Raw genomic sequence first — 142,995 nt, 5'->3', positions numbered from 1 at the left:
TTTTGTCTGTGCTTTATCCCCCCCAAAAAATCTAAAATGACCCCTTGCCAATGACAAGCATACCCATAACATAATGCAGCCACCAACATGCTTGGAAATATTTAGAGTAGTACTCAGTGATGTGTGCATACTGAGTGTATTGATACACCATCCAAATTGTAACAACTTCACCATGCTCAAAGGGATGTTAAATGTCTGTTTTTTTAATCTTCCCATCTACCAATAGGTGCCCTTCTTTGTGAGGCATTGGAAAACCTCCCAGGTCCTCTCCTGTGTCTGCACCTCAGTTCCCCTGGGAAACCTGTAGCGGAGAGGGAAATGGACAGACAGGCGAGGCTAATCTGAGGGACAGTTCCAAGGGGTTAACCCCAGTGTCCTGGGCAAGAATTTAAATGAACACCATGCAAGAGGCTACATATAATTGCTGTGTGTCCTTTCCTCACTGAGTTGGTTCCCTCTTCCAGCAGTCAGGTTGGAGTCTCTTCTGCTCCTCTTCTGTTTGTTGGCTTCAATGGTGTACATCCTCCTCTCATCTTCGTCCTCAATATCACAAGGAAGCAATGGTGTGTCATGTTAATCACTCTATTATTGATCTACTGGTGTCATGTGACAAAATGTTTAAATTGTGTTGAAATGTAATTATAATTCCTCAAAGTTTACTGTAATTAAGCAATAAGGCAGTATATGGTATATGGCCAAGATACCAAGGTTAAGGGCTGTTCTAATGTACGGCGCAATGTGGAGTGCCTGGATACAGCCCTTAGCCGTGGTATATTGGCCAATTTATTTATTCATTTTTATTATTATTTTTTTCTTCTTGGGCCTCTATAACTATATCTATTGTTTGTTTTTGTTTTTTTGTGTGATTTGGATTAATCCCCTCTACCACACGGAACCCCACTAATCTACTGACAGAACGCAAGAAGTGGCTAATAACAGACCTCCATCCTATGCTAGCTTGCTACCGATGGCCTGGCTAGCTGTCTAAATCGCCGTGACCCCCAACCAACCTCTCTACTCACTGGACCCTTTTGATCACTCGACTAAGCATGCCTCTCATTAATGTCAATATGCCTTGTCCATTGCTGTTCTGGTTAGTGTTTATTGGCTTATTTCACTGTAGAGCCTCTAGTCATGCTCACTATACCTTATCCAACCTATTAGTTCCACCACCCACACATGCAATAACATCTCCTGGTTTCAATGATGTTTCTAGAGACAATATCTCTCTCTTCATCACTCAATACCTAGGTTTACCTCCACTGTATTCACATCCTACCATACCTTTGTCTGTACATTATACCTTGATGCTATTTTATCGCCCCCAGAAACCTCCTTCTACTCTCAGTTCCAGACGTTCTAGACGACCAATTCCTATTGCTTTTAGCCATACCCTTATTCTACTCCTCCTCTGTTCCTCTGGCGATGTAGAGGTGAATCCAGGCCCTGCAGTGCCTAGCTCCACTCCTATTCCCCAGGCGCTCTCTTTTGACGACTTCTGTAACGGTAACAGCCTTGGTTTCATGCATGTTAACATTAGAAGCCTCCTCCCTAACTTTGTTTTATTCACTGCTTTAGCACACTCTGCCAACCAGGATGTTCTAGCTGTGTCTGAATCCTGGCTTAGGAAGACCACCAAAAATTCTGAAATTTTAATCCCAAACTACAACATTTTCAGACATGATAGAACTGCCAAAGGGGGCGGTGTTGCAATCTACTGCAAAGATAGCCTGCAGAGTTCTGTCCTACTATCCAGGTCTGTACCCAAACAATTTGAACTTCTACTTTTAAAAATCCACCTCTCTAAAAACAAGTCTCTCACCGTTGCCGCCTGCTATTGACCACCCTCTGCCCCCAGCTGTGCTCTGGACACCATATGTGAACTGATTGCCCCCCATCTATCTTCAGAGCTCGTGCTGCTAGGCGACCTAAACTGGAACATGCTTAACGCCCTAGCCATCCTACAATCTAAGCGTGATGCCCTCAATCTCACACAAATTATAAATGAACCTACCAGGTACCACCTCAAAGCCGTAAACACATGCACCCTCATAGATATCATCCTAACCAACTTGCCCTCTAAATACACCTCTGCTGTCTTCAACCAAGATCTCAGCGATCACTGCCTCATTGCCTGCATCCGTAATGGGCCAGCGTTCAAACGGCCTCCACTCATCACTGTCAAATACTCCCTGAAACACTTCAGCGAGCAGGCCCTTCTAATCGACCTGGCCGGGGTATCCTGGAAGGATATTGATCTCATCCCCGTCAGTAGAGGATGCCTGCATATTTTTTTAAAATGCCTTCCTAACCATCTTAAATAAACATGCCCCTTTCAAGAAATTTAGAACCAGGAACAGATATAGCCCTTGGTTCTCCCCAGACCTGACTGCCCTTAACTAACACAAAAACATCCTATGGCATTATGGATTAGCATCGAACAGCCCCCGTGATATGCAGCTGTTCAGGGAAGCTAGAAACCATTATACACAGGCAGTTAGAAAAGCCAAGGCTAGCTTTTTCAGGCAGAAATTTGCTTCCTGCAACACTAACTCAAAAAAGTTCTGGGACACTGGAAAGTCCATGGATAATAAGAACACCTCCTCCCAGCTGCCCACTGCACTGAAGATAGGAAACACTGTCACCACTGATAAATCCACCATAATTGAGAATTTCAATAAGCATTTTTCTACGGCTGGCCATGCTTTCCACCTGGCTACTCCTACCCCGGTCAACAGCACTGCACTCCCCACAGCAACTCGCCCAAGCCTTCCCCATTTCTCCTTCTCCCAAATCCATTCAGCTGATGTTCTGAAAGAGCTGCGAAATCTGGACCCCTACAAATCAGCCGGGCTAGACAATCTGGACCCTTTCTTTCTAAAATTATCTGCTGAAATTGTTGCCACCCCTATTACTAGCCTGTTCAACCTCTCTTTCGTGTGTCTGAGATTCCCAAAGATTGGAAAGCAGCTGCGGTCATCCCCCTCTTCAAAGGGGGGGACACTCTTGACCCCGACTGCTACAGACCTATATCTATCCTACCATGCCTTTCTCAGGTCTTCGAAAGCCAAGTCAACAAACAGATTACCGACCATTTCGAATCTTACCATACCTTCTCTGCTATGCAATCTGGTTTCAGAGCTGGTCATGGGTGCACCTCAGCCACGCTCAAGGTCCTAAACGATATCTTAACCGCCATCGATAAGAAACATTACTGTGCAGCCGTATTCATTGATCTGGCCAAGGCTTTCGACTCTGTCAATCACCACATCCTCATCGGCAGACTCGACAGCCTTGGTTTCTCAAATGATTGCCTCGCCTGGTTCACCAACTACTTCTCTGATAGAGTTCAGTGTGTCAAATCGGAGGGTCTGCTGTCCGGACCTCTGGCAGTCTCTATGGGGGTGCCACAGGGTTCAATTCTTGGACCGACTCTCTTCTCTGTATACATCAATGAGGTCGCTCTTGCTGCTGGTGAGTCTCTGATCCACCTCTACGCAGACGACACCATTCTGTATACTTCTGGCCCTTCTTTGGACACTGTGTTAACAACCCTCCAGGCAAGCTCTTAAATACCAATTGCTCTTAAATACAAGTAAAACTAAATGCATGCTCTTCAACCGATCGCTACCTGCACCTGCCCGCCTGTCCAACATCACTACTCTGGACGGCTCTGACTTAGAATACGTGGACAACTACAAATACTTAGGTGTCTGGTTAGACTGTAAACTCTCCTTCCAGACCCACATCAAACATCTCCAATCCAAAGTTAAATCTAGAATTGGCTTCCTATTTCGCAACAAAGCATCCTTCACTCATGCTGCCAAACATGCCCTTGTAAAACTGACCATCCTACCAATCCTCGACTTTGGCGATGTCATTTACAAAATAGCCTCCAATACCCTACTCAACAAATTGGATGAAGTCTTATCACAGTGCAATCCGTTTTGTCACCAAAGCCCCATATACTACCCACCATTGCGACCTGTACGCTCTCGTTGGCTGGCCCTTGCTTCATACTCGTTGCCAAACCCACTGGCTCCATGTCATCTACAAGACCCTGCTAGGTAAAGTCCCCCCTTATCTCAGCTCGCTGGTTACCATAGCATCTCCCACATGTAGCACACGCTCCAGCAGGTATATCTCTCTAGTCACCCCCAAAACCAATTCTTTCGTTGGCCGCCTCTCCTTCCAGTTCTCTGCTGCCAATGACTGGAACGAACTACAAAATCTCTGAAACTGGAAACACTTATCTCCCTCACTAGCTTTAAGCACCAACTGTCAGAGCAGCTCACATATTACTGCACCTGTACATAGCCCACCTATAATTTAGCCCAAACAACTACCTCTTTCCCTACTGTATTTAATTAATTTATTTATTTTGCTCCTTTGCACCCCATTATTTTTATTTCTACTTTGCACATTCTTCCATTGCAAATCTACCATTCCTGTGTTTTACTTGCTATATTGTATTTACTTTGCCACCATGGCCTGTTTTTGCCTTTACCTCCCTTATCTCACCTCATCTGCTCACATCGTATATAGTCTTGTTTATACTGTATTATTGACTGTATTTTTGTTTTACTCCATGTGTAACTCTGTGTCGTTGTATGTGTCGAACTGCTTTGCTTTATCTTGGCCAGGTCGCAATTGTAAATGAGAACTTGTTCTCAACTTGCCTACCTGGTTAAATAAAGGTGAAATAAAATAAAATAAATAAATAAAATATACCACAAACCCCAGAGGTGACTTATTGCTATTATAAACTGGTTACCAACATAATTAGAGCAGTCAAAATAAATGTTTTGTCATACCCGTGATATACTTACGGTCTGATATACCACGGCTGTCAGCCAATCAGCATTTAGGGCTCGAACCATCCAGTTTATAATATACAATAAACTAGTGTTTTTCCGACCTTGTAGCTGTCATTATATGGGTACGTTATGATTTGCATTGTTAATGACAATCTATTATTGATCTAGCACATGTGACAACATGTTTAAAATCAATATTTACTGTTAAAATACAGTAAACAAGTGTTTTTCCAATCTTGGAGCTGGCACAGTATGGGCATGTTATGCTTTGCCATGTTAATAACAATGGATTATTGCTCTACTAGTGGCACACATCCCCCCAAAAAATCTACCAGCTATTTTTACAGGTTCATTTTTTTTTGTTACATAGGGTTCATCACAGTTCACTGTAATATAACTAATTTTAAAAAATGTGGGGATAGAGCAAGAACATTTAGTTACTATTTACTATTTATAATCTCTCTTTAATGTGAAGCTGTGTGTGTCTCTACAGTGCCTTGCGAAAGTATTCGGCCCCCTTGTCGCTTGGGGTATGTCTCTATCAGTTTTGCACATCGAGAGACTGACATTTTTTCCCATTCCTCCTTGCAAAACAGCTCGAGCTCAGTGAGGTTGGATGGAGAGCATTTGTGAACAGCAGTTTTCAGTTCTTTCCACAGACTCTCGATTGGATTCAGGTCTGGACTTTGACTTGGCCATTCTAACACCTGGATATGTTTATTTTTGAACCATTCCATTGTAGATTTTGCTTTATGTTTTGGATCATTGTCTTGTTGGAAGACAAATCTCCGTCCCAGTCTCAGGTCTTTTGCAGACTCCATCAGGTTTTCTTCCAGAATGGTCCTGTATTTGGCTCCATCCATCTTCCCATCAATTTTAACCATCTTCCCTGTCCCTGCTGAAGAAAAGCAGGCCCAAACCATGATGCTGCCACCACCATGTTTGACAGTGGGTATGGTGTGTTCAGGGTGATGAGCTGTGTTGCTTTTACGCCAAACATAACGTTTTGCATTGTTGCCAAAAAGTTCAATTTTGGTTTCATCTGACCAGAGCACCTTCTTCCACATGTTTGGTGTGTCTCCCAGGTGGCTTGTGGCAAACTTTAAACGACACTTTTTATGGATATCTTTAAGAAATGGCTTTCTTCTTGCCACTCTTCCATAAAGGCCAGATTTGTGCAATATACGACTGATTGTTGTCCTATGGACAGAGTCTCCCACCTCAGCTGTAGATCTCTGCAGTTCATCCAGAGTGATCATGGGCCTCTTGGCTGCATCTCTGATCAGTCTTCTCCTTGCATGAGCTGAAGGTTTAGAGGGACGGCCAGGACTTGGTAGATTTGCAGTGGTCTGATACTCCTTCCATGTCAATATTATCGCTTGCACAGTGCTCCTTGGGATGTTTAAAGCTTGGGAAATCTTTTTGTATCCAAATCCGGCTTTAAACTTCTTCACAACAGTATCTCGGACCTGCCTGGTGTGTTCCTTGTTCTTCATGATGCTCTCTGCGCTTTTAACGGACCTCTGAGACTATCACAGTGCAGGTGCATTTATACGGAGACTTGATTACACACAGGTGGATTGTATTTATCATCATTAGTCATTTAGGTCAACATTGGATCATTCAGAGATCCTCACTGAACTTCTGGAGAGAGTTTGCTGCACTGAAAGTAAAGGGGCTGAATAATTTTGCACGCCCAATTTTTCAGTTTTTTTATTTGTTAAAAAAGTTTGAAATATCCAATAAATGTCGTTCAACTTCATGATTGTGTCCCACTTGTTGTTGATTCTTCACAAAAAAATACAGTTTTATATCTTTATGTTTGAAGCCTGAAATGTGGCAAAAGGTCGCAAAGGGGGCCGAATACTTTTGCAAGGCACTGTATGTACTGTGTTTTTCTGTCATGACTGTAAACGCATCTTTCTTTAATAATTGAACATTTGCTCAACAGCACCACCATTATGCTACTGCAGCCTCTCTCTACCTGTGATATCAAAGTCTTTTTTTATAAGGCGAAAAAATGAAATGAAAGACTTTGTATCACTTAGATTCTGGCAGATTGAATATACAAACTGTTTGCTTTGAATGATTTGAAGTTATCGTCTCTATCTGTGCATGAGCCTGCATCTGCCTCGGAGTGACAATTTCATGAATCCTGGTTACAGGTCAAGCTATTGTGTTATTCTAATAAAGGATTTGGAAACTAGAAGTGCTCCTGGGTATAATGGACCCCCCCCTTTTACTGCAACACAATGTACAGTAAATTATTTTAATGCGCAATATATGTGCCCATTATGAAAAAACTATTGGATTTAAGCTGATTAGCCACTGTTTTAGGGCAGCAAAAATGAGCAGTGACGCTGCTGGGGCTATAAACTCTGGGGATTTGAAAAGTACAAGTGCTCCTGAGTAGAAAGGACCCCCCTTTTACTCAGACACAATGCATAGTAAATTGTGTATGGTGCAATATCTACAGTGCATTCAGGAAGTATTCAGACCCCATTTTTTTCCACTCATTTTGTTACGTTTCAACCTTATACTAAAATTGATTAAAAAATAAAATAAAATCATCAATCTACAGGCAATACCCCATAATGACAAAGCGAAAACAGGTTTTTAGAAATGTTTGCAAAAAAAACATACCTATTTAAATAAGTATTCAGACCTTTTGCTATGAGACTCGAAATTGTGCTCAGGTGCATCCTGTTTCCATTCATCATCCTTGAGATGTTTTCTATAACTTGATTGGAGTCCACCTGCAGTAAATTCAATTGATTGGACATGATTTGGAAAGGTGCACACCTGTCTATATAAAGTCCAACAGTTGACAGTGCATGTCAGGGCAAAAACCAAACTATGAGGTTGAAGGAATTGTCCGTAGAGCTCCGAGACAGGATTGTGTCGAGGCACAGATCTGCGGAAGGGTACCAAAATATTTATGCAGCATTGAAGGTCCCCAAGAATACAGTGGCCTCCATCATTCTTAAATGGAAGAAGTTTGCAACCACCAAGATTCCAAGAGCAGGCCACACGGCCAAGCTGAGCAATCGGGTGAGAAGGACTTGGTCAGGGAGGTGACCAAGAACCCAATGTTCACTCTGACAGAGCTCCAGAGTTCTTCTGTGGAGATGAGAGAACCTTCCAGAAGGACATTCATCTCTGCAGCACTCCACCAATCAGGCCGTTATGGTCTAGTGGCCAGATGGAAGCCACTCCTTGAGAGATCCTGCTCTAGAGCGTTCAGGACCTGGGGTGAAGGTTCACCTTCCAACAGAACAAAAAACCTAAGCATACAGCCAAGACAACGCTTGAGTGGCTTTGAGACAAGTCTCTGAATGTCCTTGAGCGGCCCAGCCAGAGCCCGGACTTGAACACGATCAAACATTTCTAGAGAGACTGTGAAAAAGCTGTGCAGCGACGCTCCCCATCCAACCCGACAGAGCTTGAGGATCTGCAGAAAATAATGGTGTTAATATACAGGTGTTTCAAGCTTGTTGAGTCATAAAAAAAAGGTCTGAATACTTAGACAGGTGTGTGCCTTTCCAAATCATGCCCAATCATTCTATGTAGGTTGATGAGGAAAACTATTGAATCCATTTTAGAATAAGGCTGTAACGTAACTAAATGTGGAAAAGGGGAAGGTTTCTGAATACTTTCAGAATGCACTGTACACAGGGTACCAGTACCAAGTCGATGTGCAGGGTTACGAGGTAATTGAGGTACTGTAGATATCTACATATAACTAGGAATAAAGTGGCTAGGCAAAAGGATAGATAATAAACAGTAGTAGCAGGGTATGTGATGAGTCCAAAAAACATTTGTGCAAAAAGGGTCAATGCAGATAGTTAAATAGTTACCAAATAGCTACCTGGACTAACTATTTAGCAGTCTTATGGCTTGCGGGTAAAAGCTATTCAGGGTCCTGTTGGTCACAGACTTGCAACGATACTGCTTGCTGTGCGGTAGCAGAAAGAACAGTCTGTGACTTGAATGGTTGGAGTCTGACAATTTTTAGGGCCTTCTTCTGACAACGCGTGGTATAGAGGTCCTGGATGGCTGGGAGCTCGGTTCCAGTGATGTACTGGGCCGTACGCACTAACCTCTGTAGTGCCTTAAGATCGGATACCAAGCTGTTGCCATAACAAGCAGTGATGCAGCCAGTCAAGATGCTCTCAATGGTGTAGCTGTAGAACCTTTTGAGGATCTGAGGGCAAATGACAAATCTTTTAAGCCTCCTGAGAGGGAAGACGTGTTGTCATGCCCTCTTCACGACTGTGTTGGTGTGTGGACCATGACAGATCCTAGGTGGACACAGAAGAACCTGAAGCTCTCGACCTGCTCCAATACAGCTGCGTCAATGTGAATGTGGGTGTGCTCGGCCCTCCGTTTCCTGTAGTCCACAAACAGCTCTGGTGTCTTGCTGACGTTGAGGGAATCGCTGTCATAACATGGATGCCAAGAGTGTGCAAAGCTGTCATCAAGGAAAAGGATGGTTACTTTGAAGAATCTCAAATATAAAATATATTTTGATTTGTTTAACACTTTTTTAGATACTACATGATTCCATGTGTTATTTCATAGGTTTGATGTCTTTACTATTATTCTACAATGTAGAAAATAGTCAAATAAAAAAACATTCTGGAACGAGTAGGTGTGTCCAAACTTTTGACTGGTACTGTATATGAAGCACCTTTTTATAGAGGGTAGAGTTGAGATTGCATAGGATTTTCCTTTCTATTTTGTATATGGACTTGAAGTTTATGTCAATCAATGCCAGGAGGATACAAAACCTGTTGAAGATTAAAGCTTTTTTTTGTAAGGACTGCAACGCAGATCTTGTATTCGTTCAAGAAACACATTCATCAGTGGGGGCAGTGACATTTTCTTGGCCCACGGGGCTAATAATTCAGCTGGGGTTGCAATTTTAGCACATCATTTCAAAGTTTTTATTTTTTGTTATTTTTTACATGGACAGATTATTTGTGTTGTGTAATGTATATGGATACTGTTCTAGTCCTCCAAATGACTTACTTCTGAGAAAATATCCATCCAGTCAGATTATAGTTGGTGGGGACTTTAATATGGTTTATTATAATGAGACTGAAATATTAGCCCATAGGCCTAACATTGGTGTGAACAAATTGGGGAATTTCTGCCAAAGCCTGGACTTAATTGACATATGGTGAGTTAAAAACCGTGGAGAGAAACAGTACACATGGAGTAAAATAGATTGTTCACTACAATCAAAAATGTACTTGTGGATGATAACCTCTAGTCTTGAGCTCAACACTGTCGAGGTAAAAAATACTGGCTGCAGTCCTGATTGTTCATAAGTCATATGGCTGATTAAGAATGTGCAGTAATGATGATAAGACATACTCTGGTGGTTATTGGAAATTGAATAACTAGTTATTTCATGATGATTTAAAAAAATTGATTATGAATCAAATTTATGTTAACTGGAATTTAGCTACCTCTAATGCAGAATATGGGAAATATTGGGAACTGCTGAAATGTAAAATTTGCTCAGCCTGTATTACTGGGAAACAGCTTGCTTTAAGAAGGAAATATAAGGTAGCTGAGCTCTGATATCACGAAGATTGAGGATCTTGATCTTAATGAGAAAGCTAAATTTAATGATTTACAGAATCAACTTGATACATTATAAGAGGAAAAGGCTAGAGGAGCCTTCATAATATCCAGAAAACAATGGCTTGACAAAGGCGAAAAGAACAGTAGATACTTTTTTAATTTGGGAAAGGGGAGACGGGAACTCAACACACTTCGGAAATGTAAGATTAATGGGGTAACCTCTTAGGAAAGAGAGTTGTTATCAGACTTTACCACTAGGTTTTATGAGAATTTTTACTCCTTAGATAACAGTTTGAGTGACTTTAAGGATCTCCTTAATTCTATAGAGAATGTTAATTCGGTTAGTGAAGAATTCAAATCGGTCTTGCTGTCAAGATTGATCCATCACAGACATTCAACATCAGGTTGCTCAATTAAACAATAACTTCTCCAGGTTGTGATGGATTAACCTCTGAATTTTAGAAGACCTCTGAAAAAATAACACAATTTTTACTTGAAACCTTTAAGGAGGCTATAAAAGAATGGAGAATTATCTGTCTCTTTGAAGCAAGGGGCTATTACTCTAATACCTAAACCACACAAGGACCTCTTAATTATTGATAATTGGCATCCAATCACACTCCTAAATAACGACTACAAAATGATAGTCTCAATCTTTGTGAAAAGGTTAACCTCTTACACTTATGGTGGCGCTATTTCATTTTTGGAAGAAAAACGTTCCCGTTTTAAACAAGATATTTTGTCACAAAAAGATGCTCGACTATGCATATAATTGCTACTGTTCGAAAGAAAACACTCTGACGTGTCCAGAAATACAAATATCTTCTCTGTGCGTGCCATTTAACGTGAGCTTCAGGCAAAACCAAGATGACTTGGCATCCAGGAAATGACAAGGATTTTTGAGGCTCTGTCTTTCATGATCTCCTTATATGGCTGTGAACGCAAGAGGAATGAGTCTGCCCTTTCTGTCGTTTCCCCAAGGTGTCTGCAGCATTGTGACGTATTTGTAGGCAGATCGTTGGAAGATTGACCATAAGAGACCACATTTACCACGTGTCCGCCCGGTGTCCTGCGCCGAAATTGGTGCGCAAAAGTCACCTGCCAGTATTTTTCCATGGGGCACAGAGAGAGAAGCAAGCTTCCACGAACTGCATGTCAATGAAGAGATATGTGAAAAAACACCTTGAGGATTGATTCCAAACAACGTTTGCCATGTTTCGGTCGATATTATGTAGTTAATCCGGAAAAAGTTTCACGTTGTAGGTGACTGCATTTTCGGTTCGTTTCGGTAGCCAGGCGCAATGTAGAAAACGGAACGATTTCTCCTACACACAGACGCTTTCAGGAAACACTGCGCATTTGGTATGTGGCTGGGAGTCTCCTCATTGAAAACATCAGAAGCTCTTCAAAGGTAAATGATTTTATTTATTTGGTTATCTGGCTTTTGTGAAAATGTTGCGTGCTACATGCTACACAAAATGCTATGCTAGCTTTGCATACTCTTACACAAATTAGTCAATTTCTATGGTTCAAAAGCATATTTTGAAAATCTGAGATGACAGTGTTGTTAAGAAAAGGCTAAGCTTGAGAGCAAACGCATTATTTTAATTTTATTTGCGATTTTCAGAAATCGTTAACGTTGCGTTATGCTAATGAGCCTGAGGCTTAGTCACAATCCCGGATCCGGGATGGGGAGTTTCAAGAGGTTAAAGTGGTGCTTGAATGATCTGATGAATGTCAATCAGGGTTTATGAAAGGGTGCCATATATCTAATAATCTGAGGCTGGTGTTAGAATTGGTTGAGTATTATGATCTATTGGATGACTTCCCCAGTAATTTTTTTGTTGATGCTATTAGAACTCTGTATAATGGTGGCAATAGCTGTATCAAACTCCGCCATGGAACATCTTCAAAGTTGAACATTTACAAAGGAATTCGACAAGGTTGTCCAATCTCACCTTTTTAATTTTTGTTAGTATCTCAAACCTTATGCTCATTAGTTCATCAAAGTCAATTTGAATGCATTACATTCCAGGCCAGAGAGATCAAGATTTCCCAAATGGCGGATGACACCTCACTTTAATTGAAAAATGTGTCACAAGCTAGATTAGCATTGGATATTGTGAAGCAGTTCTCCAAAATCTCAGGTTTGGTATTAAATCTTTCCAAATGCGAGATCTTTGTTCTGAAAGGAGCTTTCAATCCAGCGGATTGTAAGATCTCTGAAAAAATATACTGTAACCTACCTTGGTGTAGAGCACCAAAAATCTTAAGGCTGTGAATGATCTTAATTTGAATCCTGTAACTGAATCTATTAAAAATAAATGATCCTCATGGTTAGGGAAAGATTTAAGTCTTCAAGAGATGGTGCTTTTATCCAAAGCTGAGGGGCTATCTCGTGCATCCTATCTTTTTTCATCTATTGACATTCCCAAATGCACTTGCTGTACCTTAGATAGGCTATTGTACAACTTCATCTGGAAAAACATGTCTTTGACATCATTCTCTTTAATCATATATAAAAAGTCAACTGGGTTAAAAGGTACTTAAAAAATCCTCATAGTTTCTGGAATATTATACCTCATTTTGTTTTTCAGAAGCTCGGATGGCTTAATTTTTTACTACAAAGTCCCTATATTGTGGGTAAACTGAAATTGCCGGCTTTTCACAAGCAGGTTTTAATGTGCTGCTCTTTGCTGTATAAACACAACTTTTCACCTCATAAATGTTATATATAGAATAATGGTTCAATATTACATAGAAACAAAATGTTATTTTACAGTAACTGGTTCTCGAAAAACTTTGTCCAGCCAATTAGTAAGAATTAGTGGCAGTCTATTTACGTGGAGAGAATTTATGGGAAGATACAACTTCAAGGTTTCAAGCAAGAAATATGACACTGTTATAAAAGCTATACCTAGTGGGATAAAATCTTTACTTCAGAATAATGCATATTTTGAAACATCTATTGTAAGCGAATATCCAGGTGAATGGCATAAGTACACTAGATAAGAAATTCAACAATCGTTTATTAAGGGATATTTTCTACAGGAAATCTATTCCTTCTTGCTATATTTTGTTGGGCTTCATCGTTTGATGTAAACTGGCGCCGTGCTTGGCTCACTCCACACAAATTTATGGTGACCAATAAAGTAAAGGTGATCTCCTTTAAGATTATCCATAGATTCTACCTGTGTAATAGCTTGATTTCTAAATATATACCTAATGTTACCAGTGAATGCAGTTTCTGTGAACAATAAACTGAATATATTGAACACTTTTTCAGTAATTGTTTACATAGTGAGGTGTTCTGGACTGATGTAAAACTATATCTTGGCAACAAAATGCATACAACCATTGAAATATCTATGTATTTTACTAGACTGATTCCACAATTGAATGTCAGTATGTCATAAATCTCTATTTTATTTGAATATTTTTCATACAAATTCAACGTTTATAAAGAAAAATCTGATTTGGAAAAATATTTACAAATCATTCAAACGTATGCCAAACAAAATGTCAATGTATTCGGTACATGTTTGTATTTAATTTGATATAATGTGGATTTGTATTATTATTTATTTGTGTAATCCCTCTGGCTGTTCTGTTTTTTGTATGTTAGTGTTTAATAATTTAAAAAAATTAAACTTCCTATTTATAAAAAAACAAAAATAAATAAATAACCTAAAACTTCACTATTCCACCACTTTGGCCCCATCTGATCCTATACCAGGCCGGCTGCCTGGGAGGATGGGACACTATCGTTCAACACACCTTGTAAATCGTCTGCAGTAAAATCACGTAAAGTTCTTCTCTGCAGCTGTCACAAAATATATTTTCTGTGATTTAGATCCCATTTCAATGAATGCTAAGAAGCCAAGCTAACTGAAGCACATGTTATTCCTATCACTCTCTATGAATCCATATTAACTTCGGCCTACTCATAGGGAACCTATTAGGATCCCTCCCCCTGGATCTTCCTCTACTACTCTCTTCACTACCTTAGCATACGACACCTTCTGTACTACACCAACTCTGGCAACCTCAACCTGCCATTTTCTCATTGGACACTTCTGATCTCCAGCAACATGGCTACCCCTACAGTTAATACACACAGCGATTCCATTTACACTGAAGAAGAGGGTATTTTTTGGTTGGCGTTATAGCTCAAAGGGGGTGGTTAAACAAAAAAGGTATGCTCACTGTTCTTTGAAATACGGTACTGCTTAGTACATCTCACATCAAATCTCCTATGATCAGTATCTTCCCAGCTGAGAGCAGACTTGTTAAGAAAGAACAGCATGTTAGCAAGAATAGAGTAGAAAATAATAGAATGACTTTATCCCATCTACATCACCTCAGTAAGGTAAATATTCAACTGTCCTTGTTCTAGCCTAGGTTTACTGTCTCTCTGAAAACATGTATTTACACAGTTAACAAAGGGTTGAGGGGTATGTGATTAATTAACCTCTTGCCCCAAGACACTTCACACGATAATTATATTATGTCAACTAAAAAATGGTTCCCAGATATGCCCTGTGGACATCTCAAGCCACAATGCTACAATTTCTTCCCATTGTGGACACTCCTATGTCTGATAAGGTTACTCAGGAAGGCGAAGCTCTTGTAACACAGTTTGCACTTGAAGGGCCTCTCCTTGGTGTGAACGGTCTGGTGCCTCTTCACATAGTTTGCCTCAGTGAAACGCTTCCCGCATGTGGGGCATGCGTGCGGCTTGTCTGCATCCGACCTAACACTTGGCCTCCCACGTTGTGAGCCAATAACACCAGAGGTAGAAGCAGGAGCCACCACCGTCAGGTGGTTAGTCTTTGAGCTCCCTCCTTGACCTCTAGCCATTGTTTGGGTGTTGTTGGGATTGTGTTCTGTGTTATAGGCTAGGTACCTCTTGGGGTGAACGCCCATCCTGACCGTGTCTGTATTGGTGGGGTAAACCTGAGGTAACTGAGGAAGGCTAGACCCAGGTCCAGACCTTCTATGAACCCAGTCACCAGGCATTAGATGAGACCCTGAAGGAGAAGACAGACTTGCTGATAGACTACCACCAGATGGGTCTCCCACCACTCTCTCTGAAGGCTGAAGCCCACGGTGACCTGCTCTGTTCATAATGGATACTGTGGTGTTTGTATCATAGGAACAGGAGGGTCTATCTCTATCAGCCCCAGGCCCTGCTCCATCCCTGCACTGAGAATGTGAAGAGAAGGGTCTGGGCTGCAGACTGGATCCCTGACTGGAGCCTCCGTCTCTCTGATGACTACCAGGACTGAGGTGGTTCAGTCCATCTGTCCACTGGTTGTGTTCTATGTGGTGGTGGAGTCTTTGTCCCTCGTGTTTCGGTCCTAGTTCCGAATCGGGAAGAAAGCGTGATGGCTCCTGATCCAGGGTTCTGATCCAGGGCCAGGGTTTGTGACCAGCTGCCTCAGAGGTCCAGTCTCTCCCACCAGCAACACCGGATATCAGCAGATCATCATGGACTGCAGACTGTAAACACATATTGAACAGAAGAACATATAAAGGATTCTAGAAGAAACTCTTCGCTATACAAACAGAAACATGATATTATTAAATGTTAACCACAGTCAAGGCCATTTCTAACACTGTGATTCAAGTACCTAACAATATGGAGCCATTGGAGTTTATTATAAAAAATGTCCATATGTGTTCATGCAAGAATTAAGTATAATGTTTTGGTTTGACCGAGATAAGGGAAACTCAGTCCCTGCAATGATACAAAAATAACCAAGTCAGTCAGCACAGAGTTGATTTTGTATTTCATTTCAACAAAATAGTCATACACTCACATAACTTTGAAGTACAGTACTTTTAATGCGCAAAGTGATGTGACAAGTCGAATAACTTTTCTCAATATGGTAACACTTGACCTCTTTGTAAATCTGGTACCCCCGCTTTAAAAAAATGAATTTTAGAATACTTTTGAAAAGGTTCAACATTGCGCACACAGCTACAGTACTTCATGTCAAGTAAACATGAATTAAGGAACTATCCTTACCTCACTATAAAATCTAAAGTGACCTAGTTGTCACTTTTCATCAGTGAAGCATTTTTACAGACACCATATCTTCAACCATCAGCATATAATCAATCTGCCTCATCATACTCATTCTTTCCTCAGTTCACCTCATCTAGTTCCCCACTACATCCAAAACCAACAGAATTAACTACAAAGACTCAAGTAGCTCCTCTCTGAGAACCTCTTCCTGCAGTGCGTACAGGCGAATGGCCTCTCTCCCGTCTGCATCTTTAGGCTCATCTTCAGCTGGTACTGGTGGGAGAACCTCTTCTCACACTGGGGGCAGCTGTAGGGTTTCTCACCTGTGTGGACCCTCTGGTGCCTTTTCAGCTTGGATGAGTGAGAGTAACTTGCCTGACACAGGTGGCAACCAAACAGATCCTCCCCCATATGAATCCTTTGGTGGATCTCCACTCGTTGGGGGAAACTGAAGGCTTTCCCACACAACGAACATAGGAAGTGCTTCTCTTTGCCACCGGATCTACTGATAGCATTACTACTACTGTAATTTGTTAATGGGCTTGTGTAGCCATTTAGTGTTGAGGCACTGGCATTGTCTGATGTCTGGTTTAACATAAGGAGAATGTGAGGAGGACGAAGGTCAGGGTCCATGTTCCAGTTGATAGATCCTATATAAAGGCAGGCTGAAGGCAGCACCTGTTAGGGCAGTGGTCACCAACCGGTCGATCGACAAACATTTCTGTAAAAAAAAAAAAAAAAAAAGATAAAGCCTTGCGTTCCTATTTATTTTTATTTGTTGCGCACTGTTGGCAGTAGGTGTAACTGATTCAGCTGTGTTCCCATTGTACCTTCAGACACATGAAATAGTTCAAACTGCCTTCCTGGCAGGCCCGTAGAGCAAATCAAGTCCACTATAGGCCTACCTCCGGCCAATCGGACAGCTCAGATTATGGTGTCTGCAGTAATGTATAAAGCTTAAATGAAAGCTACAGCAAAGTTGATGCTTGTGAGACTTTAAAACGTTTAAAATCATGACTAGAGAGAGACTGTCAACGAATAGCAAAGAGCTGCTGTTTTTATGAGTGAGCTCATGTTTAAGTTCTTACTCAGCACTGTCAACACTTTGTATTCAACACGTTTATAAGCAATAAAATGCACATTCTTCCTACTTCCACTGGCACTACAACCAGCACTGTAGTTGTAATGAATGAGTAGGAAAGTGTATTGATAGGCTTGCTTTGTTGTTATTACTAGCGGCTTGTTTTTTTTTATATATTGAAGAATATTTCACTTTCTCTGTTCATCGGAGTAACAACTCCAGACCTTTTCGGTCAGTGACAGCAGCGGAAAGAGAGAGTGGAGGGACATTGAGAGGCCTATCTGCCGCTCTCTCCCTCAGCTGAGACTGACCATCAAATGCAGGCACCCTCAGCCCAGTAAAATAAAAATGAATTATTTAAATATATGCTCACTCAGCTATGCCTCACAAGTAATACAACAACTGATCATATGGCCTATCTCAGATTTTGAAATATAAGTTTTACAAATTGTCCAAACAACAATGCATTGGCATGGAAAGTCAAGCAAAGCCAACAGGGCCTATAGCCTACTGCACAAAACTCATTGCTACAGTACTATTTTTAATAGGTCCATGTTGTATAAGCTTGCATTTTGACTCAGAAAGTGATCTTTACTCAGAAAAGGTTAGTGACCACTGTGTTAAGGGGTTAACCTGAGGCGCCATCAGTCTCTCTGAGTCACAACTATAGGATCAGTGCTAGCAGCGACTGTTCTCTCCCGCAACATATGGACACCTCCCTGTCCCGGATCGAATCTACGCCTTGCCCTGGTCTCAGCCAGTCTATTGTCATGGAGACCAAGTTCGGATGTTGTTTTGTGTTCAACTGTCTGTTTCTGGTTAACCTCTCTAGGGTATGTGGGACGCTAGCGTCCCACCTGGCCAATATCCAGTGAGATTACAGAGCGCCAAATTTAAATACAGAAATACTCATTATAAAATTTCAGAAAATATAAAACTATTTTACATAGGTTTAAAGATTAACTTCTTGTGAGTCCAACCACAGTGTCAAAAATGCTTTACGGAGAAAGCATACCTTACAATTATTTGAGAACATAGCCCAGCAGACAAATCATTACAAACAGTAACCAGCCAAGTAGAAGACTTACACAAGTCAGAAATAGAGATAAAATGAATCACTTACCTTTGATGATCTTCATATGGTTGCACTCAGAAGACATTCATTTATTCAATAAATATTCATTTTGTTCGATTTTGTTCGTCTCTCTTTATATCCGAAAACCTCTGTTTGTTTGCGCGGTTTTTTCAGTAATCCACAGGCTCAAATGCAGTCACAACAGGCAGACAAAAAAATCCAAATTGTATCCATAAAGTTCATAGAAACATGTCAAACGATGTTTATATTCAAGCCTCAGGTTGTTTTTAGCCTAAATAACCGATAATATTTCAACCGGACAATAACGTTGTCAATATAAAAGGTAAACAAGAAAGGCACTCTCTCAGTTGCTCGCTCGCATGAAGTTCTGTGACACGGCAGTGTCCACTCATTCAGACTGCTCTTACTACCTCATTTTTCAGAATACAAGCCTGAAACAATTTGTAAAGACTGTTGACATCTAGTTGAAGGCATAGGAACTGCAATTTGAGTCATAAGTCAATGGATACTGTAATGGCATTGAATAGAAAACTACAACAACAATAAAAATCCTACTTCCTGAATGGATTTTTCTCAGGTTTTCACCTGCCAAATCAGTTCTATTATACTCACAGACATTATTTTAACAGTTTTGGAAACTTTAGAGTTTATTCTATCCAGATCTACTAATTATATGCATATTCTATCTTCTGGGCCTGAGTAGAAGGCAGTTTAATTTGGGCACGCTTTTCATCCAAAATTCCAAATGAGGCCCCCTAGAGAAGTTAACAGTGTTGTTCCCCAGCCCAGAATTGAGGACGCTGTTCCATCCACTGACCTCCACTATGTCACCTCTGATCCTGGCCTGCTTAGTGATGTTGTCCCCTGGGCCTTTGGCTGCACCGGTCTGGGAATCCAAGACGGCCGTCCAATCTCTGTTAGCCTCCAGCCAACCACCTGTAGGAAGAGGTTAGAAAATAGACTAAAAACATGGCAGAGAACTCTACATATGGAGTTTTTTTGTCAATTACCTGGTCAAGTTCATACATAATGTGTATGTAAACATAAGTTTCATTTAATGAATGAAGAAAATTAAGACAAAGAAAATTGTCAGGGACATCAATTTTCTCATTGAAGATCTAGTACTGTATGTAGGCTATATGTATTTCTCCCTTACCTTGCTCCCCCATCTTTACTCCACTCAGCAGATCAATGCTCTCTGGTCTGTCTTCTATTGTCTCCTCTTTGACCAGCAGCAAATCAGGCTTCCCATCTTCCATGTCTACTGACTGTAAGAGAAACAGAGTGAGAGGATGTTGGATCAAGAAATCTGATATGAGCACCCTGCTATGGAGCATCTTCTGATTGGGCAATGAGGGATTGCTATGAGTAAGACATTGTCCCACACTTAAGACAAAATGTAGCAAGACCTGGGCCCGTATCCACAAAGTCTCAGATCGAGGATCAGGTCCCTACCTGTCTACATATTCTTATTCATTAAGAGTATGTAGACAAAATTGATCCTAGATCGCACTCCTACTCTGAGACACTGTGGATATGAGCCCTGACCTAATACCATGCAGACAATAGTTTACAGTGGGCTCACCTCATTGATACTGTGTGTGGTCCTGTGTGGCTCAGCTGGGTCCTCTGTGGGTTCAGGAGGTGGTGTAGTCTGGTTGTCCTCCATGACCATGGTTCCCTCAGGGTTCCCCAGACCCTCCTCCTCCTGGAAAAGACAGGTGACACAGATTACACAGACATACACTCCCTCCCCTCAGGTACACACACACACACAGATAATAACACACTTTCAACATGGAGTGTTTACCCATCCCCACTACATTTAAGTCCTATACTGTAGTCACAGAATGACTTCATTGTTGTTAAACTCATTATGGTGGACATAAAATATGTTGTGGGTAAACAGGCTTCCCATCGATAAGTTAGCTATGATGTCATCATCAGACTAAACTATTTTGACATTTACATTAGGTGTTTATTAGAGTGTGGATATGTGTAGGTATATATATATTTTTTAAAGTCTACATTGGTTATAAACCGCGTTCTTAATTAAAGTCTTAGAATGAAAAGTCCCATTTTGGGTTTATTGAACATAAACAAGTGTCAAATACACCATATGAAAACCACACATAAATCTGCATGAACTTCATTTTTTATTAAAAGTGTCTTGGGAAAAAATGTATTAGTGGATGGAAGTAATGAAACATAATTTGTGAACATCATATATCCTACACAGTACAAACACAATATGAAATAGACTTTTTAGGCTTAAATATCACACAATGTCTGGATGCAATATTCTACTCAGGAATATTCAACACTGAAATTGATTACTCTCGTTATTCCAAATGCATCTGTAGATCTCTTCTGTTGACAACAATGAAAATGAATCTTTGTCTTTAATGCAGGGTTTGAAGTACACATCAGAAGCTATGGAGTGAACTGTTTTTTCTTCTGGTGTATCCTGATGTAGCTCCTTTCGGAGAACCTCTTCCTGGAGTGCGTACAGGGAAATGGCCTTTCTCACGTGTGGACCTTCAGGTGCCTTTTCAGGTCACCTGCCTGGGCGAAGCGCATGGGACACTGGGTACAGCTGTAGGGTTTCTCCCCTGTGTGGACCCTCTGGTGTCTTTTCAGGTCACCAGCCTGGGCGAAGCGCATGGGACACTGGGTACAGCTGAAGGGTTTCACCCCTGTGTGGACCCTCTGGTGCCTCTTCAGGTTGCCCGCATGGGCAAAGCGCATGTGACACTGGTTACAGGTGAAGGGTTTCACCCCCGTGTGGACCCTCTGATGGATCTCCACCTTCTGTGAGCAGTTGAAGCCTTTGTTACAGAACATGCAGAGGAACCGCTTCTCTTTACCACCCGTTGTTGCTTCCCCTCTCCGCGCCTTGGCCTTTTGGTCGTTTGAGTTCGATACCTGATCGAAAAGAACATGGCCTTGTGAATTGGAAGGTGCCATCGACATGGTCACTCGGTGTAAAGGGGAGTGGGTCGCAACATTTATATTTGTCTCTAAACTTTCACTGTTGTCTAAGAAGTCACTGGTGTTGCCCTGCAAGTGTCCTTCTCCTAAGTGAGTCTTGTCTGCATTCCATGTCAGAGGAGGGTCGCTCTCCACTTTCACAGTGACCTCATCTACAACCAGACCCTCCCCTTTCTTATCAAGGAACCCTTCAGAGTATACACTATTGCTGTACTGGTTCCAGTCCCCTCTCATTGGATTAGTCTGTGTATCTAAGCCCACAGGCATGTCACCAGATATCATCTGTGTCTCTGTAGCGTATGAACAGGATGGATCATTGTGAGTCTGTAACACGCCAGAGTCCTTACGGAACAGAACCATCCTCGGGCTACCGTAAAGTAAATACTCTGTGCAGGGAGCAGGAGGACAGCCCAGTCGCCCCAGCCCCAATAAAGTCTTCGTGTCTGACTTGAGGACGGCGTTCGGCGTTCCACTGACCTCCGTGATGCTTCGTCGGGTCCTGGGCCGCACTGGGGCAGTGGTGGGGACCTCTATGGCTACAGGGGGCTCTCTAGCCGCACGAGTCTGGAAGTCTCTGCTGTGCCGTGGGTCCTCCTCTCCTTCAGACCTCTCCAGCTTGACCCCAAGACCTGCAGCCTCTGCATCTGCAGACTGAAACAAAAAGAGAGGAGGTTATTACTGGTACATGAGTTGGATAACAAGATAGTAGGGAAGATAACAATGCCTCTATGGCAGATGAATTAGGATGTACATTTAAGCAAGTGAATAATTAAGTTAAGAATAAATTATTATTTACAATGACAGCCTACCCCGGCCAAACCTGGACAACGCTGGGCCAATTATGCACCGCCCTATGGGACTCCCAATCACATGCCAGATGTGATACAGCCTGGATTCGAAATAAGGACTGTAGTGATGCCTCGTGCACTGAGGTGCAGTGCCTTAGACAGCTGCGCCACTCGAGTGCGCTAAACAGGCCACATTCGAGTTACAAATAACACATTTGTTATGCAACACTATAACACTAACCTCTATCACAATAACATGCTGGGTTGAGGTTCCACTCCCCTCATCAACAGCGATTGGTTGGTCATCTCTCCATGTATTGTGTCCCGCTGGCTTCACAAAACTCCTGTGGCCTCCAGTGAGATGTCCTTCACCTGAGAGAGTTATTGGGGGGAAAGAGGTGGTTAGATTAGCTACTGTGAACGTTCAACGGTATATGGTACATTATTGACATTGTCTAGAAATGGCAAGGATGTTAGGTAATTCATCTCATAAGTTTGTGACATAGTAGGTAGGTAGCCTAGCGTTTAGAGCGTCGGGACAGAAACCAGATGGTCACTGGTTCAAACACCCGAAGCAACAGGGTTAAAAATTAAATAATCTATTGATATACCCTTGAGCAAGGCACTACTATGGCAGACCCTGTAAAACAACACATTCCACTGCACCTATCTAGTGTGTGACAAAACATTTTTTACTATCTATGTATTATGATCCATGTATTACATTGTTTTCACTGAGTAAATCATAGTAAATGCTGTAAATTAATAATCAGGTTAGAATATATTGTTTCTTTGCCAAATAATCTGGGGAGTTATTGCATACTATAAAAAAACGGACCAAGACCAAATTCTGGGTAACACCGATGACACATGTGCAGCTGGGAACGGGGCGACAACGCCTGCCTTATGCAAAATGTACCTCTTGCCATTCCTCTGTATTTGTCGAGGATTTTTACACTACTGGGTCGAATGGCGAGGACGCGCTCCCGTGACACCTTCAGCTCAAGTAGCTGTAGTCTCCTCCGCAATGCCCTGTTTTCTTTCTGGCTTTGAGTTATTTCCAAACGAAACACTGCATAGTCGTCGTCTACGAGTTTACAGATCTCTGACACGGCTGCATTTGCTAGAACCTCCATGATGGAGGCTATTTGAGTGTGAAAAACCATACAGTTAGCCATTGTAAGCTAACGTTAGCAACTAGCTAGCTAGCGTTACCTAGAGAACACTTATCAACCAAGTCCTGTCTCCAACGCGAATTAAAGACTACATGTCGTAAGTATGTGATGCTATGCAGTTAACGTATTCATATTTTGAATTCCAGGGTGTTAATAAACATCTAAATAACAACAAAAACGCAAACGTGGAAATTGTTCTTGTGTTCACTTCCGTTTACAGTCTTCTTTGTGTGGTTTTCCGGCAGAATAGACCCTTATTTGCTAATTACTGCCTTTTACAGGTCGTAGTGTGAATTTCACATTTTGTTCACAGAAATGGATAAGTAGATTGGGGGAATTGAATTGCACCACCATCTTACCCTACATACACGCCACTATACCCATCAAACCTACTCCCCCACATACACGCCACTGTCCCCAACAGACCTACCACCCCTCCCCACTACTTTGGCCCTAAAAAGTCCTACATCAGACTGTCGGCTTGGGAGGATGGAGCCCATTCTCTCAAAACTCCCTGTAGTTCTTCTGCACTAAAATCTCAAACACCCAAAAACGTATCTGCTACTACTACCACCTATTTAATCTTCAGGAATATATGTTCTATCTGTGCGGTGCAATGAATGACCATAGCAATAAACACCAAAAAGCCAACCTTAAAGCACAAACTTTTTGGGTCACTCTGTACTGGGCTACTTCTCACATTGATCCTCTCAGGCTCCTTCACCCTTTTCCCACCATCATCTACTTTCCTCACTGCCTCGGCATGACATTTTCTTCACTACTTGAACCCCGGCAACCTCAAACTGTCTCTCTCGCACCAGACACTTCTGATCCCCAGCAATATGGGCACCCCCACAATTGACACAGCTTTTTCCACTGAAACACACCCCTTTGTCTCATGCCCTCCTGCACACTTCTCACATCTTGGAATATTCTTCCTACACATTACCATAAGTTTGACAACTAAAACATAGTAGGGGGTTCAAAACAAAAGCTCTCAACGGATAAGTTACATATTCTAACATGACTTTATCGGGTAAACACTGGGGAGGGGAAAAGGTAAAGACGAGCTCACTTCAGTCTCGCGCCCTCCACCCAGTCTGCATCACACCAAACGGAGGGCCTCATTTACACTGAAGAGAAAGGATGTTATTGGTTGATATCCAAGCTCAAAGGGTGTGGTTAAATTAAAAAGCTATGCGCGCTGTTCTTTGAAATATGATACTGCCAGTGGTGGAAAAAGTACCCAATTGTCATACTTGAGTAAAAGTAAAAAATAACTAAATAGAAAAGTTGACAATAACTAAATCCCACAGTTGACAGTGCATATCAAAGCAAAAACCAAGTCATGAGGTCGAAGGAATTGCAGGCCTTTATGGTAGAGCGGCCAGACAAAAGCCACTCTCTCTCTCCCACCAGAGGGGAAGGAGGGAAGTGGGTTCGGTTCTAGGACTTTAACGACCGGTCATAAACTTCCTCTCTCGTGCACTGCAGTATGGAGAAGTCAAAATGGTTTGTGTGTAGAGAGAGACTCTGCCCCAAAACTTTAACATCAAAAGGTTGGATATTAAAACAATATTTCTACACAAAGAATGTGGGAAATGTTCAGGAGGGACTTAAAGAACAATCATGTCAGATAATTTCTTGTTTGGTGATATCATTAAAGATGTTATAACGGAAACATTGTAACTTTAAGAGATATCACAATGGATATGTCAGAGTTACATCAAAATGTTGTAAATATCTTATATGATTAAATATGAAACTATCTGTGAGAAGATGAAATGTGATTTTAGCCTTCTAAATTGTTTTTCATGTAAAGTTTCATGTAAACTAGGGTTCGTGCAGATTTGAAGTCAACAACGTTCAGAATGAGACTGATATGAGGGAATAATAAGTATGGATGACTAATTTTGATTACGATATTCTGATATTCTTTAGTTAATTCGGGAAACGGTAACTCGTTAAACAAACTTTTCCATGGTGCCCCAAGATTGCTAATGAGTTAATTGTTACATGATTCATTTAATCCCGTAATAACTAAACAGTTAATTGATTTGATTTTGAAACAGTCCTCCCATTAATGATAGTCACGTCACGGCACCTTGTAATAGAAGGTACAGTACGAAAATAAGGAGATGACCATTGGGCTCCAGGAGATGAGAATTGCAGGTAACATATGAGGTTAATATGATTTTATTCATTTTAGCAATGATGCTTGCAAAAAGGTTGTAGTTGTTCCCATAGTACATAGACCAGGGGTATTCAACTCTTACCCTACGAGGTCCGGAGCCTGCTGGTTTTCTGTTCTACCTGATAATTAATTGCATCCACCTGGTGTCCCAGGTCTAAATCAGTCCCTGATTAAAGGGGAACAAGGTAAAAAAAAAAGCAGTGGAACTGGTTTCGAGGTCCAGAGTTGAGTTTGAGGGAGTTAGAGCAACCATGTACTATCTATGTAGGCCTAAAACTGATTCTGGATAAGCTAAATACTGGGCTCACAGCTAACCTTTTAGGTCAATAATATGCTGTTTTAATACAAATGTTGTTGGCTTTATAATCGTGAGAGAATTATGCTTTGAACTGGAGTAGAGCACCAGTTAAAGGAGTCATAGCCGGGGTCTCCATGGAGTTAGATACTGAATAATTAAAGAGAATCCAAGATGTGGTTGGTGCCCGTCCCCTGAACCACATGGTGAACAGGGAAAAGGAAGAAACTCAGTTGGTTCCATTGTTTTTTGATAAAGAGCACATTCCTATGCATGTAAAGTTAGGTTTACGAAAAGTATGCAGATAGAGTATTTGTCCATAAGCCACTACAAAGCAAAAACTGTAAAGGATTTGTCCATGTCAAAAATGTTTGCAGACGGAAGGAGTATATTGAAGGTTGGAGTGAAGAAGGTCAGTGTTGCAATTGTGGTGGGGATCATTATCCAGAGTTCTTGGAGTGCCCTGTAAGGGTGAAGGAGGTCAAGGTGGCAAAGGTAAGGGCGGGTCATAGGATCACCTACGCAGAGCCAAGCAAAATAATTGAGACAGCAAGTGACGCTAGTGTTGATGATATGGTAGTGGATACACCCCAGACATTAGTGAATGTTTGTCAATCAAGAGAACTGGACATGCTTTGTGGGAAGAAGGTGGATTTTGTGGCGTTTATTGCAGCGGTTATTAATTGTACTGCTAAAAAATTGGACATCATTGTGGCTGCACCTATCTCCTGAACGTTTTGACATTCTGATTAAAAAAAACTTTCTAACCCTTATACCATGGGCAAATATGTATGGAAAAGTGTCATTCAAATCAAAATGGGTGCAGTTAAAAGGGGGTTGAAATCAAATGTAATGGCCCTTTGATTACTTGACACTCTTTAATGGTTTGATAATTCAAAGGCATGGTCCCACACTTAAGACAAAATGTATCAAGACCTGTGCCCCGTATCCATAAAGAGTCTCAGAGTAGAAGTCCTGCTCAAAGATCAGCTCCCCGCATGTCTACATAGTCTTATTCATTATGATCTAAAAAGCAAAACTGATCTGATCGTAGATCAGCACTCCTACTCTGAGAGGCTTTGTGGATACGGGCCCTGACCGAATATCATTCAGACAGTAGTTCAGTGGGCTCACCTCAGTGAGACTGTGTGTGGTCCTGTGCTGCTCAGCTGGTTTTTCTGTGGTTTCAGGAGGTGTAGTCTGGTTGTCCTCCATGACCATTGTCCCCTCAGGGTTCCCCAGACCCTCCTCATACCCCTTCTTCTCCTCCTCCTGCAATAGAGATGTAATACAGATTACACATACATACAGTATACTCCTTTAGGTATGTACACATGCACACACAGATAAAACACAATTTCAACATGCAGGGTTTTTTTCTGCACAGCCTATGTCCAAACAGTAAAAAAAATATATATAAAAAAATAAAAATAGATGAAAAAGTATTTTCAGTGTAAACGTACATGACAAACTAGATAAAGATGAATGGACCTATATATTTTTAATAAGATCATCATTAAGAACTAACAATCACCTAAATAAAAGCTAGACAGTCAGCGACCGCACCATTGGCCATGCTCCCTGTCACACCGACCACATATGCCCCATTTTGATCCAGAAAAAAACCCTGACATGGAGTGTTTACCCATCCTCACTACGTTTAAGTCCTCTACTGTAGTTACAGAATGACTTCATTGTTGTTAAACCCATCATGGTGAACATAAATATGATGTGCGTAAAAAATAAGTCAGCTATGCAAAGTCAAAAGTCATCAGACAAACCTAACTATAAACTATTTTGACGTGTACAGTAGGTGTTTGTTAGTGTGTGGGTTTGTGTAGGTATATTTAGTATGTGTAGGTATATTTAGTAAGTGTATCTTGGTTATAAAGTGCTGTAGGGTGTATGTAAAACAGGGTGAGATCAGATGTGATGTATACAAAAGAGAGTCAATGAAAATCTTAGAATGAAAGTCAAATTTTTTGTTTATTAAACAAGCAAGTTTTAAATTCACCAGATGTAAACACCACATACACACGTCAACAAAAAATCTGCATGAACTTGATAAACTGCATCAGTATACTCATTAAAAGTGTCTTGGGTGAAAAAACATTAAACAGTTAAATGAAAGTAATGAAATAGGCATTTGTGAACATCATATTGCCTATACAGGACAAACACAATATGTAATAGACTTTTTAGGCTTCTATACAGGGCTTTCAGAAGGTATTCATACCCTTTGACTCATTCCACATTTTATTGTGTTACAGTTCGAATTCAAAATGGATAAAAAAAATCATTTAAAAAAGTATCTAAATAATATAACCCAGAACGACAAAGTGAAAACATGTTTTTAGAAATATCACATTTACATAAATATTGACACCCCTGAGCCAATACTCTGTAGAAGCACTTTTGGCAGCAATTACAACTGAGAGTCTTTCTTGGTAAGTCTCTAAGAGCTTTCCACACCTGGATGATGCCCCATTTGCCCATTATTCATAAAATAAAATCTACAAGCTCTTTCAAATAGGTTGTTGATCATTGCTAGACAACCATTTTCAGGTCTTACCTCGAATTTCCAAGTAGATTTAAGTCAAAACTGTAACTCGGCCAACATTCATTGTCGTCTTGGTAAGCAAATACAGTGTAGAACTGCCTTTGTGATTTAGGTTATTTTCCTGCTGAAAGGTGAATTAATTTCCCAGTATCTGGTGGAAAGCAGACTGAAGCAGGTTTTCCTCTAGGATTTTGCCTGTGCTTAGCTCCATTCCATTAATTTTTTTATCCTGAAAAATTCCCCAGTCCTTATCAAATAAAAGCATACTATGATGCAGCCACCACTATGCTTGAAAATATGGAGTGGTACTCATTAATGTGTTGTATTGGATTTGCCCCAAACATAACAATTTGTATTTATTCAGGACAAAAAGTGAATTGCTTTGCCACATTTCTTGCAGTATTACATTAGTGCCTTGTTGCAAACAGGATGTGTGTTTGGAATATGTTTATTCTGTGCAGGCTTCCTTCTTTTCACTCTGTCAATTAAGTTAATATTGTGGAGTAACTACAATGTTGTTGTGTCAGTGTTCTCCTATCACAGCCATTATTCTCTGTAACTGTTTTAAAGTCACTATTGGCCTCATGGTGAAATCCCTGAGCGGTTTCCTTGCTCTCCAGCAACTGAGTTAGGAAGGCTGCTTGTATATTTTAAGTGCCTAGGTGTATTGATACACCATCAAAAGTGTAACGAAAGGGATTTTTAATGTCTGCTATTTTTACCCATCTACCAAATAGGTGCCCTTCTTTGCACGGCATTGAAAAACCTCCCTGGTCTTTGTGGTTTAATCTGTGTCTAAAGTTCACTGCTTGACTGAGGGATAATTTTATGTGTGGGGTACAGCAATGAGGTAGTCATTCACAAATCAAGTTAAATACTATTATTGCACACAAAGTCCATGACACTTATTATGTGACTTGTTAAGCACATTTGTATTCCTGAACTTATTTAGGCTTGCCATAACTAATGGGTTGAATACTTATTGACTCAAGCCATTTCAGCTTATCATTTGTAATTAATTTGTAAACCTTTTGGGAAAACATAATTCCACTTTGACATTATTGGCTATTGTATAACCCAGTGACAAAAATATAAATGTAATACATTTTAAATTCAGGCTGTAACACAATATTGTATTATATGTCTTATACAGTTGAAGTCGGAAGTTTACATTCACTTAGGTTGGAGTCATTAAAACACGTTTTTCAACCACTACACAAATTTCTTGTTTGCAAACTAAGGTTTTGGCAAGTCGGTTAGGACATCTACTTTGTGCATGACACATGTAATTTTTCCAACAATTGTTTAGACAGATTATTTCACGTATATTTCACTGTATCACAATTCCAGTGGGTCAGAAGTTTACATACACCAAGTTGACTGTGCCTTTAAACAGCTTGGAAAAATCCAGAAAATTATGTCATGGCTTAGAAGCTTCTGATAGGCTAATTGACACCATTTGAGTCAATTGGAGGTGTACCTGTGGATGTATTTCAAGGCCTACCTTCAAACTCAGTGCCTCTTTGCTTGACATCATGGGAAAATCAAAAGAAATCAGCCAAGACCTCAGAAAGAAAATTGTAGACCTCCACAAGTCTGGTTCATCCTTGGGAGCAATTTCCAAACGCCTGAAGGTACCACGTTCATCTGTACAAACAATAGTATGCAAGTATAAACACCATGGAACCACGCAGCCATCATACCGCTCAGGAAGGAGACGCGGTCTGTCTCCTAGAGATGAACGTACTTTGGTGCGAAAAATGCAAATCAATACCAAAACAACAGCAAAGGACCTTGTGAAGATGCTGGAGTAAACAGGTACAAAAGTATCTATATCCACAGTAAAACGAGTCCTATATCGACATAACCTGAAAGGGCGCTCAGGAAGGAATAAGCCACTGCTCCCAAACCACCATTAAAAAATCCAGACTACGGTTTGCAACTGCTCATGGGGACAAAGATCGTACTTTTTGGAGAAATGTCCTCTGGTGTAATGAAACCAAAATAGAACTGTTTGGCCATAATGACCATCGTTATGTTTGGAGGAAAAAGGGGGAGGCTTGCAAGCTGAAGAATACCATCCCAACTGTGAAGCACGGGGTGGCAGCATCATGTAGTGGGGTGCTTTGCTGCAGGAGGGTCGGGTGCACTTCACAAAATAGATGGCATCATGAGGGAGGAAAATTATGTGGATATATTGAAGCAACATCTCAAGACATCAGTCAGGAAGTTAAAACTTGGTCGCAAATGGGTCTTCCAAATGGACAATGACCCCAAGCAAACTTCCAAAGTTGTGGCAAAATGGCTTAAGGACAACAAAGTCAAGGTATTGGAGTGGCCATCACAAGACGTGATGAAATAAATAAAAGCTTAAATAAATAATTCTCTCTAGTATTATTCGGACATTTCACATTTTTATAAGAAAGTGGTGATCCTAACTGATCTAAGACAGGGAATTTTTACTAGGATTAAATTTCAGGAATTGTGAAAAACTGAGTTTAAATGTATTTGGCTAAGATGTATGTAAGCTTCTGACTTCAATTGTATATCACACAATGTCTGGGCCTTGCACTTCAACAATTAAGCCACAACTGCTGTTATTTTATGCATCTATGTCATCTTTCTGCGTCTACCTTTAAAGCAGGGTTTGATCTTAGCATCAGAAGCTATCGAGTGGAATGGTTACTTTCTATGTTATAGTGGAATGGTTTTTCTGCTGATGCATCTTGAGGTATCTCCTCTCCGAGAACCTCTTCCCACAGTGAGTGCAGTCGAATGGCCTTTCTCCAGTGTGGACCTTCAGGTGCATCTTCAGCTGGTGCTGGCGGGAGAACCTCTTCTCGCACTGGGGGCAGCTGTAGGGTTTCTCCCCTGTGTGGACTCTCTGATGCCTCTTCAGGCTGGATGATTGTGAAAAACTGGCCTGGCACAGGTGGCAGCCGAATGGTTTCTCCCCCGTGTGCATCCTTTGGTGGATCTCCACCTGTTTGCAGAAACTGAAGGCTTTCCCACAGAATGAACATGGGAAGCGCTTCTCTTTGCCACCAGATCTACTGATAGCATCACTACTACTGTCATTTGTCAAAAGGCTTGTGTAGCCATTTACTGTTGAAGCACTGGCATGGTCTGAGGTCTGGTTTAACATTAGGAGAGTGTGAGGAGGACGAAGGCCAGGGAGTGTCTGTGTTGTCGCAGGGTCCATGTTCCAGTTGAGAGATCCTAAAGAAGGCAGGCTGAAGGCAGCACCTGTTAGGGGGTTAACCTGAGGTGCCAACAGTGTCTCTGAATCACAACTATAGGAGCAGGATGGAGTATCACTAGCAGAGTTTGTTTCTGTTCTCTCCCGCCGCATATGGATACCTCCCAGTCCCTGTGGACCAAATCTATGCCTCGCCCTGGTCTCAGCCAGTCTGTTGTCATGGAGACTACGTTTGGATGTTGTTTTGTGTTTGACTGTCTGTTTCTGGTAGTGGTCAACAATGTTGTTCCTCAGTCCAGAGTTGAGGACGCTGTCCCATCCACTGACCTCCACTATGTCACCTCTGGTCCTGGCCTGCTCAGTGATGTTGTCCCCTGGGCCCTTGGCTGCACCGGTCTGGGCCTTGGAATCCAAAATGGTCGCCCAGTCTCCTCTGTTAGCCTCCAGCCAACCACCTGCAGGAAGAGGTTACAAAATAGACTTTACAAACATGGCAGATAACTCTACATATGGATTTTTGTTGTTGTCAATTACCTGGTCAAGTTTATAGATTATAATGTCTGTTTTTATATGTAAGTTCCATTGATTTTATTTTATGAATTAAGAAAATATAGAAAAGAAAATAGCCAGGTGCATCACCATTCCCAGTGAAGATCCATTACTTTATTTAGGCAGGTAGCCTAGCGGTTAAGAGCATTAGGCTGACTAGTTGAAAAATCTGTCGATGTGCCCTTGAGCAAGGTACTTAACCCTAATTGCTCCTGTAAGTTGCTCTGGATAAGTGTGTCTAGTAAATGACTAAAATGTAAATATGCATGTCTCCCTTACCTTGCTCCACCGTCTTTAGTCCACTCAGCAGGTCAATGTTCTCTGGTTCATCCTCTACTGTCTCCTCTTTGACTAGCAGCAGATCAGGCTTCCCATCCTCCATGTCTACTGACTGTAAGAGATACAGAGTGAGAGGATGTTGGATCAAGAAATCTGATATGAGCACCCTGCTATGGAGCATCTTCTGATTGGGCAATGAGGGATTGCTATGAGTACTATGCAAACATGTTAGTTGATTTGATAATATGCAAACATATTCGTTGATTTGATTACTTGACCCTTAAATATTTTGATAATTCAAAGGCATGGTCTCACACTTAAAGGGCAACGCCACCACTTTTCAACCTCACTTTCATTATCTCCAGCAAAATACCAGTGTCAACATACTTTTAGTGTATGTGGACACCTGCTCGTAGAACATCCCTTTCCAAAATCATGGACATTAATATGGAGTTGGTCCCCCCTTTGCTACTATAACAGCCACCGCTCTTCTGACAAGGTTTTCCACTAGATGTTACAACATTGCTGCAGGGACTTGCTTCCATTCAGCCACAAGAGCGGGCACTGGTCGGGCACTGATGTTGGGCGATTAGGCCTGGCTTTAGGCCAATTCATCTCAAAGGTGTTAGATGCGGTTGAGGTCAGGGCTCTGTGCAGGCCTGTCAAGGTCTTCCATACCAAACTTGATAAACCATTTCTGTATGGACCTCGCTTTGTGCATGGGGGCATTGTCATGCTGAAACAAGAAAGGGCTTTCCCCAAACTGTTTTCACAAAAGGTGGAAGCACAGAATGGTCTAGAATGTCATTGTATGCTATAGCATTAAGATTCACCTTCACTGGAACTAAGGGGCCTAGCCCAAAACATGAAAAACAGCCCCAGACCATAATTTCTCATCCATCAAACTTTACAGTTGGCACTATGCAATGGGACAGGTAGAGTTCTCCTGGCATCCGCCAAACCTAGATTCGTCCGTCGAACTGCCAGATGGTGAAGCATGATTCATCACACAAGAGAACGCGTTTCCACTGCTCCAGAGTCTAATGGCGGCGAGCTTTACACCACTCCAGCCGACGCTTGGCATTGCGCATGGTGATCTTAAGCTTGTTTGCAGCTGCTCGACCATGGAAACCCATTACATATGTGAAAACGGCACATTTCTAAAGTTAAGTAAAAAAAATAAAGTAAAAACATTCTACCCGATGACATAAAAAAAGTGATATTCAATGCATCATGCTGTGGGGATGTTTTTCAGAGGCAGGGACTGGGAGACTAGTCAGGATCGAGGGAATGATGAATGGCGCAAAGTACAGGGAGATCCTTGATGAAAACCTGCTCCAGAGCGCTCAGGACCTCAGACTGGGGCGAAGGTTCACCATCCAACAGGAAAACGACCCTAAGGACACAGCCAAGACAACGCAGGAGTGGTTTCGGGACAAGTCTCTGAATGTCCTTGAATGGCCCAGCCAGAGCCTGGACTTTAACCCGATCTACCATCTCTGGGGAGACCTGAAAACAGCTATGTAGCGACAGTCCCCATCCAACTGACAAGGTTGAGAGGATCTGCAGAAAAGAATGGGAGAAACTCCCCAAATACAGGTGTGCCAAGCTTGTAGCGTCATACCCAAAGGTGCTTCAACAAAGTACTGAGTAAAGGGTCTGAATACTTATGTAAATGTGATATTTCCGCTCTGAAATTTTAATACATTTGCAAAAATTTCAAAAAGACTAATTTTCATTGTCATTATGGGGTGTTGTGTGTAGATTGATGAGGGGGAAAAAAACTTTCATCAATTTTAGAACAAGGCTGTAACGTAACAAAACGTGGAAAAAGTCAAGGGTTCTGAATACTTTTCGAATGCACTGTAGACAGGTATGTTACTTTCCAAATCATGTCCAATCAATTTGAATTTACCACAGGTGGACGCCATTCAAGTTGTAGAAACATCTCAAGAATGATCAATGGAAACACAATGCACCTGAGCTCAATTTCGAGTCTCATAGCAAAGGGTCTGAATACTTATATAAATAAGGTATTTTTTTTGTTGCTTTTTAAAATTTGCTAACATTTATAACAACCTGTTTTCACTTTGTCATTATGGGGTATTATGTGCCTATTGATGAAGAAAAAAATATTGTATAAATTTTAGCTACGTCGGCAGCAGAGTGTGCAGCTGAGTGGGCAGCAGCTACATGAAAAAAATCCAGCACATGCACAGAAATCGCTATCATATCTAAGTATGATATAATAGGCAAGTTGGGTTCCAGAAAATCGGGAACAGTATATATTTTTGTTGTTGTAATTTTACCCCCTTTTTCTCCCCAATTTTGTTATATCGAATTGGTAGTCACGATCTTGTCTCATCACTGCAACTCCCCAACAGGCTCGGGAGAGGTGAAGGACAAGTCATGCTTCCTCTGAAACATGACCCGCCAAGCCGCGCTGCTTCTTAACACCTGCTCGCGTAACCCGGAAGCCAGCCGCACCAATGTGTCGGAGGAAACTGACGACAGAAGCCAGCTTGCAGGCGCCCGGCCCGCCACAAGGAGTCGCTAGAGCGCAATGAGCCAAGTAAAGCCACCCGGCCAAACCCAGATGACACTGGGCCAATTGTGCGCTGCCCTATGGGACTCCTAGTCACGGCCAGATGTGACACAGCCTGGGATCCAACCCCACTGCGTTGCAGTGCCTTAGACTGCTGTGCCACTTGGGAGGCCCCATAACAGGCTTTTAAAATGTAATATTGGTGCACAATTTAAAAATATGTTTAAAAAGACACTCATTTCGTGGAACGACCCAGTTCACAGTTGACTCACCTCAGTGAGACTGTGTGTGGTCCTGTGCTGCTCAGCTGGTTCCTCTGTGGGTTCAGGAGGAGGTGTAGTCTGGTTGTCCTCTGTGAACATGATCCCGTCAGGGTTCCCCAGACCCTCCTCACACCCCTCCTCCTTCACCAGCAGCACCTCTGGACCCTCCTCCTCCTGGAAGAGAGCGGTGATACAGATTACTCTTTAAGGTACATGCACACACAGATAATAAACACGCTTTCGGCATGGATTGTTTACCCATCCCCACTACGTTTGATTCCTATACTGTAGTCACAGAATGACTTCATTTTGTTAAACCCATCATGGTGGACATAAATATGACGTTTTGAATAAATATAAGTCAGCTATGCTAAGTCAAAAGTCATCAGACAAACCTGACTAAACTATTTTGACATGTACAGTAGGGTGTTTGTTAGTGTGTGGGTATGTGTAGGTATTAGGGCTGTCAAACGATGACAACAATCAAGTTAACGGCATTAGTTAATAGCGATTAATCTGCTCAAATTTGGCCCCAAAGAAAGATTTTTCCATTTAAAAAGTAGTGCATTGAGGTACAGGCATACTATGCTTTGATTGTAAGGAACGGAAACACAAAATGATCTACATCAAAGTCTTTTAGTAGCATTTCCACCATGAACAACACGTCACTAACATTGCTACAGCTATTAATGCTCCCAATGTTTGAGTAGGCCTACTCCCTCTTATCAATGTTCTTGAAGTGTAACACTTGTAAACAGTACAGACACAGAGTTTTAAGTACTGTTAAAGCTTCAGGTATTCTAGGAAAAAAATAACTGTCTCTATGGATACAAAGAACAGAGAGCTTTTAAACTGATGAAAACATTGTAACCATCTGTACTGTTCAGATAACTTTACACACATAGTCCTACGCACTCTCCCTCCCACACCAGGTCTCTCACACTTACTCCCACACTATTGACTATGATATTGATTACTGCTTTGTTGGGAAAGAGAAAGAAAAAGGCATTTCACTGTACTAGTGCACATGACAATAAAACCGTGAAACTTGAAACACACATCCTCTCTCTCACACACACCCCACTCTTGAATATGCAGCCTACCTTTGAAGTCAATTCCTTTCCAGTTCTTCCTGTGCCATCCAAATTTGTGCATAGCCAAGTCAGTGGTCAAGTTATCAGGTTGCTATGCAAAGGTGTGAAGAACTGACTGTAACGGTGTTCCCTGTTGTGTTCTGCACTTAAAATTGCCGGTGCGGAAACACATGCCCCGTGAAGATATGGAAACGCAATTAACAGCATCCGAAAAATGTACAGCGATGAACATGTCATGCGTTAAATAATGGGCCTAGTAAGTATATTTAGTAAGTGTCTATTGGTTATGAAGCACTGTTGGGATCAGATGTGAAGCATATTAAAGATAATCTCAATGAAAGTCTTGGAATGAAAAGTCCCATTTTGTCTTTATTAAACATAAACAAGTTTTACATACACCATATGAAAACCACACATAAGCATGACCCAACTAAAAATCTGGCATTAACTTGTTGAACTGCATTTCTTTTCTCATTAAAAGTGTCTTGGAAAAAAATTCAGTAGGTGAATGGAAGTAATCCAGGCATTTGTAAACATGTATCCTACACAGTACAAATATAATATGTAACAGACTTTAGACTTATAACACACAAAGTCTGGATGCAATATTCTACCCAGCAATATTCAACACTGAAATCTGATACTGTTATTCCAAATGTCTCTGTGGATATTTTCTGCTGATAACAATGAAAATGTATACATGTGTCTTTAATTCAGGGTTTGATCTAAATGTAAGAAGATACGCGTGAAATAGTTTATTTGAATGTTATAGACTGGAATGATTTTTCTGCTGGTGTATTCTGAGGAAGCTCCTCTCTGAGAACCTCTTCCCGCAGTGCGTACAGGCAAACAGCGTTTCTCCCGTGTGGACCTTCAAGTGCATCTTCAGCTGGTGCTGGCGGGAAAACCTCTTCTCACACTGGGGGCAGCTGTAGGGTTTCTCCCCTGTGTGGACCCTCTCGTGCCTCTTCAGGTCACCAGCCTCAGCGAAGCGCATATGACACTGTGTACAGCTGAAGGGTTTCACCCCTGTGTGGACCCTCTGGTGCCTCTTCAGGTTGCCAGCCTGGGCGAAGCGCATATGACACCGTGTACAGCTGAAGGGTTTTACTCCTGTGTGGACCCTCTGGTGGATCTCAACATTATGTGGGCAGCTGAAGGCTTTGTTACAGAACATGCAGAGGAACCGTTTCTCTTTACTATTGCCTGATGTAGCATCCCCTGTCTGAGCCTGGGCTCTAGTCCTGTCGTTTGAGTTCAATACCTGATCAAAAAAGACGCGGCCGCCGTGTGAATCAGAAGGCCCCATCGATGTGGACACTGGGTCGTGATCTCTGAACGCATGTGAAGGGGAGTGGGTCGCAACATTTAGATTTGTCTCCAAGCTTTCCCTGTAATCTAAAAAGTCGCTGGTGTTGCCCTGCGAGTGTCCTTCTTTTAAGTGAGTTTCATCTGCATTCCATGTCTGAGGAGAGTCGCGCTCAACTTTCACAATCACCTCATCTACGACTAGACCCTCCCCTTTCTTATCTTGGAACCCTTCAGAGTATACACTACTGCTGTACTGGTTCCAGTCCCCTCTCATTGGATTAGTCTGTGTATCTAAGCCCACAGGCATGTCACCAGATATCATCTGTGTCTCTGTAACGTATGAACAGGTTGGATCATTGTCAGCCTGTAATGCATCACCTGAGTCCCGATTGGATAAAACTGTCCTCAGGTTACCGTAAAGTAAATACTCTGAGCGGGGAGCAGGAGGACAGCCCAGTTGTCCCAGCCCCGTTAAAGTCTCGGTGTCTGTCTCTGACTTGAGAACGGCGTTCTGGATTCCACTGACCTCCGTGATGCTGCATCGGGTCCTGGGCTGCACTGAGGCGATGGTGGGGTCCTCCATAGCTACAGGAGGCACTCCAGCTGCTCCAGTCTGGATATCTGTGATGTGTCGTGGGTCCTCCTCTCCTTCAGACCTCTCCAGCTTGACTCCAGTACCTGCAGCCTCTGCAGGCTGACACAAGAAGAGAGGAGGTTATTGAATAACAATGTCATAGGGAAGTCTCACAAACTTCCCTACGGCATATAAATGAGGATGTACATATTAGCAAGTGAATAGCTGAGGGGAGCCTTGCTGAAATAAACTGGCCACATTTGATGTACTGTAATTTTGATGTAATACTATTACACTAACCTCTATCATGATAATGTGCTGGGTTGAGGTTCCACTCCCCTCATCAACAGTGATTGGTTGGTCATCTCTCCATGTATGGTGTCCCATAGGCTTTACAAAGCTTCTGTAGCCTCCAGTGCGATGTCCTTCACCTGAGAGAGTGATTGGGTGAAAAGAGGTGGTTAGGTTAGGTACTGTCAATGCTCAACTGTATATTGTACACTAAGGTAACATTTATCATAACTTCTTGAAATACTATTTATTGATTGATGTATTATGTTCCATGCAACACATTGTTTTCATTGAGTAAATAGGATGTGCAGTAAATCAATTGCGCCAAGATAGCTAAGTAATCAGGGAAATTATTGCATACTATCCAAAAACTGACCAAGACTAAATTCTGGGTAACACATCTGAACACATGTCCAGAGGGGAACGGGGCGACAGGCCGCGCATCCTCTGCATTCTGCAAAATGTACCTCTTGCCATTCCTCTGTATCGGTCGAGGATCTTGACACTACTGGGACGACTGGCGAGGACGCGCTCTGGTATTGTCCTTTCAGCGCGCTCCCTTGCCACCTTCAGTTCCAGTAGTTTCCTCCGCAATGCCCTGTTTTCTTTCTGGCTTTGAGTTATTTCCAAACGAAACACTGCATAGTCGTCGTCTACGAGTTTACAGATCTCTGCCACGGCTGCATTCGCTAGCACCTCCATGATGGAGGCTATTTGAGTGTGAAACACCATACAGTTAGCCATTGTTAGCAGCTCGCTCGTGTTACCTAGTTAACATCTATCAACTAAGTCGTCTCCAACACGAATTATACACTTTATAGTGTGAGTATGTGATGCTGTGCAGTTACATTAGTCATATTTTGAAATCCAAGGTGTTAAACGTCTAAATAACAACAATAAAAACGCTAACGTAGAAATTGTTCATTGTCACTGTTGATCACTTCCGTTTACTTCTTCTTTACGGCGGTTGGCAGCCAATATTTATGGTGCATTAGCGCCACCAACTGTACGGGATGAAAAAAGGAAATTCCATATTGTGAGAGTGGGAGATCCGTTTTGTTATTATCTCTCACTTCTTCATTACTTCAAACTTCCATGAACTCCCTCCCCAGGCTGTTACACGGTCCTGAGAGGGTATTACTGCTCTTGACAGTACCTCATGGAACTCCTCCGCTGACAAATGTTTTAGTCCCAGGAACCACTCGGCAGCAACCACAATAATGCCCATCTTCCTGGACTTCCCCTCCACATTAGCTGTGCCATTGATCACAATTGCCATAAAACTCACAAAGTCCACCTTCTTTACATACAGCATATCTGGATCCTGCTGGTGGGAGGCCAACTCTGCAACCTGCAGAGGCCTACCTGACAACACACGGACCTCCTACTATGTCTACCCTTCTTACTGTCTCCGCATAGGAGTGAATTGCCTGATTTTGGCCACCTCCATCTCTTTCACCCTATTTGGGCATTCCAAGGATGTCGCCTCATGTTCTCTACCACAGTTACAATACTTTATTCCTTTGCATATCTCTTCTGCTGCACAGTCTCCATCAAAGTGGTTTCCCCCACACGTCCCACATCTCGGCTCCTTCCGTCTGCAGACACTTTCTACATGTCCAAATATTTTACAACTGTTACACGGCAAAGGCCTGGATATAAAGGCTCTGACAGGATAATACACATATCCCAGCTGCACTCAGGTCAGGAGGGACTCCACATAAAAAAACACAAGGGCAGACAAACCCTTCTGCTTCTTGCCATTAACCACACAATTCATCTAGCATATACTTTAGCATATCAATATCAACTTATTATGCAACTCCAGAAATTACTCCATTTAATAGGTGACCTGCTCCGTTTGAACTTTACCCAAAGCTTTCTCCACCACTTTGGATATCTTCAATGGGTTTACAGAGTTGGGTGTACATCGTTCCAGAAAACATACTTCTACCAAGATACGATGGGGAATTATCAACCCTAGACAATTTTTCTTATTTTTCAATTTCTTTGGACAGATGTCCATTCTTAATTTCCCCTGCAAAATGATTCAAGCAGCCACCATAGCAATAAACGTAAGAAACCCTACCTTACTAAAACTCATCCTCTCTGGATGTCTCTATTCAGGCCTACTCACTGAGGGGCTCCCAGTCTAATCCCTCACCCGTGGGCTAACCGCTACTCTTCACTGCCTCGCATAGGACACTTTCTGCCCCACTCAAACTCTGACAATCTCAACCTGTCTCTCCCTCACAGGGCACTTCGGATCCCCAGCTGCATGGGCGCCCACACACACAGAGCTTTCTCTATTCCAACTGTACACTCCCTCTGACTATCCAGGTGAGAAAAAAGTATATTTTACTTAAATATACTCCAAATTCACATAATATACTACAAATACAAGATTTGTGGTATATTTTTCTAGTATATCTTAAGTATACTATGTTTACTATCATTACACTTAATACACATTTTAAATGCATTGTTTTTCTGTATTTAAGTATACTACACTGGTTGTACAAAACATTAGGAACACCTTCCTAATATTGAGTTGCACACCCTTTTGCCCTCAGAACAGCCTTAATCTGTCAGAGCATGGACCAGGCTGGTGACTTGAAAAGGCACCAGAGGGTCCACATGGGAGAGAGGCCGTCCGCCAGTACACACTGTGTGAAGAGGTCCTCAGAGAGGAGATACCTCAGTTTACACCAGCAGAAAAAACATTCCACTCTATAACATAGAAAGTAACCATTCAACTGGAGTGCTTCTGACATTTAAATGAATCCCTGCATTAAAGACAAACATTCATTTTCATTGTTATCAGCAAAAAAGACTTTCAGATGCATTTTGAATAACAAGAGTAACATATTTCAGTGTTGAATATTCCTGGGTAGAATATTGCATCCAGACATTGTGTGATATACACTGAGTGTACAAAACTTTAGGACTACCTATTGAGTTGCACCCACTTTTGCCCTCAGAACAGCCTCAATTCATTGGGGCATGGACTCGAACAGGTGTCGATAGCATTCCACCCATGTTGATCCCAATGCTTCCCACAGTTGTGTCAAGTTGGCTGGATGTCCTTTGGGTGGTGGACCATTCTTGATACTCACAGGAAACATTTGAGAGTGAAAAACTCAGCAGCATAGCAGTTATTGCGCCCACTGAATGGCACACGCACACAATCCATGTCTCAATTGTCTCAATCCTTTAACCTGCCTTCTCCTGTTCATCTATACTGATTAAGGTGGATTTAACAAGTGACAATAAGGGATCATAGCTTTCACCTGGTCAGTTTATGTCATGGAAAGAGCAGGTGTTCCTAATGTTTTGTACACTCCGTGTATATGGGTTTTTCTAAACTAGGGTACCATGTCATTAATAATAATTTGCAATTTTTTTCATGTGGATACATTAAGATATAAAGGGGGAATATAGATACATTCAATATAATCCATGAGTTGAATCAAAACTTATGCTTAAACCCTTTTTCATGCTTGTTGTCTTCACAGATTGGCAACAAATCTAATTTTATTTGTCACGTGCGCCAAATAGAATACCTTACAGTGAAATGCTTACTTACAAGTCCTCAACCAACTATTCAGTTTTAAGAAAAATACCCCAAAAATTATAAATAAAAGTAACAAATAATTAAGAGCTACAGTAAAATAACAATAGCGAGTCTATATACAGGGGGTACCGGTACGGGGGCACCAGTTAGTTGTGTGACATTTTTTCCTTACATTTATGATACTGTTGTTTGTTTTTATATCATATACTAAGGGATTTAACCATTGAATTACACATTTACCTTGATGCTGTGAAATTCCTGGATAGCTGTCTAACTCTTTTGTATGAAGATCTTGGAAGTGTACTGTAACCTCATAACATTTCAAATCAAATTTTACTGGTCACATACACATGGTCAGCAGATGTTATTGAGAGTGCAGCAAAATGCTTGAGCTTTTAGTTCCGACAGTGCAGCAATATCTAACATGTAGTCTAACAATTCCACAACAACTACCTAATACACACAAATCTAAGCATGGAATGGAATGGAATAAGAGTATAGTCAGTATAGTATAGTCAATAAACAGCATTCTTACATAGGTATTCCTCTTGTCCAGATGGGATAGGGCAGTGTGGAGTGTTATGGTGATTGCATCGTCTCTGGACCTATTGGAGCATGAAGCAAATTTAAGTGGGTCTAGGGTGACAGGTAAGATGGAGGTGATATGATCCTTGACTAGCCTCTCAAAGCACTTCATGATGACAGAAGTGAGTGTTATGGGGCGATAGTAATTTAGTTCAGTTACCTTTGCTTTCTTGGGTACTGGAACAATGGTTGCTACGGGGCGATGTTCAGTTACCTTTGCCTTCTTGGGTACTGGAACAATGGTGGCCATCTTGACGCATGTGGGGACAGGAGACTGGATGGGGAGATTGAATATGTATGTAAATACACCAGCCAGCTGGTCTGCGCATGCTCTGAGGACAATGTAGTCTAGGGATGCCATCTGGGCCGGTAGCCTTGCGAGTGTTAACACGATTAAATGTCTTACTCATGACGGCCACGGAGAAGGAGAGCCCACAATACTTGGTAGTGGGCCACGTTGCTGGCACTGTATTATCCTCAAAGCGGGCAAAGAAGGTGTTTAGTTTGTCTGGAAGCAAGCCGTTGCGGTGTCCGTGACATGGCTGGTTTTATTTTTGTAGTTTGTGATTGTCTGATTGCCATAAACATCTCACGTTTGAGCCGTTGAATTGCGACTTGAATTACAAACTACTGTTTGTATTTGGCAATATTCCAAGTCAACTTTCCATGTTTATATGCGGTGGTTCGCGCTCTCAGTTTTGCTCGAATGCCACCATCCATCCATTTTAATAGTCACAGTGGGTACTACATCTTCTATGCACTTTCTTATAAACTCATATAACCCTATAGGAAGGGAGTAGCAAAATGGAGTCGTGGTCAGATTTGCTGAAAGGAGGGAGGAGGAGGGCCTTGATCCAGTGCCTTTCCAGCACGAAAACTACAGTCAATATGCTGATAGAATTTAGGTAGCCTTGTTCTCAAATTTTCTTTGTTAAAATCCCCAGCTAATGCAGCCTCAGGATACATGGTTTCCAGTATGCATAAAGTCCAGTGAAGTTCCTTGAGGGCCAACATGGTATCGGCTTGAGGGGGAATATACACGGCTGTGACAATAACGGAGGAGAATTCTCTTGGGAAATAATACGGTCTGTATTTGATTGTGAGGAATTATAGGTCAGGTTAACAAAAGGACTTGAGTTCCTGTATGTTGTTGCAATTACACCATGAGTCGTTAATCATGAAACATATACCCCCGCCCTTCTTTCCGGAGAGATGTTTATTCCTGTCGGCACGATGTACAGAGAATCCAGGTGGCTGTACCGACTCCAACAGCATATCCCGAGAGAGCCATGTTTCCGTGAAACAGAGTATGTTCAAATCTCTCATGTCTCTCTGGAAAGCAACCCTTGCTCTAATTTTGTCTACCTCGTTATCTATAGACTGGACATTAGCGAGTAATATACTCAGAAGCGGTGGGTGGTGTGCGCGCCTCTGAAGTCTGACCAGCAGACCGCTCCGTCTGCCTCTTCTCTGGTGGTGTTGTTTTGGGTCAGATGCCCTGGGTGGTTTGGACAAAGGATCCACTTCGGGAAAGTCGTATTCCTGGTCGTAGTGCTGGTAAGTTGACGCCGCTCTGATATTTAATAGTTCTTCCCGGGTGTATGTAATAACACTTAAGATTTTCTTGGCTAACTATGTAAGAAATAATACTTTTAAAAAAAATACTGCAAAGTTTCCTAAGGACTAGAAGCGAGGCAGCCCTCTCTGTTGCGCAATTTTTGTATCTCTCTCTATGTTATAGTGTGAAAACAGTTGTCATGGGCAACAGTTTATGTGATTGCAAAATCCAATGCTTTAAACAGAAATAGTAACTTCAATTTGATTACTAAAACTAAAATCTGTCACGAATCCCGCTTCCTGAGTCTGTGTTTGCCTGTGTTTCTGTCCTGGAGTGTGTTTCCGGTGTCCTGGAACGCACCCTGTCTGGTTGCCGGGCGAATTAGCTTGTTGGGAGATCGATGTTCACCCGCACCTGTATCCCATCAGTAATCTGCACACCTGTCCTGATCATCACCTCTCCCCTTCAAAAGCTCTGACCTGACATCCATTCCCTGCCGGATCGTTAGCCATGAACAGTATGTCGTGCCATAGTATCAGCCTCAAGTTAGATAGAATTTGTTTTGTTGTTTTTTTACGTATTGCTTGCCTTAAACTTACCTCCGTTTGTTCTGTCTTCAGTTATTCACCCGGATCATTTACCCCATTCCCGCCTGGTCGTCGGAGAATTCCGCTACCCCATTGGATCCACCTATTTACTCCCATCAACTCACCACCGCTGCCCATTCATATTCACTTGTAAATAAATACTCACCTTCTTCCTTCTCTCCTTGTCCTGGTCTGCTTCTGGGTTCGATTTTGAAAGAACGTGACAAAATCGATACTGAAATTAATTGTGCTCATCAATAATTACGCATAATACTTGGTTGAAGCATGTTTGGTGTCTAGCTGTTTAGTTACTTGGGGATATTATTGTTCAAACTCCGCTGATTCCAATCTTCTAACTACATTCTATTAATATATTATCTATGAATTAATTGATTAGTAGCTGCCCATACTGTGCCACAGTACCAAGATAAGGTATGATTTCTCAGTTTCTACTTAAGATTTAGTATGTATTGACTTATTAAAGAACTGATGTTACTGTAAATGTTTAGCTGACTGATATATCAAAGCTACCGAGCTAACCATTGATAATCTTATTAAATGATGCAATACAGCCAAAACAACAGGATCCATTGCTGGACTAGAGATATGCCCTAGCTATAGTTAGTCAGTGGTTGCACATGTAACTAGCTGGATTGAGGCAAGGGTGTGAATAGTAGACATAAATATAAAATTTCACTGTTTACAGCAGGGCCTCCAGCTACACAGACCTGTCTGGTCAGCCTGGTAGGGTGCTGTGGGTGTGTCCAGCTTCCACCTCTGCAAATCTGTGTGTGAATAGCAATGGAATTAAACATTCAACCAATGCCTCAAGTGTTGGGCTGTAAGTCCACCACACACCCGAAGGGTTGTGAGGTCCTGTCCAGAACCAACCCCTAGCCCTTGTTCCTACACATTTGTGAAAATCTGAGAGAATTGGACAAGTGTTAGCAATACCGCCAAAATTCCCCCAAGCCTATCAGAGGGTAAGGTGGAGCTCTCATCATGTCACCACCCATCAATCGCTCTCAGACAAATGTCTAGACTCTGGGCAGTAGGGGCTAGGGTTGGTTTCTGTACAGGTCATGGGTATTATGGTGGTTCAGTCAGTCTGGCACTGTCAAAAAATTATCATAGCTGTCATGTACTTGCTTCCTCTGTCCTTGAGAGAATCTCAATTGCATTTCCTTGATTTGTTGCATCCTCTGTCCTCGTCTCCTTCTAAAAACCCATTGGATGAGAAGGTCAGAGGTCCCTCACCTCTCACCCTCTTATCCAATGGGGTTTGAGAAGGAGGCGAGGAGAGAGGACGTGAGGGATGAAGAAAATGCAATTGAGATTCTCCCCTTGTTTCCTCCATTCCTCACCTCCCTCTCAAAGCACATTGGGGGAGAGGAGGCAAGGTTCCTCCCCTCGTGCTCCAATGCACTTTCATGGAGAGGCAAGGAGTGGAGGAAACAAGGACAGAGGAAGAAAGAATGTGATGTCAAGTTCACACACACACTGCTTGAAGAGTTTACTGATTATAGTGATTTCATTATTGGTTATTATTATTGTTAATGATTTTGTTGACAGACGCATTGTATTGTATTACTGAATTAAAGTATTATATCAACTATAAAAAAAATATATAGAAATGCTGTTGATCTCTTTCATTCCTTTGGAATGTTTAGCATGGCTATAAATGGTAGAGGAGTTGACTAAAGCACAAACAGACCTGCTACTAGGCATGGCAAACAAACATGCAGTGTCCATGTTTCATGTAACATTTTGAATGTCATGTAGATGTTTTGTTGTTGCTTTAAAGTTATGGTCTCATTGGGCCTATCTAGACTCTCATTCCGGTAACTACATGTAAAGCTGCAGGAAAATCCTGTTTAAATGTTTGTCAAACCATTTTGAAATTTTGACCCTGATGTCACACATTGGCTCCTTTATTTATAGAAAGACCCATAAGTTCACTATCATCATACTTGAACACACTTATTAAAACACAATTATTAATAATTTAGTATATTCATTCCAAATACACTTGGAGCTGTTTTTGCAAAAACAAGTATATCTAGTAAAAAAAAAAATCACAAAATATATTTAAGGATACTTTTAAAAGTATGTGCATTAAAAAAAAATATTACCCAGCATCCTTTTCTGCAGCTGAAGTTTTGATTTATAATATGTTCCTCATATTTATGCTATTCAAATGTTTTGATGTTCATTTTCCAAATTAATTATTTATCACCGTAATGTGAACAGCTTAAGTGTTGAAATCCCACTGGTGCACAGTTATCAAAAACGTTAGATGAAAATTGCCACTCCAGCGACAACTGTTTTGTAAATATCCTCTTGTAACATTGGCTGAGGAGATTCCTTGGTCAATAAAGGTAACCTTTACATGGTTAATTACAATAGCTAATGTGGTTAGCTTTTACTCTATTTGTAAAAGTATACTTGAAATACATTATAAATACACTTTATTTGTAAAGAAAATACAGGAATTCCATTTAATTGTTCATGCTAGTGTACTAATAATACAATGACATTGATTGGCCAGCTAAATCAAACTTACATTTACACTGAATTTGAATTTTAGTAGACTTCTATGTTGAGAAATATACAATGTACATAAGGTATATTCAAAATAGATTTGTTTGACTATTTATCTAATAAACTAAGAATATACACTACCGTTCAAAAGTTTGGGGTCACTTAGAAATGTCCTTGTTTTTGAAAGAAAGGCACATTTTTTGTCCATTAAAATAACATCAAATTGATCACAAATACAGTGTAGACATTGTTCATGTTGTAAATGACTATTGTAGCTGGAAACTGCAGATTTTTATGGAATATCTACATAGGTGTACAGAGGCCCATTATCAGCAACCATCACTCCTGTGTTCCAATGGCACGTTGGGTTAGCTAACCAAAGTTTATAATTTTAAAAGGCTAATTGATCATTAGAAAACCCTTTATGCAATTATGTTAGCACAGCTAAAAACCGTTGTGATGATTAAAGAAGCAATAAAACTGGCCTTCTTTAGGCTAGTTGAGTATCTGGAGCATCAGCATTTGTGGGTTCGATTACAGGCTCAAAATGTCCATAAACAAAGGACTTTCTTCTGAAACTCGTCAGTCTATTCTTGTTCTGAGAAATGAAGGGAATTCCATGAGAGAAATTGCAAGGAACTGAAGATCTCGTACAACGCGGTGTACTACTCCCTTCACAGGGATTACTCCCTTCACAGAACAGAGCAAACTGTCTCTAAACAGAATAGAAAGAGTGGGAGGCCCCGGGGCACAACTGAGCAAGAGGACAAGTACATTAGAGTGTCTAGTTTGAGAAACAGACACCTCACAAGTCCTCAACTGGCATCTTCATTAAATAGTACCCGCAAAACACCAGTCTCAACGTCAACAGTGAAGAGGCGATGCTGGCCTTCTAGGCAGAGGTCCAGTCTCTGTGTTCTTTTGCTCATCTTAATATAATATTTTTATTGGCCAGTTTGAGAAGGCAGCATCACAGAATAACGAATATAACCTTAGCTGACCTTATCAAGTAGAAACTCTGTGCTTACGTTCAACAAGACAGACAGGGTATTCTTTCTCACCATTGCTACCGGGTCTACATCTCACCAAACAGCATGCGTCACAAACACCTGGAAATATTTTTTTTTATTTGATCCACTTCTACACTCAATGCTACCCCATTGATCACTCCTTTGAGTGGTGTCCTGCACGACACAGGTCGATCCCCGAGACGCGGAGTGCCCATTGCGTCTGGGCGGAGGATGCAACCGTTATCAGTTTGTCATTTACCCAGCTTGAAACAACATGTGGGCATTTCCATCTAAAAGGAGCACCAACATGTGAAGTTCTTAGGAGCATGTCAAATGAAAGATAAGTCAATATTTTTGTAAGTTTAAAAAAAATTAATTAATATGAGCATTTTAAACTACCCGGAATTTAAAGGTATTTCAATATTTAGAAAATAAATACAAATATCTCAATTAACAGACGATACAGCTGTTTCTAAAAGACAAGGATCAAGTTTATTTTGCACTTAATATTATCAAATCATTCTCTTTTTCTTCTGGTCTGGAACCTAACTTTAAATACGAAATATATTGTCCCTGCATAACTCAAATGACCAATCTGTTGAGAATATTCCAGTGAAGGATAATGTGAAACATTTAGGGGTGCATATTGTGAAAAACCATATTGTCCGTCAACATCTCATTTTCTCTCAGAGATGAAAGAAAACAAAATCCATCTTTAACAACTGGCTGACCTCTCTATTATTGGAAGGGTTTTATTGTCCAAAGCAGAGTTCTGTCACGATTTGTCTACCCTGGTCTTCCTATTTGTAGCTGATCAAACCAGCAAGGATATCAACAAGACTTTCCTAGACTTTATATGGAAAAATATACATTGCATCTTAAGAAGTCTGTAATATAAAACCAAAGAGCTGATGGTGGGCTTGAAGTAATAGATTTCATCGATATCAACAATACCTTTAAATTAAACTGGATGAAAATATGTATGCTTAGTTCTGAATCTATATGGTACTTCATTCCCTGTCATATTTTTGTGGAAGTGCAACTATTCTCCAGCAAAAGTAGCCTATTGGCTACTTAGCTTATTCAAGCCTGTCTCAAAATACAACACTACCCCTTTAAGGCAATAAAAAAGCTCTTTAATTGACTCGCCTTTCAAAGATGTACACGTTTTGTGCTCTTGTAGGAAGCAATCACTCCCCTATTGTTGACTACAAATGATCTATAACTGGGCTAATAACTCAAAGTGGCAAAGGATATGAACAAAATGTGCACACATTGCTGCATACAGCTCTCACTTTGATTTCAAAACAAGCACTCACAATCTACTCACAACTGCTCATGCTGTAAATACAGTCCAGTTTGAAGTAAATGGCTCAGATCCATATATGCCAATGGTCTATTTGCATATAGGCCTACTGCAGCTCTGACTTTATGCTGCACCGGTCTGAGTAAGGGCGGAGTAGTGCGTGTCAATGCAATAGAATCCTACTCCGATGCATTCTGCCTACAACAACATCTCTTGCATAGTTTGTTTTGTTGCATTGAAAGTGTCTAATATTGAGTTGATTCGATCACAATTGCCACAGTCAAGAGAAACGTTGATAGTGTTAACAGGGACTCTAGAACAGTGGTCACCAATCTTTTCTGAGTCAAGATCACAATGAGTGAAAATGCAAGCCGAGATTTACAGCTCAGATCTTTTTTAACATGACTTAAAAAAACGTAAGCCTATGCAACATTGACCACTTAAAAACAGTACTGTAGCAATGAGGTTTGTACAGTAAGCTATAAGCCCAATCGTAGTATATTGGCTTTGCTTGAACTGCCCTGCCAATGCATTGTTGTTAGGGCCATTTAATAAAAATCATATTTCAAAATTTGAGGAGGGCTTTATGATCACACCGGTAATAGATCCATTGTTGTATTACTTCTGAAGCATACATTTAAATAATTAGCTTTTTATTTTTATTTTACTGGGCTGCCATTGCCAGTGGTCAGTCTCAGCTGATGGAGGGTCCGCCGCTCTCCCTTTCCTCTCTCATGTTGTTACTCCGATGAACAGAAAAAGTGAAATATTTTTCTATTAAAAAAGACCCAAGCCACTAATAATAACGAAAGCCTATAGATACATTTTCCTATGTTCATTACTGCTGCAGTGCTTGATGAGTGTCTTTAAATCCTCAAGGTCTTTGACCTCTTGAGAACCAAACCACCGATCAAAAAGACATGCGTGTTCCCTTGCAAATTCAACATTGCTTTTGTGATTCTGTATTTTGTCATTTACGGAACTGTTGTCTCAGAGATAAACTCGTAAGCCTGAAGGATAGGCCTAATACACTAATTAAAAGGGGTGTCCACATATTTTTGTATATATAGTGTATTTTGCTGCCATTTTAGGAATTTGGCAATCCGCTCAAACCGAGTAAAATATACGTCCAACTCCTTTATGTTGAAAGGCGGTACAAGTCGGCTGTTCTGACCAAGATCAAAATATGGCGAAGGTGCAAGATGGCTTCACTGGATTCGGAGTGCTTCTAGATCCATCTCTCCTAATCTTAATGGCATGCTCACGTTCCTATTCTTGTTGTCTGGCTGCATGTTCTCTTTCCCTTTCCTTGTGCTCAAGCTTCTGTTTTCTTTTTGTCTTTAGTTCTACCTCTCGCAGTTGCACATCTATGGGGTGTACTCTACCACCCGTAGGACCCTTTTCATCATCCTTCCCTCTCCGGAAGCATTTCCTCCTCCACCAAAGCAGTATAGACTAACTCTTTGAATACTGCTTTTGAATCGGCATGTACAACTTTGATGTCACAATGCTTTGCAATGACGAGCAGATTCTTCTTCGTACATTGTTCTAGCATCTTCCATGTAGGGTTTTCCACAAACGCTTTCAACTTAAAGTCCATGGCTTTTTGAACTTTCTTTTTTATTAGCCTGTGTTCAACTTTACAAAATGATTCTTCAAAGCTCTCAGGGTGGATGTCAGTGACAGAAACTCTACCACAAAAGTGTCTTTTGAACACCCTAACATCTGGGCAAAGCAGAGCTTCAGAGTAGATTAGAGCAACTACCATACTCCTGGGCTTGAAGATCTCGGACGAGCCCCTATTTTGTTATATTCCCCAACAAGAAACCAAAAATTGGGTCTCCAACAGAAGGGGGAACGAACAAAAAACAAAACAAAACAGGTGGGGTTCTAGGAGGGGTTCTGAAAGACACTCATGGGGTTGTCCACTGAAAGTTGTCTGGCAACAACAACTGGGACCTAAAAGACACTCACCATGAGCGGCCATTAAATTTGCCCAAAAAACGGCAAACTAAATTAAAACCCACACCAAACTTAAAGACTGGATGCAAACCAAAAAGTGGAACAAAACAAAAACAGTGAAAATAAAATAAAATATATACACTAAAGGTGTTAACCCTCCACATCTCTCAAGCCATCAGGAGCACTGGGCCAGCACAGGTGAAAACCCTTTTGACTAACGAGATGACAGCCAGCACAGGTGTAACACATACTGACCAACAAGGTGACACCAATCGGTGCGCCCAATGTGCTAAAGTCCAACCTCGAAATATAAATGAAAAACCAAAGCCTGTAACAACAGTAAAGTACAGAACAGTAAAGTATTGTACAGTACAGTAGAGACAGTACAATGTACTCTACTGTCCTGTACGGTTCTCTTCTGTGATGTCCAAACTTGTGAAACAAGATTTTGTTTGGGGTGGCGGAGCTCATTACAATAATAGCCAGTGTGTAGAATAATACCCAAATATGCAAAATACAGATATTACATATTTCTCTACCTTTGTGTACCTCACCACGAAGCAAATGATATTCATAGCGATAATTATACATTTCTGTATAGTATAGATCAGGGACCCAAGTTGTAATTCCATTATCAGATGTAAATCCACTATACCTTCTGTAGTTCAATAACCAAAATAAATGTGTTCAATACTTAGTCAGGTAAACATGAATTAAGGCACTAACATTTCCTCATTATAAAAAACAGCATCAAACAACAGGTCAAGGTTGTCACTTTTCATCAGTGAAGCATTTTTACAGACACCATCCATCACCATATCATCTACTCTGCCTCATCATACTCATTCTTTCCTCAGTTCACTTCATATAGTTCCCTACTGCATCCAAAACCAACAGAATTAACTACAAACAAACTAGTATTACATTACATGTCACTGTACTCTATACATGGGCCGTGTGCATTTTCTGCTGGTGTGTCCTGAGGTATCTCCCCTCTGAGAACCTCTTCCCGCAGTGCGTACAGGTGAATGGCCTCTCTCCCGTGTGGACCTTCAGGTGCCTCTTCAGCTGGTGCTGGTGGGAAAACCTCTTCTCACACTGCGGACAGCTGTAGGGTTTCTCCCCTGTGTGGACCCTCTGGTGCCTCTTCAGGCTGGACGAGTGTGAGAAACTGGCCCGGCACAGGTGGCAGCCGAAAGGTTTCTCCCCCGTGTGCATCCTCTGGTGGATCTCCACCTGTTTGGGGAAACTGAAGACTTTCCCACAGAACAAACATGGGAAGCGCTTCTCTTTGCCACCAGATCTGCTGATAGTGTCACAACTAATGTCATTTGTCCATGGGCTTGTGTAGCTATTTAGTGTTGAGGCACTGGAATTGTCTGAGGTCTGGTTTAACATAAGGGGAGTGTGAGGAGGTCGAATGCCAGGGAGTGTCTGTGTTGTGGCAGGGTCCATGTTCCTGTTGATAGATCCTATAGAAGGCAGGCTGAAGGCAGCACCTGTTGGAGGGTTAACCTGAGGCACCATCTGTCTCTCTGAATCACAACTATAGGAGCAGGATGGAGCATCGCTAGCCAAGTCTGTGTCTGTTCTCTCTTGCCGCATATGGACACCTCCCTGTCCCCGCAGACCAAATCTAATCCTCACCCTGGTCTCAGCCAGTCTGTTGTCATGGAGACTATGATCGGTTGTTGTTTTGTGTTCGACTGTCTGTTTCTGGTTTTGGTTAACAGTGTTGTTCACCAGCCCAGAGTTGAGGATGCTGTCCCTTCCACTAACATCCACTATGTCGCCTGTGGCCCTGGCCTGCTCGGTGATGTTGTCCACCGGGCCCCTGGCTGCACCTGTCTTAGAATCCAAGATCGTCGCCCAGTTTCCTCTGTTAGCCTCCAGCCAACCACCTGCAGGAAGAGGTTAGAGAATAGACTTTACAAACATGGCAGAAAATTCTACATATGGAGTTTTTTCAGTCTATTACCTGGTCAAGTTCATACATTATAATGTGTGTTTTTATATGTAAACAGAAGTTGTATTGATTTCATTTTATGAATGGACAAAATCAATTAGACAGGTGCATCACTATTCCCATTGAAGATCTATTACTGTATCGAGGTTATATCAAATAAAATGTATTTATATAGCCCTTCTTACATCAGTTGATATCTCAAAGTGCTGTACAGAAACCCAGCCAAAAACCCCAAACAGCAAGCAATGCAGGTGTAGAAGCAGGTGTATGTATTTCTCCCTTACCTTGCTCCCCCACCTTTAGTCCACTCAGCAGATCAACACTCTCTGGTCCATCTTCTATTGTCTCCTCTTTGACCAGCAGCAGATCAGGCTTCCCATCCTCCATGTCTACTGACTGTAAGAGAAACAGAGGATGTTGGATCAAGAAATCTGATATGAGCACCCTGCTATGGAGCATCAATCTGATTGGGCAATGAGGGACTGCTATGAGTACAATTCAAAACATGTTAGCTGATTTAATACAATACTAATGGTTTAATACTAATTATATGGCATGGTCCCATACTTAAGACAAAATGAAGACCTGATCTAATACCATTCAGACAGTAGTGCACAGTGGGCTCACCTCAGTGAGATTGTGTGTGGTCCTGTGCTGCTCAGCTGGTTCATCTGTGGGTTCAGGAGGAGGTGTAGTCTGGTTGTCCTCCATGACTATGGTCCCCTCAGTGTCCCCCAGACCCTCCTCACACCCCTCCTCCTTCACTAGCAGCACCTCTGGACCCTCATCCTCCTGGAAGAGACAGGTGATACAGATTACACAGACATACACTCCCTCAGGTATGTACACACAGATAATAAACAGACTTTCAACATTGAGTGTTTACCCATCCCCACTATGTTTGGAGTCCTATACTGTAGTCACAGAATGACTTCATTGTTGTTAAACCCATCATGGTGAACATAAATATGAGGTCGTGGGTAAAAAATAAGTTGGCTATGATAAGTCAAAAGTCATCAGACAAACCTGACTAAACTATTTTGACGTGTACAGTAGGTTTGTTAGTGTGTGGGTATGTGTAGCTACAGTAAGCTGCAAATATATTGGGACAGGGGGGTATGATATTTGTGCTTCTCTAACCTTCTCACGTTTTTGTGCCATTACTTTTGGTCCCCTAAAATGGGGAGACTATGTACAAAAAATGTTGTCATTTCTAAAAGGTTCACCGGATATGGATTAAAAATACCCTCAGTTTAAAACGGGCAGTCTGTACTTTAACCTCATAGTCATTGTATCATTTATAATCGAAAGTGCTCAAGTACAGCCCCCCCCCCCCCAAAAATGCCACTGTCCCAATATGGAGCTCACTGTGTATTTAGTTATAAAGCGCTGTCGGGTATATGCAAAATAGGGTGGTATCAGATGTAATATACAAAAGAGAGTCTCAATGAAAGTCTTAGAAAGTTTAGTGTTTATTAAACATAAACAAGTTTAACACCATATGAAAACCACATCTAAACTACAAATCTGCTTGATAAACTACATGAATTTTCTCATTAAAAGTGTCTTGGCAAAGAAATTAAGTAGTGAATGGAAGTTATGAAATAAGCATTTGGGAACCTCATTTACAGTGCCTTCGGAAAGTATTCATACCCCTTGACTTATTCCACATTTTGTTGTGTTACAAAGTAGGATTAAAATTGATTAAATTGAAAAGAAAAATGTCAACGATCTACACAAAATACTCTGTCAAAGTAGAAGAAAAATTCTAGCAGTAGGAAAAATAAAACACTAATATATCATAAGTAGATAGGTATGTAACCCCCTGAGTCAATACATGTTAGAATCCCCTTTGGCAGTTGAGCCTTTTCGGGTAAGTCTAAGAGCTTTCCACACCTGGATTAACCAACAATTGGCCATTATTCCCTTCAAAATTCTTCACATTTTTTGAAGCTGTGGGCCAGAAGAGAAAATAACTTGACCCGGCCATGAAAGCTGCCAAAGCGTGTGGGTACATTGCTTACATGCGCTATGACAAGCTTATTGTCCACCCGCAGCAAACACACACACACACACTGATTAATGGACTGCTGAATGTTTGTTTTTTCTCGTACTTTGTTCTTTTCTATATTATGTCTGTCTCTGAGAGGCTACCCAGGAAAGAAATTACTCATTAATATATATAGCCTTAGAAATAAGCTTAATGAAATCAATAACTTGCTAACATCAGATAGCATTCATATATTAGCCATTTCTGAGACTCACTTAGATAATTCCTTTGATGATACAGCAGTAGCAATTACAAGGATATAACATCCATAGAAGAGACATAAATGCTTATGGGGGAGGTGTTGCTATATACAGTGCCTTCAGAAAGTATTCAGAACCCTTGATTTTTTACACATTGTTACATTACAGGCTTATTCTAAAATATATATTTTTTTACGATACCAGATCTTACAATACCCCATAATGACAAACCGACAGACATTTTTGCAAAATTATTTTTATTTCTATTTACATAAGTATTTAGACCTTTTGCTATGAGACTCGAAATTGGGCTCCATTGATCATCCTTGAGATGTTTCTACAACTTGATTGGTGTCCACCTGTGGCAAATTCAATTGATTGGACATGATTTGGAAAGGCACACACCTGTCTATATATATATATATATATATATAATTTTTTTTTAACCTTTATTTAACTAGGCAAGTCAGTTAAGAACAAATTCTTATTTTCAATGACGGCCTAGGAACAGTGGGTTAACTGCCTTGTTCAGGGGCAGAACGACAGATTTGTACCTTGTCAGCTCGGGGATTTCAACTCGCAACCTTACTAGTCCAATGCTCTAACCACTAGGCTACCCTGCCGCCCCAGGGTAGCCTAGTGGTTAGGTCCCATAGTTGACGTTGCATGTCAGAGCAACAACCAAGCCATGAGGTTGAAGGAACAATCTGGGGAAGGTTACAAAAACATTTCTGCAGCATTGAAGGTCCCCAAGAACACATTGGGCTCCATCATTCTTAAATGGAAGAAGTTTGGAACCACCAAGACTCAAACTGAGCATTCGAGGGAGAAGGGCCTCTAAAGGAGTTTCAGAGTACCTCTGTGGCGATGGGAGAACCTTCCAGAAGGACAACCATCTCTGCAGCACTCCACCAATCAGGCCTTTATGGTAGATTGTCCAGACGGAAGCCAATCCTCAGTGAAAGGCACATGACAGCCCGCTTGGAGTTTACCAAAAGGAACCTAAAGGACTCTCAGACCATGAGAAACAAGATTCTCTGGTCTCATGAAACAAAGATGGAACTCTTTGGCCTGAATGCCAAGCGTCACGTTTGGAGGAAACCTGGCACCATCCCTACGGTGAAGCATGGTGGTGGCAGCATCATGCTGTGGGGATGTTTTCAGCGGCAGGGCCTGGGAGAGCAGTCAGGATTGAGGGAAAGATGAACAGAGCAAAGTACAGAGAGATCCTTGATGAAAACCTGCTCAGGATCTCAGACTGGGGCGAAGGTTCACCTACCAACAGGACAACGACCCTAAGTACACAGCCAAGACAACGCAGGAGTGGCTTCGTTACAAGTCTCTGAATGTCCTTGAGTGGCCCAGCCAGAGCCCCGACTTGAACACAATCTAACATCTCTGGAGAGACCTGAAAATAGCTGTGCAGCGACACTCCCCATCCAACCCGACAAGAGCTTGAGAGGATCTTCAGAGAAGAATGGGAGAAATTCCCCAAATACAGGTGTTCCAAGCTTGTAGCGTCAAACCCAAAACGACTCGAGGCTGTAATCACTGCCAAAGCTGCTTCAACAAAGTACTGAGTAAAGGGTCTGAATACTTATATAAATGTGATATTTCAGAGTGAGCAAAGCTGTCATGGGTAGCTACTTTGAAGAATCTAAAATATATTTTGTTTTGTTTAACTTTTTTGGTTACTACATGATTCCATGATTATTCTACAATGTAGAAAATAGTAAAAATAAAGATAAATAAAGAAAAACCTTTGAATGAGTAGGTGTGTCCAAACTTTGGACAGGTACTTTTTTTGATGTGCACTCATTACGTCTGCTGTTTTTGGTCGACACAAGACAGTGCAATAGACAACTGTCACATCTATTTTCTACGCAAGCTTACTAAATGTAAATGAAAAACCTCTGGACAAATGTAATGGAAACATAGTTAATGAGTTGAATCAGCTGGTTTTTTGTCTGGGGCTACAACAAAAATGTGTGCTGTTGGGGGTACTCGAGGACTGGAGTTGGGAACCACTGGCCTACACAGTTCAAATACATTTTGTTAGGCTTATATATGCCTTATACACTGAGTGTGCAAGACATTAGGAATACCTTCCTAATATTGAGTTACACCCCTTTTTGCCATCAGAACATCCTCAATTCGTTGGGGCATTGACTCAAAGGTCTCCAGTGCTTCCAGAGTTGTGTCAAGTTGGCTCGATGTCCTTCGGGGGGTGGACCATTCTTGATACACATGGGAAATAGCAGCGTTGCAGTTCTTGACACACTCAAACCGGTGTGCCTGGCACTTACTTACATACCCCGTATAAAGGCACTTAAATATTTTGTCCCTCTGAATGGCACACATTCACAATTAATGTCTCAATTGTCTCAAGGCTTAACAAAAAATATTATTTAACCTGTCTCCTGCCCTTCATCTGCACTGATTTAAGTGGAGTTAATCAATGACATGAATAAGGGATCATACTGTAGGTTTCACCTGGATTCATGGAAAGAGCAGTTGTTCCTAACGTTTTGTACACTCAGTGTATATTTTACAATGTCTGGAAGCAACATTCCTCATGAATATTCAACACTGAAATATGTTACTCTAGTAATTCCAAATGCAACTGTGGATCTTTTGACAATTCATCTGTCTTTAATGCAGGGTTTGATCTAAACGTCAGAAGCAATCGAGTTGGAATGGTTACTTTCAATGGAATGGTTTTCTGCTGGTGTATCCTGAGGTAGCTCCTCTCTAAGAACCTCTTCCTGCAGTGCGAACCACCTTTCTCCTGTGTGGACCTTCAGGTGCATCTTTAGCTGGCTGCTGGCGGTAGAATCTCTTCTCACACTGGGCTCAGCTGTATCATTTCTCCCCTGTATGGACCCTCTGGTGTCTCTTCAGGTTGCCAGCATGGGCAAAGCGCATGTTACACTGGGTACAGCTGAATGGTTTCTCCCCTGTGTGGACCCTCTGGTGCCTCTTCAGGTCACCGGCCTGGGCGAAGCGAATGTGACACTGGGTACAGCTGTAGGGTTTCTCACCTGTGTGGACCCTCTGGTGGATCTCCACCTTCTGAGGGCAGCTGAAGCCTTTGTTACAGAACATGCAGAGGAACCGTTTCTCTTTACTTTTGCCTGATGTTGCTCCCCCTCCCCGAGACTGGGCTCTGACCCCGTCGTTTGAATTCAATACCTGATCGAAAAGGACATGGCTGTGTGAATCGGAAGACCCCATTGACGTGGACACTGGGTCGCAATCCCTGAACCCATGTAAAGGGGAGTGGGTCCCAACATTTAGATTGGTCTCTAAGCTTTCCCTGTAGTCTAAGAAATCACTGCTGTTGCCCTGCGAGTGTCCTTCTCCTAAGTGAGTCTGGTCTGCATTCCATGTCAGAGGAACGTCATCCTCCACTTTCACAGTCACCTCATCTACGACCAGACCCTCCCCTTTCTTATCTAGGTGCCCTTCAGAGTATACACTACTACTGTACTGGTTCCAGTCCCCTCTCATTGGATTAGTCTGTGTATCTAAGCCCACAGGCATGTCACCAGGTATCATCTGTGTCTCTGTAGCGTATGAACAGGACGGATCATTGACAGTCTGTAACACGTCACCGGAGTCCTGATGGGACAGAACCGTCGTCAGGTTACCGTGAAGTAAATACTCTGAGTGGGGAGCAGGACAGCCCACTCGCCCCAGCACCATTGAAGTCTTGGGGCATGTCTCTGTCTTGAAGATGGTGTTCGACGTTCCACTGACCTCCGTGATGCTGCTGGGCTGCGCTGGGGCGGTGGTGGGGTCCTCCGTGGTTACAGGGGGCGCTCCAGCCGCTGCAGTCTGGCTGTCTCTGCTGTGCCGTGGGTCCTCTTCTCCTTCAGCCATCTCCTGCTTAACCCCAGGACCTGCAGCCTCTGCATCTGCAGACTAACACAAGAAGAGAGGAGGATATTACCGGTACACAAGTTGAATAACAATGTCATAGGGAAGTCTCACGAGATAAATGAGGATGTAAAGGTACAGTGCATTCCAAAAGTATTCAGACACCTTCACTTTGTTGTTAGAGCCTTATTCTAAATTCCTCATCAATCTACTCACAAAACCCCATAATGACTAGTGAAAACAGGTTTAGACATTTTTGCAAATGTATTAAAAATAAAACAGAAATATTATTGATTCATATTATATGTTATTTTTCTATAAAGCAATTGAGGGCAGGTGCATCCTGGTTCCACTGATCATCCTTGAGATGTTTCTACAACTTAATTGGAGCCCACTTGTGGTAAATTCAATTGATTGGACATGATTTGGAAAGGCACTCACCTGTCTATATAAGGTTCCACAGTTGACAGTGCATGCCAGAGCAAAAACCGAGCAATGAGGTTGAAGGAATTGTCCATAGAGCGCTGAGACAGGATTGTTAAGGCACGTATCTGGGGAAGGATGCCAAAACAATTTTGCAGCATTGAAGGCCCCCAAGAACACAGTGGCCTTAATCATTCTTAAATGGAAGAAGTTTGTAACCACCAAGACTCTTCCTAGAGCTGGCCACCCAGCCAAACCGTGCAATCGAGAGAGAAGGGCCTTGGTCAGGGAGGTGACCAAGAACCCGGTGGTCCCTGTGACAGAGCTCCAGAGTTCCTCTGTGGAGATGGGAGAACCTTACAGAAGGACAACAATATCTGTAGCACTCCACCAATCAGGCCTTTATGGTAGAGTGGCCAGACGGAAGCCACTCCTCAGTAAGAGGCGCATGACCGCCCGCTTGGAGTTTGACAAAAGGCACCTAAAGGACTCTCAGAACATGAGAAACAAGAATCCTAGGTCTGATGAAACCAAGACTGAACTCTTTGGCCTGAATGCCAAGCATCACATCTGGAGGAAACCAGGCACCGCTCATCGCCTGGTTAATACCATCCCTATGGTGAAGCATGTTGGTGGCAGAATCATGCTGTGGGGATGTTTCTCAGCGGCAGGAACTGGGAGAATAGTCAGGATTGAGGGAAAGATGAACGGAGCAAAGTACATTGAGATAATTGATGAAAACCTGCTCAGGACCTCAGACTGGGGGGAAGGTTCACCTTCCAAAAGGACAACGACCCTAAGCACACAGCCAAGACAACACCTGACAGAGCTTGAGAGGATCTGCAGAGAAGAATGGGAGAAACTCCCCAAATACAGGTGTGCCAAGCTTGTAGCGTCATACCCAAGAAGGCTCGAGGCTGTAATCGCTGCCAATGGTGCTTCAACAAAGTACTGAGTAAAGGGTCTGAATACTTACGTAAATGTGATATTCCAGTTTATTTTTTAGACATTGTGAGAAAAATCAAAAATTCATTTTTTTCTTTGCCATTATGGAGTATTGTGTGTAGATTGATCATTGGAAAAAATGATTTAATCAATTTCAGAATAAGACTAACGTAACAAAATGTAGAAGAAACGGGGTCTAAATACTTTCCAAATGCACTGTAAGCAAGTGAATAGCTGAAGAGGAGCCTTTCGGAAATAAACAGGCCACATTTGATTTACAAAGTAACAAAAACATTTTATGCAATACTATTATACTAACCTCTATTATGATAATGTGCTGGGTTGAGGTTCCACTCCCTTCATCAACTGTGATTGGTTGGTCATCTCTCCATGTATTGTGTCCAGCTGGCTTCACAAAGCTTCTGTGGCCTCCAGTGAGATGTCCTTCACCTGAGAGTGATTGGGGGAATAGAGGTGGTTAGGTACACTATTGACAGTTTTGACATTGTATGTAAGGTAACACTTCTCATAACTTCTTGATATACTATTTATAGATTGATTGATTATGTTCCATGCATCATATTGTTTTCAATGAGTAAATAATAGGAAATGTTGTAAATCAAGAATCTGGTTAAAATATGATAGTGTCTTAGTTATCTTGAACAAAGGAATCAGGGGAATTACTCCATGCAATCCAAAAACTGACCAACACCCAATTTTGGGCAACCATATGTACTTATCACATGTAAATCCACACGTGCGCTGGGGAAATCAGGACGCTAAGCCTGGCAGTCTTGGCCTTCTGCTAAATGTACCTCTTGCTATTCCTCTGTACTGGTCGAGAATCTTGACACTTCTTGGACGACTTGCGAGGACGCGCTCTCGCATTGTCCTCTCTGCGCGCTCCCGTGCCATCTTCAGTTCCAGTAGCTGTAGTTTCCTCCGCAATGTCCTGTTTTCTTTCTGGCTTTGAGAAATTTCCAAACGAAACACTGCATAGTCGTCGTCTACGAGTTTACAGATCTCTGACACGGCTGCATTCGCTAGCACCTCCATGACGGAGGCTATTTGAGTGTGGAAAACCATACAGTTAGCCATTGTAAGCAGCAAGCTAGCGTTGCCTAAATAACATCTATCAACCAAGTCCTATCTCCAACGCGAATTTAAAAACGCTAACGTGGAAATTGTAATCGGACACTGGGGTTTGGGCAAAAGTCCGACCAAAGGCAATACAAAACTCTGGTCCAGAAACTGTGACACAGGCAAGAAGAACTAAGTACTTCCGAGTCACGAATTTTTGGAATTCTTCTGAATAAGAGTCCTGTACACTTTGCAAATGAATAATTGTGCCAAAACAATGGAACATGTCCACAACTATCTATATATTTTCTACTATTTATCATAGAAATAATAATTTAAAGTATTTCTATGTGATTTGCTTTATTTTTTAAAGCCTAAATGGTCAACAATGTTTTTTGTGTGTGTAATCCTATCATTTATTGGACTGTACCACAGGAGGTTAGAGGCACCTTAATTGGGGAGGACGAGCTCATGTTAACAGCTGGTGTGGAATGTTCTCAAATACATCAAACACATGGTTTGATGTGGGATAGAGTTCCATCGAGTCATGGCTCTATGTAGTACTGTGTGCCTCCCATAGTCTGTTCTGAACTTGGGGACTGTGAAGAGACCTCTGGTGGCATGTCTTGCGGGGTATGCATGTTTGTCCAAGCTGTGTGCAAGTAGTTCAAACAGACAGCTCAGTACATTCAACATGTCAAAACCTCTCACAAAGACAAGTAGTGATGAAGTCAATATCTCCTCCACTTTGGGCCAGGAGAGATTTACATGTGTCGCCGATGTGAAATGTCTAGCTAGTTAGCGGTGTTGTGCACTAGTGGCGTTTCAATCGGTGATGTCACTTGCTCTGAGACCTTGAAGTAGTGGTTTCCCTTGCTCTGCAAGGCCAATGGCTTTTGTGGAGCGATGCGTAACGATGCTTCGAGGGTGACTGTTGACGTGCGCAGAGAGTCCCTGGTTCGCGCCCAGGTCGGGGCGAGGGGACGGACGTAAAGTCTATACTGTTACATTGGTGCTGTTGACCCGGATCACTGGTTGCTGCGGAAAAAGGAGGATGTCAAAAGGGGGGTGAGTGTAGCCGATGTGAAACGGCTTGCTAGTTAGCGGTGGTGCGCGCTAGTGGCGTTTCAATCAGTGACGTCACTTGCTCTGAGACCTTGAAGTAGTGGTTCCCCTTGCTCTGCAAGGGCCGCGGCTTTTGGGGAGGGATGGGTAACAATGCTTTGAGGGTGACTGTTGACGTGTGCTGAGCGTCCCTGATTCGCGCCCAGATCGGGGGGACGGACGTAAAGTCTATACTGTTACACATGCATATTATTAATATTAGCACTCTGTACATCCAAGGGCCAGCCGTGCTGCCCTGTTCTGAGACTATTGCATTTTTCCTGAGTCCCTCTTTGTGGCACCTGATCACACGACTGAACAGTAGTCCAGGTGCAACGAAACTAGAGCCTGTAGGACCTGCCTTGTTGCTAGTGTTGTTAAGAAGGCAGAGTAACGCTTTATTATGTACAGACTTCTCCCCATCTTAGCTACTGTTGTATCAATATGGTTTGACCATGACGGTGTTACTCCAAGCAGTTTAGTTTTGGAAATATTTAGGACTAACTTATTCCCTGCCACCCATTCTGAAACTAACTGTAGATCTTTGTTAAGTGTTGCAGTCATTTCAGTCGCTGTAGTAGTTGATGTGTATAGTTTTGATTCATCCACATACATAGACACACTGGCCTTACCCAAAGCCAGTGGTATGTCGTTAGTAAAGATTTTTTTAAAGTAAAGGGCCAAAAAAGTTGTAAATCTGTTGTAAATTTGTTTACTGTAAAATAGCATTGTATCTGGTCAAACGCATTTTTTTTCCAAAAGTTTACTAAAGGTTGGTAACAGGCTGATTGGTCGGCTATATGAGCAAGTAAAGGGGGCTTTACTATTCTTAGGTAGCGGAATGACTTTAGCTTCCCTCCAGGCCTGAAGGCACGCACTTTCTAGTAGGTTTCAATTGAAGATATGGCAAAGATGAGTGATAATATTGTCCGCTTTTATCCTCAGTCATTTTCCATCCAAGTTGTCAGACCTGGGTGGCTTGTCATTGTTGATAGACAACAATAATAATATTTTCACCTCTTCCACACTCACTTTACAGAATTCAAAATTACAATGGTTGTCCTTCATAATTTGGTCATATATACTTTGATGTGTAGTGTCAGCATTTGTTGCTGGCATGTCATGCTTAAGTTTGCTAATCTTGCCAATGGAAAAAAATAATTAAATTAGTTTGCAATATCAGTGAGTTTTGTGGTGAATGAGCCATCTGATTTAATGAATGATGGAGCTGAGTATGCCTTTTTGCCGAAACTTAATTTAAGGTGGTCCAAAGCTTTTTTACTATCATTCTTTGTCATTTATCTTTGTTTCATAGTGTAGTGCAATGCAATATGTATGTTCAATATGAAAATCCTACTGCATTGAAACTGATAGGCCAGACTTTGGCTGCAAAATGAACAGTGATGCTCGTCGCGTTGTAAACTCAATGGATTTGGAAAGTAGAAGTGCTCCTGAGTAGAATGGACCCCACCTTTTAGGTGGTACAGGCAATTAACATAATAACTATCTAGTAATCATTACCTTTAATGCTGTTAACAATAATGTCAATGCTATGACATTATTCATGCAATTATGGCGATTCACTTTTTTCCTTTTTTGATATTATTAAAGACAATTCTAAGTCTGCTAACATTTTCTCATAAAATGTTACGAATTTCAACCATTATTATAATTTTTTAGCCATCTTCATTGCAGGACTTTTATTTTGAAGGGAAATTGCCGAGGTCACAGCCTTTTTCTTGCATGTTCTTACTGGCAGAATGGAGGTGAGAGAAAGGATTTTATAGGCGTAGACCTTGCAAGCTTGTCGTCCTAAAAACCACAGATGATTTAGCATTTTCTACCTCTTCTTCGTTAGGAGATCCTTTACATTTTGTTCAATGAGATAATATCAGTCAGTTATCATGACCTTTATGAATTATGAAGCCTTTATGTGGTTGTTTTGATTATATAAATGCTTCCAAATTCACAAAGTATGGTTAGCTGATGAATATTGTCTCATAGAACAAATCGTATAAATTCTCCTGAAACTGTGTTTACCACAGACTTTATTTTCGGTGATATTATCAACAACAAAAAAATCATTAATTTCCCCATAGGCTTTGGCCAAAGAGCCATGGCGGAGTTAGCCTCCGTTAGTGCATACAAAAAGACGCCATTACTATTGCGCTCAATTGGTTGGCGTCACAGCTCAAAGTGTGGCTCAATGAAAAGGGTATGCGGGCTGTTCTTTGAAAAATTGTACTGTTTATTACATTACACATAAAACATTTCACGATCAGTAATCTTTCAGAGCAGACTTGTTTATAACAATTTCCGTAATAATAGGGCTTGCTAATAAATCCTTAGTTGAGGTTATGCTCAGGTAAAACAATTTGGCTAATCTATACTTACATATTTCCAAGTCCTATCCTTCAAGATCAAGGGGTATACCATTTATTGGAATGGCTGGAATTTTGATAGACTTTGGTTTTTAAATGTAAAGATACTATTTCATAGTATTTATTATATGTAGCATAAAGCGATAGGTTAGAAGAAGCCTACATAACCAACCCATAAAGTAAAAGGTAACTATATATGGCCAGCTATGTAAACTTTAACATTGATTTATCCTGCAATTGGTAGCATACATTTTTGGTCTTCTTCTAATGCCTCTTAAGGGGAAAGTCATTTAAAAGTAACTGAATATAATTCGATTACACTACTGAGTTTGGGTAATCAAAAAGTTAGTTACCTGTCAAATTGTAATCAATAATGTAACGGATTAAATTTAGAAAGTAACCTACCCAACCCCGTAACGGCACAATTTTTGTAAAAAAAAAAATTTGAAAATGCGATGGAAACCTATTTAACTTGTATTTTCATTCAGTACATGGGAATTGGAACTGTAAAAGTTATTTTTATATGTGAACTACATCGTCACACACAGCCTTTTATCCTCAAAAAGTCAGTTTGATCGAAACACGTCACTGGTGAGAAAATGCATACTGTTTTATGCAGATGTTAGAATATTCACATTAAAATCTGTTGCAAATTGGATGGAAACCTAGCTACTGACCTAAAAAGAAAGGGTGGCTAGATCCTATCAGTGGTAAGGACAGAAACCTATAGGTTTCATATAAAAAATACAACATGATTTTAATTTGCTGACAGATTTGATCACCCTTTTTATTTTTTTACATAAAGGAACAGATGAAGTCAGGTTGTCTGTCAAAACATTGGTTATTAAATTATTGCATCTGAGGCTCTCCTTTTCAGCTAGCCAGCACCTCACCTAAATAGGTGTGCATTTCACCTCCAGACCACCTGATTATGTAAAATAATAATACAAAAATAGGAACATTATGTTGTTATGAATAGAACACAGACAAAACCAAACTCAGAGGGGGAAATGTAGTGTTACACTTTAATGCCAGCACCTCAAACAACAAGTCATGTGAGCATACCCAGATGTTCAACTGAAGGACTTAGTAATCCAAAAACTCTTACTGTACCCCAAGACACTAAACATGATAACCATAATATGTCAGATAAAGAATAATTCTCATATCCCTGGTGTACATCTCAAGCCACACTGCTACGATTTCTCCCCATTGTGGACACTCCTATGTCTGTTAAGGCTACTCAGGAAGGAGAAGCTCTTCACTTGAAGGGCCTTGGTGAGAACGGTCTGGTGCCTCTTCACATAGTTTGCCTCAGTAAAGCAGTTCCCAAACGTGGGGCAGGCGTACAGCTTGTCAGCGTCCATCCTAATGCTCAGCCCCTCACGTTGTGACACAATGACACTAGAGCAGGGGATCTTAAACCTTTTTCAGCTTGGGACCCAAATTAGAAATTCTGTGTTGTCCTGGGACCCAAGCTTAGGAAAATATGCAACTATACATAAATATTGGCACATTTCATTGCCTTTATGCCTAACAACATGCAATATATACATAAACAATGAAATACCCATAAATATCTTTTCATGTTTATTTTTCCCCATTACATACCTGTCTAGGTTGGAACTGTTGCTGTTAAATACAATAAATGATTGAACTGGAATAAAAGGATTGATCACATCACACAGATGTATAACAAAACACACACACACAGGCTTTTTGAACGTGCAACCCTAAGTAACAGTACAGATAAAATGTCAGGCCTACTGTACATCTTACTGTAGAAATTATTGTTGATAGAACGTCTAGGTTGGAACAGTCGCTGTTTAAAATACTTATTTTTCTATTTTGAACTGGAATAAACTGATTGATCACATCACACAGATGTAGACCAGAAAACACCTACATACACACAGTCCTAATGAGAGGTGTGTGGCTGGTTGAAGTTTTCAACAAGTAGGTCTATTCTGGGCTCAGTTTTTCACAGTGCAACACTGAGGTCATGCTCAGCATTGACAAGGTTTCTGGACTTGAGAACCCTGACTTGTATAGGCATGTGGTGCCAAACTGGATCAGAACATCTACTGCTTTCTCAGTCAGGCAGGAGACCGCTTAATGCTGCAGATGATCAACCCAGAACTGTGTGAGTGTTTGCCTCAAAAAGCATCTTGCTTCAATGAATTATTACTTGTATTTTAACAGCAACAGTTCCAATCTAGACTTGTTTAACAATAATGTCTACAGTAAAATGTACTGTATGCCTGATGATTTTTAATCTTCATCTGTACTGTTTCTTATGGTTGCACGCTCAGTAGTTAGTTAGCTTGCTTTGGCTAACGTTAACTATTAAATGTAAACTCACTCACTTTTGTGCATCACCTTGGTCCGTACAATTGACCTTATTGTAGCGGCCCAAAAACGTAATACTTCCAGATCAACTGTAATGTCAATACCATTGTAAAGCACAATTTCTACCCTTTCCTACAGAATCAATTATATGACCCCCACGCTGCCCGTTTCTGCATAATTCAAGAAGACAATGAGCCCCGTCAGGTCTTTTTATAAATGGCGGGTGGGGAAGCGAAATTAATGCGTGATAGTGAGAAGGAGAGATGTGGGAAAACTGCTTTTTTTTTTACTCGATCTGTCCAACTGATCGCCTCTAAAATGTAAATAAAACACTATAAAGGACTTTATATAATGTGTCATTACATACCTATTTGAAAGTTTGTGTCGAATTTGAATCAGGTTTTTAGCGCAGTGCTAAAGTGATCTTAGAAGTTAACAGCGGCTTTGAGTCATGATCGCTTGCTGTGATGATGCAAAAAATGACTAGGTATCCCCCTTACCCCCGTCACTGTCCAATTCTTGTTTTAAAATGACGAGAGAAGTGCTACGACACCTGGTGGAGAGAGATTGTAAGACAGAAATAGTTGCTTTATGCGTGCTGTACGTTACGACACGTCACAATGTAACGAAGGGTGTTTTTCAACTTCTCTCCAATACTATAGAGCCATTACCATGTCGATCAACGCTTGAAAAGAAATTCACACCCCGATTTTGAAGTCAACACAGTCCCATTAGCCTCGTTTGAATGTTGTGGTTGCGCACATTTCTACGGAGTGGGGTGAGTTTACGTTACCTTTGTAACGTTACAAGACCAGAGGATTTTTTTGAAAGAGAAACTCACATCTACTATGAGAGATAGTACTCCCTTATTTATGCATACATTAAATGACAACAATGCCTTGCTAGTTGACTTACTTTTCCACTTTCGAAGCACTGTTTCCTGAAGCATTCTGCCCTGTTCTGAAAGAACTCCCTGGGTTTACCGTCATGTTGTGCCTGGATGTTTGGTCAGTACGTGTCATTCTATTAATTTGTTCGTTTTGAGACTCATTACTATGCACTTCCCCACACAAAACATATTGTGGGCACTCCTCGTTATTCCTCAAAGTTTGTATGAAAGAGACAAAAAGTCATTACTGTATTTGCGTTTCATGACGATTGAGCTCAGTCATAACTTGTGAGTTCTAGCATGAGTCCATTTCATGACAGCGGTGAGTGATGGCGACTGGGAATAACAAGTCAGTGGCTTGAACGACAGCGCTGCAGCGTGTGGGTTGCGGATGGATCTTCAACAAAACTGCAGAAAAAAGATTAGTAAACTGCGAAGCACACGGGCATCTCCCTCTACCTCTCATACTCGCGCAGCTGCCAAACTGAGAGATCGCTGCTAAGTAGAGTGCAGTTGCACTTGGCCAAATAAACTCCAGTAGTTAATTAAATAATTATACATTTATGTTGCGACCCCTACTTTAAGAAATTGAAGCAAGTCTTTCAGCTCCCTCCTTGACCTCTAGCTATTGTTTGGGTGTTGTTGGGATTGTGTGCTGTGTTATAGGCTAGGTACCTCTTGTGGTGAACACCCACCCTTGCCTTTATTGGTGGGGTAACCATGGAGGTAACTGAGGCAGGCCTTTTTATTTTGCCTTTATTTAACTAGGAACAAAGAACAAATTCTTATTTTAAATGTTGGCCTAGGAACAGTGGGTTAACTGCATTATTCAGGGGCAGAATGACAGATTTTTACCTTGTCAGCTTGGGGATTTGATCTTGCAACCTTTTGGATACTAGTCCAACACTCTAACCACTAGGCTACCTGCTGCCTAGACCTTCTATGAAACCATTTCCTAGGCATTTAAACAGGAGAACAGCAAGATGACAGCAATCTGTAGTTCATTGGGAGAGGACATCAGTTCTGTATGTGAATCCATGATAACAACGGCAGAGAAATCATATCTCGAAGGACAATCAAGATAATATGCTCAACACCCAGTCCATCCTACATTCTAAGCTAGATGCCCTCAATCTCACACAAATTATCAAGGAACCTTCCAGGTACAACCCTAAATCCGTAAACATGGGCACCCTCACAGAGATCATCCTGACCAACCTGCTCTCTAAATACACCTCTGCTATCTTCAACCAGGATCTCAGTGATGACTGCCTGCGTCCATAATTGGTCCGCGGTCAAACGACCACCCCTCATCACTGTCAAACGCTCCCTAAAACACTTCAGCGAGCAGGCCTTTCTAATCGACCTGGCCCGAGTATCCTGGAAGGATATTGAGCTCATCCCGTCAGTAGAGGGTGTCTGGTTGCTCTTTAAAAAAGTGTTTTCCTCATCATCTTCAATAAGCATGCCCCATTCAAAAAAATGGAGAACTAAGAACAGATATAGCCCTTGGTTCACTCCAGACTTGACTGCCTTTGACCAGCACAAAAACATCCTGTGATGTACTGCATTAGCATTGAATAGCCCCCGTGATATGCAACTATTCAGGGAAGTTAGGAACCAATATACACAGGCAGTTAGGAAAGCAAAGGCTAGCTTTTTCAAACAGAAATTTGCATCCTGTAGAAGGATGTAACTCCAAAAAGTTCTGGGACACTAAAGTCCATGGAGAATAAGAGCACCTCCCAGCTTCCCACTGCACTGAGGCTAGGAAACACTGTCACCACCGATAAATCTACGATAATTGAGAATTTCAAGAAGCATTTTTCTACGGCTGGCCATGCTTTCCACCTAGCTACCCCTACCGCGGCCAACAGCTCTGCACCCCCCACAGCAACTTGCCCAAGCCTCCCCTACTTCTCCTTCACCCAAATCCAGATAGCTGATGTTCTGAAAGAGATGCAAAATCTGGACCTTTACAAATCAGCTGGGCTAGACGTCCTGGACCCTATCTTTCTAAAATGATCCGCCACAATTGTTTCAACCCCTATTACTAGCCTCTTCAACCTCTCTTTCGTATCGTCTAAGATCCCCAAAAATTGGTAAGCTGCCGTCGTCATCCCCCTTTTCAAAGGGGGAGACACTCTAGACCCAAACTGTTATAGACCTATATCCATCCTGCCCTGCCTTTCTTAAATCTTTGAAAGCCAAGTCAATAAACAGATCACCAACCATTTTGAATCCTACCATACCTTCTCCACTATGCAATCTGGTTTCCGAGCTGGTCATGGGTGCACCTCAGCCACTCTCAAGGTCCTAAAAGATATCATAACTGCCATTGATAAAAGTCTGTACTGTGCAGCCATATTCATCGACCTGGCCAAGGCTTTCGACTCTGTCAATCAACACATTCTTATCGGCAGACTCAATAGCCTTGGTTTCGCAAATGACTGCCTCGCCTGGTTCACCAACTACTTCTCTGATAGAGTTCAGTGTGTCAAATCGGAGGGCCTGTTGTCCGGACCTATGGCAGTCTATGGGGGTGCCACAGGGTTCAATTCTCAGGCTGACTCTTTTCTCTGTACACATTAATGATGTCGCTCTTGCTGCTGGTGATTCTCTGATCCACCTCTACGCAGGCGACACCATTCTGTATACATCTGGCCCTTCTTTGGACACTGTGTTAACAACCCTCCAGACGAGCTTCAATGCCACAACTCTCCTTCCGTGGCCCCAAATTGCTCTTAAATACAAGTCAAACTAAATGCATGCTCTTCAACCGATCGCTGCCTGCACCTGCCCGCCCGTCCAACATCACTACTCTGGACGGTTCTGACTAGGAATACGTGGACAACTACAAATATATAGGTGTCTGGTTAGACTGTAAACTCTCCTTCCAGACTCACATCAAACATCTCCAATCCAAAGTTAAATCTAGAATTGGCTTCCTATTTCGCAAACAAACATCCTTCACTCATGCTGCCAAACATACCCTTGTAAAACTGACCATCCTACCGATCCTCGACTTTGGCGATGTAATTTACAAAATAGCCTCCAATACCCTACTCAGTTTATCACAATACCCTACTGAGTCTATATGGATGAAGTCTATCACAGTGCCATCTGTTTTGTCACCAAGCCCCATATACTACCCACCACTGCGACCTGTACGCTCTTGTTGGCTGGCCCTCGCTTCATACTCGTCGCCAAACCCACTGGCTCCACGTCATCTACAAGACCCTGCTAGGTAAAGTCCCCCCTTATCTCAGCTTGCTGGTCACCATAGCATCACCCACCTGTAGCATGCGCTCCAGCAGGTATATCTCTCTGGTCACCCTCAAAACCAATTCTTCCTTTGGCCGCCTCTCTTTCCAGTTCTCTGCTGCAAATGACTGGAACGAGCTACAAAAACCTCAAACTGGAAACACTTATCTCCCTCACTAGCTTTAAGCACCAGCTGTCAGAGCAGCTCACAGATTACTGCACCTGTACATAGCCCATCTATAATTTAGCCCAAACAACTACCTCTCCCCCTACTGTATTTATTTATTTTGCTAATTTGCACCCCATTATTTCTCTCTACTTTTCACATTCTTCCACTGCAAATCTACCATTCCAGTGTTTCACTTGCTATATTGTATTTACTTCGCCACCATGGCCTTTTTTTGCACTTACCTCCCTTATCTCACCTCATTTGCTCACATTGTATATAGACTTATTTTTCTACTGTATTATTGACTGTATGTTTGTTTTACTCCATGTATAACTCTGTGTTGTATGTGTCGAACTGCTTTGCTTTATCTTGGCCAGGTCGCAATTGTAAATGAGAACTTGTTCTCAACTTGCCTACCTGGTTAAATAAAGGTGAAAAAAATAAAAAAACTACAAATCTGCATTCATATTCTGATGCATCCTGTCTTGAAAAAAAAATAAGTACTGAATGGAGGTAATGAAATAGGCATTTGTGAACATCATTATAGCTTACACATTACAAACACAATACATAACAGACCTTTTCGGCGTTTTACAGTATATGCCTTATACACCGAGTGTAGAAACATTTAAGAACTAGGCTTGGGAGGTAAACCGTGTATACTGGGGTATTTGGAAACAGCCACAGAATGGTTTACCAATACCGTATTAACTATTTCTTTGCAGTTTTTAAATACATTTTTATATTTGTAGCTACTTAAACCTCTATGGGATCGGTGTCCCTAAACCGGGACAGTTGTTGCTCAATATATATATATATCTTTTTTACCTTTATTTAACCAGGCGAGTCAGTTAAGAACAAATTCTTATTTTCAATGACGGCCTAGGAACAGTGGGTTAACTGCCTGTTCAGGGGCAGAATGACAGATTTGTTTGAACTTGCAATCTTCTGGTTACTAGTCCAACAATCTAACCACTAGGCTACCCTGCCGCCCCATATGCGATAATGTGACTAGAAAACATTGTATACAACAGCCAACTTTACGGGACTTGTCTTATATGGGCAAGCTTAAATTATTGTTAATCTTACTGCAGTGTCCAATTTACAGTAGCTATTACAGAAATACACAACAAAACACATCACGGCAACTGGTTTGATACATTCAACTCGAAAGTAAAAAAAAAAATGTACTTACATTCAGTAAACTTGATCTGATTTGTCATCTTGAGGGTTCCAGAGATAAAGTGTAGTGTAGTTTTGTTAGAAAAAAATACATGTTTATATTCAGATGTAGAAACTGTGTTCTACAGTTTGACCTCACTGCTGTCTCTGGCTTCACCCCCCAGTCTGAAGCTTTTGCACACACTGCTGCCATCTTGTGGACAACATCTAAATTACACAGAATCCTCACTCAACTCTTGCATTCCCGAAAATATGATGGAACATGTTTTTGTTTGTTTGTATGATCTTTTACCAGATCTAATGTGTTATATTCTCCTACATTAACTTCACATTTCCTCAAACGTCAAAGTGTTTCTTTTTAAATGGTATCAAGAATATGCATATCCTTGCTTCAGGTCCTGAACAGGCAGTTAGATTTGGGTATCTCATTTTAGGCGAAAATTTAAAAATGGGTCTGATCCTATTAAGCATGTACCTGCAGTCAACTTGTGCAATACGTTAGGAGATAAAGCATATGGAGTTCTTCATTAGACATAATTTTATGAAGCTTACCGCAGTTCCCCAAAACAGTTGGTTTGCAAATAGCACAACGGGAGAAAGCGGGAGCAGGTGAGTCCAGCTGTGTAGACAGGGGTCGCGTTTTATATTGAAAGTCAGTGTTTTTTGGCTTCAATAGAGTGATCAGGGATGTGCAACTATAGTTTTCCTTCACAATAAATACATTAGTGAAACACATTCAGGAGAAAATAGCTTCATTTTCATCAGATGACAACAGAAGTGCAAAGCTATTTGACTGGCAGCCACACAAATAAATTAACTTAGAATGAAAAAGCAAGGTTTTTTTTTTTTTTGCAAAAGTGATACATGGCCATAGTTTAATGTTTATCACAGAAAGAATGTAGCCAGCGACATTTCCTAATGTTTTGCTTAAAGCCAATTTTGCATTTGACAGATATTACAAAAAGCATTTTAGATCTGCGTTTACAAAAATGCAGCAAGATATTTCCTGCGTGAAAAACACAATTTGCCTAAGCTTAACTTGCTAGTTATCTAAGTAAATGGCTGAATTAATAAAGGTGACGAGCATCTTTCTCTTCTCCACTCTCTTCCTTGTCATCTTCAGAACCATTTTGGGAAACCGGGCCCTGGCATTTACAAAATTACACTGATTGGCTCATGAGGGCGCTATAGCAATCAACTGAAGTTCTAAAGTTTGAACAAGCATCTCTCCTGTCTAGACATGTTTACTGTTGCTGTGAAGCCCATCATGGTGGATATACACTGTGTACAAAACATTAGTGTACTTTCCATGACGGACTGACCAGGTGAAATCAGGTGAAAGCTAAGATCCCTTATTGATGTCACTTGTTAAATCTACTTAAAAATCAGTGTAGAAAAAGGGGAGGAGACAGGTTAAAGAACGATTTTTAAGCCTCGAGACAACTGAGACATGGATTGTGTATGTGTGCCATTTAGAGGGTCAATGGGCAAGACAAAACAATGTTAAGTGCCTATGAACGGGGTATGGTAGTAGGTGCAAGGCACACCGTGTGTCAAAAACTGCAACGTTGCTGGGTTTTTCTCGCTCAACAATTTACATGTGTATCAAGAATGGTCCAACACCCAAAGGACATCCAGCCAACTTCACACAGCTGTGGTAAGCAAGTCAACATTGGCCAGCATGCGGTGGAACGCTTTCGACACCTCAATATTAGGAAGGTGTTCCACACAATGTCTGGATGCAATATTTTACCCAGGAATATTCAACATTGAAATCTGTTACTCTCGTTATTCTAAATGCATATGTGGATATATTCTGCTTACAAGAATGAAAATGTATATTTGTCTTTAAATCAGGGTTTGATCTATCGAGTGGAATGGTTACTTTATGTTATTGAGTGGAATGGTTTATCTGCTGGTGCATCCTGAGGTAGCTCCTCTCTGAGGACCTCTTCCCACAGTGCGTACTGGCAAACGGCCTCTCTCCCATGTGGACCCTCTGGTGCCTCTTCAGGTCACCAGTCTGGGTGAAACGCATGTGACACTGGCTACAGCTGAAGGGTTTCTCCCCTGTGTGGACGCGCTGGTGTCTCTTTAGGTCACCAGCCTGGGCGAAGCGCATGTGACACTGGCTACAGCTAAAGGGTTTCTCCCCTGTGTGGACCATATGGTGCCTCTTCAGGTTGCCAGCCTTGGCGAAGTGCATGTGACACTGGGTACAGCTGAAGGATTTCTCCCCTGTATGGACCCTCTGGTGGATCTCCACCTTCTGGGGGCAGCTGAAGCCTTTGTTACAGAACATGCAGAGGAACCGTTCCTCTTTACTATTGTCTGATGTTGCTTCCCCTTCCTGAGCCTGCGCTCTAGCCCTGTCGTTTGAGTTCAATTCCTGATCGAAAAGGATGTGGCCGTGTGAATCGAAAGGTGCCATCGATGTGGACACTGTGTGTAAAGGGGAGTGGGTCGCAACATTTCGATTTGTCTGTAAGCTTTCCCTGTAGTCTAAGAAGTCACTGGTGTTGCCCTGCGAGTGATCTTCTCCTAAGTGAAGTCTGCATTCCATGTCAGAGGAAGGGTCACCCTCCACTTTCACAGTGACCTCATCTACGACCAGATCATCCCCTTTCTTATCTAGGCACCCTTCAGAGTATACACTACTACTGTACCGGTTCCAGTCCCCTCTCATTGGATTAGTCTGTGTATCCAAAACCAATGGCATGTCACCAGGTATCATCTCTGTCTCCGTAACATATGAACAGGACGGGTCATTCTGAGTCTGTAACATGTCACATGAGTCCTGAAGGGGCAGAACCGTCCTCAGGCTCATGTTACCATAAAGTAAATACTCTGAGCGAGCAGGAGGAGAGTCGAGTTGTCCCAGCCGCGTTAAAGTCTCGGTGTCAGTCTCTGACTTGAGGACGGCGTTCGGCGTTCCACTGACCTCCGTGATTCTGCATCGGGTCCTGAGCTGCACTGGGAGGGTGGTGGGGTTCTCCATGGCTACAGGGGGCGCGCCAGCTGCTCCAGTAGGAATGTCTCTGCTGTGCCGTGGGTCCTCCTCTCCTCCAGAACTCTCAAGCTTGACCAGAGACAATCCTCCAGGACCTGCAGCCTCCGTATCTGCAGACTGACACAAGAAGAAAGAAGGTTATTACCGGTACATGAGTTTAATTGGATAACAATGTAGTAAGGAAGTCTCATAAGCTCCTCTGGCAGATAAATGAGGATGTTACATGTAAAGAAGTGAATAGCTGAGCGGAGCCTTTCTGAAATAAACTGGCCACATTTGATGTACTGTAATTTTGATGTAATACTGTTACACTAACCTCTATCATGATAACGTGCTGGATTGAGGTTCTACTCCCCTCATCAACAGTGATTGGTTGGTCATCGCTCCATGTATTGTGTCCCGCTGGCTTCACAAAGCTCCTGTGGCCTCCAGTGAGATTTCCTTCACCTGAGAGTGATTGGGGGAAAAGAGGTGGTTAGGTTAGCTACTATCAATGCTATATTGTACACAATTGATACTGCCTAGATTTGGCAAGGATGTAAGGTAACATGCATTGTAAAATTAATGCATTCTTTATAAGGTAGCAAACCAATTTTTTTAAATCATATTACTCCAGTGCTAGCCTCTCTACACTGGCTTCCTGTTAAGGCAAACCTACAAAGCATTACATGGGCTTGCTCCTCCCTATCTTTCTGATTTGGTCCTGCCGTACATACCTACACGTACGCTACGGTCACAAGACGCAGGCCTCCTTACTGTCCCTAGAATTTCTAAGCTAACAGCTGGAAGCAGGGCTTTCTCCTATAGAGCTCCATTTTCATGGAATGGTCTGCCTACCCATGTGAGAGACGCAGACTCTGTCTCAACCTTTAAGTCTTTATTGAAGACTCGCCTCTTCAGTAGGTCCCATGATTGAGTGTCGTCTGTCCCAGGAGTGTGAAGGTGAACGGAAAGGAACTGGAGGAACGAACCACTCTTGCTGTCTCTGCCTGGCGGGTTCCCCTCTCTCCACTGGGATTCTCTGCCTCTAACCCTATTACAGGGGCTGAGTCACTGGCTTACTGGTGCTCTTCCATGCCGTCCCTAGGAGGGGTGTGTCACTTGAGTGGGTTGAGTCACTGTTGTCCTCCTGTACGGGTTGGCACCCACCCTTGGCGGAGATCTTTGTTGGCTATACTCGGCCTTGTCTCAGGATGGTAAGTTGGTGGTTGAAGATATCCCTCTAGTGGTGTGGGGGCTGTGCTTTGGCAAAGTGGGTGGGGTTATATCCTCCCTGTTACATCCTGCCTGTTTGGCCCTGTCCGGGGGGGTCTTATCCGGTGTCCTGTGTAAATTTCAGTATGCTCTCTCTAAATCTCTCTCTCTTCCTTTCTTTCTCAGAGGACATGAGCCCTAGGACCATGTCTCAGGACTACCCGGCCTGATGACTCCTTGCTGTCCCCTGTCCACCTGGCCGTGCTGCTGCTCCAGTTTCAACTGTTCTGCCTGCGGCTATGGAATCCTGACCTGTTCACCGCATGTGCTACCTGTCCCAAACCTGCTGTTTTCAACTCTCTAGGGACAGCAGGAGCGGTAGAGATACTCTGGATGATCGGCTATGAAAAGCCAACTGACATTTACTCCTGATGTGCTGACCTGTTCCACCCTCGACAAACACTGTGATTATTATTATTTGACCATGCTGGTCATCTATGAACATTTGAACATCGTGGCCATGTTCTGTTATAATCGCCACCCGGCACAGCCAGAGGAGGACTGGCCACCCCTCATAGCCTGGTTCCTCTGGGTTTCTTCATAGGTTCTGGCCTTTCTAGGGAGTTTTTCCTAGCCACTGTACTTCTACACCTGCATTTCTTGCCATTTGGGGTTTTAGGCTGGGTTTCTGTACACCACTTTGTGACATTAGCTGATGTAAGAAGGGCTTTATAAACATTTGATTGATAGCGTTAGATACTATCTACATTTACGAAAAACGTAGCCTAACGTAACATGGCTACCGGTAGGTAACATTCAAAGACACAGCTCACAATATATATATTTTTTTAACTCCAAATCCTTGCTGTCATCTCTGCAGACCATGACTAACGTCCGATAACCCAAATGACGTATTGAGTGGCACCTTTTCGAAAACCCCGCATCTCCTTATAAGGTTCCTTTCTAAATGTCCACTCCTTTCGAAAACCACCACCTTTCCTGAGAGATGCACTGCACCGAGATATTGATTTACATATAGGTAGGTGGCAGCACGGAGACTCAAAGGGGTGACCTCTCTGAGCGATGATGTCGCAGCTGGACCGCTCACACACAACTGAACACATGTGCAGGAGGCGACAAGCATATATTTACAGCCTTGGCCTTCCGCTAAATGTACCTCTTGCCATTCCTCTGTATCGGTCGAGGATCTTGACACTACTGGGACGACTGGCGAGGACGCGCTCCCGTGCCATCTTCAGTTCCAGAAGCTGTAGTTTCCTCCGCAATGTCCTGTTTTCTTTCTGGCTTTGAGTTATTTCCAAACGAAACACTGCATAGTCGTCGTCTACGAGTTTACAGACCTCTGCCACGGCTGCATTCGCTAGCACCTCCATGATGGAGGCTATTTGAGTGTGAAAAACCATACAGTTATCTAACGTTAGTATCTAGCTAGCGTTACCTAAATAACATATATTGAAAACTTATTGTCTCCAATGCGAATTAAATACTACATGTGGTAAGTGTGATATTGTGCAGTTAAATTAGTCATATTGAGTTCCAGGGTGTTAATAAATCCCCAAACAACAACGCTAACCTGGAAACTGTTCTTGATCACTGTTTACTTTTTGTGTGTGGTTTTCCGGCAGACTAGACGCTGTGTTACTGCCTTTCACAGGTCGGAGTGTGAATCGCACATTTTGTTAAAAAAAAAAATAAGCTATTGGCTGACTTTCATTTATTTTTTATGCCGGTTTGATCGCGGCAGTAATAGTAATAATAGTAATGTCTGCAGTTTTCGGTTTGGCTATTTGTTTCAAGTGTATTAGTCTATAAATCTGTTTGCCAAAATTCGTCATACATACAATAATTATTCATTTCGGTTGCCTATCCTGACGAATGATGTCAATTAGCCTATCAGAAGCTTCTAAAGCCATGACATAATTTTATTGAATTTTCCAAGCTGTTTAAAAGTCATAGTCAACTTAGTGTATGTAAACTTCTGAACCACTGGAATTGTGATAGAGTGAATTATAAGTGAAATAATCTGTCTGTAAACAATTGTTGGGAAAATTACTTGTGTCATGCACAAAGTAGATGTCCTAACCGACTTGCCAAAAGAATAGTTTGTTAACAAGAAATTTGTGGAGTGGTTGAAAAACAAATTTTAATGACTCCAACCTAAGTATGTAAACTTCCGACTTCAACTGTATATACACACACACGGACATGTACATGATGAACTCGTGCACATTGTAAATATGAAAATAGAATACAGTATTTCAGAAAGTGACCTACCACGTTTGCCATCTCCACCTATCTGTAAGCATGACCAATGGCATAGCACCTTATTGATTTGTGAATTCAACCAACCAATAGGAATACCTAAACATCAAATACATATTTCTGCCATGTCATGTGGAAACATAACTAACCCCGTTACACAGGCCACTCGGTAACATTCAATGTCTTCTTAGTAAGCAACTCCAGTGTTTTAGGTTATTATCCTGCTGAAAGGTATATTCATCTCCCAGTGTCTGGTGGAAAGCAGACAACCAGGTTTTCCACTCAGAGTTTGCCTGTGCTTAACTCCCCAGTCCTTACAATTATAAGCATACCTATAACATGATACAGCGACCACTTTACTTGAAAATATTGTGTGGTACTCAGTAATGTGTTCTATTGGATTTGCCCCAAACATAACACTTTGTATTCAGGACAAAAAGTTAATTGCTTTGTCACTTTTTATTTTAGTATTACTTTATTGCTTGTTGCAAACAGGATGCATGTTTTGGAATATTTTTATTCTGTACATACTTCTTTCTTTTCACACTGTCAATTAGGTTAGTATTGTGGAGTAACTACAATGTTTTCTCCCATCACAACCATTAAACACTAACTGTTTTAAAGTCACAATTAGCCTCATGGGGAAATCCGTGAGCTGTTTCCTTCCTCTCCGGCAACTGAGTTAGAAAGGATGCCTGTATCTTTGTAGTGACTGGGTGTATTGATACACCATCCAAAGTGTAATTAATAACTTGACCATGCACAAAAAGATATTCAATGTCTGCTTTTCTTTCCCATCTACCAATAGGTGCCCTTCTTTGCAAGACATTTGAAAACCTCACTAGTCTTTGTGGTTGAATCTGTGTTTGAAATTCACTGCTCGACTGAGGGACCTTACAGATAATTGTAGGTGTGGGATACCGAGGTAAGGTAGTCATTCACACTACATACGCATACCGACAACACACACACACACACACACACCACATGTGGCTGCCACTCTGTTCTTTATTCTTAATCTTATCTAGTCTGATGCCTAGTCACTTTACCCTGCCTTTATGTACATATCTCAAATAAAATAAAATTGTTTTGGTTACATGTGCTGAATACAAGTGTAGACTTCACAGTGAAATGTTTACGTATGAGCCCTTTTCCCAGCAATGCAAAGTTAAAAATACATATACAGTGGGGCAAAAAAGTGTTTAGTCAGCCACCAATTGTGCAAGTTCTCCCACATAAAAAGATGAGGCCTGTAATTTTCATCATAGGTACACTTCAACTATGACAGACAAAATGAGAAAAAAAATCCAGAAAATCACATTGTAGGATTTTTTTATGAATTTATTTGCAAATGATGGTGGAAAATAAGTATTTGGTCAATAACAAAAGTTTATCTCAATACTTTGTTATATACCCTTTTTTGGCAATGACAGAGGTCAAACATTTTCTGTAAGTCTTCACAAGGTTTATTTATTTTATTTATTTTGATCGTTGTATGAATATATCCTGTTTCCATCCCACACAGTAGGTGGCGACATGCACACTAAATTGTGTTAAAGCAAATATACCATTGAAGAAGAAGTAGTAAACGGAAGTAAACGTTGACGAAGAACACTTTTCACGTTAGCGTTTTTAGTGTTGTTATTTAGACATTTATTAACACCATGGAACTTAAAATATGACCAATTGAACTGCACAGCATCACATACTTACCACAGGTCGTCGTTAATTCGCGTTGGAGACAGGGCTTGGTTGATGATATCTAGCTAGGTGGTAACGTTAACTAACAATGGCCAATTGTGTGGGTTTTCACACTCAGATAGCCTCCATCATGGAGGTTCTAGCGAATGCAGCCGTGGCAGAGATCTGTAAACTCGTAGACGACGACTATGCAGTGTTTCGTCTGGAAGTAACTCAAAGCCAGAAAGAAAACAGGGGATTGCGGAGGAAACTACAGTTACTGGAACTGAAGGTGGCACGAGAGCGCGCAGAGAGGACAACGCGAGAGCGCGTCCTCGCCAGTCGTCCCAGTAGTGTCAAGATCCTCGACCGATACAGAGGAATGTCAAGAGGTACATTTTGTAACCAATTGGGTTAACACTTCGTTAGTTTTTGGATAGTATGAAATAGTTCCCCTGATTATTTAGCTATCTTGCTCAAAGACACAATATCATATTCTAACCAGTTCCTGTATGTCCTATGATTTACTAATTGAAAACAATATGACGCAAATCAAATCAACTTATTTGTCACATGCACCGAATACAACAGGCTTAGACTTTACCGTGAAATGCTTACTTATGAGCCCTTTTCCAAAAAGGCAGTTAAAAAGTAAATGGTAACAGAATATAACAATAACGAGGCTATATATGCATGGAACATGTAAGTCGCTCTGGATAAGAGCGTCTGCTAAATGACTTAAATGTAAATGTAAACATATCAATTGATCTATAAATAGAATATCAAAAAGTTATTTAAAGTGTCACTTTACATCCTTGACAATTCTAGACATTGTCATTGGTGTACAATATACCATTGAGCATTGACAGAAGCTAACCGAGCCACCTCTTTTCCCCCAAATAACTCTCTCAGGTGAAGGACATCTCACTGGAGGCCACAGGAGCTTTGTGAAGCCAGCGGGACACAATACATTGAGAGATGACCAACCAATTACTGTTGATGAGGGGAATGGAACCTCAACCCAGCACGTTATTGTGATAGAGGTTAGTGTAACAGCTTTGCATAAAATATTACTGTTACTTTGTAAATCAAATATGTCTGGTTTATTTCATAAAGGCTCCCACTCAGCTATTCACTTGATTACATTGTAATTTATCTGCCATAGGGAAGCTTGTGACACTCCCTTCCGACATTGTTATTCAACTCATGAACCGGTAATAACCTCCTCTCTTCTTATCAGGCTGCAGGTCCTGGGGTCAAGCAGGAGAGGACTAAAGGAGAGAAGGAGCCACGGCACAGCAGAGACATCCAGACTAGAGAGCCCTCTGTAGCCGCGGAGGACCCCACCTCCGCCCCAGCGCCATGTAGGACCCGACCCAGCATCACCGAGGTCAGTGGAACGCCGAACACCGTCCTCAAGTCAGATACAGACACGGAGACTTTAACTGCAACACACAGGCTCTTACACACAGGATCTGACCACAGATCAGACCCAGAGAGACTGGGGCTCGGGCCACTGGGCTGTCCTCCTGCTCCTGGTTCAGAGTACTTACCAGTATTTCACCAGAGCCAAAGAACGGTTCATTCCCGTGGAGATTGTGATGGTGACACGTTAGACACTGGTGGGGATGTTCCGTCTTGTTCTTACGCAACAGAGATGGACCCTGACAACATGCCCTTGGGTTTAGACACACAGGCTGATCTGTCCAGAGGGGACTGGAACCATTACAGTAATAGTGGATTCTCTGATGGGTGCCTAAATAAGAAAGGGGGGGTTATAGTCATAGATGAAGTGACTGTGAAAGTGGAGGGCGACGCTCCTCTGACCTTGAATGCAGACGAGACTCACTTAGGGGAAGGACACTCACAAGGCAGAGATTTCTTAGATTACAGGGAAAGCTTAGAGACAAATCCAAACGTTGCAACCCACTCCCCTTTACACACGCTCAGGGATCGGGACCCAGTGTCTACGTTGATGGGGCCTTCTGATTCACAGGGCTGCATCCTTTTTGATCAGGTATTGAACTCAAAGGACCAAAGGGCCAATGGGAGGGGAGGGGGAGCAACGTCAGGCAGTAGTAAAGAGAAACGGTTCCTCTGCATGTTCTGTAACAAAGGCTTCAGCTGCCTCCAGAAGGTGGAGATCCACCAGAGGGTCCACACAGGGGTGAAACCCTTCAGCTGTACCCAGTGTCACATGCGTTTTGCTGAGGCTGGCAATCTGAAGAGGCACCAGAGGGTCCACACAGGGGAGAAACCCTTCAGCTGTACCCAGTGTCATATGCGCTTCTCCCACTCGTCCAGCATGAAGAGGCACCGGAGGGTCCACACAGGGGAGAAATATTAAAGCTGCCCCGAGTGTGAGAAGAGGTTTTCCCATCAGAACTAGCTGAAGATGCACATTTAGGTCCACATGGGAGAAAGGCTGTTCACCTCTACGCAATGTGGGAAGAGGTTCTCAGAGAGGAGCAGAAAAACCATTCCACTAAATAGCTTATGATGTTTAGATCAAACCCTGCATTAAAGACAGGTTGATTTTCAGTATTGTCAGTTGAAAAGATCCACAGATGCATTTGGAATGACGAGAGTAACAGATTTCAGTGTTGAATATTCCTGGGTAGAATATTGCATCCAGACATTGTATTTAAGCCTAAAAAGTCTGTTACATATTGTGTTTGTACTGTGTAGGCTATTTGATGTATATTCAACTACTTTATTTTTTATCCCCCGAAGACAATTTTTATGAGAAAATGATTGCAGTTTAAATTTTGGCCTGTCCCGACTAAAAGAAATGTTGGTCGCCTGAGAGTCGTCTGTTCTTTCAACAATCGATTGGTAGAAATTTTAAACATATTTTTCAATATATATGTAGTGTTTTAATAAAATCAACTGTATGTACTAGATTGTGTAATGCTTTAAAGGGGAATTACACCTGCTGATTTGGCCTTGTTTTTTGGCTTGCTCCTCAAGAAATGCTGGTGGCCATGACAGAAGCCAAACGTGAGTTGGCTTGGGTGTGTGGATTGATGTGGGTGTCAGAAACTTGCCCACAGCTTTCCCCTCACTCAGTCACAACAAACCAACCTCCTGCAAGTTGAGCTCAATAACTACAGGCAGATATAGAGAAGCTTTGAATAGATCATTAGCCTAAAGAGTAATATAAGAAGAATGTAATTGATAAATGTATGTAGATATTCTAAAACAAATTGTTTTGAAAACTTTCAAACATAGTCACAGGTCCATGTAGAATAAACACTTTACATAATACAATATAAGCACTGTTCTGCTGATATAACAATGTGAACCTTTCATCTTTTATTATCGTTCCCAGCCGATACAAATATTGTGCCGATCTGCATTTTGTCTTTAGGTTTTTGGGCTACCTTAGCAAACATGTCGGAGTAGCCATACCTTCCTGTGTGGTGTCCCGCTCATAACAGGAGATCCCTGATCCTGGTTCAGAATACACAGGGTTCCTCCCTCCACATATTGTCCAATACCATTTAATAAAAGAAATACAAGTAAAATTGTGTCTAGTAAAATGTTAATGCCGACTGCCAGGTCTTTCTCCCTTCAGAGACATCAGTATCAAGCCCGTCTGCCAGTCTGAACTTCCATCACATCATCTTGCAAGTCTCCATATGCTGGCTCCATACATGTTTCTGTGAACACATACATAGTCACTGTTCTATCACCAATGGCAGTTAGGATAGGTAATATCTGACACGAACGGCTACTATGTTGAAGTTTGAACAGGTCAGACTAAACCTACCTATTTCTGTTCTCCCTATTGATGACCGGTGGTGAGCAGGCAAGAGTTGAGGTCTTTTCCAGAGCCCCATTGATGGGCATAGCAGCATACATCAGCTCCTGGCCACTCATCAAAGGTACAAGTGGGTCACACACACACACTATCAATGGTGGTTATAAATAGCCTGGTCCTGATGGAACCAACCGGATCGCTGTGTTCACCTTTCTACTTCACTTCAGATATCAAATGTGAAGTGCAATAGAACGGTAAAAAGGGATCAGGCTGGATCCACCAGGCTAGGTTTTGCTCTGGACATTATATGCATCTAATAAATAAAGAACTAAGCAACAAATAATGTCAGTTTACATATGTTTCACATAGGGGTTATTTGTAGAGATGAGGAGCCTGTGAACGCTGTTGCCGTCGACAGGTGAAGGTTGCTGGCCGGATACTTGCCAACATGCTAGCTATATTTTAATGACTTGTTACTGAGTTTTGAACACTTGTCAAACTACTTTACTGCCTGTTCATTGATGAATTGGTGACTGAAAAAGTTGGTGACAACTTGAACCAGCACTGAAATGTAAGCAGTGGGGTTCATGTCTTCCCCCTCTCTGCTCTTTTCCTCAGGTTGAAGCACATCCCTAACATCCAGACAGATGTCAAGAACTTGAACCTCCCAGCCACCAGGATAATCATCTTGTTCTTGGAGTTTATTCACAAGGTTAGATAGAGAATAGCATGGGTGGATCTATTTCGTTCATGCAGAATTGTAGCCAAACTTGTAACTTGGGAAGCTCATTCAATATTAGACGTGGGCTATTTTATGTCGGACAGCACAACACAAGCCTAGCACCCCCCCAACACAATCTTCCCATTGAAAACCATTGAGTTGGAGTGCCTTTTACACATCCATTTGTCTGATTGGAAGGCACCCTTATAGTCCTCAATCGACAATGTCAATGTTAACTCTTGCTCTCTCGAGCATTCAGTACCTCTATCCATCTCTCTACAGGTGCTACAGAGAGAATATTCCAAGGGCCTCCAGCGGCTTCTGACCAATTATCTGCGATCTCGCCAGAGCACAGAGAAGCAAGGTCCGCTGGTGGTAATATACTTTATGCTCTATGTAAACCCCCTTCACTATGGCTGTCTGTGTGATGACATACTGTAGCATATAATCCAGGGCCACTGGTTGGATTGGATTTACTGTACTGAACGTGTCCATCCCCCTGTCCCCATGGGAGTCTGCTGGGCCATGGAACGCTAGAGCTGCACATCAAAACACCTGCCACCATGTTGTCATTTATCAGCAGACAGTTCCCTGAAGAAGGATGCAACCAAGGTCTTAAGAGAACCAAATTAAAGGGGATGACCAACGAATGCAATAAAGTTTTGTATAAATTGCTCATGTTCATTTTTTAAATATATATCCCAGACAAGCCTGAAGTATAGGACAAATAGGCTGTGTTTAGACAGGGAGCCCAAGTCTGATTTTTTTTCACCAAATGGTCTTTTGACCAATCAGATCAGCACTGAAAAAGATCTGGGATTGGTCAAAAGACCAATTAGTGGAAAAATATCAGGATTGGGCTGCCTGTAAACGCAGCCAGAGGCAAGTGAATATAAGTCTGTTCTTGTGTTTGTAGAAGTTTGTAAGAATTTGAGTGGTTACATACAGTACATGTTAAATGGCTCCGAGACATAAGGAGACTCTTGCTGTAATCAAAGGGAAGGTACTGCTGAAGGTCCCAGTATTCAGTCAGACAATATGCCTAGTCAGTCAGTAAGTTGGCTAATTAAACACTCATGTAATGTACACACCAGCCAAACGATACCCAACCAATACAGCCGAGTAGTCTATTTGCAGTGAAATTGGGAGGGGCATTTTCTTTCCAACTTTTCAGTCACTAATTCATCAATAAAACAGGCAGTGGAATGAAGAGCATCTGCTAAATGACTTAAATGTAAATGTAAGTAGTTTGACAAGTGTTCAAAAGTAACAAGTCTTTAAAATATAGCTAACAAATAAATAGTTTTTTATTTTCAATAAACCTAGCTAACATTAGCTACACTTCAGTGATGGTGGAAGTTAGTTAGCTTGCTTTCCCCCAGTACTTTCAATTTAGCTAGATCGCTAGCTAAGTAATGGCATTTATATCAACTTCACCAATCAGATGGTTCACTAGCAAATATATTTGGTTTTCCCTCGCATCTAAAGCTGCCTGATAAAGCTTGCCAGTTGATAGTAAAGCTAGGATGAATGTCAGAAACCAGCTAGCTAACCCAATAGCGGCTGTCAATGCAATGGCTGGTCTGGAGTTCGTCTCAAATCTACCATTATATTTCACATGATAAGCAAACTACTGTCATGTCTTTTCACAACAACAACAAAAAAATCGATGGACACATAACAGAGACGAGTAAAAGATCCTGCCCCCAGAGCTGCGCAAATCGAATTTTACTACTTTTTTGTTGTTGCAACTAACAATTAACCTCTCAGTCTATGTCGTTATTTTTGTTTGAATTGTTTACATGTTCGCTATGTGGGGGAAATGGTAAAACAAGCGGAACTACGTGGTTAAGAACTGTTGTTAACGGGGATTATTATCGTAGCAACACATTTTTGGAGTGAAGTCAATCCCACACTGTTAGCTAGGTTTTTTTCGTGTCTTCGGGGGCACTTCGTAAAGGTTGAGCGTGTATGTTAGGGTGGTAACGTAATAATAATTAAGAATAAAGCGTGAATTCATGCCAAGAATAATAAGTGTGAAGTTTGATTTCCTCCCTACTGTAATAAGCAGCCAATTAGGTATTTTAATTTAATTAATGTGTTTAATCTGATACTGTTATCTCCGGTTTAACAGTTACGTATGTAAGCACTTCAGAGTTATATCAAGCTAATAAGTCACTCATAAGACAAAGTTGTAAGAGTGTGCTTAACTGTATTTGTTATTTACTTTATAGTTTTCACGGAAGGTGATAATTCTGACTAAAACTACATAATAAAACCGCCTGTTAAAATCAAGGAACAGTTGTGCTCGTGGTTAATGGAGGGAGCTACACAGAAAGTTCTACAAGTTTACAAATCTCTTTAAAAAAATAATAATAATAATAATAAGTTTACAAATCTCTTGGTAACGTGACAGTGACTCAGAACGCGCAGATTCAAAATCTGCAAGTGTATTTTTGATTCACAGCAGAATATTAATACTCGTAAAACAATTTGTAATCATTCTGGAAAAAAATTCTGCTTGCAAAACTTATTGAACGTATTAAAAAGTTAAGTTGCAAGTTTGAGACATGATACAAGCTTGCACATTTGCAAATCGTAATTGCAACCACGAAATTCAAAATGCAAACTCACGTAGTTGTGTCATTATAAACCCATACACATTAACTGTAGCAAACATTGCCACTCAATAATGTACTTATTCAGTCAAACACTTAAATTTGGCTTTATTTATACTGATGTACGTCACTGTGTTCATCAATGCACCAACTGATCAAAACATACTGAAGTTAAGTCGCTCTTCAAGTCCTCCTCCAGTCTCCCTTTTACCTTATTTAACAGACGATTTACTTAACAAAAGGCACATCTCAATAAGTGGCCTTTCCTCTTTTGTTCATCCACCCAGGTGGGAGGCTAATGACGTCAAATTTGACCATCATGCCAACTATTGAGCAGTTGTGTCTAGAAAACACTATTTTGCTCAAAACATATGTTTTACCCTTTGGTATGTGTACACTTTACTGTATTTATACTTGGGACATTGTTTTTCAACAGGAAAAGTTTAAAAAAAATCACTGGTTGACATCGTAACTGTTTCTGTTATGAAAAACCCCAGAGCTCAAACGCTTATCTATCATCTGTGGTATGGGATCTTTACAAACAGCCCTTGACCTCAATCTGTTTACAGTAAATGCCTGGAAGGCTTCGGGTCTTGTGATGACTGAGGTGAAATATTAAACATGAACTAAAGTGCACCTGTACTTGATATTCCAGAATAACTGGTCTCTACAAACTGGGTAAGAGTGTTCAACATTGTCTTTTTAACCATATACCCCTCACTAACCCATTGTTAACTTGTCATTTGAAACAGGATTGTAAATACCTGTTTTTACAGAGACAGTAAACCTAGGCAGTTGAATATTTACATGACTGTGGTGATGTAAGCCTAGATGGAATAAAGTCATTATATATTTCTATATTCTAGTTTACACACTGTTTTTTCTAAACAAGTATTCTCTGAGTATCAAAGATACTGCCCATAAAAGGTCGTGATTTGTTGTTGATTTCTTTTAATTAATATTTCTGTGGTGGCGACACAATGGCCGTGCAATAGACATTTTGCACAACGTAGCAACGCCCACTTCCGTTCAACTTTCTACCGGATACATAGCTTCCTGTCCCGATCGCGTCCAATCAGCCTGATTTCAGCCATACTAGCTCGTTTTATCATTATCTCAGTATATTAATATGATCATATTTCTATAGTGTTCTTTTTAATCATTCTTGTTCAATTCTGTTTATTCTTTCAGTTAGTGATTTTTTTTGTAAATCGATTTTTGTGTTCTGTGTCTTTTTGTATCTTAGCTAGCTACCTATACTCCATCGCTTGGGTTGAAGATAGAGGCCTGCCCTTAATGGTGGCAGCACTAGATCAGGCGAAAGCTTTTGATCGCGTGAATAGATCTTTTCTATTCAGAGTGTTAGGTCGGTTTAGGATTTGGGGAGAAGTTCATAGGATGGATTCGTACATTATATGTCGGAGCGGGGTGCCGAGTTAGTGTAAATAGTCACTTGGGTGACGTTTTTGACCTCTCGTCTGGGGTCAGGCAGGGGTGCCCACTCTCGGCTCTCCTCTTTGTTCTGTACATGGAACCTCTGGGGGCTGCCATTAGGGCAGACACAGGGGTGGAATCCTTCTTGATCCCTGGAAGTGGTGGGCTGCGTGTTAAGATGACGCAGTACGCCGACGACACTTCCTTGCTGCTGTGCAAGGACTCGTGCCTGACAAGGTCCCTTGCCATCATTGGGGATTTCACCCGAGCGTCGGGAGCGGTTCTGAACCATGCAAAGTCTTCCGTTAAGTTTTTCGGAAGATGGCACGGTAGAACGGATGTGCCCGGGGGGTTATCTCTCTGTGAGGGGCCCTGAGGATTCTCGGGGTCCATTTTGAGACCTCCGGCTCAGCGACGCTGAACTGGAACAAGGGTATCGCAGTGGTACAGAGGAAGCTAGTGATGTGGAAGGCTAGGTTTTTGTCTTTTATGGGCAAGGTCCTGGTCCTAAAGGTGGATGTGTTGCCGTCTCTTTTGTATTTGGCGTACATCTACCCATTGCCGGCTTGTCTGAGGAGGCCTCTAGTGAGGCTTGTGTTTCAGTTCATGTGGGGTGGCAGGTACGAGTGGGTCGCCAGGGCACGCATGCTCTGTCCCATCGGGGAGGGAGGTAGGGGGGTACCACATCTCCCCCTCAAGCTGGACGCAATTTTTGTTTCTTTCTTGTTAACGGAGGTTGCTCATCCAGTGATACACCCGTCCGGTTACCTCCTGCGTGTGTTCTTCTCGCGTCAGGCGAGAAGCGTAATGGTGTGGTCTAACACGGGTCCTCGGGCGAAACAGCTGCCGTGGCACTTTGGCCATGCGGCCAAGTGGCTGCGTGCGCACCCTGAGGTTGAAGTTGCCCGAGTAGGTTTAGATCACAGGCACCTGTACGAGGTCAGACAGGCAGGGATTCCTGTTGTCCAGGCCCCGCGCCTGCACTCCCTCCCAGACCACTGCCGAGATGCCCACTACAGGCGCGGGGCCTGGACAACAGGCTCAAGGACCTGAATTGGTTGAGCCTCCACAAGTGCTTGCCGGTACGTTCCATCATGTACCGGCATAGTTTGGCGCAATCCCCCACCTGTCCAAGATCCTCTTGTGGCAGGGAGGAGACTGTGCACCATGTCTTTTGGGACTGTGCCTTTGCCGGAGTAGTATGGGCTAGGGCACGGGTGTTGTTAGGTTTGGTAAGAGGGGATTTTGTATTGATGTGGGCCAGGTTAGAGAGAGGTGTAGGGAGAGCGAGAGGGACAGATAGGGACAGGTTTCTGCTCTGGCTTCTCATGAGTCTCTTTAAACGGGGGCTGTGGGAAGCGAGGCAGAACATGGTGAAGACAGGGAGAGATTGGGGGGTGGAAGGGATAGTGAGGAGGGTGGAAAGAGATTTGAGGGGGAGGATGAAGAGGGAGGAGAGGAAGTGGGGGCAGCATGCTGCCCGGGAGAGGTGGAAGGGGGGTTTAGGGCTGGGTGTCATTTAGATTTGTAAGGGGATAGATTAGGGACGGGGAGATAGTGAAAGGTAGTTTGTAGGATGACGGGGAGGGAAGATGCTCCCCTGAGGTTTTGTTTGGGGGTTTTGTTTAGTTAAATTAAAATACCATTATGGGAGTATGAATGAAAATTATGAGTTGTAAAGAATGAATGGTATTGAATGTAATAAATTATAAAAAATAAAAAAAATCTTAGCTAGCTACCTATGAACTCGCTAACTAGTAATGGCACTTACCAATCATGGCACTGTCTTACACAAGGCACTCGCAAGAGCTGCCAAAGATAACAGTGATGGATGTACATCGTCTGGCTCGGACAAGTAGCAAAGCACCGAACTCCAAGTTGGGAAAAGGATTCAAACTTTGTCTCCAGTTACCTTTTCAACTATGAAGGTAAGTATAGCCAAGTTGCCTCAGACCAGACAAGGACATTTACTCAAAGCTGTAACGTAGTTTAAGACATGCCTTTTACAGTAGCTAGTTAACATTATGATTGCTCAGTCTTTTTTCTTCCAAACCGTTTCGAACAGGGACAAAGTGACACGAGAGGTCAGCATAAGGGCTTGCTACTACAGGACCATGAGAAAAAATGAGAAACCACACAGTTTGAGTGTAGGGTGAAAAGTAATCTGTTTGTGGCCGTTACATAGTCAGAGATGAAGCCTAGTCTAAGACTAAGAAGTTCCTGTCAATGGATATCTGCATTAAGAGGCATTACTTAGTCTAGGACTAGGCTTAATCCATGTCTATGAAACTGTTCTTAGTGTAGTAATTGTTCAGTTGTTTTCCTTGCTGTTTCTGTAAACTCTTATGTTGGACACATTAGATTACATTTAAACAAGGGCATATATACCCTTAATAGAAAAGTTTAAACCTGTATTGCTGTAATGGATTTAGTGGCTGTTGTGCCAGTCACTTCTGTTTGCTGGTCGTGAGACATGTTGAGTGATTTTATAGTCTATTCATTTTCTTTTTATATCCCCATGTAGGTTGTACTGAAGCCGGTAACAATCACACAACATCACTGTTCATGTGTTGCTGGCACCTCATTATGCAACCACACAGTTGTGTTACTATTCCAGTCTGCACACTATTCCCAGATGGGAACACCAGTCTTCCCACCTGTGCACAGCTGCACAGAGGCCGAGCAGCAGTGGCATAAGCCAAGGACAATGGTATGTTTTAATAACTGTACCACATATCAAAATCATATGCTTATAATCACATCATAATGCTACTAAATTATTTAATGAAAACTTAAATTGTCTAATGATTAGATTTAGAATAGTGCCCTTGTACTGTCTTTTTACAGGGTCTGCAACCTGGGCCCATAGGCATAATGACCATCACCTAGCCCACCAAAAAGCGCACGGCAGAATGAGGGATTAGGTGAGTTTTCCCTAATAACCAGTATAGTAGATAGTAGCTGGTCATATCCTACTACACTTTGACTATATAAAATTATTTAATTTCAGGTGGCTTCAAGTACATTGTTGAGATTGGCTAACCACAGCGGCTGCTTTGCTTTGTAGAAGTACTCTACAGCGCCCTTCTTGGACCACTCCCCGACCTCTCAGTCCTCCAGATAGAATAGGCATACAATAACTTTGACCCTCTATCCAAGCCATTGATCTGCAGCATGGGGATGTCTGCTGAAAAGCTTTTAGTCGGCTCCCACTTTGGAAAGGTACAGGTGGGGAGCCTCCTGTCTAACCAGCAGCCTCCAATCACAACGTGACACATAGTTCACCATAAGGAGACACCACCATTCCCTTCACTGCCCCTGGATGGCTACAGACTAGAGAGCGACTGTCAAGGCTGCACATGTGTGCTCAGTGAAGACGACCAGCTTCACATGAGGGAATACATAAAGACCCAGTGGTGTTCTCACTAATTAGAGAGAAGGGTGACTGGTACTACTTGTGTACATGCAAAAGTTCTTAGGAAGGAAAGACTAAATAATAAGGGAAGGGCTCCTTTATCTTTCAATTAATGAAAGAGAAACAAAACAAATCTGTCTGCAATTAATTATTATTATTTTTAAATCATTGTTACATTTTTCTGTTCTCTTGTCACTGTAAATAAAAACTCTATAACATTGTTTGGAGTATAAGCAGAGGTGTTTATTATCAATAAATGGACTACTACAGGATGTTAGACAATGTGGATGGTCACAGCAAAAGAAGGGAAGATGCAATGCAGTAGTAGCTCATTGCTCCTTGGCCCATGCCTTCACAAGAGGCCCACACTGGTAGTTTTGTGAGAAGGCAAGCCACAGCCCAGATGCAGTTGATGCTTCCCATCAGTGACATGAGGATCTCTTGGACAGGGTAGTTATTCCACTGGAATAGCAAAGGTATTGCTCCCTTCTTCAGACATCGAAGCCCACTATAGGGTTCAATGAAATCTTAATTTCCTAACTTTCAATAAAGATACCGCAACAACTAATAACGTTAACGTCGTTAGCACTAACGTTAGCTAGGTACTGGTAGCTAAAGATACAAAAAAGACACCTGAAGACATAAGATTTACAAAAATCACTAACTGAACGGATAAACAGAATTCTCAACAAGAATGATACAAAAAACGCTATAGAAATATGATTCATATACTGAGGTAATGATAAAACGAGCGACTTCGAGACTAGTATGGCTAAAATCAGGCTGTTTGGAAGCTGTGTATCGGGTAGGAAGTGGACGTTGCTACGTTGTGCAAAAGGTCTATTAGTCTTCTTTATTAAATAATTAGCATTACCGTAGTTCAAAGAGCAACCCGCACTCTTCTTTTAATCACGCCCCAAGACGCCCGCCAATGAAATCATTTCTCATCCGTGTGGAAGGGAAGTAAACAGTGACCAAGAACAATTTTCACGATAGCGTTTTTATTATTGTTAGTTAGACATTTATTAACATAGGTCTTGGTTGACATATGTTACGTTATTTAGGTAACGCTAGACAGCTTCTAACGTTAGCTAGCTAACAGTGGCTATGGGTTTTCACACTCAAATGGCCTCCATTATGGAGGTGTTAGCTAATGCAGCCGTGGCAGAGATATGTAAACTCGTAGACGACGATTATGCAGTGTTTCGTTTGGAAATATCTCAGGGCCAAAATGAAAACCGGGCATTGCGGAGGAAACTACAGCTACTAGAATTGAAGGTGGCACGGGAGCGCGCAGAGCGGACGATCAGAGAACGCGTCATCGCCAGTCGTCCCAGTAGTGACAAGATCCTCGACCGATATAGAGGAATGGCAAGAGGTACGTTTTGCCCCGTTCCCCTCTGCGCATGTTTAGATAGTATGCAATAATTCCCCTCATTACCACTTAGTTATCTTTCAAAAAGTTATGAGAAGTGTTACCAAACATGCAGTGTCAATAGTGTACAATATAGCATTGACAGTACCCTAACCACCTATTTTTCACCCAATCACTCTCAGGTGAAGGACATCTCACTGGAGGCCACAAGAGCTTTGTGAAGCCAGCAGGACACAATATCTGGAGTGATGACCAACCAATCACTGTTGAAGAGGGGAGTGGAACCTCAACCCAGAAAGTTGTCATCATAGAGGTTAGTGTAATAGTATTACATCAAAATTACAGTACATCAAATGTGGCCAGTTTATTTCAGAATGACTCCCCTCAGCTATTCACTTCCTCACATGTAACATACTCATTTATCTGCCGTAGAGGAGCTTGTGAGACTTCTTTACTACATTGTTATCCAATTAAACTCATGTAACGGTAATAACCACCTCTCTTCTTGTGTCAGGATGCAGATGCAGAGGCTACATGTCCTGGAGGATTGTCTCTGGTCAAGCAGGAGAGGACTGAAGCAGAGGACCCACAGCACAGCAGAGACATCCAGACTGGAGCAACGTCTGGAGTGGCGCCCACTGTAGCCACAGAGGACCTATCCACCGCCACTGCGCCTCAACCCAGGACCCGACGCAGCATTACGGAGGTCAGTGGAATGCCAAACGCCATCCTCAAGTCAGAGACTTTAACTGTAACACAAAGGCTTTTACACATAGTACCTGACTACAGGTCAGACCCAGAGAGACTGGGGTTGAGGAGACTGGGCTGCCCTCCTGCTCTCGGCTCAGAGTATTTACTTTACGGTAACCCGAGCCCGACGACTGTTCATTCCCATCAGGACTTAGACAGTAGTAGTGTATACTCTGAAGGGTGCCTAGATAAGAAAGAGGAAGGTCTGGTCGTAGATGAAGTGACTGTGAAAGTGGAGGGTGACGTTTCTCCCACATGGAATGCAGATAATTACCTAGGAGACGGACACTCACAGGGCAGAGATTTCTTAGATTACAACGATAGCTTCGAGGCAAATCCAAACGTTGCGACCCACACCTCGTTACACATGTGCAGGGATCGCGACCCAGTGTGTACGTTGATGGGGCATTCCGATTCACACGGTCGCGTCCTTTTCAATCAGGTAATGAACTCAAACAGCAGGGCTGGAGCCCAGGCGCAGGGAGGGGGAGCAACATCAGGCAAAAGTAAAGAGAAACGGTTCCTCTGCATGTTCTGTAACAAAGGCTTCAGCTGCCCCCAGAAGGTGGAGATCCACCAGAGGGTCCACACAGGGGAAAAACCCTTCAGCTGTAACCAGTGTCACATGTGCTTTGCCCAGGCTAGTGACCTGAAGAGACACCAGAAGGTCCACACGGGGGAAAAACCATTTGGCTGCCATCTGTGCCAGGCCAGTTTCTCACACTCGTTCAACCTGAAGAGGCATCAGAGGGTCCACACAGGGGAGAACCCTACTGCTGCCCCCAGTGTGAGAAAAGATTCTCCCACCAGCACCAACTGAAGATGCACCTGAAGATCCACACGAGAGAGAGGCTGTTCGCCTGTATGCACTGGGGGAAGAGGTTCTCAGAGAGGAGCTACCTCAGGACACACCAGTATAATTATCGTTTTTGCCCTCAGAACAGCCACAATTCTTCAGGGCGTGGACTCTACAATGTGTAAAAATGTTTCTTTGCAGGACAAGGATTGTCCTGACTTTCAGGAATGCCTGAATTGTTTCACCTTGCTTTTCAGGTTGGCAGCAAGTTTCACCATCCAATTATTTCAGGTCTACAGGAGTGCAAGTTTCACCATGGCACATCCCGCGACGATACATTGGCACATGAGTGTTATTAGTAAATAGCAAATATGAGGCAATTATTGCATTCTATCCATGTGGGCTTTCGTAGACTACCTGAGACATGAAACAGATGGCTGTCGCCAATTTGTTAATGCACAATTTGCCTAAATGGGTAATGGAAACACTTCAACCACAAATTTTTTATTTGACACTAGGTTTTAGCGATTTAAAAAATAACAAGTGTGACATTAGGTTTTTATTGACACAAGATAGTTATATGGAAACGCACCCTAGCAGGCAGTTGTCGCATCTATTTTCTATGCTAACATTTGAAATGTCGACCAAAAAAATGACTGAACAAGTTAATGGAAACACTCGCTATGTCAGAGAAAGAACAGGTGTTCCTAATGTTTGTACACTCTGTGTATAAGCCTAAAAAGTATGTTACATAATGTTTGTACTGTGTAGGCTATATGATGTTCACAAGTGCCTGTTTCATTACTTCCATTCAACTACTTAATTTTTTCTCTCGAGACAATTTTAATGAGGAAATGAATGCAAGTTTACCAAGTTTATGCAAATCTTTAGTTGAGATGTGCATGTGTGGTTTTCATATAGTTTATTTAAAACTTGTTTGTTTAATAAACACAGTTGTACTTTTAATTTGAACTTTCATTGAGACTCTGTAGTATACATCACATTTGATCTCACCCTGTTCTGCATACACCCAATTGCACTTTATAACCATTATACACTTACTAAATATAACTACACATACCCACACACTAACAAACACCTACTGTACATGTCAAAATAGTTAGTCAGGTATGTCTGATGATAACATTTGACTTATTTGAACCCACAACATATTTATGTCCACCATGATGGATTTAACAATTAAGTCCTATTGTAACTACAGTATAGGACTCAAGTGTAGTGGGGATGGGTTAACACTCTGGGTCAATACTTGCAAACACAGGTGTTATAAAGTACTTAAGTAACAATAATTTAGTACTACCTAAGTATTTTTTGGGGCGTTATCTGTACTTTACTATTTATATTTGACAACTTTTACTTCACTACATTCCTAAAGAAAGTATGTACTTTTTACATTTTCAATGCTTAGCATGAGAAGAAAATGATCAAATTCACACACTTATCAAGAGAACATCCCCGGTCATCCCCACTGCCTCTGACCTGGTGGACTCACTAAACACAAATGCTTCATTTGTAAATTATGTCTGTGTGTTGGAGTGTGCCCCTGGCTATATGTAGATTAAAAACCAATAACATTTATCTAATTTGGATTTCTTAATATAAGGAATTTGAAATGATTTATATTTTTATTTTTGGAGTTACATTTACTTTTGATATAAGTATATTTAAAACCAAATACTTTTAGACTTTTACTCAAGTAGTATCTTACCGGGTGACTTTTACTTGAGTCATTTTATATTAATGTATCTTTACTTTTACTCAAGAATGACAGTTGGGTCATTTTTACAACACTGTGCAAACATAACTTGTTTAAATTTACATAGTTGCTTATCTGGCACAAAATGTGTATCAGTCAATTAAAAGCGTATATTTACTTGCACGTGACAGAACGCTAAATTGGTCCCATAACGTGGCACACGTTGGCCCAATGCTAACCTCAAGCCTGTCACAAATTCTTCATCAGAATATCAAAGACTTTATATCCACCAGCCAATATTATTTCTTAAAATAGGTCAACCCGGGCAACTAGATGGATCTTTTAAACCTTCAAATGCAAGGTTTACTTTTGTTAGGTTGGTCTGTAACAAAATGTTGTGTGCCAATATTGCATTGACGCATCCTTGACGAGGTTACTGGCTACTACTGATGTTAGACTACATTTTCACGGTTTTGGCATATATGACTAAATTCATGTTTCTGTTTCACACACACCCTTCCGCAAGAGGTCCTTACAACTGAAGTTTATCATACATCGTAAAAAAAGACAGTCAAATATAAGTCATGTAGGTTACCATCATCACCATCACTTCTAGGCAGCACACACTGCTAAAGCGGTCGACTCTAAATCAGTAGTGCACTTTCACCATGAGCCCCCCTCGCCTCAAGCTTTTTTGTTAGGAAAAAACTGTTCACTGCCGAACCTTGATGCTCGATTCAAGACGCACGTGACGAAGTGGATGATTATTATAATGCATAGCTTATAAAACGTTATAGGCCTGCATGTAAGTGTAACCTACATAAGAATATACTAATGACAGCGTAATGTCATCCTACATTAAGACTGTCGATTAAACATATTTAAAGGAACTGCAATACTGCCTCATCTGTAGGATGATAACGAGGATGCTACCTATAACCCTATTGTACTCTAACGCTCATCCTCCTCGAGTCAAGTAATGCATATGTTACCAGGTTTCCATCCACAGTTTGTGACTAAAGTCATACTGTAAAGAAGAAATGACAGCTGTGATGGAAACTGGAAGTTTCGTAAAATGTTTTAATTGCAGACAGATCATGTGTTCTTTCGACATGGTGGGATCTTTTGGAGTGGGTAAAATGTATTATGCGAGAAATGGCGGTGGAAACGCCTTTGTGTAAATATTGATAACCATCATGTCGAAGTAAACTTGGAGTCACGCAACAATATGGTTTAAGATCCTCCCACTAGGACTCGGGAAACCATGCCGTTTTAGGCTACATGTTAAATAAGTTATGATGACCTTTACAGGGGAGTATACGTGTACAGTGTTGAGTTTGACGCGCCTTTCCAATAAATATCGAGTCTTATTCTGGTGACTTGATGATCGATGCTTGACCGCTATTTGACAAATACAGATATTCTCGCTCTTATCCATAATAATATCATCATGTAGACTTGCCTGCCTGCACAGCCTCCCGGAACTGTATCTGCCAGCTGTTGGCTAGAGCACACGTGCCAAGACCAGTAGGCACGTTTGCTATTTGACGTAACAGTTTGTGACAAAACTATCCGTAGAGTTGGAAACACATTGAACTTTAGATTTTTATTAGGTACATGAAAACTTAAGAGATAAAGTCAGTCAAATACATGTGATAGTTGTTTTGATGAACAGAACTTATGGTTTGGAAGAACTTGTGCCAGGATATAATCAGTGAGGTTATCATAGGGCTAATGTTTGCCATGTTGTCTGACGGGACCAGCTACAATTTAGCATTTGGTTACGATTTTAATTGGCTAATACACATTTTGTACCAGAGACTCGTTTACATTTACAAGTATGGACCCTCCATGTTGAAAGTGTGTTTATTATCTGTGTGTCTGTACCTGTAATCTGTATCACCTGTCCCTTCCAGGAGGAGGAGGAGGGTCCAGAGGTGCTGCTGGTGAAGGATGAGGGGTGTGAGGAGGGTCTGGGGAACCCTGAGGGGACCATGGACTTGGAGGACAACCAGACTACACCTCCTCCTGAACCCACAGAGAAGCCAGCTGAGCAGCACAGGACCACACACACTGAGGTGAGCCCACGATGAACTAACATCTTAAAGGTACTAGGTCAGGGCCTGTCCACCAAGTAGGAGTGCTGATCTCAGATCAGTTTGGCCTTTTAGATCATAATGAATAAGACTATATAGACAGGTGGGGGACCTGATCCTCAATCAGCACTTCTACTCTGAGACAGTTTGTGGATACATGCCCAGGTCTTGGTTAATTTGGTATTAAGTTTGGGACCATGCCTTTCAATTATCAAACCATTAATTAAAGAGTGTCAAGTAATCAAATCAACTAACATGTTTGCATAGTACTCATAGTAATCCCTCATTTCCCAGTCAGAAGATGCTCCATAGCAGGGTGCTCATATCAGATTTCTTGATCCAACATCCTCTCACACTGTATCTCTTACAGCCAGTAGACATGCAGGATGGGAAGCCTGATCTGCTGCTGGTCAAAGAGGAGACAATAGAAGACGAACCAGAGAGCATTGACCTGCCGAGTGGACTAAAGATGGGGGAGCAAGGTAAGGGAGAAATACATATAGCCTACATACAGTAATAGATCTGCAATCGGAATAGTTATGCACCCGGCTATTGTTTTTTCTCCATTCATAAAATGAAATGAATAGAACTTATGTTTACATAGATATACACAAATTCTAATGTATGAACTTGACCAGGTAATTGACAAACTCAATATATAGAGTTTTCTCTGCCATGTTTATACATTATATGTTGTAACCTCTTCCTACAGGTGGTTGGCTGGAAGCTAACAGAGGAGACTGGGCGACCATCTTGGATTCCCAGACTGGTATAGCTAAGGGCCCAGGGGACGCCATCACCGAGCAGGCCAGGACCAGAGGCGACCAAGTGGATGTCAGTGGATGGGACAGCATCCTCAACTCTGGGCTGGGGAACAACACTTTTAACCACAACCAGAAACAGAGAGTGGAACATAAAACAACATCTGAATTTAGTGACAACAGACTGGCTGAGACCAGGGCGAGGCGTAGATTTGGTCTGCGGGGACGAGGTGGTGTCCATCTGAGAACAGACTCGGCGAGCGATGCTCCGTCCTGCTCCTATAGTTGTGAGTCAGAGAGACTGATTGCACCTCAGGTTAACCCCCTAACAGGTGCTGCCCTCAGCCTGCCTTCTATAGGATCTATCAACTGGAAAATGGACCCTGTGACAACACAGACACTCCCTGACCTTCGTCCTCCTCACACTCTCCTTATGTTAAACCAGACCTCAGACAATGCCAGTGCCTCAACACTAAATGGCTACACAAGCCCATTGACAAATGACAGTAGTAGTAATGCTATCAGTAGATCTGGTAGCAAAGAGAAGCGCTTCCCGTGTTTGTTCTGTGGGAAAGTCTTTCGTTTCTCTAAACAGGTGGAGAGCCACCAGAGGATGCACACGGGAGAGAAACCGTTCGGCTGCCACCTGTGCCGGGCCAGTTTTTCACACTTGTCCAGCCTGAAGAGGCACCAGAGAGTTCACACAGGGGAGAAACTTTTCAGCTGCCTCCTATGCAGGGCCAGTTTTTCACACTCCTCCAGCCTGAAAAGGCACCAGAGGGTCCACACAGGGGAGAAACCCTACACCTGCTCTCAGTGTGAAAAGAGGTTCTCCCACCAGCACCATCTGAAGATGCACCTGAAGGTCCACACGGGAGAGGCCATTCACCTGTACTCACTGCAGGAAGAGGTTCTTCGAGAGGAGCTACCTGCGAATACACCAGCAGAAAATGTGCACGCCCCATGAATAGTAAAATGTAATGAAGTACTAGTTTGTAGTTCATTCTTTTGGTTTTGCATATAGAGTGACAATCTTGTCCTGTTTGATGCTGGTGTTTTATGAGGAAATGATAGTGCCTTAATGAATTTTATCTTGACATTAAGTAGTAAAGATTAACCTTTTTTAAAGCATTCTAAATTTAATTTTATCAAAGCGAGGGTACCAGATGTACAGGAAAGTGTTACCATAGTGAGAAGTTAGTCTACAATACATGTCACATGTATAATTTTGTGCAATAAAAGTATTGTACTTAAATACAAAATAGAATCTATGCTGACTGACTTGGTTATTATTTCAGTCGATCCAAAACTTAATTCTTGAATCAACACATTGATTTATAAAAATAATAAACTCCAATGGCTCTACATTGTTGGGTACTTGAATCACATTGTTAGAAATGTGATTGATTGTGGTTAACATTGTCACATGCGCCCAATACAATGCTTACTTACAAGCCCTTAATCATCAATGCAGTTAAGAAAACGCCCCAAAAAACAGGTGTTGTACAACAGCGAAATGCTTACTTACAGGCCCTAACCAACAGTTTGATTTTTAAGTAAAAAATAGGTATTAGGTGAACAATAGGTAAGTAAAGAAATAAAACCAGTAAAAAAAAGTGAAATAACAGTAGCGAGGCTATATACAGACACCGGTTAGTAGGGCTAATTGAGATAGGATGTTTTTGTAGGTATGGTTAAAATGACTGCATAAAAACTCAGCAAAAAAATAAACATCCTCTCACTGTCAACTGTGTTAATTTTCAGCAAACTTAACCTGTGTAAATATTTGTATGAACATAAGATTCAACAACTGAGACAAACTGAACAAGTTCCACAGACATGTGACTAAGAGAAATGGAATAACATATCGCTGAACAATGCAAATAGTCCGGGTAGCCATTTGATTACTTGTTCGGGAGTCTTATGGCTTGGGGGGAAAAAACTGTTGAGAAGCATTTTGGTTCTCGACTTGGCGATCATGTACAAGAACAACAAATAATAAAAGAGCAGCAGCAAATAACAATAGCGGGGGTACCGGTACAGAGTCAATGTGAGGGGGCACCGGTGTCGAGGTAATATGTAGGTAGAGTTATTAAAGTGAGTATGCATAGATAACAGAGAGTAGAAGCAGTGTGTGTGTGTGGTGGTGGCGGGGAGGGGAGGGTGGCAATGGAAATACTCTGGGTAGCCATTTGATTAGATTTTCAGGAGTCTTACAGCTTGGGGGCAGAAGCTGTTCAGAAGCCTCTTAGACCCAGACATGGCGCCCCGGTACCGCTTGCCATGCGGTAGCAGAGAGAACAGTCTACGACCAGGGCGGCTGGAATCCTCGACAATTTTCTCAATTTTTTTGTTGATTGTCTCTGCAGAGCAGTGTTAGAAGTCCAATCAAAAACGTGACTCAGAACTACCACAATGAGAACTGGGTTGCACTATGAGTGTATCTTCATCTTGTAGTCAATAGTCCACATCCCCACACTGGTTTTCATCCATTACACCCCCCCATCCTACGTATATGCATTGGAATTATGGCAGTGGGAGAGAGAGATTGTCAATCAAAGAACCCTTCCACAGTCATGCAAAGTGGGCTGCAGAATTCCGAATGGGGGTTGTCCGAGTGCGTGCCTTTTGGTGATCCAGGAGCATGTGCGTGCCCTTAGGTGTCCCCTTCTCGCAGTCCCTGTGTAACCTGCGGGAGACAAAAGAAGCACCAGTTGAATGAATGTCAGTTGAATTAATGTCAGTCTTTCCGCTTTAGTTTAATAACATTGAACCAAATATTAATTTAATATCAACTGAATTAAATAATTTTAGAATTATGAAATATTATTTAAATATTGTGTTAATGTATAGACAGTTGGGAAAACATAAACGTATGTTAACAACGACCGACCATGCATATCAAGTGTTTATTGCTAATACATTTTTTTTTAAATACAGCCGGGATATTAGTAAAGTAAGGCAATTTATCATAGGAGTAATGGGGTACCCTACAGGTGTACCCTAATCAGGGGCGTGGTCACGTTAAGCCCTGCCTTGCTGTATGTATCGCGCCAATGAAAATGAGAAGAAAATATGCGCAAAGACAGACAGCAAGGTGCCAATGAGAAGAAAGATGGGCCTTCGTAAGGGAAAGCCCCTCGTACCCTTGCTGCATTCAGACCATATTTAAGCAATAAGGTATGAGGGGGTATGGTATACGCCCAATATACCACGGCTAAGGGTTGTTCTTATGCGCAACTCGGAGTGCCTGGCTACAGCCCTCAGCCGTGGTATATTGGCCATATACCACAAACCCTGAGGTGCCTTATTGCTATTATAAACTGGTTACCAATTTAATTAGAGCAGTAAAAATACATGTTTTGTCATATTTTATTTTTTACTAGGCAAGTCAGTTAAGAACAAATTCTTATTTTCGATGACGGCCTAGGAACAGTGGGTTAACTGCCTGTTCAGGGGGAGAACGACAGATTTGTACCTTGTCAGCTCGGGGGTTTGAACTTGCAACCTTCTGGTCACTAGTCCAACGCTCTAACCACGAGGCTACCCTGCCGCCCCGTGATATACCACGGCTTACAGCATTCAGGACTCGAAGCACCCAGTTTATAATGGTAGTTAGATCACTGAATGTGTAATGTAATAAGCAATAACGTAATTTAAAGAACAACGCGCATACCTTTTTAATTTAAGCAGTACCTGTTTTCACTAGCCACACCCTTTGAGCTATGACGTAAACCAATAAGATCCTCCCTCTTCAGTGTAAACGGAAGTGAACATTGACCAAGAACCACTTTAGCGTTTTTATTGTTGTTATTTAGACGTGTATTGACATACTGGGGAAAAGAAAATAACGCATAACATCACAGCATCGCATACTTACCCCAGGTAGTGTTTAATTTGCGTTAGAGACTGGACTTTATTAGTCGATGTTATCTAGGTAAAGCTAGCTAGCTAGACTAACGATCCCGGATCCGGGATGGGGAGTTTCAAGAGGTTAACAATGGCTGCGAACTGTATGCTTTTTCACACTCAAATAGCCTCAATCATGGAGGTACTAGCGAATGCAGCCGTGTCAGAGATCTGTAAACTCGTAGACGACGACTATGCAGTGATTCGTTTGGAAATAACTCAAAGCCAGAAAGAAAACAGGGGATTGCGGAGGACAGCTACAGCTACTCGAACTGAAGGTGGCACGGGAGCGCGTCCTCGCCAGTTGTCCCAGTCGTGTCAAGATCCTTGACCGATACAGAGGAATCGTACGAGGTACATTTTGCAGAAGGCAGGGTGCGTGACATGTCGCCCTGTTCTCTTCTGCGCGACTTTAGATGCGTTAACCAGAATTGGTTCTTGGTCAGTTTTTGGATACTATGCTAAATTATTCCCCTAATTACTTAGCTTAGACACAATATCATAAAAAACAGATGTTTGATTTACTGCATTTCCTATTATTTACTCAATTGAAACAATGTCATGCCTGAAACATAATACACCAATCAATAAATAGTATCTCAATAAGTTATGCAAAGGGAGAGCTTACATTCTTGCCAATTCTAGACAGTGTCAAAAGTGTATTGGTGAACAATATAGTGTTGAGCATTGACAGTAGCTAATCTAACCACCCATTTTCTCCCAATCACTCTCTCAGGTGAAGGACATCTCACTGGAGGCTACAGGAGCTTTGTGAAGCCAGTGGGACACAATACATGGAGAGATGAACAACCAATAACTATTGATGAGGGGAATGGAACCTCAACCCAGCATGTTATCAGGATAGAGTTTAGTGTAATAGTGTTGCATAAAAAAATACTTTGTATTACCTTTGTATACCCGTTTATTTCAGAAAGGCTCCCCTCAGAAATTCACTTGCTTACATGGAAATTCTAATTTGTTTGCCATATTGGAGCTTGTGCGACTTCCCTACGACATTGTTATCCAATTCTACTAATTTCTATTAATTCTACTCCGGTAATAACCTCCTCTCTTCTTGTGCCAGTCTACAGAGGCTGCAGGTCCTGGAGGATTGTCTCTGGTCAAACAAGAGAGTATATACTCTGAAGGGTGCCTAGATAAGAAAGGGGAGGTTGTACTGGTAGACGATGGGACTGTGAAAGTGGAGGGCGACGCTCCTCCCACATGGAATGCAGATAGTCACCTAGGAGACGGACACACAGGGCAGAGATTTTTTAGATTACAGCGAAAGCTTTGAGACAAATCCAAATGTCGCGACCAACCCTTTACACATGCTCAGGGATCGTGACCCAGTGTCCATGTCGTTGGGGCCTTCTGATTCACACGGCCGCATCCTTTCCCATCAGGTATTGAACTCAAACAACAGGGCTAGAGCACAGGTTCAAAAAGGGGGAGCCACATCTGGCAGTAGTAAAGAGAAACGATTCTTCTACATGTTCTGTAACAAAGGCTTCAACTGCTCCCAGAAAGTGGAGATCCACCAGAGGGTTCACACAGGGAAGAAACCCTTCAGCTGTACCCAGTGTCACATGCGCTTCGCCCAGGCTGGTGACCTGATAAGGCACCAGAGGGTCCACACAGGGGTAAAGCCTTTCAGCTGTATCCAGTGTCACATGCGCTTCGCCCAGGCTGGTGACCTGTTAAGGCACCAGAGGGTCCACACAGGGGAGAAACCATTCGGCTGTCACCTGTGCCGTGCTAGTTTCTCACACTCATCCAGCCTGAAGAGGCACCAGAGGGTCCACACAGGGGAGTAGCATACAGGAGCCCCCAATGTGAGAAGAGGTTCTCCCACCAGCACCAGCTGAAGATGCACCTGAAGGTCCACACGGGAGAGAGGCCATTCACCTGTATGCACTGCAGGAAGAGGTTCTCAGAGAGCCCATTCAATCCATGGGAGGTTTGAATAAAATAATATCAAACTTTTTTTTTGGGGGGGGTAGGAATGATAATGGAGGTACATTTATGGTCTCCTCACTAATGTCCAGCTTGCTAACAGGCATCGAAACAAAATCTAAACAGTTGTGGAGCATCAATTTATTTAATTTTAATGGGGGAATAATGGCAAATTTCAAACATTTCCTGACTCATTATTGGACTGTCTGTCAAAGGGAGAGCGAGCTAGAGCCAGAGCTACATCACCATAGTTACTGATGCATGCTATTGAAATGTGATTTATTCTAATACCCCACTCCTTGAAAGTCATGTATTGATTATACACTGATGTTACAAAACATTAGGAACACCTGCTCTTTCCATGACATAGACTGACCAAGTGAATCCAGGTGAAAGCCCTGATCCCTTATTGATGTTACTTGTTAAATACACCTCAATCAGTGTAGATGAAGGGGGAGAAGGATTTTTAAGCATTGAGACATTGTGTATGTGTTCCATTCAGAGGGTGAATGGGCATGACAAACAATTTAGATGCCTTTGAACGGGGTATGGTAGTAGGTGCCAGGAGCACCGGTTTGGGTCAAAACTGCAACTCTGCTGGGATTCACTCAACAGTTTCTCGTGCGCATCAAGAATGGTCCACCACACAACTGTGGGAATCATTGGAGTCAACATGGGCCAGCATCCCTGTGGAATGCTTTTTTTGTACCTTGTAGAGTGCATGCCCTGACGAATGGAGGCTGTTCTGGGGGCAAAAGGTGGGGATGCAACTCAATGTTAGGAAGGTGTTCTTAATGTGTTGTACATTCAGTGTACTGTATATAGCATACTTGATTCATCAACAGCTGCAGGGTTGCTCATTGGATTACCCCATATATCATGAAATAGGCTATGTGAAAGTATTTAAAGACAAAAGGCAGACACATGGAATTATTTTATTTGGATGGATGGTTGGCATGACAAAGGTAAGAGGATATTTTCTTTTCTAAAATGTGGGTGAAATTTTTCTTCTGAATACATTTGTCGAGCTTGTTATGTGTTGTTTCGTGGCCGGGACCCTCGCCTGAATGGACTTATGCCTGGTAAAAACCTTAGACTATTTTAAGCCGTAAGGCCCAAGGTGTGTTATATGGCCAATATACCACAAATCACAGAGGTGGCTTTTATAAACTGGTTACCAACGTAATTAGAGCAGTAAAAATAAATGTTGTGTCATACCCATGTTATACGGTCTGATATACCACGGCTGTCAGCCAATCAGCATTCAGGGCTCAAGCCACCCAGTTTATAATGCACAATATATTCCAACAAAATACACCAACAACATCAGTTCGGAGATAAAGGTTGTGAGCACAGTGTTTCTGATCAGATCAACAATTCTATTCAGTGCCTTCAGAAAGTATTCAGACCTCTTGACCTTTCCACATTTTGTTACGTTACTGCCTTATTCTAAAATGGATTAAATAAAAAGCAATCTTCAGCAATCTACACACAAAACTCCATAACGACAAAGCAAAAACAATTCACATTTTTTTTTGCAAATGTATTAAAATAAAAAACATACCTTTTATTTGCATAAGTATTCAGACCCTTTGCTCTGAGAGTTGAAATTGAGCTCAGGTGCATCCTGTTTTCATTGATCATCCTTGTGGACTCCAACTGGATTGGAGTCCACCTGTGGTAAATTTTATTGATTGGACACGATTAGGAAATGAACACAACTGTCTATATAAAGTTCCACAGTTGACAGTGCATGTCAAAACAAAAACCAAGCCACGAGGTCGAAGGAATTGTCCGTAGAGCCAAGAGACAGGATTGTGTCGATGCACAGATCTGGAGGTTACCAAAACATTTCTGCAGCATTGAAGGTCCCAAAGAAGTGGCCACAGTGGCCTCCATAATTCTTAAATGGAAGAAGTCTGGAACCACCAAGACTCTTTCCAGAGCTAGCTGCCCGGCCAAGCTGAGCAATCAGCAGAGAAGGGCCTTGGTCAGGGAGGTGACCAAGAACCCGATGGTCACTCTGACAGAGCTCTAGAGTTTATCTGTGGAGATTGGAGAACCTTCCAGAAAGAAAACCATCTCTGCAGCACTCCACCAATCAGGCCTTTATGGTAGAGTGGCCAGACGGAAGCCACCCCTCAGTAAAAGCCCGCTTTGAGTTTGCCAAAAGGCCCATAAAGACTCTCGAACCATGAGAAACAAGATTCTCTGGTTTGATGGAACCAAGACTGAACTCTTTGGCCTGAATGCCAAGCGTCACACCTGGAAGAAACCTGGCACCAAATCAAATTTATTTATATAGCCCTTCGTACATCAGCTGATATCTCAAAGTGCTGTACAGAAACCCAGCCTAAAACCCCAAACAGCAAGCAATGCAGGTGTAGAAACACGGTGGCTAGGAAAAACTCCCTAGAAAGGCCAAAACCTAGGAAGAAACCTAGAGAGGAACCAGGCTATGTGGGGTGGCCAGTCCTCTTCTGGCTGTGCCGGGTGGAGATTATAACAGAACATGGCCAAGATGTTCAAATGTTCATAAATGACCAGCATGGTCCAATAATAATAAGGCAGAACAGTTGAAACTGGAGCAGCAGCAGTTGAAACGGCACACCATCCCTACGGTGAAGCATGGTGGTGGCAACATCATGCTGTGGGGATGTTTTTCAGAAGCAGGGACTGGGAGACTAGTCAGTATTGAGGCAAAGATGAACGGAGCAAAGTACAGAGAGATCCTTGATGAAAACCTGCTCCAGAGTGCTCCAGTTCCAACAGGACAATGACCCTAAGCACACAACCAAGACAACACAGAAGTGGCTTCGGGACAAGTCTCTGAATGTCCTTGAGTGGCATCTCAGGAGAGACATCTCTGTAGAGACCTGAAAATAGCTGTGCAGCAAAGCTCCCCATCCAACCTGACAGTGCTTGAGAGGATCTGCAGAGAAGAATGGGAGAAACTCCCAAAATACAGGTTTGCCAAGCTTGTAGTGTCATACCCAAGAAGACTCGAGGCTGTAATCACTGCCAAAGATGCTTCAACAAAGTACTGAGTAAAGGGTCTGAATACTTATGGAAAGTCATTATGGTGTATTATGGTGTATTAGTCATTATGGTGTATTGTGTGAAGATTGATGAGGGGGGAAAAAACTATTTAATCCATTATAGAATAAGGCTGTAACAATAAAATGTGGAATAAGTCAAGGGGTCTGGATAATTCCCGAATGCACTGTATTTTCTGTTTGGTTTCCAGAAAAATGCATTGAAAGAAATTAAATAGGCTACTACTGGGGTCTGATGATGCTTCTAATATAGTAAATGCGTGTTGTGTTGGGTGATGTGCTAAAGTCTGATGTTGGCTATTTTTGAACACTGCTGGTGTGGGTTTCTGAGTAGTCCCCTCTCAGAAAAGGTCAAATTGCAACCCACAACCCAAATTTATCACATAAAGGTATGACATTTACCAATCATTTGGGCTTCCTGAATTTAGTATGTTTGCTGATAACGTTTATTACTATCGTAGATTTGCGTTATTCTACAAAATTCAATTTTATGTTCATCTGGTTACATAACTCTTGCTCTACTTCTGCCTCTCTCTCCCTGAATGAGAAAGATGTACAGTCGTGGCCAAAAGTTGAGAATGACACAAATATTAATTTTCACAAAGTCTGCTGCCTCAGGTTGTATGATGGCAATTTGCATATACTCCAGAATGTTATGAAGTGTGATCAGATGAATTGCAATTCATGCAAATGAACTGAATCCCCCCAAAAAACATTTCCACTGCATTTCAGCCCTGCCACAAAAGGAGTGAGTGTGAGTGTTGACGAGGACAAGACTGGAGATCACTCTGTCATGCTGATTGAGTTCGAATAACAGACTGGAAGTTTCAAAAGGAGGGTGGTGTTGGAATCATTGTTCTTCCTCTGTCAAACATGGTTACCTGCAAGGTACCGTCATCATTGCTTTGCACAAAAGGGGATTCACAGGCAAGGATATTGCTGCCAATAAAATTGCACCTAAATCAACCATTTATCGGATCATCAAGAACTTCAAGGCGAGTGGTTCAATTGTTGTGAAGAAGACTTCAGGGCACCCAAGAAAGTCCAGCAAGCACCAGGACCGTCTCCTAAAGTTGATTCAGCTGCAGGATCCCAGGCACCACCAGTACAGAGCTTGCTCAGGAATGGCAGCAGGCAGGTGTGAGTGCATCTGCACGCACAGTGAGGCAAAGACTTTGAGGATGGCCTGGTGTCAAGAAGGGCAGCAAAGAAGCCACTTCTCTCCAGGAAAAACATCAGGGACAGACTGATACTCTGCCAAAGGTACAGGGATTGGACTGCTGAGGACTGGGGTAAAGTCATTTTCTCTGATAAATCCCCTTTCCGATTGTTTGGGGCATCCGGAAAAAAGCTTGTCCGGAGAAGACAAGGTGAGCGCTACCATCAGTCCTGTGTCATGCCAACAGTAAAGCATCCTGAGACCATTCATGTGTGGGGTTGCTTCTCAGCCAAGGGAGTGGGCTCACTCACAATTTGGCCTGAGAACACAGCCATGAATAAAGAATGGTACCAACAGATCCTCCGAGAGCAACTTCTCCCAACCATCCAGGAACAGTTTGGTGACAAACAATGTCTTTTCCATCATGATGGAGCACCTTGCCAGCATGATGGAGCACCTTGCCATAAGGCAAAGTGATAACTAAGTGGCTTGGGGAACAAAACATCGATATTTTGGGTCCATGGCCAGGAAACTCCCCAGACCTTAATCCCATTGAGAACTTGTGGTCAATCCTCAAGAGGCGGGTGGACAAACAAAACCCCAAAAAATTCTGACAAACTCCAAGCATTGATTATGCAAGAATGGGCTGCCATCAGTCAGGATGTGGCCCAGAAGTTAATTGACCGCATGCCAGGGCGGATTGCAGAGGTCTTGAAAAATTGACTCTTTGCATCAACTTCATGTAATTGTCAATAAAAGCCTTTGACACTTGTGAAATGCTTGTAAATATACTTCAGTATTGCATAGTAACGCCTGACAAAAATATCTAAAGACACTGAGGCAGCAGACTTCGTGAAAATGAATATTTGTGTCATTCTCAAAACTTTTGGCCACGACTGTACACTTTGGCAGACAGACCAACAATGAGTCCAAAAGGTTTAGGAACTTAAGACACATTTTATAAATGTGCTATTATTCCCCTTTAAGAGTGCCCCCCCCACCTCTGAAGACTGAATGCGGCCTGTGGGGCAACATTAGTTTGGCTACATGATGCTAGACTGAATGCGGCCTGTGGGGCAACATTAGTTTGGCTACATGATGCTCACAAATGTCATTTCCATTCAACTACTTAATTTTCCCCCCAATACACTTTAAATGAGAAAATGTATGCAGTTGATCAAGTTTATGATTTTTTTGTTGAGGCATGTGTATGTGTGGTTTTCATATGGTGCATTTAACATTTGTTTATGTTTAATAAACACAAAATGGGACGTTTCATTCAAAGACTTTGATTGAGACTCTTTAGTATACATCACATCAACGCTCGTGTCCACAAAGCATACCAGAAAATGTCCTACTCTAGGAATCCTGTAAAAAATAAACTCCCAGCTCAGAGTGGGTTTTAGGATGACGTTAAGACATTAAGACACTGCCCAGACAAACTCTGAGCCAGGAGTAAAATCAACTCTTAAACGTTTATATCAGCTGGTAATCACTACAGCAGTTTGAGGTACCGCAAAGGAAAGTCAGTGACGACGATGCTCATTGAAATTGTCGAAAATAAAGGGGAATAATGTAGATGAGGTATCGCCCGCGGGGGAACTCGATAGCACGCTTCAGACAACCAATTGAATGTTGCAATGGTAAAACGTTTGATATAATTTCTGACACGATCACTTTGCCTTCTCTTAATTATCGCCTAATATGTTGGCATGCATAACCTTTTTTTTTTTTTTTTTTTTTTTTTTTTACAATATTGTTGTTGTTGTTGACAATATTACCGTTAGATCAACACACTCGTCACTACCGTTTAACAACTCTAAATTGCTTTGGCACAGTAGGACTCAAGTCACTAGCCGATAATGTTGCCTACAACATTTTAAAGGTCTTATTTTAATTAAACACAATCAGTTAACATAAGCCCAAGATGCCTTCAATTGCCCAATTTAAACACTTTTTTAAACCATGTGTTATTGTGCTCCGAAGGGATAAATTGAAATAACTTAATGTAGATAAATAATCAAAAGAAAACAGGTTTATTTATTATGTGAAATAGGCCTAATTTGAATTAATTTTCAAATGTGCAAGAGATACTTTTATGGATTGATCAAATGGCAGTTTCAAAACATTCTTTCAACAACTCAAGTAATTGCATGTGGTGCAGGAACTACTGACTCACTGCATTTTTCTATAATCAAAACACCTGCTGGTAACTTAACTGGTTAGGACAGCTCAAGAGGTCTCTTTAATATTTGTTGACTAGGTGGGACTCTTATGACTAAAGAGGCGTAACCCATAAAAGTAGGAGTAAACTCCCACTGTGCACAGACCTCTTCCATGTTGGTTCAAATATGGAAACAACATTGATTCAAGCAGTGTGGGCCCAGTGGGATGTCTCTCTTCTCAACCTATTCTGCATACACCTAGCAGCACTTTATTACCAATCACTTCATTATAAATATACCGAGTGTCAACTAATTCAATCAACTAACATGTTTACAATCCCTCATTGACCATCAGAAGATGCTCCATAGCAGGGTGCTCATATCAGATTTCTTGATCCTACATCCTCTCACTCTGTATCTCTTACAGTCAGTAGACATGGAGGATTGGAAGCCTGATCTGCTGCTGGTCAAAAAGGAGACAATAGAAGACGGACCAGAGAGCATTGACCTGCTGATCGGACTAAAGATGGGGGAGCAAGGTAAGAGAGAAATAAATATAGCCTACATGTAGTAATAGATCTTCAGTGGGAATAGTGATGCACCTGGCTATTTTTTTTCTTATTCATAAAATTAAATCAATACAACTTATGTTTACATACAAAAACACAATGTATGAACTTGACCAGGTAATTAAAAACAATTTAAAAAAAATTTAAATAAATTAAAAACTGTAGAGCGTAGATTTCTCTGCCATGTTTGTCATGTCTATTTTGTAACCTCTTCATGCAGGTGGTTGGCTGGAGGCAAACTGGGCAGCCATCTTTGATTCCTAGACCCAGACCAATGCAGCCAAGTGCCCAGGGGACAACTTCACTGAGCAGGCCAGGACCAGAGGTGACACAAGGGAGGTCAGTGGATGGGACAAAGTCCTGGGGAACGACACTTAACCACAACCAGACCGTCGAACACAAATCAACATCCAAACTTAGTCTCTATGATAACAGACTGGCTGTAGATTTGATCTTCGGGGACAGGGAGGTGTCCGTATGCAGGGGGAGAGAACAGACACTGACCCGGCTAGCGATGCTCCGTCCTGCTCCTATAGTTGTGATTCAGAGAGACTGATGGCACCTCAGGTTAACCACTTAACAGGGGCTGCCATCAGCCTCCCTTCTATAGGATCTATCAACTGGAACATGGACCCTGCGACAACACAGACACTCTCTGGCCTTGTCCTCCTCACAGTCTCCTTAAGTTAAACTAGACCTCAGACAATGTCGGTCCTTCAACACTAAATGGCTGCCCATTTACAAATGACAGTGGTAAAGAGAGAATCAGTAATGGTGTTTGCGCCAAAGAGACTTCAAAGCACTTCAGTTCCCCAAATCAGGTGGAGATCTATCAGAGGATGCACACAGGGGAGAAGTCATTCGGCTGCAACCTGTGCCGGGCTGGTTTCTCCCACCCATCCAACCTGAAGAGGCACCAAGAGGGTTCACACAGGAGAGAAACCCTACAGCTGCCTCCAGTGTGAGAAGAGGTTCTGAAGGTCCACACGGGACCTGTGCACACTGCGAGAAGAGGTTCTTAGAGAGGAGCTACCTCAGGATACACCAACAGAAAATGCACGCGGCCCATATATAATGACATGTAATATAATACTAGTTAGTTTGTAGTTAATTCTGTTGGTTTGGATGTAGTGGGAAACTGGATGAGGTGAACTGAGGAAATAATTAGTATGAGGCAGAGTAGATATGGTGATGGTTGGTTCGATGGTGCCTGTAAAAATGATGATGATGATACTGGTGTCAGTGGTGGAAAAAGTACCCAAAGGTCATACTTGAGTAAAAGTAAAGATACATTAATAGAAAATGACTCAAGTGAAAGTCACCCAGTAAAATACTACTTGAGCAAAAGTATTTGGTTTTAAATACACTTAAGTATCAAAAGTAAATGTACAATGCCTCCAGAGTGCTGCAGTGGTCTAAGGCACTGCATCGCAATGTTAGATGCGTCACTACAAACCCGGATTTGAACCTAGGCTGTATCACAACCGGCCGTGATCGGGAGTCCCGTAGGGTGGCGCACAATTGGCCCAGCGTTGTACGGGTTTGAGGAGGGTTTGCCCGACTCCTTGTGGCGGGCCGGGCACCTGCAGGCTGACTCGGTCGCCTCCGACACATTGGTGCGGCTGGCTTCCGGGTTAAGCAGGCTGGTATCAAGAAGCACAGTTTGGCGGGTCATGTTTCAGAGGAAGCATGACTCGACCTTCACCTCCCGAACCCGTTGGGGAGTTGCAGCGATGACACCAGATCCAAATTGTGCATTTATGTTTAGTGTGTCCACCAGATCAGAGGCAGTAGGGATGACCAGGGATGTTCTCTTGATAAGTGCGTGAGGACCATTTTCCTGTCATGCTAAGGATTTAAAATGTAACAAGTACTTTTGGGTAATAGGGAAAATGTATGGAGTGAAAAGTACATTATTTTCTTTAGGAATGTAGTTAAGTAAAAGTTGTCAAAAATATAAATAGTTAAGTATAGATGCCCAAAAAAAACTACTTCAAATACTTTAAAGTATTTTTACTTAAGTACTTTACACCACTGACTGGTGATTTATAGTGCTTTAATTCATGTTTACTTGAAGTAGTGAAGCTGTGTGTAATGTTGAACCTTTTCCAAAGTATTCTAAAATTCACTGTATCAAAGCGAGGGTACCAGATTTACAGAGATGTTGTATTATTCTTGTCCCCTATAGTTTTTTGGGGGGCTGTATCATTTGTTTCCCTTCTCTCAGTCAAATTAAAACATTATACCTAATTCTTGAATTAACACCTATGGTAAAAATGTATAAATAATAAACTCCAATGGCTCTATATTGTTAAGTAATTGAATGAAAGGGTTAGAGATGTTTTTGACTGTGGTTAACATTTTATAATATCATGTCATGTTTCTGTGTGTACAGCAAAGAGTTTCTTATATAAACCTTTATACTTTTCTGTTCAGTTTACAGAGGACCAGTTGATATCCTTTGTTGCTGGTAGGAGAGACTGGACCTCAGAAGCGGCTGGTCACAAACTCTGGCCCTTGGTCAGAACCAGTCACTCTTCCTTCCCGGGTCAGAACCAGGACCGCACCACGAGGGACAGTGCAGGGATGGAGCAGGGCCTGGGGCTAATAGAGATTGACAATCCTGTTGATTTGATACATACACCACAGTATCCATGATCAGGATAGGCATTCACCACTAGAGTTACCTAGCCTATAACACAGCACACAATCCCAACAACACCCAAACAATGGCTAGAGGTCAAGGAGGGAGCTCAAAGACTAACCACCTGAGTGAGGGTGGTGGCTCCTGCTTCTGCCTCCTCCGGTGTCATTGGGTCACAACGTGGGAGGCCGAGCTTTAGTATGGACGCTGACAAGCAGTAAGTACGCATGCCCAACGTGTGGATAGGGCTTTGCTAAACTACATGACTAAAACTATGTGGACTCCTGCCAGTCGAACATCTCATTCCAAAATCATGGGCATTAATATGGAGTTGGTCCCCCTTTTGCTGCTAGAACAGCCTCCACTTGTCTGGGAAGGCTTTCCACTAGATGTTGGAACATTGCTGCGGGGACTTGCTTCCATTTAGCCACAATAGCATTTGTGAAGTCGTGCACTGACGATGGGCGATGAGGCCTGGCTCATAGTCGGTGTTCCAATTCATCCCAAAGGTGTTAGATGGGATTGAGGTCAGGGCTCTGTCCAGGCCAGTCAAGTTCTTCCATACTGATTTCGACAAACCATTTCTGTATGGACCTGGCTTTGTGCACGGGGGCATTGTCATGCTGAAACAGGAAAGGGCCTTCCCCAAACTGTTGCTACAAAGTTGGAAGCAAGGAATTGTCTAGAATGTCATTGTATGCTGTAGCGTTAACATTTCCCTACACTGTAACTAAGGGGCCCAGCCCAAACCATGAAAACAGCCCCAGACCATTATTACTCCTCCACCAAAATTTAGTTGGCACTATGCATTGGGGCAGGTATCGTTCTCCTGCCATTCCTAAACCCAGATTAGTCTGTTGGACTGCTAGATGGTGAAGCGTGATTCATCACTCGAGAGAATGCGTTTCCACTGCTCCAGAGTTCAATGGCGGCGAGCTTTACACCACTCTAGCCAACACTTGGCATTGCGCACTGTGATCTTAGGCTTGTCTGCAGCTGCTCGGCCATGGAAACCCATTTCATGATGCTCCCGACGAACAGTTCTTGCAACCGAGGACAGACGATTGTTACCCGCTATGCGCTTCAGTCCCGTTCTGTGAGCTTGTGTGGCCTACCACTTCACGGCTGAGCCGTTGTTGCTCCTAGACGTTTCCACTTTACAATAACAGCACTTACAGTTGACCAGTGCAGAAATTTGACAAATTGACTTGTTGGAAAGTTGGCATCCTATGACGATGTCACGTTGAAAGTCACTGAGCTCTTTAGTAAGGCCATTCTACTGCCAATGGTTCTCTGTGGAGATTGCCTGGCTGTGTGCTCAATTTTATACACCTGTCAGCAACGGGTGTGGCTGAAATAGCTAAATCTAATCATTTGGAGGGTTGTCAACATTTTTTTTGTATATAAATCAAATGTTATTTGTCACATGCACCGAATACAACAGTTACCATGAAATGCTTACCTACAAGCCCTTAAGCAACAATGCAGTTCAAGAAAGAGTTAAGAAAATATTAACTAAATAAACTAAAGTAAAAAATAAAATTAAAAGTAACAATAAAATAACAATAATGAGGCTATATACAGGGGGTACAGGTTAGTCGAGGTAATTTGTACATCTAGATAGGGTTAACGTGACTATGCATAGATAATAAACAGCAAGTAGCAGCAGTGTAAAAACAAAGGGGGGGTTCAATGTAAATAGTCCAGGTGGCCATTTGATTAATTGTTCAGCAGTCTTATGGCTTGGGGGTAGAAGCTGTTAAGGAGCCTTATATAGTGTATATACAGAACAATAATAGAAACACAACTTGCAACAATTAATGATTTTACTGAGTTACAGTTCATAATGAAATCAATCGAAACAAATAAATTAGGCCCTAATCTATGGATTTCACATGACTGGGCATGGGTGCAGCTATGCGTGGGCCTGGGAGGGCATAGGCCCACCCACTGGGGAGCCGGGCCCAGTCAATCAGAATGAGTTTTTACTCAAAAAAAGAGCTGTATTACAGACATAAATGCTCCTCAATTTCATCAGCTGTCTGGGTGGCTGGTCTCGGACGATCCCGCAGGTGAAGAAGCCAGATGTGGAGGTCCTGGGCTGGCGTGGTTACACATGGTCTGCGGTTGTGAGGCCGGTTAGACGTACTGCCATATTTGAGGGAGCGTGCAATTGGCATGCTGATTGCAGGAATGTCTAAAACGACATTGGAGGTGGCTTATGGTAGAGAAATTAACATTAAGTTCTCTGGCAACAGCTCTGGTGGACATTCCTGCAATCAGCATGCCAATTGCACACTCCCTCAAAACTTGAGACATCTGTGGCAAGACTGCACATTTTAGAGTGGCCTTTAATTGTCCCCAGCTAAAGCACCCAATGTCACAGGAAGGCCAACAAGTTAATCAAGGATAACAACCCCCAGGATCCACTGCCCCGCTATCATCTAGAAGGTGAGGTCAGTACAGGTGCATCAAAGCTGGGACCGAGAGACTGAAAAACAGCTTCTATTTCAAGGCCATCAGACTGTTAAACAGCCATCACTAACATAGAGAGGCTGCTGCCAACAGACGCAAATCTCTGTACACTTAAATAAATGGACTTAATAAAAGGTATCACTAGTCACTTTAAATAATGCCACTTTAATAATGTTTACATATCCTACATTACTCATCTCATATGTATAGTGTATTCCATACCGTCTACTGCATCTTGCCTATACCGCACACCATTGCTCATCCATATACTTGTATGTACATATACACACATTGTAAAGGGATGAAATAGTATAAGGTAGTTGTTGTGAATCTGTTAGATTACTTGTTAAATATCTCCATATAGTCAGAACTAGACGCTCAAGCATTTTGCTACACTCTCATTAACATTTGCTAACCATGTGTATGTGACCAATAACATTTGATTTGAGCACAAGGTGCACCTGTGTAATGATCATGCTGTTTAATCAGCTTCTTGATATGTCACACCTGTCTGGTGGATGGATTATTTTGGGAAAAGTTAAATGCTCACTAACAGGGACATAAAAACATTTGAGATAAATACTATTTGAGCATATGCAACATTTCTGGAATATTTTATTTCAGCTCATGGAAAAATGTGAAAAACACTTTACATGTTGCGTTTCTATTTTTGTTCAGTGTAAATACATGTTCCCATTAAACTGAGATTAATTAAATTGTCATGGTGATGCAGTTTGGACGTTTGGTATAACGTGACAAATTATCATACATGATTGACAGTGATGGCCTATTTTGAAATGAGGTAGCCTATTCCTAACTTAGTGTTCAAGGGGATTTAAAACTGTAAACAATAGATTGTGATCGTAAATTCAATCTGGAATGCCAAATTCAAAGGGTTTCGCTCTCTGAGTTTATATTCGACGCCCTGGCGGAAGAGAAGGGTTGATCCGAGCGTTCTGACTTCGACAGCAGTCATGCACCCAAGCTAACTGGCTGAAATTGTCTAGCTTGCTAACTACTTCCCGACACAAATGAGAGAAGACGTCACTCTGACCATTTTACTCGCCCTAGCAGAGCTGGTTATGCTGTGTTCTTTTATCCTGAGCGTTGGTGACTGGAACTCTGCTGCTGGCAACAATTTAATTACGCTTTTTTGCCAACGTTGACTGACACCGGTTTTATTAAACAGGTGTTGAGCGTTCGTAAATGCATCAGTTATTCTGCGCTCTGGCACACTCAGAGGAGAGGAGTGCAATCGAAGTCGATAGCCAGAGTGAATTTACGAACGCATCCATAGTGTGGGCATAGGCAGACGTTGCAATTGAAGGATGCATTTCACGCTATTAAATTGGCTACATCTGTAGGTACAAACGTTGATTGAAGAAAAAAACATTTTTTGTGCTCCCCCACCTATAAAAATGTGCACACCACCAATACCTGTAACCTTAACGTTTGTTCAACTGACTCTCGTATTTGTTGATTTAATCGGACTTTATTCATATAATGAGTAGTCCAAAGCAGCAACTCTCCAGATCGCAATGGCACTCTATAAGCAGTACCGTATTTCAAAGAACAGCGCGCATACATTTTAAATTTAACCACACCATTTGAGCTATAACGCCAACCAATAAGATCCTTTCTCTTTAGTGTAAACGGAAGTGACAAAAGTATTTCCACGTTAGCATTTTTATTTAGACGTGTATTAACACCATGAAACTCAAAATATCAGTCCATTAACTGCATAGCGTCACATACTTACCCAATGTAGTTTTAAATTCTCATTGGTGCTAGGACTTCGTTAATATATATTATATAGGTAACGCTAACTAGGTAGCTGAATCGAGTTAGCTAACAATGGCTAACGGTATGGTTTTTCACACTCAAATTGCCTCCATTATGGAGGTACTAGCGAATGCAGCCGTGGCAGAGATCTGTAAACTCGTAGACGACGACTATGCAGTGTTTCGTTTGGAAATGTCTCAAAGCCAGAAAGAAAACAGGACATTGCGGAGGAAACTACAGCAACTGGAACTGAAGGTGGCACGGGAGCGCGCAGAGGGGACAATGCGAGAGCGCGTCGTCGCCAGTCGCCCCAGTAGGGTCAAGATCCTCGACCCGTACAGAGGAATGACAAGAGGTATATTTTTCAGAAGGTTGTCGCCTTTCATAAAGTTAATTTATTATAGCCCCGTTCCCCCCTGAACGTGTTTTCAGATGTTACACAGAATTGGGTCTTGGTCACTTTCTGGATGGTATGCAATAATTCAAATCCCCTGATTACGATATCTAGCGCAAATATTCAATATCATATAATAAACAAATGCGCACGACTTTTTGGATGCTGAATAAAAGCAGGTCACCTTGCCAGAAGATACCGACCCTACCGTTACCGTTGTTTACAAGGAGCAGCACTGAGGCTCCAATCATGGTTAGTAAGTGTAAATAACATTTTATTTAACATGCTGGCTTGTAGAGACTATTGTTTATTTTTGGGGGGGACTCCAATCAGTAGCCACAGCAAAAAAAGTATGTGGACACCCCTTCAAATTAGTAGATATGGCTATTTCAGCCACACAAGCTCACAAAATGGGACCAGCGAGTGCTGAAACGCATTTAAAAAAACCTGTCCTTGGTAGCAACACTCACTTCCCAGTTCCAAACTGCCTCTGGAAGCATTGTCAGCACAAGAACTGTTTGTCGGGAGCTTCATGAAATGGGTTTCCATGGCCGAGCAGCCACACTCAAGCCTAAGATCACCATACGCAATGCCAGGCGTCGGCTGGAGTGGTGTAAAGCTTGCCGATTGGAGTCTGGAGCAGTGGAAACCATTCTCTGTGATGAATTACGCTTCACAATCTGGTAGTCCAACAGACAAATCTGGGTTTGGCGGGTGCCATGGGAATGCTCCCTGCCAACTGCAGGGTGCCAACTGTAAAGTTTGGTGGAGGAGGAATAATGGTCTGGGGCTGTTTTTCATGGTTCGGGCAAGACCCCTTAGTTCCAGTGTAGGGAAATCTTAATGCTACAGCATACAATGACATTCTAGATGATTCTGTTCTTCTGACTTTGGCAACAGTTTGGGGAAGGCCCTTAACTGTTTCAGCATGACAATGCCCCCGTGCACAACTCAAGGTCCATACAGAAATGGTTTATCGAAATCAGTATGGAAGAACTTGACTGCCCTGCACAAAGCCCTGACCTCAACCCCATCAAACACATTTGGGATGAATTGGAACGCTGACTACGAGCCAGGCCTACTCGTCCAACTTTAGTGCCCAACTTCACTAATGCTCTTGTGGCTGAATGGAAGCAAGTCTCTGCAGCAATGTTCCAACATCTAGTGGAAAGCCTTCCCAGAAGAGTGGAGGCTGTTATAGCAGCAAAGGTTTGACCAACTCCATATTAATGGCAATGCTTTTGGAATTAGATGTTCGACGAGCCATGTAGTGTATCACAGCCATTTTGTAATTGCAGGGTCAGCCAACGTGACATGCATTCCCATAATGGCTGCTGTGGCTACTGCTAGCTAGCATGAGGATGAAAATGGCCATTTTCCAGGAAAACTAGCAGTATTTAAATCTTCTCAATTGAGCAGTGTGGTGTCGTGTCTTTACTATCATTAATTGAAGACTGATAGTTTTTATCAAAGATTCTCTGTAATTAGTTATTACGCGATCAACTTATTAATCACGTAACTAATTAACTAGGAAGTCGGGGCACCAAGGAAAAATATTCAGATTACAAAGTTATAATTTCCTAAAATAACTTTTCAGATATTTTATCTGATCAATTAGTCTTTGAATTAATGAATTATTTACTTTACCTCATGTTAGTCTCATTCCAAACGACGTAAATTGTTGGTTATCTGCACGAATCCAGTCTTCACTGAGTCATCCATACATCAATTGTCTTAAATCATTTATTTATTACTAAGTAATTCACAGAAATGCATAAACAAACAAACAATGTGGTTACATGAAATGATAGGAGAATGTGCCCTAGTGGGCTAAACTGGCATGGCGGCTTGTTAGACAAAAGGAGAAGTGGGGGTCGACTAAGAAGTCACTACAGAGTGATAATTATAACAATTGAAATGCTAATCCTTTGCCCATGAACGCTCACTCATTCGGGAACAATTGCAATCAATATATATATTTAAGCTCAGTGTGTCGTCTTGATTGCTGGTGAAAAGTTCATTTATTTTGTAGAATTATTCCTCTGTCTCCCTCTCTCTCTCTCGGTTTGTAGTTAGAGGGGATTGTTCAGAGTGACATTCGTTATAGAATGGATGTTTCGGCGTTTGTCGTTCTTCACGTTCAGTGATTCCGAATTCCTAGCTGCAGACCAGTAATTAATATCAAAGACTTGTTCATATTCTGTCGGTATCGATAGTCTAAGAGTTTAACCACGTGGTATGGTTATAAGATTCAGCAATGGTCTACAACCTTTGTCCTCCTATTGGAGAAAAACATAGTCTGCAACCTTTAGCCATCTCGTAATTGAGGTAAGCTCGGTCTCCTGATAATTTCTCAAAGTTGGGGTTTTATTCGGAATGGCAGAAAAGGGACTGTCCCAGGAGGCTTGACCCTAACTGGGCTCAGGGGCGGTCCTCTGATTTAGTTCAAATCAAAAGGGATTTGTATTTTTCTTCATTAAACAATCCAAAATCATATTATACAAACAGTATCATACTCACTCATTCATATTATACAACAATTAGATGTAAACCTCATATCTGAAGCTATTATATAAACAGCGTTGTGGTAATGTGGCCACACCTTCTCCCATGAGCTTCCCCAAGTTGTGACAAACGGACCAGTTCGTAGCTGGATTCTTCACCGATCTTTTATACTTTCTCCGGAACATGAAATTTGTTCGTACCTCAAGTTCTGTGAGATGGAAAGATTTCCTTTGTTCTCCATGAAAATCTACTCTCTCTGTACTGTATGTCCATGAGGAGATTCTCAGGAATTTACGATGTCTCTCTGACCACAGCAACCTAGTTGAATGAGGAAAGGGGGAGGCAGGCAGGGAGGGAGATGGGCTTTCTATACACAAAGAGGCCAACGTCATGACAGTGGATAAAGGTCAAATCTGGAGTACAGTGGCGTTGTACCGACCCATATCTCGTGCTGGTTCCATGGTGTCTTCATGTAACCCTGAAAAGATGCAGTAGTCTCTACAAGCCAGAATGTTGAATAACATTATATTACACTTGTATTATATTACACACATTACACTTTACTGGTTGTTCATGCTGTTGGACCTTTGGGAGGTGGAGATCTCTTGCCATGTACGTTGACCGACGCATGTTTCCTTGCAGTCAGCTGGAAGTGTTTGCCGTTCAGTTATCCTCGGCCATATTGTGCAAGTGTTTGTCAAGTGCGAATTGCATTTCTTTAATACAAACCAATATACAGACCAGCATACTTAAGGTAGGGTTGATAACGCTTCCCTGTGGATATTTTGTATCAGATTACCTCTGACATAGGAACAAAATCGGTGGACAACAAGTAAAGTAAGTTGAAATGTTTGTTCAACATTCTGACTTGTACATGGGACTGTTCAGGAATGCAGAGCCTACATGATATAGATGAGTGTGTAAGTATTTCACTCTCAGATTCTAAAAGAGGCTATTGTAACCAGAGCCATATACACTGCTCAAAAAAATAAAGGAAACACTAAAATAGCACATCCTAGATCTGAATGAATGAAATATTCTTATTAAATACTTTTTTCTTTACATAGTTGAATGTGCTGACAACAAAATCGCACAAAAATGATCAATGGAAATAAAATAAAAACACACTACAGACTGATCCAACTTTGATGTAATGACCGTTTGAGCAGACACATGCACATTGTGGCCTGCTGGAGGTAATTTTGCAGGGCTCTGGCAGTACTCCTCCTGCTCCTCCTTGCACAAAGGCGGAGGTAGCGGTCCTGCTGCTGGGTTGTTGCCCTCCTACGGCCTCCTCCACGTCTCCTGATGTACTGGCCTGTCTCCTGGTAGCGCCTCCATGCTCTGGACACTACGCTGACAGACACAGCAAACCTTCTTGCCACAGCTCACATTGATGTGCCATCCTGGATGAGCTGCACTACCTGAGCCACTTGTGTGGGTTGTAGACTCCGCCTCATGCTACCACTAGAGTGAAAGCACCGCCAGCATTCAAAAGTGACCAAAACATCAGCCAGGAAGCATAGGAACTGAGAAGTGGTCTGTGGTCACCACCTGCAGAACCACTCCTTTATTGGGGGTGTCTTGCTAAATGCCTATAATTTCCACCTGTTGTCTATTCCATTTGCATAACAGCATGTGATATTTATTGTCAATCAGTGTTGCTTCCTAAGTGGACAGTTTGATTTCACAGAAGTGTGATTGACTTGGAGTTACATTGTGTTGTTTAAGTGTTCCCTTTATTTTTTTGAGCAGTGTATTTGTGGGTTGTCATACACATACAATGTTATATTGAGCAGGACTTTCATACAAGCCTTAAAATGAGAACTCCCCCATCTTCTGCAACCAAACGGCACTCTTCTCCCTCATGCGGCAGTGTTTGCAAAGACCGTAAAGGGTCTATACCATTGAGCAGACAGTAGCCAACATAACCTCTTTTTCCCCCAATCACAGGTGAAGGACATCTCACAGAAGGCCACAAGAGCTTTGTGAAGCCAATGAAGAACAATTCCTGGAGAGATGACCAATCAATTACTGTTGATGAGGGGAGTGGAACCTCAACCCAGCACGTTATCATGATAGAGGTTAGTGTAATAGTGTTGCATAAAAATGTGTTACTTTGTAAATCAAATGTGGCCCGTTTATTTCAGAAAGGCTCGCCTCAGCTATTCACTTGCTTACATGTACATCTGCCATAGGAGAGCTTGTGAGACTTCCCTATGACATTATTATCCAATTCTACTCATGTACCGGTAATAACCTCCTCTCTTTTTGTGTCAGTCTGCAGAAGCTGAAGCTGCAGGTCCTGGGGTCAAGATGGAGAGGTCTGAAGGAGATGAAGACCCACAGCACAGCAGAGACATCCAGACTGGAGCACCCTCTGTAGCCACAGAGGACCCCATCACCGCCCCAGTGCAGCCCAGGACCCGAAGCAGCATCACGGAGGTCAGTGGAACGCCGAACGCCGTCCCCAAGTCAAAGACAGACACCGAGACTTTAACACGAAGGCTCTTACACACAGGATCTGACCACCGATCAGACCCAGAGAGACTGGGCTGTCCTCCTGCTCCCAGTTCAGAGTACTTACTGGTATTTCACCAGAGCCAAAGAAGGGTTCATTCCCGTGGAGATGGTGATGGTGACACGTTAGACACTGGTCGTGATGATCCGTCTTGTTCTTACGCTACAGAGATGGACCCTGGCAACATGCCCTTGGGTTTAGAGACACAGACTGATTTGTCTAGAGGGGACTGGAACCAGTACAGTAGTAGTGTATACTCTGAAGGGTGCCTAGATAAGAAAGGGGAGGTTATAATCGTAGATGAGGTAACTGTGAAAGTGGAGGGTGACGCTTCTCCCACATTGAATCCAGATCGTCATCTAGGAGACGGACACTCACAGAGCAGAGATTTCTTAGATTACAGGGAAAGCTTGGAGACAAATTCAAACGTTGTGACCCACTCTCCTATACAGTTCAGGGATTCTGACCCAGTGTCCACGTTGATGGAGCCTTCCGATTCCCACAGCCATGCCATTTTCGGTCAGGTATTGAACTCAAATGACAGGGCTAGAGCCCAGGTTCAGGGAGGGGGAGCAACATCAGGCAATGGTAAAGAGAAACTGTTCCTCTGTATGTTCTGTAACAAAGGCTTCAGCTGCCCCCAGAAGGTGGAGATCCACCAGAGGGTCCACACAGGGGTGAAACCCTTCAGCTGTACCCAGTGTCACATGCGCTTCGCCCAGGCTCGTGACCTGAAGAGGCACCAGAGGGTCCACACAGGTGAGAAACCCTACAGCTGTACCCAGTGTGAGAAGAGGTTCTCCCGCCAGGACCATCTGAAGATGCACCTTAAGGTCCACACGGGAGAGAGGCCGTTCTCCTGTACGCACTGTGGGAAGACGTTTTCAGAGAGGAGCTACCTCAGGATACACCAGCAAAAAACTCATTCCACTCTATAACATAAAAAGCAACCATTCTACTCGACAGCTTAGATCAAACCCTGCATTAAAGACAAAGATTAATTTTCATATTTGTCAGCAGAATAGATCCGTAGATGCGTTTGGAATAACAAGAGGAACCGATATCGGTGTTGAATATTCTTGTGTAGAATATTGCATCCAGACATTGTGTGATATATAAGCCTACAAAGTCTGATACATATTGTGTTTGTACTGTGTGCCTATTTAATTACTTGCAATTCAACTACCTAATTTTTTTCCCTAGACACATTTCATGAGAAAATGAATGGAATGTATCAATTTTATGCAGATTGTTAGTTGAGATGTGTATGTGTGGTTTTCATATGGTGTATTTAAAACGTGTTTTATGTTCAATAAACACAAAATTAGAATGAAAAGTCTAAGACTCTCTCTTTAGTGTACATAACATCTGATCTCGCCCTATTCTGCATACACACAATATTATAACAAATATACACTTACATAATATACCTACTGTACACATCAACATTCTCGCTATACACCAAGTCACTTGGCTCTGTCATAACCTCACATGGTCTCTCCTATCATTGCTATGCAGACGACACACAATTAATCTTCTCCTTTCCCCCTTCTGATGACCAGGTGGCGAATCGCATCTCTGCATGTCTGGCAGACATATCAGTGTGGATGACGGATCACCACCTCAAGCTGAACCTCGGCAAGACGGAGCTGCTCTTCCTCCCGGGGAAGGACTGCCCGTTCCATGATCTCGCCATCACGGTTGACAACTCCATTGTGTCCTCCTCCCAGAGCGCTAAGAACCGTGGCGTGATCCTGGACAACACCCTGTCGTTCTCAACTAACATCAAGGCGGTGGCCCGTTCCTGTAGGTTCATGCTCTACAACATCCGCAGAGTACGACCCTGCCTCACACAGGAAGCGGCGTAGGTCCTAATCCAGGCACTTGTCATCTCCCGTCTGGATTACTGCAACTCGCTGTTGGCTGGGCTCCCTGCCTGTGCCATTAAACCCCTACAACTCATCCAGAACGCCGCAGCCCGTCTGGTGTTCAACCTTCCCAAGTTCTCTCACGTCACCCCGCTCCTCCGCTCTCTCCACTGGCTTCCAGTTGAAGCTCGCATCCGCTACAAGACCATGGTGCTTGCCTACGGAGCTGTGAGGGGAACGGCACCGCAGTACCTCCAGGCTCTGATCAGGCCCTACACCCAAACAAGGGCACTGCGTTCATCCACCTCTGGCCTGCTCGCCTCCCTACCACTGAGGAAGTACAGTTCCCGCTCAGCCCAGTCAAAACTCTTCGCTGCTCTGGCCCCCCAATGGTGGAACAAACTCCCTCACGACGCCAGGACAGCGGAGTCAATCACCACCTTCCGGAGACACCTGAAACCCCACCTCTTTAAGGAATACCTAGGATAGGATAAAGTAATCCTTCTCCCCCCCCCCTTAAATGATTTAGATGCACTATTGTATAGTGGCTGTTCCACTGGATGTCATAAGGTGAATTCACCAATTTGTAAGTCGCTCTGGATAAGAGCGTCTGCCAAATGACTTAAATGTAATGTAAATGTAACATAGTTTAGTCGGGTTTGTCTGACTTTCCATAGCAGATGTATTTTTACCCACATCATATTTATGTCCCATGATGGGTTTTAAAGCAAGTCATTCTGTAACTACAATATAGATCTCAAATTTAGTGGGAAACATAAGCAACAATTTAACTGTCAAATGTTTCTGCTGCTCAAAATGCTATCAGTCAATAAAAATGTTTGATTTACTTGCAGGTGACAAAACGCTATATTGTAGCTGGTCTCTTCAGATTATATCCTGGAACAAGTTCTGCATCAGCCAATTAAAATCGTCGACATAGTTGGACGTGTCCTTAACATGCCTCAGTCCAACTGCACGTTCTGATCATAAAAGCAACTATCACGTGTATTTGACTGACTGGTCAAATTGCTCTCTGTGTAAATTGCCTAGTCTGCGTAACAGACGCCGATTGTGGGAAGGTTTCAAATCTCAAATGAGCCCCACCCACTTTTAAATGTAGATTTACATGTATTGTGTTAGTGTGTTGAAAAGGGACGTTGCCAACAGCTTGAATTGATGCGCTACCTCTTAAGCGTCGCACACAAACACACTGCTATTTGTGAGTCTAACTTTCTTACGGTGTGTTTGTAAATTCAATCTGGAGTACGCTCTGAGCGTTCATAAATTCAGAGCGTTGTCGGATTGTCCGTTTGTAAATTCAAGAACGTTTCGTCCGCGGAGCGTTCAGAGCGCATACTTGACGCTCTGGCGGAGGAGTAGGGTTGATACAAGCGTTCTGACCTCACAACGGCAGTCAAGCACTCAAGCTAATCTTCATTTAACTAGGCAAATCGGTTAAGAACAAATTCTTATTTTACAATGACGGCCTACACCGGCCAAACCTTCCCCTAACCCAGACTACACTGGGCCAATTGTGTGCCGCCCTATGGGACTCCCAATCACGACCGGTTGTAATAAAGCCCGGGATCAAACCAGGGTCTGTAGTGACACCTCTCGCACTGAGATGCACTGCCTTAAACCGCTGCGCCACTCGAGAGCCCGAAAATAAGAGAACACCTCACTCTGACCATTTTACTCGCCCTAGTATAGGCTGTTTTCCTATTATCCAGAGCATTAGTAACTCTAACTGTGCTGCTGGCAACAATTGAATTACGCCTTTTCGCTGAAGTTTACTGACACCGGCCATATTCAAGGAGTGTTGAGCTTTTGTAAATTCATCAGTTATTCTGCGCTCTGGCACACTCAGAGGAGAGTGCCCCGAAATCGGAGTAGATAGCCAGAGCGCACCCTTAGTCCTGAATGAATTGTGAATAATGAGTAAGAAAGTTACAGATGTAGAAATATCATACCCCCCAAGACATGCTAACCTCTTACAATTACAATAACAGGGGAGGGGAGACTTTTTTTAGGGGGGGGTATGATACTTGTGCATCTAACTTTCTCACTCATCATTATTCAGGCTTCATTCAGGATTATCCGTAAGCATGGTAGCATCCACATGAATATTGAAGTGTTTAGAACATATTCTATTTTTATTTACAATAAAAGTGACTCAAATATAATAATATATCCCATTTAGCAGACGCTTTTGTCCAAAGCGACTTGTAAGTCGGCTGGGGCCACTACTGCATATGGGTGGCCCCAGTGGGAATCGAACCCACGACGCTTGGCGTTGCAAGCGCCATGCTCTACCGACTGAGCCACACAGGACCCTGAAATGACACAATACATTATTTACCATTAATTTCTATTGGGCACAAAATTATCTGAAACACAACCAAAATAAACAGCAAATGCATCCAACAAGTTTGTAGAGTCACAAGCTTGATGTAATCATTGCGTTCTAGGAATATGGGACCAAAAACGAAACTTTTGAATTCTTTAATACACATATAAGTGAACTTGTCCCAATACTTTTGGCCCCCTGAAATGAAGGGACTATGTACAAATGGTGCTTTCATTTCTAAACGGTTCTCCCTATGGATAACCTTAAATCAAATCTGACAGTCTTCCTTTAATAGACATATACACACATACCTCAGTCGTGTGGTCTGGTGCCACAAAGGGAGACCTTGGAAAATTATAATTGGCTCAGAACAGGGCAGCACGGCTGGCCCTTAAATGTACACAGAGAGCTAAAATTAATAATGTGCATGTAAATTACAGGCTCAAAGTGGAGGAGAGATTGACTTCAGTGTTGAAGTGTTGACAGAAGTGTTGACATGCTGAATGCACCAAGGTGTCTGTTTAAACTACTAGCACACAGCTCGGACACCCATACATAACTCACAAGACATGCCACCAGAGGTCTCTTCATAGGCCCCAGGTCCAGAACAGACTATGGGAGGCACAGTACTACATAGAGCCATGGCTACATGGATCTCTATTCCACATCAGGTAAATGATGCAAGCAGTAGAATCAGATTTAGAAAGCAGATAAAAATACACCTTATGGAACAGCAGGGACTATGAAGAGACACAGACACACATACATGGATGTTGCACTGTAAATATGTGATAGTGGAGTAGTGGCCTGAGGGAACACACTAAATGTATTGGGTAAAGTGTTATGAAATATAATGTCATGTAATATTTACAATTGTATATAGCTGCTTTAATGTTGCTGGACTCAAGGAAGATGAGTTGCTGTCTTGGCAAAAACTAATGGGGATCCATAATAAACCCCAGGAAGATGAGTTGCTGCCTTGGCAAGAACTAATGGGGATCCATAATAAACCCCAGGAAGATGAGTTGCTGCCTTGGCAAAAACTAATGGGGATCCATAATAAACCCCAGGAAGATGAGTTGCTGCCTTGGCAAGAACTAATGGGGATCCATAATAAACCCCATGAAGATGAGTTGCTGCCTTGGCAAGAACTAATAGGGATCCATAATAAATACAAATAGTCATTGTGTCATTTCAAATCCAAAGTGTTGGAGTACCTTTGTCAAAACAACAAAAATTGTCCCCAATATGTTTGGAGCTCACTGACCTTCAGGGAAGTGTCTGACGCCCTCCCAGCTCCCCCGTCACTATCCCTCCACTCTCGCCAATTACCACCAGTGGAACTTAACTATAATGGAAAACAAGGAATAATAATAATGACTTAACCTCCTAATTTGTCCAGAACTCTTTTTCATTTTACAGAAGGTTTGCAAGTCACAAAAATAAATACAATTACATTGTAGTATAGATAAATCCTTCCCTCCCTCTTTTCCAAGCCAAGTTTGTCACACCCTCCCATCCTTGCTAAGCTTGTCACAACCTCCCATCCTTGGACACCCTTACCCACCCAAGCCAAATTTGTCCCAACCTCCCGTCTTTTCCACCCTCCCTTCTTCTCAGATACATTTACATACATTGATTTACTCTTCCATTCTCCTTCATTCACTTACACATATACCCTATGCATCCACACACCCATTCACTCCCTCCCACATGTATTAATTCACCCTCCTTCACACTCCCATTCATATGAACAGACACACACACATACACCTACACTCATTCCCAAACACACACACACACATCCATAGAACAGTTGGTTCCACTTTATTTGAAGGCTTTATAAAGCATTGAGATATGGTTCATAAGCACTGCATATATGGGCCACAAATCAAACCGTATTTCATGCTCTATGAAAGATGTATAACTATCTCAAACAGTTATGCCACATTATGAATCTTTATACGGTTATAGATGAGACGCTTCACAAATATGTAGTGATATGACTCCTATATGAAGGCTTTACGAAGCTATCATAAGATGCACTTTAAAAAAGCGTGACCAAATAGCTATAGTTATCTTTTGTATCGCATTTTCAGTGTCCATGTAGACAATTTGCATCGGCTACTTCTATCGTTACTTCCTAGAGAAGAATAGTTACTTGGGGAAAGTAGATTATAGATGTCATTGGGGGGAGGGGGAAAGAATATTATCTCAATTTACCATATTATCTTAACTTAGCTGATCATAGGCATCACTGTATGTAGCCTCGTGTGCTCATCATCTTTTCCTACTTCATCCTCTTCTCAGAACAGGGGGCTCTCCTTCTTCAACTGGAAACGTTTCTTGTAGCTTGATTAGGGCTTCACTGGCGCTTGTGAATTCCATCCTTTGCGTTCCCTTCCATACCCACAGCACTGCCGGGAAGCAGAGTTGAGATTTGATTCCTTCTTCCTCCAGTGACTATCTTATCGGAATGTATTCCTTGTGTTTTCTCCTCAGCCTAGCTGACAGGTCCTAGACGAATCGAATGGACTGGCTGTGGATTTTGATCTCCTTTCCCCCCTGTGCTTTCAGAATGTTGACTTTGGTCTGATAGTTCCACAGCTTGAAGATTACCATTCAGGGATATTTAGCGTTCTTCTGTTTCACGCCCGATCCTTTGGCATCGTCCCAGATCCTCTGGTGCTATATCAACGTCAAATTCCTCTGATATCAGTTTGACCACGTAAATGGAAAGGTGTACTTCAAACAGACAAACAAAATGTGGAATTTTGTCATACATGCAAAAACATGAGATTGGGTTTACTGAGGTGAGCACACTATGAACTACACTCTGAATGGTATTTGGTCAGGGTCCGTATCCACAAAGCCTCTTAGCCCTTATCTACAAAGAGTCTCAGTAGGACTGCTGATATAGGATCAGTGTTACCTTGTAGATCATAATGAATAAGATTATACGGAAAGATCCTAGATCAGCACTCCTACTGAGACTCTTTGTAGATAAGGGCAGAGGTCTTGTTTAATTGTGTCTTAAGTGTGGGCCCATGCCTTTTGAATGATCAAACCATTAAAGAGTGTCAAGTAAATCAAATCAACTAACACGTTTGCATAGTATCAAATAAACAAACATGTTTGTATAGTACTCATAGAAATCCCTCATTGCCCAATCAGATGATACTCCATAGCAGGGTGCTCATATCAGATTTCTTTATCCAACACCCTCTCACTCTGTATCTCTTACAGTCAGTAGACATGGAGGATGGGAAGCCTGATCTGCTGCTGGTCAAAGAGGAGACAATAGAAGATGGACCAGAGAGAATTGACCTGCTGAGTGGACTAAAGATGGGGAGCAGGGTAAGGGAGAAATACATATAGCCTACATACAGTAATAGATTTTCAGTGGGAATAGTAATACATATAGCCTACATACAGTAATAGATTTTCAGTGGGAATAGTGATAAGTGGGCAGCAGATAGCCTAGTGGTTAGAGCGTTGGGCCGGTAACCGAAAGGTTGTTAGATCGAACACCGAGCTGACAAGGTAAAAATCTGCCGTTCTTCCCCTGAACAAGGCACTGTTCCTAAGCCGTCATTGTAAATAAGAAAATATTCTTAACTGACTTGCCTAGTTAAATAAAGGTTAAATAAAATTAAATAAATAAAAATACTCCTGGTAATTATTTGTCTTCTTACTTCTTAAAATGAAATCAATACAACTTATGTTCAAATACAAAAACACACATTATAATGTATGAACTTGATGGGGAAAAAACTCCATATGTAGAGTTCTCTGACATGTTGTTAGTCTATTTTGTAACCTCTTGCTGCAGGTTTTCAGTGGGAGGCTAACAGAGGAGACTGTGTGGCCATCTTGGATTCCCAGACCGGTGCAGCCAAGAGCCCAGGGGAAACATAATTGATTAGGGCAGGACCAGAGGTGACATAGTGGATGGGACAGCGTCCTCAACTCTGGGCTGGGGAACAACACTGTTAACCACAACCAGAAACTGACAGTGGAACACAAAACAACATCCACACTTAGTCTCCATGACAACATACTGGATGAGACCAGGGCGAGGTGTGGATTTGGTCTGCGGGGACGGGGAGGTGTCCGTATGCGGCTGGAGAGAACAGACACAGATTCGGCTAGCGATGCTCCGTAATGCTCCTATAGTTGTGATTCAGAGAGACTGATGGTGCCTCAGGTTAACCCCCTAACAGGTGCTGCCTTCAGCCTACCTTCTATAGGATCTATCAACTGGAACATGGACCCTGCAACAACACAGACACTCCCTGGCCTTTGTCCTCCTCACACTCCCCTAATGTTAAACCAGACCTCAGACAATGCCAGTGCCTCAACACTAAATGGCAAACTAAACTTTGAATCACTGTGTTAGAGATGGGCTTGACTGTGCTTAACATTTTATAACATCATGTGATGTTTCTGTGTGTACAGAGAAGAGTGTCTAATAATAAACCTTTACGCTTGTCTACACAATCTTTGTTTGCAGTCCATGAAGACCTGCTGATATCCAGTGTTACTGGTGGGAGAGAGTGGATCTCTGAGGCGGCTGGTCACAAACCATTGCCCAGGATCAGTATCCTGGGTCAGGAGCCGTCGTTCTTCCTTCCCGAGTCAGAACCAGGACACACACGCAAAGGACAGAGACTCCACCACATGGAACACAACCGATGGACAGGTGGACTGAACAACCTCAGTCCTGGTGGTCATCGGAGAGACAGAGGCTCCAGTCAGGGATCCAGTCTCCAGCCCAGACCCTTCTCTTCACAGTCTCAGTGCAGGGATGAAGGAGGGCCTGGGGCTGATAGAGATAGACCCTCCTGTTCCTATGATACCAACACCACAGTATCCATGATGAACAGAGCAAGACACCCTGGGCTTCAGCCTTCAGAGAGAGTGGTGGGAGACCCCCCTGATGGTAGTCTATCAGCAAGTCTGTCTTCTCCTTCAGGGTCTCATCTAATGCCTAATGACTGGGTTCATAGGAGGCCTGGGTCTAGCCTTCCTCAGTTACCTCATGGTTACCCCATCAATACAGACAGGGTGAGGATGGGCGTTCACCACGAGAAATACCTAGCCTGTAACACATCACATAATCCCAACAACACCCAAACAATGGCTAGAGGTCAAGGAGGGAGCTCAAAGACTAACCACCTGAGGGTGGATCTACCGCTTCTGGTGTGATTGGGTCACAACGTGGAAGGCCGAGCAATAGGACAGATGCAGACAAGCTGTATGCCTGCCCCACATGTGGGAAGAATTTTGCTTAGGCAAAATATGTGAAGCAGCATCAGACCATTCACACCAAGGAGAGGCCCTTCAAGTGCAAACAATGTTACAAATCAAATCAAATCAAATTTTATTTGTCACATACACATGGTTAGCAGATGTTAATGCGAGTGTAGCGAAATGCTTGTGCTTCTAGTTCCGACAATGCAGTAATAACCAACAAGTAATCTAACTAACAATTCCTAAACTACTGTCTTATACACAGTGTAAGGGGATAAAGAATATGTACATAAGGATATATGAATGAGTGATGGTACAGAGCAGCATAGGCAAGATACAGTAGATGGTATCGAGTACAGTATATACATATGAGATGAGTATGTAAACAAAGTGGCATAGTTAAGGTGGCTAGTGATACATGTATTACATAAGGATGCAGTCGATGATATAGAGTACAGTATATACGTATGCATATGAGATGAATAATGTAGGGTAAGTAACATTATATAAGGTAGCATTGTTTAAAGTGGCTAGTGATATATTTCCATCATTTCCCATCAATTCCCATTATTAAAGTGGCTGGAGTTGAGTCCGTGTCAGTGTGTTGGCAGCAGCCACTCAATGTTAGTGGTGGCTGTTTAACAGTCTGATGGCCTTGAGATAGAAGCTGTTTTTCAGTCTTTCGGTCCCAGCTTTGATGCACCTGTACTGACCTCGCCTTCTGGATGATAGCGGGGTGAACAGGCAGTGGCTCGGGTGGTTGATGTCCTTGATGATCTTTATGGCCTTCCTGTAACATCGGGTGGTGTAGGTGTCCTGGAGGGCAGGTAGTTTGCCCCGGTGATGCGTTGTGCAGACCTCACTACCCTCTGGAGAGCCTTACGGTTGAGGGCGGAGCAGTTGCCGTACCAGGCGGTGATACAGCCCGCCAGGATGCTCTCGATTGTGCATCTGTAGAAGTTTGTGAGTGCTTTTGGTGACAAGCCGAATTTCTTCAGCCTCCTGAGGTTGAAGAGGCGCTGCTGCGCCTTCTTCACGATGCTGTCTGTGTGAGTGGACCAATTCAGTTTGTCTGTGATGTGTATGCCGAGGAACTTAAAACTTGCTACTCTCTCCACTACTGTTCCATCGATGTGGATAGGGGGGTGTTCCCTCTGCTGTTTCCTGAAGTCCACAATCATCTCCTTAGTTTTGTTGACGTTGAGTGTGAGGTTATTTTCCTGACACCACACTCCGAGGGCCCTCACAAGAGCTTCTCCTTCCTGAGTATCCCTATCAGACATAGGAGTGTCCACACTGGGGAGAAATCGTAGCAGTGTAGCTTGAGATGTACACAGGGGATGTCTGGGAAGTTTTTGTTGTTGATTACTAAGTCCTTTAGTTGAGCATCTGGGCATGCTGTCTTTCTCACATGATACAGACTTGTTGTTTGGTGTGCTGGCATAGCCATAACTCTGTCATTTAAGTCTAACACTATACTCACCCTTTAAATTTGGTTTTTAATTTGTTCTATTCATAACAAATACAATGTCCCTCTTTTATATAACACCTTTATAACACCCTTTACCCCCAAATTTATTTGGCATAATCAGGTGGCACCTGTTCCTTTATGTACTAAAAATAGGTCATCAAATCTGTTGATGAGAAATTGTGTTGTATTTTAATTTGCTTGTTTATCATTTAGACTAAAATTTGCCTTAGTTTCCTTGACTTCTTTGGCTTCCTTCGAACATATTGTCACAGATCGAACAATGAGCCAGATATTTCACCGGATGTATAAATGTGAAACATCTGTTTGCTGTAGCCACTCACTACTAAATATGGTGACGAGAGCAAGCCCAGTGGTCAGCAGTAGGAGAAAAAGGAGCAAGATGGATTTTGGCCGACATTCTGTTAATTTTCTCATCCATTAAACATTTGATCTCAATACAGTTTTCTGCTTTCCAACTATAATATGTTTGGAAGAGAGTGGACTGAGTTTGGCAGACTTTACCCTTTGCCAAAGTTGGAAAAAAATTTTTTTTAGGAGTGCAAGGGCGTTTTGAGTTATTGCACACACGCACTTCAGAGTTGGCGTTCCCAAAGCAAAAGCTGCAAATAGTGTATTCGGAACGTATTCAGACCCCTTGACTTTTTCCACATTTTGTTACGTCACAGATAAAACATCCCCCCTCCCCCATTATCAATCTATGCACAATACCCCATAATGACAAAACCAAAAAAGGTTTTTAGAAATGTTTGCTAATTTAAAAAATAATAATAATAATTAATTCATCACATTTACGTGACTATTCAGACCTTTTACTCAATACATTGTTAAAGCACCTTTGGCAGCGACTACAGCCTCGAGTCTTCTCGGGTATGACGCTACAAGCTTGGCATACCTGTAGTTGGGGAGTTTCTCCCATTCTTCTTTGCAGATCCTCTCAAGCTCTGTCAGAGTGCGTCGCTGCACAGCTATTTTCAGGTCTCTCCAGAGATATTAGATCGCTTTCAAGTCCAGGCTCTGGCTGGTCCACTCAAGGACATTCAGACACTTGTCCAGAAGTCACTCCTGCGTTGTCTTGGCTGTGTGCTTAGGTTCCTTGTCTGGTTGGAAGGTGAACCTTTGCCCCAGTCTGAAGTCATGAGGGCTCTAGAGCAGGTTATCATCAAGGATCTCTGTACTTTGCTCTGTTCACCTTTCCCTCAGTCCCGATTAATCTCCTAGTCCCTGCCGCTGAAAAACATCCCCACAGCATGATGCTGCCTCCACCATGCTTCACCGTAGGGATGGTGACAGGTTTCATCCAGACATGATGCTTGGCATTCAGGTCAAAGAGTTCAATCTTGGTTTCATCAGACCAGAGAATCTTGTTTCTCATGATCTGATAGTCTTTTGGTGTCTTTTGGCAAACTCCAAGCTAGCTGTCATGTGTCATTTACTGAGGAGTCGCTTCCGTCTGGTCACTCTACCATAAGTGCCTGATTGGTGAAGTGCTGCAGAGATGGTTGTCCTTCTGGAAGGTTCTCCCATCTCCACAGAGGAACGCTGGAGTTCTATCAGAGTGACCATCGGGTTCTTGGTCACCTCCCCGACCAAGGCCTGTCTCCCCGGATTGCTCAGTTTGGCCGAGATGGCCAGCTCTAGGAAGAGTCTTGGTGATTCCATACTTCTTCCATTTAAGAATGATGGAGGTCTTGGGGACTTTCAATGCTGCAGAAATGTTATGGTACCCTTCCCTAGATCTGTGCCTCGACACAAACCTGTCTCAGAGCTCTAAGGACAATTCCTTTGACCTCATGGCTTGGCTGTTGCTCTGACATGCACTGTCAACTGTGGGACCTTATATATACTATATAGACAGGTCTGTACCTTCCGAAATCATGTCCAATCAATTGAATATACCACAGGTGGACTCCAATCAAGTTGTAGAAACATCTCAAGGATGATCAATGGAAACAGGATGCACCTGATCTCAATTTCGAGTCTCATAGCAAAGGGTCTGAATACTTATGTAAATAAGGTATCAGTTGTTTTTTTTTTAAATAAATGTGCAAAAAATGCTAAAAACCTGTTTTCATCATGGGTATTGTGTGTAGATTGATGAGGATTTAAAAAAAAATTAATCCATTTTAGAATAAGACTGTAACTTTAACAAAATGTGGAAAAAGTCTAGGGGTCTAAATACTTTCCATAGGCACTGTATACACAACAGTATTTGAAACCCCTTCAAATTAGTGGATTCGGCTATTTCAGCCACATCCGTTGCTAACAGGTGTATACAATTGAACACACAGCCATGCCATCTCTATAGATAAACATTGGCATTAGGATGGCTTTACTGAAGAGCTCAATGACTTTCAATGTGGCACCATCACAGGATACCACCTTTCCAACAAGTCAGTTCGTCAAATTTCTACCCTGCTAGAGCTGCCCCGGTCAACTGTAAGTGCTGTTGTTGTGAAGTGGAAACATCTAGGAGCAAGAACAGCTCAGATGCGAAATGGTAGGCCACACAGGCTCACAGAATGGGACCGCCGAGTGCTAAAGTGCGTAAAAATCTCCTGTCCTTGGTTGCAACACTCACTACAGAGTTCCAAATGGCCTCTGGAAGCAACATCAGCACAATAACTGTTCTTCGGGAGCTTCATGAAATGTGTTTCCATGGCCGAGCAGCTGCATTCAAGCCTAAGATCACCATGAGCAATGCCAAGCGTAGGCTGGAGTGGTGTAAAGCGCGCTGCCTTTGGACTTTGGAGCAGTGGAATTGTAAAGTTTGGTGGAGGAGGAATAATGGTCTGGGGCTGTTTTTCACGGTTCTGGCTAGAAAACAATGATATTCTAATTTGATTTTTATCTAACCTTTATTTAACTAGGCAAGTCAGTTAAGAACAAATTCCTATTTACAATGATGGCCTACCCCGGCCAAACCCGGACGATGCTGGACCAATTGTGCACTGCTCTATGGAACTCCCAATCACGACCGGATGTGACACAGCCTGGATTCGAAACAGGGACTGTAGTAACGCCTCTTGCAGTGCCTTAGACCACTGTGCCAGTCAGGAGCCCATTCTAGAAGATTCTGTGCCTCCAACGTTGTGGCAACAGTTTGGGGAAGGCCCTTTCCTGTTTCATCATGACAATGCCTTTGTGCTCAAAGCGAGGTACAGAAAGGGTTTGTCAAGATCGGTGTTGAAGAACTTGGCTGGCCTGCACAGTACCCTGACCTCAACCCCATCGAACACCTTTGGGATGAATTGGAACGCTGACTGCGAGCCAGGCCTAATCGCCCAACATCAGTGCCCGACCTCACTAATGCTCTTGTGGCTGAATGGAAGAAAGAAAGTTCCCGCAGCAATGTTCCAACATCTAGTGGAAAGCATTCCCAGAAGAGTGGAGGCTGTTATAGCAGCAAAGGGGGGACCAACTCCATATTAATGCCCATGATTTTGGAATAAAATGTTCGACGAGCATGTGTCCACATACTTTTGGTCATGTAGTGTACATGTGAATCTGAAATGGAATGAGGTCGACCTGAGTGCGATGCACGTGCTGTCTGAGGCTGCTGAGCACCACACTGGAATTAGTGGGGGATGGGGCACAGCGCGTCCGAAATAAATTATTGAAGAAGACAAATCGACAAATTCAGTATATTGTGGGTGACATATCCCCTGTGCCAATTTCTCCTATGTTCTAAACAGTTCTCCATTAATGTCGATGCTACCATGATGATGGATAATCATGAATGAAGCGTGAATGATGAGTGAGAAAGTTACAGAGGCAGAGATATCATACACCCCCCCAAAAAATCATAACCTCCCCTGTTATTGTTAACGGTGAGAAGTTACCATGTCTCTGGGGTATTTGTTATAATCCCCATGACTCTTCCTGGGGTCCAAACAGGGTTAAAACAGTTACATCACAACAAAACCCAACAACAGCCTACATCATAAATAAAACAATGCATCATACAAAACATTATTACATTATATTAAAAATGTACAATATAAAATCCACAATACCACAACATTACAATGTGTGTTTGTAGAGTGCGTGTGTTAGTGGGTGTGTATGCATGGGTCTCTTCACAGTCCACGTTGTGTCGTGAGGTGTTTTGTCGTCTTTTTTCAAATCTGATTTTCCTGCTCTTCTGGCATGAATTCTACAAGGTTCTTCAAACGTTGCTCAACTGACGTCAAGGGATCTAACGTGTACCAAGAAAACATTCCCCACACCATAACACCACTGCCACCAGCCTGTACTGTAGACACCAGGCAGGATGGGGCCATGGACTCACGCTGTTTGCGCCAAATCCTGACTCTGCCATCAGCATGACGCAACAGGAAACCGGGATTCTGCTGCAATAGCCCATCCGTGACAAGGACCGACGAGTAGTACTTTCCGAGATGCTGTTCTGCACATCACTGTTGTACTGCGCCGGTATTTGCCTGTTTGTGACCCACCTGTTAGCTTGCAGGATTCTTGGCATTCTCCTTCGACCTCTCTTATCAATGAGCTGTTTTCGCCCACAGGACTGCCACTGAATGGATGTTTTTTGTTTGTCGCACTATTCTCGGTAAACCCTAGACGCTGCCATGTATTATAAGCCCAAGAGGCCGGCCATTTCTGAGATACTGGAAGCGGCACGCCTGGCACTGATGATAATGCCATGCTCAAAGTCGTTTAGTGAATGCCTCAATGCCTGTCTGCCTGCTTTATATAGAAAACCACGGCCACGTTACTCACTGTCTGTAGAAGTGAACCATTTCGAGTACCTAATAAACTGTCCACTTGTGTATTTAGGACTAGCTTATTGCTTACCATCCATTCTAAAACTGACTGCAGCTCTTTGTTAAGTGTAGTAGGGATTTCACTTGCTGTGGTAGGTGCCGTATAGTAATGTTGAATCATTAGCATACATAAACACAGGCTTTACTCAATGCTAGTCGTAGGTCATTTGTAAAAATAGAAAGAAGTATGGGGCCAAGACAGCTACCATGAGGAGTGCCAAGCTCTACCTGGTTTAAGTTTAGAGAGGCTTCTATTGTCTGTGTTCTGTTAGATAGGTAACTCTCGATCCACGATATTGCATAGGATGTAAAGCCATAACACATTTTTTCACCAGCAAGACTATGATCGATAAAGTCAAAAGCAGCACTGAATTCTAACAAAAAAAGCTCCCACAATCTTTTTCACAATCTTTTTTCAATTTCTTTCAGCCAATCATCAGTCATTTGTATTAGCGCCTTACATGTTGAGAGCCCTTCCCTATAAGCGTGGTGAAAGTCAGGTGTCAATTTGTTTACTTTAACATAGCATTGTATCTGGTGAAACATCATTTTTCCAGAAGTTTACTAACGGTTGGTAGTAGGCCGATTGGTCGGCTGTTTGAACCAGTAAAGGGTGTTTTGCTATTCTTGGGTAACGGTATTACTTTTGCTTCCCTCCAAGGCATGATGGCATACACTTTCCTGTAGGCTTAGATTGAAGACATGGCAAATAGGAGTGGCAATATAGTCCACTACCATCCGCAATTTTCCATCCAAGTTGTCAGTGCTAAGTTGTTT

The 142,995-nt window shown here is 42.2% G+C and overlaps 7 protein-coding genes, 1 long non-coding RNA gene, 1 other non-coding gene and 1 pseudogene across 14 annotated transcripts; 4 read left to right on the top strand and 6 right to left on the bottom strand.

Moving 5' to 3' along the window:
- Nucleotides 1-13,815: 13,815 nt before the first annotated feature.
- LOC135506926 (uncharacterized) lies at nucleotides 13,816-23,788 on the bottom strand. 3 transcript variants are annotated; one of them, XM_064926356.1, is made up of 7 exons: nucleotides 23,235-23,788; nucleotides 22,638-22,768; nucleotides 22,086-22,259; nucleotides 20,203-20,325; nucleotides 19,774-19,885; nucleotides 19,435-19,553; nucleotides 13,816-15,911 (listed from the first exon to the last, which is right to left on the bottom strand). In XM_064926356.1, the coding sequence occupies exons 1-7, from the start codon at nucleotides 23,572-23,574 to the stop codon at nucleotides 14,973-14,975; spliced, it is 1,938 nt and encodes a 645-aa protein (XP_064782428.1). In that variant the 5' UTR covers nucleotides 23,575-23,788; the 3' UTR covers nucleotides 13,816-14,972. The 3 variants fall into 3 exon arrangements, with proteins under 3 accessions (XP_064782428.1, XP_064782429.1, XP_064782430.1); XM_064926357.1 differs by having other exon boundaries at nucleotides 23,316-23,788; XM_064926358.1 differs by lacking the exon at nucleotides 13,816-15,911 and adding an exon at nucleotides 15,920-17,161.
- Nucleotides 23,789-30,379: 6,591 nt separating this feature from the next.
- On the bottom strand, nucleotides 30,380-36,101 carry LOC135506471 (zinc finger protein 180-like). Its single transcript, XM_064925851.1, has 4 exons — nucleotides 36,081-36,101; nucleotides 35,465-35,629; nucleotides 32,648-32,759; nucleotides 30,380-32,274 (listed from the first exon to the last, which is right to left on the bottom strand). The coding sequence occupies exons 1-4, from the start codon at nucleotides 36,099-36,101 to the stop codon at nucleotides 31,310-31,312; spliced, it is 1,263 nt and encodes a 420-aa protein (XP_064781923.1). The 3' UTR covers nucleotides 30,380-31,309.
- Nucleotides 36,102-36,898: 797 nt separating this feature from the next.
- Nucleotides 36,899-39,668, bottom strand: LOC135506925 (zinc finger protein 19-like). The gene is made up of 3 exons (XM_064926355.1): nucleotides 39,193-39,668; nucleotides 38,735-38,865; nucleotides 36,899-38,554 (listed from the first exon to the last, which is right to left on the bottom strand). The coding sequence occupies exons 1-3, from the start codon at nucleotides 39,467-39,469 to the stop codon at nucleotides 37,316-37,318; spliced, it is 1,647 nt and encodes a 548-aa protein (XP_064782427.1). The 5' UTR covers nucleotides 39,470-39,668; the 3' UTR covers nucleotides 36,899-37,315.
- Nucleotides 39,669-51,382: 11,714 nt separating this feature from the next.
- LOC135506924 (zinc finger protein 252-like) lies at nucleotides 51,383-62,561 on the bottom strand. The gene is made up of 6 exons (XM_064926354.1): nucleotides 62,127-62,561; nucleotides 61,631-61,761; nucleotides 59,824-59,988; nucleotides 54,442-54,606; nucleotides 54,099-54,210; nucleotides 51,383-53,749 (listed from the first exon to the last, which is right to left on the bottom strand). Exons 1-6 carry the CDS (start codon nucleotides 62,407-62,409, stop codon nucleotides 52,791-52,793), a joined length of 1,815 nt encoding a protein of 604 aa, XP_064782426.1. The 5' UTR covers nucleotides 62,410-62,561; the 3' UTR covers nucleotides 51,383-52,790.
- An 11,928-nt stretch (nucleotides 62,562-74,489) lies between these two features.
- On the bottom strand, nucleotides 74,490-79,540 carry LOC135506923 (gastrula zinc finger protein XlCGF53.1-like). 2 transcript variants are annotated; one of them, XM_064926352.1, is made up of 3 exons: nucleotides 79,111-79,540; nucleotides 77,056-77,186; nucleotides 74,490-76,856 (listed from the first exon to the last, which is right to left on the bottom strand). In XM_064926352.1, the coding sequence occupies exons 1-3, from the start codon at nucleotides 79,355-79,357 to the stop codon at nucleotides 75,621-75,623; spliced, it is 1,614 nt and encodes a 537-aa protein (XP_064782424.1). In that variant the 5' UTR covers nucleotides 79,358-79,540; the 3' UTR covers nucleotides 74,490-75,620. The 2 variants fall into 2 exon arrangements, with proteins under 2 accessions (XP_064782424.1, XP_064782425.1); XM_064926353.1 differs by having other exon boundaries at nucleotides 77,577-79,192.
- Nucleotides 79,541-81,753: 2,213 nt separating this feature from the next.
- Nucleotides 81,754-87,054, top strand: LOC135506921 (zinc finger protein 449-like). 3 transcript variants are annotated; one of them, XM_064926351.1, is made up of 6 exons: nucleotides 81,754-82,288; nucleotides 82,809-82,939; nucleotides 83,137-83,286; nucleotides 85,267-85,783; nucleotides 86,278-86,371; nucleotides 86,663-87,054. In XM_064926351.1, exons 1-4 carry the CDS (start codon nucleotides 82,006-82,008, stop codon nucleotides 85,282-85,284), a joined length of 582 nt encoding a protein of 193 aa, XP_064782423.1. In that variant the 5' UTR covers nucleotides 81,754-82,005; the 3' UTR covers nucleotides 85,285-85,783; nucleotides 86,278-86,371; nucleotides 86,663-87,054. The 3 variants fall into 3 exon arrangements, with proteins under 3 accessions (XP_064782423.1, XP_064782422.1, XP_064782421.1); XM_064926350.1 differs by having other exon boundaries at nucleotides 84,867-85,783; XM_064926349.1 differs by having other exon boundaries at nucleotides 83,137-85,783.
- A 5,581-nt stretch (nucleotides 87,055-92,635) lies between these two features.
- On the top strand, nucleotides 92,636-93,991 carry LOC135506527 (uncharacterized). The gene is made up of 3 exons (XR_010450532.1): nucleotides 92,636-93,142; nucleotides 93,280-93,356; nucleotides 93,443-93,991. It is a non-coding gene; the product is annotated as an uncharacterized LOC135506527 (long non-coding RNA).
- A 683-nt stretch (nucleotides 93,992-94,674) lies between these two features.
- LOC135506920 (uncharacterized) lies at nucleotides 94,675-103,050 on the top strand (annotated as a pseudogene).
- A 17,878-nt stretch (nucleotides 103,051-120,928) lies between these two features.
- On the top strand, nucleotides 120,929-127,806 carry LOC135506919 (zinc finger and BTB domain-containing protein 17-like). The gene is made up of 3 exons (XM_064926348.1): nucleotides 120,929-121,412; nucleotides 125,910-126,040; nucleotides 126,237-127,806. Exons 1-3 carry the CDS (start codon nucleotides 121,130-121,132, stop codon nucleotides 127,413-127,415), a joined length of 1,593 nt encoding a protein of 530 aa, XP_064782420.1. The 5' UTR covers nucleotides 120,929-121,129; the 3' UTR covers nucleotides 127,416-127,806.
- Nucleotides 127,807-130,602: 2,796 nt separating this feature from the next.
- Nucleotides 130,603-130,678, bottom strand: trnaa-ugc (transfer RNA alanine (anticodon UGC)). Its single transcript has one exon. It is a non-coding gene; the product is annotated as a tRNA-Ala (tRNA).
- Between the last annotated feature and the right edge of the window lie 12,317 nt (nucleotides 130,679-142,995).

Source organism: Oncorhynchus masou, chromosome 20 (assembly GCF_036934945.1).
Source record: "Oncorhynchus masou masou isolate Uvic2021 chromosome 20, UVic_Omas_1.1, whole genome shotgun sequence".
Taxonomy (NCBI): domain Eukaryota; kingdom Metazoa; phylum Chordata; class Actinopteri; order Salmoniformes; family Salmonidae; genus Oncorhynchus; species Oncorhynchus masou.
Note: the sequence above shows the minus strand (reverse complement) of the source record. Positions and strands in the feature narration are given on the sequence as shown.

What these genes read in the sequence shown, in the direction of transcription:
- LOC135506925 (XM_064926355.1), bottom strand. Translation starts at nt 39,469, where the DNA reads ATGGCTAACTGTATGGTGTTTCACACTCAAATAGCCTCCATCATGGAG. An exon ending in ATACAGAGGAATGGCAAGAG is followed by an intron (nt 38,866 to 39,192) that starts GTACATTTTGCA and finishes TCACTCTCTCAG; the next exon opens with GTGAAGGACATCGCACTGGA. An exon ending in AGCACATTATCATGATAGAG is followed by an intron (nt 38,555 to 38,734) that starts GTTAGTGTAATA and finishes TTCTTGTGTCAG; the next exon opens with CCTGCAGAGGCTGCAGGTAC.
- LOC135506921 (XM_064926349.1), top strand. Translation starts at nt 82,006, where the DNA reads ATGGCCAATTGTGTGGGTTTTCACACTCAGATAGCCTCCATCATGGAG. An exon ending in ATACAGAGGAATGTCAAGAG is followed by an intron (nt 82,289 to 82,808) that starts GTACATTTTGTA and finishes TAACTCTCTCAG; the next exon opens with GTGAAGGACATCTCACTGGA. An exon ending in AGCACGTTATTGTGATAGAG is followed by an intron (nt 82,940 to 83,136) that starts GTTAGTGTAACA and finishes TCTTCTTATCAG; the next exon opens with GCTGCAGGTCCTGGGGTCAA.
- LOC135506924 (XM_064926354.1), bottom strand. Translation starts at nt 62,409, where the DNA reads ATGGCTAACTGTATGGTTTTCCACACTCAAATAGCCTCCGTCATGGAG. An exon ending in AGCCCAGCAGCATCACGGAG is followed by an intron (nt 54,607 to 59,823) that starts GTCAGTGGAACG and finishes TGTCTCTTCCAG; the next exon opens with GAGGATGAGGGTCCAGAGGT. An exon ending in ACTAAAGGTGGGGGAGCAAG is followed by an intron (nt 53,750 to 54,098) that starts GTAAGGGAGAAA and finishes CTCTTCCTGCAG; the next exon opens with GTGGTTGGCTGGAGGCTAAC.
- LOC135506471 (XM_064925851.1), bottom strand. Translation starts at nt 36,101, where the DNA reads ATGCTACTAAAAGACTTTGAT. An exon ending in CCACACACAGTCTCACTGAG is followed by an intron (nt 32,760 to 35,464) that starts GTGAGTCAACTG and finishes TATCTCTTACAG; the next exon opens with TCAGTAGACATGGAGGATGG. An exon ending in ACTAAAGACGGTGGAGCAAG is followed by an intron (nt 32,275 to 32,647) that starts GTAAGGGAGACA and finishes CTCTTCCTGCAG; the next exon opens with GTGGTTGGCTGGAGGCTAAC.
- LOC135506923 (XM_064926352.1), bottom strand. Translation starts at nt 79,357, where the DNA reads ATGGTTTTTCACACTCAAATAGCCTCCATCATGGAGGTGCTAGCGAAT. An exon ending in ATACAGAGGAATGGCAAGAG is followed by an intron (nt 77,187 to 79,110) that starts GTACATTTAGCG and finishes AATCACTCTCAG; the next exon opens with GTGAAGGAAATCTCACTGGA. An exon ending in AGCACGTTATCATGATAGAG is followed by an intron (nt 76,857 to 77,055) that starts GTTAGTGTAACA and finishes TTCTTGTGTCAG; the next exon opens with TCTGCAGATACGGAGGCTGC.
- LOC135506926 (XM_064926356.1), bottom strand. Translation starts at nt 23,574, where the DNA reads ATGGCTAACTGTATGGTTTTTCACACTCAAATAGCCTCCATCATGGAG. An exon ending in AGCATGTTATTGTGATAGAG is followed by an intron (nt 22,260 to 22,637) that starts GTTAGTGTTATA and finishes TTTTTGTTTCAG; the next exon opens with TCTGCAGATGCAGAGGCTGC. An exon ending in TCAGAGGTGACATAGTGGAG is followed by an intron (nt 15,912 to 19,434) that starts GTCAGTGGATGG and finishes ATGTGTTTACAG; the next exon opens with TCTGCAGTCCATGATGATCT.
- LOC135506919 (XM_064926348.1), top strand. Translation starts at nt 121,130, where the DNA reads ATGGCTAACGGTATGGTTTTTCACACTCAAATTGCCTCCATTATGGAG. An exon ending in GTACAGAGGAATGACAAGAG is followed by an intron (nt 121,413 to 125,909) that starts GTATATTTTTCA and finishes CCCCAATCACAG; the next exon opens with GTGAAGGACATCTCACAGAA. An exon ending in AGCACGTTATCATGATAGAG is followed by an intron (nt 126,041 to 126,236) that starts GTTAGTGTAATA and finishes TTTTTGTGTCAG; the next exon opens with TCTGCAGAAGCTGAAGCTGC.